Source organism: Cygnus olor, chromosome 17 (assembly GCF_009769625.2).
Source record: "Cygnus olor isolate bCygOlo1 chromosome 17, bCygOlo1.pri.v2, whole genome shotgun sequence".
NCBI classification, from domain to species: domain Eukaryota; kingdom Metazoa; phylum Chordata; class Aves; order Anseriformes; family Anatidae; genus Cygnus; species Cygnus olor.
Window position 1 is genome coordinate 10,788,089 of NC_049185.1, and position 121,896 is coordinate 10,909,984.

The 121,896-nt window shown below is 38.2% G+C and overlaps 1 long non-coding RNA gene across 1 annotated transcript; it reads left to right on the top strand.

Moving 5' to 3' along the window:
• Positions 1-22,047: 22,047 nt before the first annotated feature.
• On the top strand, positions 22,048-117,258 carry LOC121079706. Its single transcript, XR_005825143.1, has 4 exons — positions 22,048-22,632; positions 54,345-54,407; positions 116,206-116,326; positions 117,137-117,258. It is a non-coding gene; the product is annotated as an uncharacterized LOC121079706 (long non-coding RNA).
• The last annotated feature ends 4,638 nt before the right edge of the window (positions 117,259-121,896 follow it).

Here is a 121,896-nt window from a genome sequence, read left to right on the forward strand (position 1 = left end):
GACAAGTGATTGTTATGGTGGTGATTTTGGCCAAATCCCTGTGCTTTGTGTTCTTTATGTTAATTTGCTGCTCTGTCTTCTTGCTCATTTTCATCTGGTCTTATAACTTTCCATATGATGCTCAGTTGATTCAGTCCAGTCAAACTTTTGGTTTTCAGATCTTTGAAACACTCAGCAACTCAGAAGTGGATAGCATTGTAATCTCTCTCTTGGGTTAAATGGTAAGAGATATAGCTGCAGGGACATGTCTTAATTTTTAGTATATACTCTTTTGTAGATTACAAAATTATTCACTGTAAATAATTTGTCTGGCCAACATCTGCCCAAAATCTCCCCTCTCCCCCACCTCTTTTTTTTTTTTTTTTTTTTTGATAATTAGAACATTAGGTAGGGAAATGGAGGAAGATAATTACTTAAGATAATTGCTTTAACTGCTTTTAGATCTAAACTGCTAAAAGGCTAACTGTGTGACAAGAAAGTAACCATGATAAATATTGGAATGAAACAATAGAGAACTCAGGTGGAAAACAAATTGGGTACAGTTGCACTAGACATTTTTGGCAACAACTCTCTGTAAATCTTTCAAACGAGTACAGGTACTTAATAGGCAATTAAAAAGATGGCCGATGTAAATGAATTAATAGCTGACTCTTAAAATGCATTAGCTGCTCTGTAATTAATAGAAAATTATAAAGGAAATACATGCTTGCTTACAGCCTTATTAAGATCTGAATATTATATCTGAGTCTGAAATAATTGGGATGTTAAAAGTTTCAGGAGGAAAAAATGGAAAGCAGTTAAATACTTGCCAAATTTCAGCCAAATTTCAATAATGTGCAGCCATGCTTATGTATTTCAGAATACTTATGCAAGATGACATTCAGAATGTTTGAATGTAAGTACTGGGAGAGGACAATTGCAGTCCTGGGGGAACTGGGACAGCAATCATAAATGAAGCTCACTAGTCAAAGATGGAAGATCTCATGCATTATTCAATTAGCCCAGTAATAAATTAACTGCTGTATAAGCTCAGAATTAGTCTTTGGTGACCTAGTACTGTATAGCTCCATGACATGTCCATTCATACACCAAGTTCAACTTTATTTTTTATTCCCACCCTTACTTTGGGATTTATCTGTAACATTGAAGTGGACAGTTTGGTTCTCAAAATGGTATTCTGGCTCAAAGTTGTACACATCATCTGGTAAAGTGGTTGCTGTGGTGGTTTTACCCTGCTGGACAGCTGAGCTCCACAACAACCATTTTCTCACTCCCCCTCCTCAAAGGAAAACGGGCAGAATATATGACAGAAAGGACCCAAGGTATGGGGAAATCACCCACCAATTATTGTCACAGGAAAAACAGACTCAGCATAGGGAAATCAATATAATTTATTGGCTATCACTAGCAGACTAGAACAGTTAGAAATTAAAAGCAAACTAAAACACACACATACACCTTCCTCATCCCCCTCTTCTACGTCCTTCCCCCTGAGTGGCCCAGGGGAATGGGGGCTGCAGTCAGTCTGTAACGCTTCATCACTGCTGCTCCTTCATGGTCACCCTCTGCCCCTGCTCTACATGGGGTCCCTCCCATGGGATGTCATCCTTCCCAAACTGATCCTGCATGAGCTGCCTGCAGGCAGCAGCTCTTCAAGAACTGCTCCCATACAGGTCCATACCACGGGGTCCATCCATCAGGAGAAAACTCCAACGTGGGTCCCCCATGGGTGGCAGCTCTCCCCAGATCTCCTGCTCCTGCGTGGACTCCTCCATGGCCTGCAGCATGGAGATCTGCTCTGTTGCGGGACCCATGGGCTGCACAGGGACAGCCTGCTCCGGCACCTGGATCACCTCCTGCCCTTCTTCAGCACTGCCCTTGGCATCTGCAAGACTGTTTCTTCCTCCTCTCTTCCAGCTGCTGTTGCACAGCAGTATTTTCCCCCTCTTCTTAAATCTGCTTTCCCAGAGGTACAACCACCATCTCTTGGTGATTGTGATCTGGGCAGCGGCGGGGCCCTGCTGGAGCTGGCTCTGCTCTGACATGGGGCAGCTGCACGGCTCTGCTCACAGAGGCCACCCCTGCACCCCCCTGCTGCCAAGCCCTTGCCATGCAAACCCAGTGCAGTTGCTCAAGTATAAGAGGTCAGGGCTCTGTAATACTTTCTGTAAATATTCTGTCCTCTGTCAAATTTTAAGTGTGAACTCTTGAAGCAGCAACTATCCATTATTGAGTGCTGTAGGGTTCTGATAGGAGCTGGCAACTGTAATACAAATAGCATCATAAAAACAAAGCGACTTCCAGAACGGTCAGGGTGTACGTATCATTCATAGCATCTGAGTGGATTGCATGATGGCTGACCACATTAAACTCATGTTACTACAGCAACAAAAATAAATAAATAATAATGGAAAGATTGTTTTTAGATGGGAGTTGTGGGAGAAGTATTTGAAGGCTCTAGGGTCTATGAGGGCTTAGATCCTGTTTCCCATTTAGTCCTCTTGATAGCAATAATGCATACTCTGTGTAGAATCTTAATAGGCTGTATGGGAACAGAGCACTTTGCAGATGCTTCATGACCTAAGACATGGAAACTGAATGCTAATTGAATAGAGCTTTTAAATGGCGTTCTGGTCCTAGAGCTTTTTTCTCTAGATGTTAGTTGTCCATGTGACCTGTAAAAAGTCATTGATGTTTCCCTGGCAAACAGCTTGATGCAGCTAAATAAAAGGTAACTTAGTCCATATCCAGTATTCAGATCAGGAATAATATGAAAGCATGCCAGGGAAATATGAAAAAATGATTTCAAAGTTAGAGAATAAGGAACATTTGTTTCAAGGGAAATACCTATATACCTGCCAAAGTGATCCGCAATGTTTATCTTGTGCATTACATTGGATCAGAGGCATGCGCTTGAATTCAAGCATAGTTTTAACTATATCCTCTGAAGTTCCACAAATTTCAGAATGGGACTAAAAACTGAACAAGCATTTGAGTCTGTATTCAAGACCAAAATTCTGGTCTGGTATCACAAAGCACTGTGATATACTGCAGTATTGCACCAAAAATTTAGGATGCAGATGGAATATAGAAGAATTTATTTTTTTAAAGATTATACAATAGTATCAGAGGTTTTTGAACATGCAAAGAGTATCAGCTCTGCATTAACATGTACTCAAAAAGTAGATTTCCAAAGACCTTTCTGCTTAGCCCATAAGCTTGAATACTGGTTGTTAGATTTTTCACGCTTCAAAATCAGGCAAATTTCCTCCTGTCTTCAAGTATTTACCTCTCTGCCTGCTTTCTGTGCTCATTAGCTTATAAGTTTGTTCACAGTTTTATGTTGCAATTTGAGATTTGCAATGTTTTAGTTGAAAGGTATGCATTATATCTGCAAAGGAAGACCAAACTTACGAGGACGCTTCAGCTGTTTAAATTGATAGTACTCTATTATAGCCAGGGGATGAAATCCACCTTTGCTAATTTCATTAATACTGCTAATTCATTAATAATAATATATTAATATCTGATACTAATCTTACCTCTTTCAAATTTTTTCACAAACATTTATCTGAAGGGAGAGAATGGAGTTGTATACAATGTCTGCTAAAAAGTGTATATATTTTTTTTAAATAATAAATTGGCACACGCGAAATTGATTGTAAAGGAAGGAGTTTTGGTACTGGTCACTCAACATGTTTGGAAGTGAGGTGTTGCTTCCAGCATCACTCAAAAATAAAATGCTATCCTAAAGTACCATAATAATCTCTTTTCAGCACTTATTTGTTTGCCTCGAGGCTATATGAATTTGAAAGATTTTTTTTTCCCTCTTTTGAAGAGGTAAAATTTTCCTACTGAAAAAATAGCACCTTTTCATATTTGTTTTCTTCTTTTACTGTCTTATTTTCAGAAAATGAATGAAGAGCAAATGCATACAAACGCACTGTTCTCTGCCTATTTTAAAATAAACTTTTTTTTTTTTTTGAAGCAGCTTCTTATGCAGTGGAATCAAGATAATTTATATATTTTTTTTCCCTGAGCTACCTTGACAAAATAGTAAAGTCTATTTAGGATTGTGAAAGGTTGCAGGGGGTTGTTTTAGTGAGTGGAGGTGTTGGAGAACTAAGAACTATGCTTGTACTTAATCTTTCCTCCTTGTCCTTTTTTATGCGTTTTCAAGTGATAGCTTCTTCAAGGATGACTGACCTTATAAAAGACTTTTTTGAAATGAAACAGTTTGGTTAGAAGCTGTGAATTTTTTAACAATCAACAACAGACCAAGGCAGAGATCCTTCTGTCATCTTAGTATGTTCTGTCTTCTAATATTACTTAATCTTTTTGGTGTTATATTACAGATGTAAGATCTTTAGATGTAAGGCTGAACTAAAAGTTGTCAGTCATTGCCAGCTGAGAAAGCTCCAGTTTTCTCTGTCCAAAACTTCTGGAAGTTTTTCTGACCTTATCTGGTCAAGTGTCTCTTACCCTGATCTGAGTGATGTTACCTTCTCCTTTCATCCTCTTTTCTTCCATAAACTGTGCCCTACCTCTGTGCAGTCTCCGTAAAACTGTACCAAACAATAAAGATTCAGTTTTACAGTAAAGTCATTGTTTTTCTACCTTTAGTAATTGTTAGTTATTGTTAATTGAAGTCTAACTTTTTCACAGTCTCCATAAATCCATTTATACAGAGCAAGATAGGGGTAAACAGATAGTTGAAGTCCTGATGAGCTGGGGTTGGTAAACATAAAAGCTACCCACGTTGCAAACGAGAGAGAAAAACCTATACCTTGGGATTGGAAATGAAAGGACTAAAGTGTGTCAAAAATAACAATGCACACAATGTGGGGATTGAAAGATTTCCAGACTCCCTGTGGGAAAAGGGGGTGGTATGTATGTTGGAATGTCTTCCTAAAACTTCCAATTGCCTCTCAAGACTTTGCCTTTAGGCAAAACATATACATGCTGCTCTTAGATTTTTCAAAAGCAAAATATAGTTAATAAAGATTGTGTGTCAAGACTACTTTCTTTGTCAAGGAAAGAGTTGATCAGACTTCCTAAATTAAATAAACACATCATGAGACTTAGTGATAATCTTATAACCATACATTTGAAGGCAGGACACTGAGTATGAACTTTTAAAAAGTCATTTGGCAGAATTGTTTTCATGCAGGGAAAAACACATATTTAAAACAAGAAATACTTAGACTTCACCCTGCTTGAAAGCATATGTTCTTACTTGCACCCTATCGTTTAAATACTTGAAGCTATGTGAGTTCATAGACAAGCTGCAGAGAGCAGGCCACCAGTGGAGAGAAAAAGTATTTTGTATTTTAGAATTAGAAGGTTAAATGAGGTCTTTCTGTATCTTTCCTTAATCACCGGCACCGAGTCATTTCAAAGTAACAGAACGACCACGGTACAATTTTGCAGTCTGGACTGCTGATTAAAAGGAGCTCTGAGCCCTCACAATAAATAGCTCAGAGTGTGCAGAGAAAGAAACTGCTTCTGATTAGCAGAAAAACAAGTTAATTTTAATATTTTCTTTTTACCAAACACTATAAAGATTATTCAGTGACAACTGTTTACATGGCCGGAATGAAGAAGTAATCTATGTGAAGAAATGGCCAAATATTTGTCAAAGCTTCTTAGATTGTCATCAATGCAGCAGCAAAAATGAGTGTTTTTGCTACGGTACTCACCTACAGAATATATTTACCCTCAACTTTGTACTGGTGAACAAACCCTGACCTTTGACTTAATTTTTTCTTAATTCTAATATCCTCCTACAGAAACACTTGTCTTTTCTCTCCTTTCTCCTTGCCAGTCTGCTTCAGTTCCTCCCAAACACTCTCAGAAGTGGTGAGCATCCACATTTAAAAGAGCAGACACAATTTCAAAGGAAGCATTGTTAAGAATCTTTGAAAGCAGCAGAAAGAAAAACAGCCACAAGGTTCCCAGCTCCTACAAGACAATGACATTGAGTAATGAAATATTCCAAGCTAATTTTTGTGGTGAAGTACCTGTTTCTCAGTCTACAGTCTCAGATTAGATTATATGTAGCTGAAAAATGGGCCTGGTTCTGCCAGTGTCAGTGCAGCTATGCTGATTTGCAACAGCTACTTTCATAAAGTATGAATGTGGAAAAATAAGTTTATCGACTCATAATTTAAGCAATGTGGATTTCTACCACCTTTCACGGCCCATCTGCATTTGAACCTGGACACCCCTGACCCCAGCTGAAAGACCACTTGTAAGCTCGTCTCTGCTGGGAAACATGTTTATTCTTGGTTACTTTACATTTCTGTTGTAACTTGATATCAGCTCATTTTCCAAGAACTTTGACAGGTTTGGGGTTTTGTTGGTTGTTTTATTATTATTTATTTATTTATTTCCTCATAGACCTGTTTTCCAGATGAAGTTAATATTTGTTCAGCATGTTGCTCTGCTGTTCTCTACTCATTCACTCCACTCGGGTGTTGGGATGTGTATGGCAGCTAATTTAGTCTGAAGTTCTGTACTGATGTGTTTACAGGTTATAAAACTAAAAACAAACAAACAAAAAAAAAAACAAAAAAAACCACCTTTTTTTTCCTACAGAAGTGTTTTTCATTGTTACAAGAGTGGCATCAGGATCTATAAAACTAGGTGTCAGTGTGATAGTGTATAAATACATGCTCTAGAGACAGGCCGAGTTCAGGTCATATAGAAGGGTGGGTGTGGGCTGATCACGGGCACAGGGGTGCGTGTCCTGTATCAGACTGGTTGGATACATGGAGGAGGGCTCTCTGTCTACACCTGCACATAAACTATACAAGCTAAACAAAGCACAAATTTTATATTTCTATAGATTTTCACCTTCCCCTTTTAAGCTCTATTATACAGTCATCCTACTGCAGCGCTGTCCCTGCTACAATTCTGCCAGTGGCAGTGCACTTGTTCGCTTGTACAAACAAGACAATATCTTTCCTTTGTTGCATAAAGGTGTTAATAAATGCCTGGATTTGAATTAAAAGGTGATAATGGAAAACAAAGACCCCAATGTGTCAGTCTTTCTGACGCCTACAAAACAATATCTGATATATCTAACATCTTAAAACAGCCATACGTGATCTGACCAAAAACTCATTTATAAGAACAAATTTGTGAAAAGCTAACTGGGGAGGAGGAGTCTATGGCAAATGGATAGGGAGAAAATAAAATAAATAATAAAAAAAGCATGAAATATATGTGGGAGACAATTTTTAAAGTCTACACTAAATGGTTGTAAGAAAAGACTAAACTGGGACTATAAAGGAAGCCTGATTACTGGAAAGAAAATAAATCTCAAAGGTTTGTTCTTCAATGCTTGTTCACATTTGATCACAGAACAATGCAGGGGGAAGTTCCTCATTCCTGTCAGAATGATCCTACCTGTAATTTCCTCAGTGCAAAAAACTTTTCGGTGGTTCTTAATTCAGATTTTACAGTGGTGGAAAAGACCTGAAAATCCTTGCATTTAAAAATTATTGCTCATGAGTCTTTGCTTGCTGACACTAGTAGGAGCCTGTTAATATAAGAGGAGTACCTTTTGTTTGGCAGTGGTGATTGGAAAATCCACCCAAAGTGCATCTGATTGAGTAACTATTTAGCTAAGTCACTAATTAAACCAGGCATTCTGGCTTCATGAAGGTATACAAAGCTAATTTTCAGCTGAAAAGCAATAATGTAGTCCCTAACACATCCTGTGGCTGGTGTGGCGACCACCAGCTCACCTCCTCATATCTAGAGCTCAGGGACAGGGAGGCTCCCTATCGCAACACGTGGGACAGTCCCAGGCTGCTGCTGCAGCCCTCTTTCCTTCCCACCATGCCAATGCACAGCATTCCCTCTCCCATTTCTCCCATCTCACACTGGGGTGAAAATAATTTGCACAGGTGAGATGACAGAGTTTCTTGTAAGCTTCTACCTTATTTTTCTTTTGGCAACGAGAGTCTTGGTGCTGAAAAATCTTGCAGACCAAGGTGAGTTTTTAACCCACAGTGATTCCAGGCAAGATGCTAATTCTTCCATTAAATTCTGGCCGGTTTTCTTTTAATTAACTGAAGAAAGGCTGAAGAGTTGGGGAATGAAAAAATCTATTACTCCTAAAAATCCTATGAAAAACTTAAATTGTAACCTTTAGACATTATCTTTACTTTTATACATTGAGAAATTGAATCATGAGCACAGTCAGCTGTAATTACCAGCACCCTGGAATGGGTGAGTTGCCACTTAAGGAGATTGCTGCAGTGTTGCAGTTGGTCAGTGAGAACATTTGTCTTAGCTGTTGCTGTAGCTCTTTTCAAAGCTCATCACTCAGTAGGTCATACATAGCAGAACCTCCTTGAGCTGTGGTCTTGAAGAAAACCACGTGTAAGCAAGAGATGAGTGAATGTCACTACTATGAATTGAAGGATTCTTCTTATCCTAAAGCCTAGATCACCAGTGGCTATCAGTAGGGTTCCTGCTGTCTCCTGCCAGGTTTACATCTTTTTCTGTCTCAGTGATTTCCCTCTGTTTACAAATTTCTGATAGCAAATTCTGAGTCATTTTGATTTCTGACAGCATTTGTTTCCTTTTTCCTGTGCCCAGGTTATCATTGGGCTGTGCTGCTCATCCCTAGAGCTAGAATAGTTGGAGGTGGTTTCACTTTTTCCTTTGATTGCTTCCTTGTGGTTTAGCTGTTTCTGAAAATTCATCCTTCCTACTGTGCTCAAGCTAACCATCTGGTTATGTATCACACTGTTACACCCAGAAGTGCGATGGGATGAAGTCTTTGTCCTCCATCTCTGCACAAGCAGGGTTCTGTCTCTGAACTGCTCTTTCAAGCTTCCTCTGTGACTTCAAAGATTTCATTATGCTGTGGTGTAGCATATATTGAGTAGGATTAATAATCCAAGCAGGTTAGAAAGTATATGATGAAGCATATTTTTTCCCATCAGAAATCTTAAATTTAGGGGAAAGAAGGTTGTAGCCTCGGACTGTCTACATCCACGTCAGATACTTCATTTTGTTTTACAGTGAAGCTATTTTATTCTATTTTAACACTTTTCTGAATGGAATATTTTAATATTTTATTAAATTATGCTTTTCATTTTGAAATTATTTTAATTAAACTTCAGTGTTGCAAATAACAATAGAAATATCATGTGCCTGAGGTTAATTCATTTTCTTTTTACATTTGCTTTTCCAAGGAATATAAAGAAATGCTTTCCTATCAGGTTGAAATAGGAAAATAACATCATTGGTGTTTCCTTATTGCTGTTTTCTACCAGAATTTTGGCTGTTATCCAAATCCTGTGACACTACTGTTTATCTCCCATATTTTGTATCCTTCTTGTTCATTCACATAATAAGGTCATCAAGGCAAAGACGACATGGACAGTAACTGTGATAGTCTAATAGTATTTGGGAACTGTAGATATTATCACAAATGTAATGATTTAAATGTCTCCACCAAAATAATTAGAATCTTAACATGAGCAAGAGGCTATAAATTTATTCAGTAAGTGCTGCTGCTAACTTTACGTTTGTAGCATTCAGGCATTTGTTTGCTCTGTTTCAGTATTTTCTAGGTCAGAAATTTTAATCTGAATTGGTTTCATGTAATGACAAATCACCAGTGTCACAGCTGACTTCCCTGTGATGTGTTCAACACTTTCAAGATTAAGATGTGCCTGCATGCCAAAATAGTACACCACGTACCTGAGTGAATAATAGAATATATTTCATATATTGGTATGTTTATGATTCTGCATCACTTTGTTAGCCCTACTGATCCCTACACCTTTTATTACAGGTTTGTATACAATTTTACCTTAGGTATGTAAAATTTATCCACCTGTTGTCATCACATATTCAGAGTGAAATCAAAAGCCAGACAAACATAAACGCTAATTCTTAATTTCCATATACATACACACACATATAAGTACCAAAGCCTAGTGATGCGTGAATTTAATTAAATGACATAGAACTAACAGGCTTTGTTTAAAAGGAAAGATGTTTTCTCTGAGACTCGCTCAATATCAGGGCTGTTCAGTGAGTTGAATATAGCTTGCTGCTTTTCAGCTTTCTGCAATCACATTAAATAGAAAGTGACTTCAGAATTTGTTCTTTCAAATTTTTATCTGGGAAAACTTGTCCATGGCGAAAAATAGAACAGATAGGGATAACAACAGCCACTGTTATTCAGTTTTCAAAGAGCTTCCAATTGTGACATCTAATTTTTATTTTTTTTTTAAGTTTCTTTTTAACTTTTAATTGAATTTCAACCAATTGACCAGAAAGTTTAAGAGGTTGTTTTCTGTCTGGGGAGGTTTTCTACATAAAGTTGCTACAGCAATATCAAGACTTTCCCAGGCTTTATAGTGTTAGCAGAGCTTTGGAGGACAGCAGAATGTTAGTGATTTCTTGTTTCTATTTTGTATAATATTTGTATAGAGGGTGTATCGGCTGTATTGCACTTGTTTGAAGTTGCATTACATATGTGGTCAAACTGTCTGTTCATTGTAATAAGCCATTATACACTAGTTATAGTCTTCATTCATCCTATCAATGAGAAGATGCAAAATTGTTAATTTTTTATTCTTAGTACAAAATGATAGAGCTTGGTTCTAGTCTTTTGTATGTAGCTGCTTATCAGAAGTCACACCCATGTCATAAAATCAAGAAAATCAAGTAGCATAAATACAGTGTGGCCAAGACCATGCTTACTTGAAACCTAAAAGTTAGAATGGTTTAAGCTCCACAGCTTCCACTTCTTCATGTTTAACAGTAAGGAGATAGTTCTTCAATAAAAGCACCTCATACCACAAGGTGGGGAAATACTTTCCAGAAAGGATTCTCATAAATGCATTTATCATCTTACTTGCTTATTTAATAACCTGAATTTTTATGTTGCTAAGACAGAGTTCCTTTGAAGAAAGGTGTGCCTATAAAAAGTAAGACAGTTCCTAAAAATATCATGGCTGCCTTTATTTCAAGACAGAACTTTCAGGTCCCGAACATCATCTTTTTTGTGAATGTGACTATGCTAGCTATTTTCTCAAAAATAAAGTATTGTAAAATTAAAACTATTGGCAGAAGGTTGAGTTACAGATCTCGTAATACATTGAAAGACCTCAGCCGCTGTAACTTCTCCCCTGCACTCAGAGATAGCAAGGGATAGAAAGGGTGAATATAAGATTGAACTGACTGACCCCAGCCTTGTAACGTAAGGGTCTGATACTGTCCTGAGGAAAGGCAGTGCTTTCTCCTGACTTCACCAACCGTCTCATTAAGCAGGAGAGACCAAATTTTATACAGACTGTCTGTACTTAACGCTTGTACTTTTCATTTTCAGAAGCAACCTGGAGTATTTAAGATTCAGTATTCCAAAGACTTATCCCTTAAGCTCCTAAGGCACTCTCAGAACCTTCCTTTGTTGTCTATGCCACCTACATGTTGCTTCTGGTTGCAGTCCAAAAATCCTCTTAGCAGAGAAGGTTGGGCAGAGGTAGAGAACTAGTTCACACTTCAGTCTGTTCCTCCAGACTGTATAGTTTCACCTAGTTGAAGTTACTTTATAGAAGATGCAAGATGCAAGGGCAGTGATGCAGATTAACATGTAAGAAAATACAGAACCTTCACATTAGAATCAGCAAGGCTGAGCACTCCTTTAGCACTGAAAATGGGCCTCTCTTAAAACCCATGTGTGGGAGGGAGCAACAAGTTCCCAGTAAGCCTACTGTTGCTGAGCAGAGCCTGAATAATAAAGCAGCCAAAATTGTGACCTGTGAAAGAAGCAAATTAAGGTAGCCATCACAACTGCAGGCATCTGTCTGTAATTTCGTGTCTGCATCATTGCTTCAAGCTCCGGAAAGTACCCTGGCAACCTGTTCTAGCATGAAACTTGTAATTACTTCATGTACTACACTGAAGAAAAAACAGGCCACTACAAGGTTAACAAATCAAGCTCTGCTAGACTAATAGGAATGGTGAGTTGTAAGCCCCTGGGCCCTTGTGACAAACATGCCACTACAGAGTGCTCTCATTTATTACCCAGGGAGTTCCAGCACCTGTTAGCATTCAGGTGCCTTCGGGCTGTTGCCAATTCCATGCCTTGCCTTTAAATCAGCTGTGCTTAACATTCAGCTCCAAAATGAAAGGGTCTGTGAGAGGCAGTTGGTGTATTTCATAGGCCTTCTGAGTACTTGCAGGCCTATTGTCTAAATATCATGCAGTTTGACATAGTATAACAGTAAACCTTTCTATCTTCTTTTTCCTAATCATACCTGCTAGATAATTTTCAAATCATGGCATTTATATATATTTATATACAAAATTACAAGATACAGTCTGTTTATCTTCTTGCTTATGTGAGCATCACAGTGGCAAAAGTTACGGCGTTCATTTAAGTTGTTTCTGGTCTGTATCAATATATTTGAGAAGCAAATTGGAACCTCCATGAAGTAAAAAATCCCAGGGTAAGTGGCTTCTATTCCAGTCACTGTTCTTGCTGTTAATATATTTTCTGTTATCCAAGTACAAAATGATAACTTTTCATTTAAAACCGCAGGTCGTGATAGAAACTTGTATCATGTGCTTTAAGGTGTTTTAAAACATGTACTTGCAAAAGTATTATTTATATTTTTTATCACCATAAGCTTCCAGTTCCTTTACAAAACCAATACTTCCTTATTGCATGGAGTTTTGTACTTGGCTCTTAGAATAACTGTTGTAAGAATTCTTTGCTTTAAAACTTCCATTTTTTTTTTACTCACTGTAGCTCCACTTCTCATACAGCAGCTTCATCAGCCTCTCCCTTATAATCAGTTCAAGTATCTAGTGACTGAATAATCAGTACTACTTCTTGCTGTCTTCAAGGGTCACAACAGAACTAGTGTTTTCCTCATCATTTAAAAACAGATATTAGATTTTTTTTTTCTTTTTATGAAAAGAATCTGAGAAATAGTATGTTTAAGTTCTGAGAATTTGTGAAGTGAGCATTTAATAGAGGGAAAATGGGCCTGGACTTTGTTTTCCAACCTTGAAAAATCTCTGCAGCTGCAGGAGCAAGTCCATGTCAGGTACCTGTCCACGGCTGAGGTTCAGTTACAGCTTGGAGCTCAAAACCCCTGGAGATCTGTGTGTCTTCACAGCAGCCTGATGCCTGGCAAACAGCATGTATCCCCATAGCCATTTGTCAGTGTGAGTTTAGACATCCACATTTTTGTTTATATCACCAACCTGTTTTGAATCATTTTAAGGTTGTGGCAATATTAATATTCTATGGCAAGGAGCTCTACTGATTATTATCCATTGAACAATGTTAAGCTCTTAGTCCTAAAAGCTGTGTGACAGTGAATTGCATAGGCTACGAACAGACATTTTAACTGTGTTTACTTAATTTCATCATTGGCCCATTCTTAAAGAACATTAATAGGAACTCTTGGTACATTTTATGAGACTCATTCAGTTCCCTTAAAAAAAAAAAAAAAAAAGTCTGGTATTTTCCTGCAGAAATCTTTTTAACTCTACATTCTTCAACAAGAAGTATGGTATCTGTAATGACTGAGGTTGTTAAGTGATTATAAGCTATTTTACAGCTACATGCCTAGAATAATTTATCTGAAACTGAGAAGAAAAATTAATACTGGAAAGAGCAACAAGAAATATGTCATTATGTCTCCTGGGCTGTAAAAGGGGTTAATGTTCTGAACATTATAGTTCTGAACTATAACAGTAGGAAAGCTTCTTCTTTTTTCATTTAATAATTAACTTCCAGTCACATGCCAAATGCTTGTCTTGTTTTCATACTGGTGAAAAGGAGATGTGACATCTTAGAAGTTTCCCCAAATATTTGAAAACCTACATCTTTGTGATCATCAAGAATTGCTTGAGAAACTGTCAACGCTAGGCAGACATGAAAAGAAAGAAATTGCAAAGAAGCTTGGCAAAAAAATGGAGCTATGAACAATTATTTGTCCTTCTGCCAGAGAGATCTAAGTGCCCGGTTTTCCAGTGAATTATGCTCACTTCTAATCATTCTAATAATATAAAAAGTAAGATCCTGACGTACCTGTAGGTTCTTCCTACTGTGGACAACTGGACAATTAATCAGTTGATTTAATTTCCAGGTCTTCTGCTGATGTGCTGCAGCTCTTAGGCAGCTCATTTAGTTATTTCTGTGTCTCAGTTCCATATATACAAATTGGCATAGTAATACCTTAACCTCTCAAGCCCTTTTAGTCATTAAATGACAAATATATGATACAGACTGATTTTTAAGAAAATGAACAAACAAACAAAAAAAAAAACTTCAGTCATCAGGATTTGTGAAACGGAATAAAAACAGCAAAAACGCAGGTGATGTTATTTTTATCGCTGATTAATACATAACCTCTTTTTTTTTTTTGTCCTTTGGAATTTAATAGAACAGCCAACGTTGTTATCACTGTGGTATTTAATGTGGACTTGGATTAATGGACAATGATTGCAAACTCCAAAGTGATTTCATCTTTTCATTTTAAAAGCTTAACCTACCTTTCATCTTGTTTTGATGAGACACAGAAATAACTAAAGAAATAACTAAATGACAAAAACAAACAAAAAAAAAACTTTGGAGCTAGTTTGATAGTGTAAGGGATCGCCTTTTTTGTTGTTGTTCTTGTTGACTAGTACCTGTGCTCTAAGATAGTTAAATTTCATTTAATTGTCTTGTTATTTAAATTGGAAGACATGAAAAACTGTCTAACAGATGATTACGAGATGGATGAGGCTATGGAAAACTGTTTGCATTTCTGGCTGTGCCACGGACCTCTTTCAATGCTGGGGAAGTTGCTTTGGTCTTCGAGCTAGTGTCTGTGCACTAATGTACCAGTCACATTAGGAGCCATAATAGATGTGTATTAGATGTTCACTAGATGTGTATGTAGGCTTAACTTGTTGCAAACATAAAATAAAACGTGATAGTCCTCATCATTTACTTTGAGATACGTTAGCATGTTAGCCCTCTGAGATCTGCTGCTGTTGGGGCTGGCAGCCTTGGGGACCTCCAGCCACAGGGAGGCAATGTTACTAGTCTAGCACTGTGTCTTCATCTGGAAGAATGCCATTTTCAGCTCAAATAGAGGCTGGTAATCACTGACTTATATTCAGAAGGAGAAATGTAACTTGGGATTTCAATTCATATAAAATCTTCAGTACTTTAGAGCATGTTCAGGCAGTCTTGTTACGTGGCCACACATAACATAGTAATGAAAATCTATATTTTTAAAAGGTATACTTTCAAGGTTCATTTCAAACCTATAGCAAAGTATGTTAAAATGTAGCTGGATGAACAGTGTATTTTTCAGTTTGAACTGAAAAATGAAAATGAATGTATATAATATATTTTGTATCTGGGGACAAGAATTCAAAAAGGTGTTGCCATTGAAAATGTCTCTTCCTCATTAAAAAACTTTCAGTTAATCTTCTGTAAGAAAAATACAACTGCAAAGTATTAAAAATCATTCCTGTGTCAATCATCATATTGTGCAGGACCTAAAAGACAGTGATATTCACTTGTATGTGTGGACTAGCAGAAAATATCAGACAAGTTATTAAATAAGAAACCCATGAGAAGTCATAAAGTTTGGCTCTTTTAGACTTCTTCTGAGGATAATAAGCTATTATACTAGAGCACCTTACTCCAGCAGACCGTTTTGCACTTATTTCTGCAGGTGTTTGCTTTTATTTTTTGTGTAATGCACCTTTAAACTGCAGTGATGGATGGGTGTTCAGCTCAGCATAGACTGAGACAGAGACACCTACCTGCAGGGAATGCTTTCAGGAAAATCTCATTTTTGTTCTGTCTTTTTTTCCTCTTGTTGTTCACATCAAAGTCATTCAAACTGAAAATAGCTGTTGATCATTGGTTGTAGAAGAATCTAGCACAGAGAAATCAGCAGAGACTTTTTCACATTACTGAATTGTTTCCTTCCAACATAACAATATTCAGGAGTAGTATTCAGTATATAATAAATTTGATGGCATTAGCTAAATTTATCCCACCATAATGAAATTCATTATTAAGCTATTGTGTTTTCTTAATGATAGTTAGTGGTGATTAGTGCCTGGATTTTCTTCTGCATTCTACCTAAGAATCAATTGTGACATTAGTTTAATGGATTAGCATGTATTTATCAGACACATGCCAATAAAGCAATCGGTATGCTACCAAGTACTATCAATCTCTGCTGTAATTGCCAAACCTGTAAGTAGCTGCAGTGGTGATAACAGCGTTGTGAGCTAATTCCTTTTCATGTCACAATCCATTCAGCAGAAACTGCCTCTTTATTATTCCTTCTCCAGGTGTAGAGCCCATTGACTGTTAATCTAGATTAACAATGCTGTGAGTGATGGCAGTAAATGCTAATAGTTTTGCTTTTTAACACTCCATTAGATGATGTAGGCCATTGTCTGCGTACCTTCCCCCTCCACAATACAATGTTGAAGTTACTATTGTTCTGTTTCTTTTAGAAATGACATTCCCTACAAAAGCATTTTTTCCCCATGCAAGTAGCTTGTGGTACTAGACATTTAAGGAATGATGAAATCATAGAAGAGAGCAATTTTTTTTCTAAAGAGAAAAAATGCGTTGCTGGGTTTTGTTTCTAATTACCCTTCCGTATATAAATATCTCTTCTAAGAAACTGGAAGGATAAGGAGAGGAATGGGAATGCCATACAAAACCCAAGTATATGTAAGTCCAAACGCACGTATTCGGAATACCAAAACAGTACAAAGGGAAGTAGAGGGTAATTTAAAGGCATTTAGAGGAGGAACTTTCAATTTTTTGATCCCAGACCTGGAGAACAAAACAAAGAACAAGAAGGAGGAAAGCCAACCTTCTGAACATATACACAGGTACAAATTTAGAAGCGATGAAACTTCTTCATATGTACCAGTAAACAAAGACAATATGTTTTGATTATGTTCACTTAGCAAGCCTAGATGAAAAGTTAAAGTGCTGGCTAAGGAGAGAGTATAAAAATGTATTTTTACAAATCAGAAATGCGGAAACCTTATTATGATTCATAACTTCATGCTGGTTTTATTGTTTTCAAATCACACACTAGTGCTTGTGCAACAGAATTCTCAGTTTAATATGTAATGAGTATGCTATTGAGTAGCATATTTTATTGGGCATTAGAAAGACTTATGAAGCCATCCATATGATATGAATTACAGAATATGTGTCAAGAAGTCTAGGATGATTTATGTTTCTCTAAAAAATATATATTCTAAATAAAGTAATTACTATTAACAGTACATACTAGGAGGTCTATTTTTCTGAAACAGAAAATATGGGAGAAAAAAAAAAAAGTAAACTTCATAGACAAAGGATGATTCCTATGTCCTTTGGCTAACATAGTCTTAAATTTGCTCTTTGGCAGAGAAATAAAAAGGTGTTGCTTTCATGTTAGTTAATACTTAATTTTCATGAGAGAAAACCTAATGTCCTCTAAATATTTTTGGATTATTTCTATGGTTCTAAGAATTCTTGTCATTTAAAGTAATAAATTTGGACAGAACAACAAAAACAACAACAAAAAAGTAGTAATAGATTAGTAAAAGTTTGTTTATGTTTTGAGAAGAGAGGTTGTTTAAGGATTGAGATAATAGGACTACAGAGCTCTGAATGTAAATGCTTGATCCTGTTCAAGGCTTTCTGAATGTCCTTGGATCAATAAGCTAATAAATTTAAATGTTTTTTTTTTTAAATTGTGATTTTCTTGTTTAAGTACTTTTTATTAATAGAGAAAACTTACTTCCTCTTTGTGCAGCACCTACCACAGTAAGAGTTGCTTTAAATTTTAGTGATGAAAATCAGAGCCTATATGCCCTGCTATAATAATACAAACTATGTTATATTTCGCTAACTTTCGCTTAACCCTCATTCAGTTTAAATTGGAGAATCTACTGAAGCCTTTCTGTGTATATATAAATATATATACATTATATGTATTATATATATGTGTATACATCTATATACTTCATGTTGCCATCAAAATGCCATCCTTTCATACATGGTGCAACCAACCGTTTTCAGAAAGAGTTTTAAAAGGTGCTTACTGACCTTTCCGTGGGGAATTACCTTTCTAGAAACAGAACATGTCTAGCCAAGGATTATCTATGTGATAATGGTTAAATCCGAATTTCCATTTTGCAGGTTTTGAAGTCTCTTGCAAAGGTGTATGTACATCTGAACTTGTAAGGACAGAGTTCAAATAAAGGGTTCAGATTTAGAACACAGATGAGAAGAAATATATTTAGCTTTTTTATTTAAAACAGAGCAGTGTCTTCAGAACTTTTCTTAGAAAATCAATCTCATCCTTCAAGACTTCCACTGATAGAATAGATATTAAGGAGGGGGATTGATATTTCAAAAACGAATTGAACTTAAACACATTATTCTTACTCAAGCAAAATAAGCCTTCTACATAGTAGTCTTATCCATGTAGCATAAATTAGTGAGCAGGTTCCTTAACTACCAAAGTGCTTTATTTTTATCACTTCTATTGTATCCACAAAGAGAGTCATAATTAACCTACAAGTTCTTTAAAGCCATAAGCACCAATTCTTTTAATTGGCTAAATGTTAGAAACTTACATTATGTAAATGCAAGGAGGGTTTACTGAAAATTGTTCTGGTGATAATCCATCTGTCTTGGATAAAAGCCAATGTACAAGTAATTGTGCCACTTGCAAAAAAAAAAAAAAAAAAGTAGAAAGATTTCCTTTTCTTCTTCCACATGACTCAGAATGATCTCTGTATACTTTTATATTCCTAGCAACAGTCACAATAGCTTTTCTGAATAGGATGCCTGATAGTCTTTAGCATGAACAGCTTACGTTCACATCGCTATAGCATACTTGCTAGTGTGTTTATCGCTGCTTGGAAATTGCACTATAAAAATGAGTATGTTTTATTCTTTTAAAACATGCATAGTATCAACTCTTTGTAGCAACTAACAATTTTCAAGCAGAGGAAGCTCTACCCAGTTACTTTAAAACAGCAGCATGGCAGAAATATGTATTTTCCTCCACCATTTAAATGTTAAAATAGCCACAATAGAAAAATGAATTCCTTACTGCTGCCCTGCAGCAAGAGAATAAACCATTAAATTTTTTTAGCTACTCTGCTTGCTGCTTATACCTAATGTGTTTTAAAATGGCACGATAATATCTTAAATTGGATGGGTAAATGCACACTTTCATTTCAGTGGAAACATACTTGCTATACACTCTCTTGGTCCTTTATAAACATTTCTATAACGCACTTTAAAGTATTAGGAAGCTACAATGATCATTTCATTTATCTTGCTTCTGAAGACAAATAAATGTTGCTGTGTGTGGAGCCTGGCTTTTGCATGGCATTTGTATTGAATTTTACGTGAGCTGTATCCTCAGAGATGCTGTAAAATGCTTGACAGTTGTACCGAACCTTCCTGGCCAGGCTGCACGGGGATTCCCAACACTCTTTCAGAGTTTGCTCAAGCCTCCAAATTTGCAAACCTGATTCGTGTAAAAATATCTTGAGTTTTGTGAACAACCTCTTACAGTTCCAGGTAGAAAGCAGCACGTGAAGTAAGTTTAATCGTGTAAGGGCTGAAGAATCAAGTGTTTCCATGTACGAAAGAAGCACTTTAACCCAAAGCACGGTTAGCTTTGGGAGCTGGAGGAGCAGTGCAGTGGTTCGCACAGTCACATCATATATGTGTTTCCATTCCAGGTGGCAGTGAGTGATTGAGAAGGAGTAAAATCACACATTGGAGTGTCCCAGTTTGCTATTAGAAACGCTGAAAGTGCAGAAGATTGTTTTCTAAATTGTTTCTGAGATGTTATTACCTTTCTCCTTTTTGAGTGAATCTTGCAGCAGCCAAATGCTCTGTGCTGTTAAAATGCTTCAGATGCTGCCTGAAGTTTATTGTTCCCTAGAAGCAATTTATTTCATTATAATGTACTCATGAAAGAACATTAGCGTTTAATTATCAGGAGAACTCTTTTTCGCAAGGCTCAGACTGAAGTATGAAGTCCTTGACTGTTAGTTGCTGCTTATCTACGAACTGATGGTTGACAGAACAAATGTCATACAGGTTGGTTCAATGATCTCATGCAAATAACATTGGTTGTGAATTTTATCATTCCATTAAAAAATCTTTTTGAGAATAAATGATGCCAATTCAACATACTCTGACTGATGGAGTGAAAACTTATGTGGAAGTAGCTTCACACCACTGCAAGGGAAAGTGTAATATGGTAATATCTCTGTGCAGTGAGGTGATAGCAACAGTATGTGAAGGGAGGGACAGAAGTAATCACAGATCTGTATTTGCCCTCTGCAATGGGAGGGGAATTTCTTCCTCTTCATCCTAGTTCACAGCATCAGCTGCTAGTGCTGATTTCTGAGGTATAAGCAACAGATTCAGAGTAATAGATGTAATGATAGACCTGATTTAGTAGAAAAGAACCTTGCTGGGAACCCTGGTTTTTCTGTTGCAATGCGGTAGTTTACTATCACTTCAGTTAAGGAATTATTTACCCTTAGTCATTCAAAGGCAGCATCACCATTTTCACAGAGTCCGTATGTTGTGGCTCGCTCCAAGTTTTGACCTGAATACCGAGGATTCTTCTACAACTCAGGGCTATAAATCACACAAAGTGTAACACACTGGTATTTGGTTATACAGCACTTTGGATGCAAAGGGCTGGCAAAAGATAACAGAATGACTCAGCACTGAGGGAAAGAAAATATCAGGCTTACTCAAGGAGGTGAGACAGCAAATCACGTGGGGAGAAGCACTAGGCAAGGAAAATTTTCGAATGTGAATAAACATGAGGGAGAGTTAGAAAATGGAGAGAAAGAAGTAGAGAAATCATTGCACTTACAAATACCAGCAGAAAGCTGAGTTGCAAGCAGACTGAGCAAAAGTGATGGCAACAAATGCAGCAGGAACTATAAAATGAGAGAAAGATAGTGGGTTTTTGTGATCATTAAAATGAATGAGAATTGTAACAATATGGGCATGAGTAACAGTATAGGTGCTGGATGTTTAATTACATAGAGAATGCTGGTGGAGATAGCACGGTAGACTGGGAGATGGTCATACTCTCAGTGCTGCAAGTGACCTTGTGCATAACCTAGGGCAAGATGATCCCCAGTAAACTCTTCACAGTCAAGGATGTCTTTTCTTATGTGTTTGCATATGCATCTGCTGCCTGTGCAGGGGACTCCTGAGCCACGTTCGGATCTTCTGCTGTAATACGGTAACAAATGCTGCGCAGCTGGAGCCAGCTCAAGAAGGGGATCGTGGCAGGTCCCTGTGGTGCACAAGGTGGTGGCACAGCTTGGGCTGGCTGCACACCCCACGGCAGCTGGACTGCCTCCAAAACCCCACAACGTCCTCTGGAGTCTTTCTGGACTCGTGTCCATAAATCAATATAAACAGTTTCTTCAATAATTAGAGAGCCATGAAAATAAAAAAGTGAAAAATGTCATTAGAAGCAAGTACTGAGTAACATGAGATGACTTTTATTCATTGTTCCCATATATAATCCCTGAATATGCATGGAAACCTCGGGATAAACTGGAATCAATACTACAGTGCATAATCTCCTTAAACTTGAAACAGCAAAACACTCTGATTTCCTGTCTCTATGATTTCTGCATTTCAGTTTTAATCTTGTCCTATGTTATCCCTCTTCGCTCCTCTGCTAATAAAATACCGTGCCCCATATGCAGCAGTTTGATGGAAGAGACAAATCTTCATTGCATTGAAGATGCGCCTGGGTTTCATAATCTCTGGAATAAAAACAAAACACCTCATTTCTTTTTCCTCCTCCACAAAATTTAATTCAGTGAAAAAAACTGATGTTAACAGCGTCAAAGCTGAAGTTTATTCTTTGGAACCTTAGAACTTTGCCTTTAATCAGAGATTTGGCTAAATACGAGGCACAGCTCTAAACAAAATGAACCTCGAGTGTCAGTTTGTCATTTGCAATCCCAGCTGATTAATCATTTCATTGTTGTTTTAAATGAATGTTAATTGCCACGTGCATATCTACATGCCCAATGTATTAAAACGTTAGGTGGGAATTTTTTGTCTATGCTGCCGGAACACCCTCCGAGGGCAGGACCCTGTCGCTTAGCAACTCCGAACTCTCATGGGGAGGGGCACAGCCACCAGCATGCCAGCGGTGTGCCCTGCTTGCCAGCCAGCCCACATGCAAGCACTGCACTGTGTATAAGCGGTGCACTCCACAAGCGAGTGTATCCCACGTGCAAACACTGCACCATACATGTGAGCGAGCCTCGTGCACAAGTATGCCCCATGTCAGTGCCCCCCCATGCACAGGTGTGCCCCATGTGTGAGCAGCGCACCTGAAAGCACCTGCACAGGGCTGGTTCAGCTGGGGCATGGCAGGCAGTGCAGCCTTGCCCATGTGGAACTAGCGAAGGGCTTGTTATTGGTACCACAAGCCCTGGGGAGGGAGGCTGGAAGGTGCTAGAATGTTTCCTCATCAGTTGCAGCAGCAGGAGGGTTCTTGGTCTTGCTCATTCTGGGTTCTTGCTGTTGTGCCATGAAAAGTAAGGGAAGGCTCAAACAACAAAAATTTGGGGAGGTCCCACAAAACTTGCATTGTTGATAGAAGTCATTCTTCTCTTTCCTCTCATCTCCGTTTCTTCTTGTGTTGGCTTCCTCGATGGGGCTCTTTGTGCCATGCTGAGTTAATAGGAATGCCCTGCCTTGCACAGCTCACCCTGGCACACTGTACGGTGCTTTTGGATGATTTCATAAGGCTTGTTCCTCTTCAAATGTATGTATAGACTTGCACAGATACAGTGCCGGTTGTTCTTCGTGGAAGAAGTAACAGTATTTTCCCATGGCACCTCAGCTGAACAGCAGATTTTGTGAAGAAAGCTGTTGTGTTTCAGGCTGGTTTTGTTTCTTTGAGAGTGAGTGGGGAAAGGAAGCTTAGCACATAAGTGTCTTTGCAACCATAACTATAGTGTTTGTTATACCATGAATGCTATAATATGTATTGATTTTGTTTGCTTTCTACTGTGAAGTGTTTAATGCTGCTGCTTGAAAGATGATTTTTTAAAAGTATGGTGTTATACTGAGTTGGCTCTGACATCAAAAAATCAAGAGAAAATGAGCAAGAGAGAGAGCAAGGATATCAAAATGATTAATTGCTGCATTAACATTCAGGCACTGAATGTATTTTACTTTACGGATTGCTTGTTTCTAAGGGTATGATTATGACTTCTGGATTGTATTAAAAAATTGTGTATCTTAGGCATTGATGCTTAATTTCAGAGGGGTTACGTTCCTGTGGAAAGGAGGGAAGGAGGGGGAGGAGGAATGAGGGAAAAAGTTCTACAGTTAAATGCCAGAGTATATAGCCAAAGACATACTTGATCATCCAGCATTAGTGAAACTGAACTAGTATTCTCCCCCAGACATGTAGCTCAAGGTCTGTTTGTTAAAAGGCAGGTTGATTTTTATATGTTCTCTTCTTATAGAACTGACCATGCATGATTGTAATTAGTGATGGCCTAATTAAATCAGAAGCAGACAGAAGAAACAACATTTATCTGTAAGCATATGTGATGCTAACAGCCATTAAAAAAAAAAAGTTGCAATTATCCTAGGTGGACAGGAATAATTTTCTCTAATTAAGTTTTGAGGAGATATATTTGGATGTATGCTTTGGGCCATCTATGTTTTGTGTCACTTATGTATTGCTAGAAACAAAAGTACTAGAGTTATTCCCAGTTATCCTGACCACATACTTTTTGATTCCAAATTCATTTAAGCACAGCCTGCCTGGGGACAGACTTTGTAAATATAATGTGCTATCAAAAGAGATCATGTGTTCTTTAACATGTCGGTGGTATCAGTCTCTATTTTTTTTGTTGTTGTTGTTGTTCCTGTGGCAAAAAAAGCTGTAACTTCATATCATATTATACAGCTTAACATTCATATTTTAGAAACATCAAAGTAATACTAAAGAGTGTGTAATATACTGTAGCAAGTTGATTTAGATAAAAACAGTTTTACTGCATACATGACTTGCAGCCCTAAAGACTCCCTCTGGCAATTCTCAGAAGGAGCAGTGAGAAATACAATTCCATTCCCTTCGTTTGTCCCATCCCCCACCTCCCGAAAAATCTATAGATTGCGTGTCATTCTTATTTTGATTAATGAATGCAGCAATTCTGTGGGAATCCTACCATCCCAACCCAGAAGTCCTTGTGGGCAGAGCAGCCACTTGCTGTACCTTGTGGCCCTATTCTGGGGTCACTGTGGACCATACAGTAGCTTTAGGGCCAGTTCTTGGGAAGTGGAGCAGTCTGGGGAACTACACAGTCAGTTTGGGTTGCTCACTCATGCTCCTTTTTATCCCCAGCCTCTGGCGCCTGGCAGCATTTCCAATACAAAATGCATGGTCCTTAGTCTTGAGCAATGACCACTCACTCCTGTGAGTCGGTAACATTTTGAACTTGCTTTGCACCTTTAGAAGGCTCCTGTTTACTTAAATCAGTGACTGAAATTCACCCTGTTGCAAAATGCCAACACAAAACATTTAATCTGCGTGGGTCTGATCTTCTGCAGGTGCAAAAGGAGTTCTGACAAGAGTTAGAAGATGTACAAATACCCTTTGAAGGAAAATTAAGTAACTGAGGCACAGGTGCATGCAAGATATTTTGAAAGAGATTTCCCCAGTCACATCTCCCTCTAGGTGTCCAGATGCTCTAGCTTGCTGCTGGGGATAGTTTGGACTTTGGGTGAAAAACTTGCATTCATATTAGTCTTTGTCACTTTTGAAAACTAAAAACAAAACTAAAATGGTGGCTAATGAGGATATTTGATGATTTGTGGTGACTTTGATATAATAATTGGCTTCTAATACATGGTTTCAAAGCAGTCTGATGAGATTCACCCTCATAACTTCTGTATCTATTCTCTTCCTATCTTGAATCTCTATTAAAAAGAAACCTCTCAATTTCTTTGAACTAAAATTCCTTTTATCATTTGAAGATTTTTTAAAAGGGTAATAGGAGAAGGAAATTACCAAGAACACACCTGATTAATTCAAAAATTAATTGAGGCTAATTTTTATGACATTAGATCATGATGACTTTCATCAGTAAATAAAACTATTATCGAAAGGAACAAGGATTTTATCCTAACTTTGAGTATACCTGTTCAGTTTCCATTAGTTAAGTAATCAAGCAGTTCCTCGCTTCCTGATGATCACCCAGGGTTTAATTCATTGTGGGCAGGTCTATTCTACCACAGCTCAAATATCCAAAATAGTAGATGTCTGATGCATAAAGCCATGTGCTAGATCTCTGTGTGAGGGTGAATATTTTAATTGTTCTCATCGCAGCTGCAGCTTTTGCCCCAGACGTATATTCTGGAAAATATTCAGTCAAATATTGCTTCTGATGGCTTAGAAGTGTAGTTATGTTGTACAGCTATTATGGAAACTAAGGCAGACTCCCCTATGGGGAATTACTGATGAACTGGCTTGGGATGATATGTAATTCTTATTTGCTGCAAAATCAATAGTATTAGCCATCTGCCACCATTTCCATTCGCATGATGGTAGTTCCTAGAAGTTCCTCTTTTATTTGGGTCTGCACAAAATGCAGGAAAAAAAAGCCTCATTCTAAGTGGGTTGTGGTCTTACGGGCAAAAGCGTGGAAAGGGAAAGATGAAATTATTCATCTAGAATTGCATGAATCCTTGGCTGAACAGTTACCTGAACCCACCTGGGCTTTGACTACGAACACGTTAGGAACATGTGCCTACGAGAGGAGAGGATTTTCTGGCTTCTATGAACGTAGGCTAGGACCCAAGCAGGTGAAGGGTATGGCAGGAATTTTGGTGGGAAATGCTAAGCAAAGATGCTATGTCTGGAAGCTGTTATTATTTTAACTGTCTTGGAGATTGCTGTATCTTGGCTTCCAGTTCTTCAAGCACTGTGGTGTAGTAACATTAATTACTGAAGAAGTTGCAACACTGCCGGATAGGTGGTTAATTTAAGCCTTCTCTCCCATAGAAGGAAGAGTTCAAGATATTGCCAGGTATGCAGAAAGGCTTCATCCAAACGACCTCCTTTGCCAATCAACCTGTGAACTCTGATATCAGAGTAAAGGGCTTTTCTGAGTGGGTCCATTCCCTATAACACATGGAAACACTAGTAGGAGGAAGTTTCTGCAGCCCTCCCCATAGCCTGTGTCTGATAGCAGTCTCTGCCCTGCCATTGTTATCGTTATGGCAGATGATAATGGTTCAGACAGCAACCAGCTGGAGGAGAAGTTATTTTTAGGTACTCTAAATACTTCAGAATCTTATATAACTGGATTTGAGCAATAGTTGATGCCAGACAATCTCACAATTGGTTACAGAGCTCCATCAGTTCTCTCTTTATATTCGCAGTACAGTTTGTGCCCCAGAGAGGGGGGTTGGGCAACAAGCATCACACCAAGAATTGCAAAAACTGCAGGAAAAAGGCATTTGGTTGAAGACTCCTGGACAGTGAGCGCACACATAAGAAAATCAAAATCTTCGGGTAATTTGCAAGTTGGAGAAACTCAGCTGGTAATATACTCAAGTTGAAGTCCTAAGGCTCAGTATTAGGGTATGATAATGCATTTTTTAACAAGCATCTGCTGTATAAGCCAATACCTTCATGTGTGAGGAAATAGTTCTGTTAGAGCTCCTGGCCTTGGTTATGAAACAGGAGGACTGCTTTTCTACTAGAGAAATGATTACAAGGAAATCCACTCACAGACTTGGTGTCTGGTTGTGTTTGGCATGACTTTCATTTGTCCAGTGGCTTAATTGTGGCACTTTGCTTAGCTCGGGGTCTTTATAAATATTTTTTTGTTTCAATAAATAAATAAATTGCATTCTATCCATGTGGGGTATGTTAGACCCAGCATGAGGACTGCTTGTAAATTCTTGCTTTGCTTCTCTATTCTCAGTGTTTATACAGGTCCACTGCTATTTGTTCCTCTCCTTCCAGATGTATGGTGCATCATCTACTCAAACATTTTGTGCTCTCCAGAGGAATTGTAGAAATGGCCATGAGAGATAAAAGTAGAAGGTCAAACAACAAACAGCACTGTGCAATTAATCTGGCTGCTGTTACTAAATCACAAATGGAGGCTATTTTCCAAAAATAGAGATCGATATACACTTTGGTAAATGTGAAGGAAAAACAAATGCTGTCTTGAGCTTCTTTTCATGCTGAATTGCTTATCACTCCTTAGCAGCTTGATGTAGTATAGAAGGCAAACAAGCCTTCAGAGGTCCCCCTTTGAGAGACCAGGGCAGGAGCATTGGTTCAGTTCCAGGTTCAGAGGATGTTGACTTTTAAACCTCAAGCAGCACAGAAGGTGTTAGACTGGGGGAACTATATTACTTTAACTCAAATGTCGAGGAAGATTGAGAATGACTGAGCCCAATCTCACATCTGGGTAAATGAGTGTCCAACCCCTACATGCTGTGTTCACGGTCTGGTAAGCCTGATGTGCAGACGAGAGATTTCAGCTTCCTTACCAATATTTTTGCCTCCTGCGGAAAATTGGAGGCTCCAGCATTATACCAGCTTTGCAGCGTCTTTGAAGAGAGAAAACATCTGTATCTGTAATATGAAAAAGTGTTGCAAGTTTTCCTAAATGAAACGGCATGAAGGTATTGATGAAACATGTAGTTGCTTTACGTAAAACTTGAGCACAGTCTTGTTCTAATCCTTTGCTACCCTGTGAAGCTGCCTTTCTGGATAGATTCGTGTCTGTGGCAATCCACTGCTCGTAGGCTTTGTGTGATACACTGATGGAAATGGTTACCCTTGTGAAACTGTAGGACCTCAGAGTAGGTAGGGGACTACTTGAAATTCTCCTGCTGGAAGTATATTTAGCACATTAAAGAAATACATTAATAGAAAAGAAATGGAAGAAAAGAAAAATGCATTTCAAGTCTTACTTTAAAATAAGAGGCATCTGCTGTCATGAAAGAAATGCTAGCTTAAAAAAAAAAAAGTCTGTGTTTATCAGGAAAGGGTTTTTCTTTTTGCAGCATCTACCTTTAAACAGTTGAACTAAAATTAATCATTTCATGTCGGATAACCCTTTCTGCATGGAGACCTGTCTGAAGTCATTGATTTCCCCGCTCTCAGCACATTCACCAGCCACAATATGAGTGCTTCATCTTTTAATCTCCAGTATGAAAGGAACAACAGAGGTCACGGTGGACTTGTATTGTTGAAAGTGATTACTGGCAGACCTGAGATAGTATGCAACAAGGCCAGCTTGCTCTTTATTTAAGTTTGTATATATTTATTTCTCTCTGCTTCCCCCCTCCAACTCAGGACTCGCATGTTCATGAGTCCAGGGAGAGCTAATTAAAATGACTTGTTCCTTTTAAATAAGTCTGCTAGCAGCTTGGTACAAAGCCAGAGCAGGTATCATTTTAATATATCTGCTTTAAAAATGATGGTATTGTCCTTTCTCTAGAGCAAAATTTCTCCTATTTTTGTTCCTCCCTACATTTAATTACTGTTATTGGAGACATTGGACTCACTGCCTTGGAGACCTGAAAAACAAAGAAGTGAAGGATCTGGTGGGGAGCCTGTTACACCAAGTGCAATGGCTTTTCTACCTCTGGTATTTTACAGTATTCTCCTTGACAAGAGATTATTCACATCTGAAAGAGCTTTCAATAACAGGCAGAAGATGCAGGTATAAAGAAGAAAAATAACTTTTGCAAAATTGCAAAACAGGTCAATAGCAGAGAATAGGATGCATTTTTTGCCTGCTAGCCAGGGCTTTTTTTATTTATTTTAGTTTTATTAAATTTCTTAGCTTCTGTTAAATCCAGTCAAAGACACAGCTTGGACTTGATTCATAATCTGCACATCTCATTCTGTGCCATTCCTCTTGCTGCTGCCAACCATCTTATATTACAACTTCTGCCTCTTATCTTCTGGACACGCATTTGACTCCCAGACTGTGCTTGGGTTACCCCCCACACCTTTTCATTAACACCCTCCAGCCACCCTTCTCCTCCTGCTTCCCCTTTAAAAAGAAAAGAAAACACAGTGAAATGTCCTATGCTTCAAAAGCTGAAGCCATCTGATAAGAAATGGTGGCTTTTAGCTGGAAGTCGCACTGAATGCCAGTAGCCCTATCTCTGTAATTGCAGTCCCCTTCTGTTTATTACACGGGATATCAGAAATTCAAGTAATGAGAAGTTGAGCAGACAGACAACTGCTTGTAAACTATTTCCAGGCCATTAAACCATTCAAATTTGCTGTTTTGAAAGCAAATTCCTTTAATCTTTGGACTTCCACATTTAGTTGGACTTTCAAAGATACCAGAGCAAATGGAGTAAATGAAAGAAATGTGACAAGTATTCTTTTCCTGTGATGGAAAATGTATATTGAGATGCAGGAATTTCTAATTCTGCTTGTAACCATGAAGTTACACTCGTGTTCCAGAGCCAGCAGTGGAATAACAGACAGTAAACTGAATCTTTGTCATGAAGATGAACACACAGCTGTTATCATTAGAAGAACGACAGCCATAGCAAGCCAAAATTTGTGCTAGTATATTTGATAGAATATTTACTTTCCAGAGTCTCTCTTTCAGTAGCCTTACTGCAACCAAGACAAGCAAAATTACTTGCTGTATGAATACACTTTTAACTTAGTCTTTCAAGCCAACCTATCCCCTAATAATGAATGGAACATTACACATTTTCTAATTTTATCCACTGGCTGTGTGGAATGGTCTCAAGTCCATATATGACTTTTTGAAGAGCGTAATGTATATCTAGAAATTTTGTATGATTGTTTGAACAGCAAACTGAAGGGGGAAATTCTTGTCCTGGAGATGCTGCCTTTTCTGATGCATAGTTAAGTCTTATCTCATCAAAAAGATTTCTTTGTGGGGAAGCTGAACTGTGAGGTGTCTTTTTCTTGCTTTAAGTGCAGGATAATATTCAAATGCTGGGTTTTAGTTTTTTGAGATGTGATGTGTCTGATAATTAATTTTAGAAGTCTGCATTTATCATCCCTGTAAAGCTCCATGGTAATTCTTATTAAGTATCTAAGTTGCCTTTGAAAATAGGATTTACAGGTGCTCTTCAGAATGCAACCTCAATAAATATAAACAAATCCTTGCTTTACAGAGAAATGACAGAAGTTACGCGCTTAGGGTCAGCTCTACAAAGGCAGTTAGGTACTTCTGTAGACTTCCCACATTAGCAGTTCAAACTTGCAAGAGCTGAAGATTTGGCCACCAGTGGTTTGCTAGCTCTGTGATTAGCATAATATTTTTTGCTTCCTTCACACTTGTTTCTGATTTTATGCAGTCACAGTGGGGCTACTTGTTCTGGTGGCTGGAACATAACTAAACATTGTGCTTCACATGCGTGTTTCATGCAAAATCTCTAACAAACGTTTAAATTGGCATTTGTAAAACTTGGCTGGCTGTTGGTAGTAATGAGAGACAAATTCATTCATTATCAGATTTTATTACACACTCCAAAAATACCAAAGTCATGCCTTTTTGCTGATCCAGTGCAGTAAAGAATTGGAATGAATCTGAGCCTAAGAAGTTTATGCCGGTTCTTTACATAATACAATATGTTGCTGTAATTTACCCACAGTTACAGTGCTTACCTGTGGATTGATATTTCCATTACAATAGAATCATAACAGCATTGCAACTGTCCATTGTGGTGGCATATACTGCAACAACACCCAACACCCCCCCCCCAATTCAATTACATGGGAAACTGTAGCTAGGCCAAGTATTAAAAGTGCCTCCAACTCAACACATTGCAGCTTCACTAATATGGTTATGTATACATTATGTAGCAATACCCTATTGTCTTTTAGCTATTTCATCAGTCTTTCTGTTTTCACTATGCTTTCTGACATTATTTTATTATTTTATTATTACTTTAAACTGTTTATTTTGTAGCGACTACAATAAATATCTCATTTGATGGATATGAAGAACCAACAGTCCTTGGTTTAAATGGGGTAGTCCTTAATGTTTATGTGTAAGGTGCCATTCCTAATGGTGATCGTGTGAATTTCACTAAAACTACTTGGAAGTGGTTGTTAAGAACAAACTTTGATTCTATTCAGAAGAGGTGCAGAAGACCTCATTTCTCACTATTCAGAATAGGGCTTAAATACTGCAATTGTTTTGGAATTAAAAACAAAACAAAAAACCAACCTATGTATTATGTTTTCTTCTCAGTAATTTGGTTTTGAGGAAGTTATTGGGGTGGGTTTTCTTTTGATTACTCATTACAGGGATGACTTGGTCCTTCCTTGCCCTGCTGGTATCCCTCATCTTTACATCTTTAAAGTCTTTGCTAGTCCTTTTACATAAGCAATGACAATAGTCAGTCATTTCTCTTCCACTGACTGCTCAAGCTAGATGAAGGTTGCTCCCCACTGAAAGAGAGTACTAATGCAAACTCAGCCATCAGTGCTGAGCTTAGTTATTCAAGTTCGTTGTTTTATGCATTTTTCTTCTGCACAATAACACAGACAGATTTATTTTTCTCGCTGTGTTTGGTGCTGTGAATTAGTTTACACTTGTTTGTTGAGATTCCCTTTGCCAGCATGACAAGACCAACAATGGGCCACTCATCAAAATCATGATGTCTCCTGACACTCGTTAGTGTTCTAGGAAGACTTGCCCCCTCCCTTTTGTCCTATGAATTAAATTGTCAATTTATTGAGCCAACAGTTCACGACCAGCCTGAAATACTGAAGAAAATAAGTTCTGCATGGTTTATAGACAGAATCATGGGTCATCTTGGATGACAGAACACTAAGCATTAGATTACTGGAATTTATTTTATTGCCACCTCTTCCCCCTGACTATTCAGAAGGGGTCTGCTTTTGCTTGACTTCCTTATCCTCCCAGGCTGCCTTCTGTTGCTCTCCCTACATACAGCTGAGCTGTCATTGTAAGAGACAGCCAACATCTGTGCGGGTGGGATGAGTGGTCTGCCATATAGACCCTTGTCAGCACTTAATTGCCAGCCTGTGAGAGGACTCACAGCAGCTATAGACAGTCCTTTAACTCTCGAATAATGTCTTCTGGGCTGCGTGAGCATTAGACCGGTAATGTCATTTTCAGTAATAAACAGGAAGCAAAGTCCTATTCACTTGCTCCTGAGAGCCCCACCATCTGTCATCGTGTATAGATTTTCAGATTTGCTGGGTGTGCTAATTAATCATATTGGGGTGCAAGGGTAACTTGCATTAGGCATCTCTGCAGGGAAATAAGGTAGGAGATTAAAAGTCATTCCAACATGCCTGCCTGGTTAGTTTTGTTGCAAGGGACAGCTCGCTGGAGACAGCTGCTGTGTCCCCCAGCAAGCAGCGAGCAGGTGGTGAGTGGGAAGGCAAGGATGGGTTGTGTATGGAGTTTTCTCCTCTGCATGCCCTGAAATCATGAATTGGCAGTATTGAAAGGGAAAAAAGCTTTTTCTGTGCAGATAAATTGCTGGTTGAGGCAACATCTACCGTAAAACTTGGTTCTGATCTTCCAAGGCTTGCTGCAGCTCCACAGATGCACCGTGTCTGGGCTTAGAGATGGCTACAGAAACTGAATACCACAGGGTCGTTGTAAAGGACACTGCGGTAATGCAGAGGGAAAAGCTTTCTATTCCCAGTATGTGTTGTATATGGTATGATGAGCACACACTGAAGAATGAAAAGCACATATTGGAGAATATAAAATGTCTCCAGCTGCGCATAAACTATATCTGAAGTAATCTGTGAAACTGGCCTATTTTAATGAATCTCAAGTATATTCGACAGACAATATATCGGCAAAATGTGATTGCGCAGTTCTAAAAATCATTTTAATGATGTAAAGCAGCAATATTTTTTCACCAGTAATAAACTATATTGGCTTCCTATAATTCATTTAATGGCAATTATACTAAAACACTTCCACTTGAAGAAACTATGTGTAAGAGCTTCACAGAAGTGGGAACAGTTGCCAGATATTTGCTTACACAAGCTACACCTTCACAATGTAATCAAAGAAGTTGTTTGCTATTAGTTCTTCTTGAATTTATAGTCTCCAAGCCACTGGCAAGATGTGGATGAATAATGCCAGTGTCAAGGCAGTGTGAAGGCTGGGAAGGAACCTAAAATTCCTTATATTTCAAATTATTCTCCAAAGCATTCAAAATTGGATTCAATTGAATGAATTCTTGGAAAGAGAAAGTAATAGCTTGTCTCCATTTGTAACTGAGCCAGGCATAAAATACAAGCTTTACTGTTGCTTCCTACACTGCTCAGGAATTCAAAAATATATCTGAATGATGAGCAGCTGAAGAGGTTTTGCCAGTACTGAAACTGCGTTATCTCTGCCTTGAATCATTTTTAATGTTTGACTCTGCAGAGATTCAGCCATGGAATGAAAGGACTGGATTCCTCAGTCTCCTAAATTGAACTGGCTGTTGAATTGGCTCTTTGCCAAATGGAAAATCTTTGGCCAGAAATGTCTCTGTAAGCTTTGCATTTCTGTTGGTTGTGGTGTTTGTCATTTTGGGTTGGTGGTTGTTGCTGTTTTTATTAACTTCCCCTCTCCCAAGTCCCACCAAATCTGGACTGCCCAGAGCTGAGCAGAAAGGATGCACAAGGAAGATGGTGGGAGTTGAGGGAACCATATAAAAAGTTCAGGTTGAGAGGCTCAATTGCACGTAATTATCTGTTGGTATCTAGCTATGTCACTCAAATCTGTTTGCCCAGAGCTTCAGTACAGGCCAGGAAATTCAGAAATGAGTCAGGAACAGACCTCAGCTCTGAAACTTGAGCTTCATCTGTCTTTTGTCTCAAGTAGTGGAAAACTGAGTTAAAAACTTTTTAACTTTTGCAAGCCTCTTCTCTCTCCTCATTTAGAGAAGTAAAAAGTGGTTTTCACTTAGCATGATGAGCCACTCCACTGTAATATCAAAGTCTGGGCATTATTTGGAATTGGAGCAAAATCATTTATGAAAGCCTGCAGAAACTATCTCAAATCAGATGATTTAAAAAAAAAATCATTATAATTAGAAAAAAAAAAAATTCTATGTTTATGCTTTCCCATCCTGTTTAACTGAATAATAGAAATACAGCAGTGAGTAAGAAAAAAAAGTATTTAAAAGAATGTTAACACTATTTAAAAGGCAATTTCATATCAGCTTGGATTAACAAGGCTGCCTTGTTTATACCTACCACATGAAATATATATATTATACCTACCTCTCTCTATTTAATTGCACTAAATCATAGCAAAGTGTTTTTAACTTTCTAGGAAGCCACAGCTAAAGTACCCAACACCAAACTTTCTCACTTCAGTCATTCCACTTAGCATTAGCTCCCAATTTAGAGCAGTAGAGAAATGTTCTTAGCAGTTAAAAAAAAAAAAAAAAAAAAAAAAAAAAGTGGGGGAGGAGGGGGAGCTTCCTAAAATAAGCCAAGTTAAAATGAATAAGGTGGTAATCTTGTGATTTTTTTTCTCAGGGGGTCTCTAACTCAGTGTCAGGCTGCTTTTATGCAGTGCGGTGCAGCTCTCTGTAAAGCTGTCAAAGCTGAAAGCAGCCAACCTGAAACAATCAGCCATGCCATATTATTTCAGACTGAGTGCCTTGCTCTGTAGTTTCTGCAGCTTGAGTTAGTACATCTGTATGGCACCATGGAGTGCTGTGTATGGCTCGTTCAGAGCTAGTCCTAAGGACCTCCATACAGCACTGTCTGCACCATTTAGACTTGCAAGCTCATTGCCAAGTGCCTACAGGCAAATGCAACTGCTAACCCAGGAACTGGAACAGATCTGTAGGTAACGTGTGTGTGTGGCTCTGAAGGTGTTTTCAGAAGAAAATTCCAGGCAAATTCCAAGTTAACTTCTGACTGTATGTTGAGGAGACAGAGCAGACTGTATCTGTGGAGAACAGAGCAGTGAAGAATGATTCGTGCTGAAGGGTGGTGCTCCATCTCTTTCCTTGCTTATGACATTTTTGTCATTATAAGTTTGCTTTCTGTAGAGCAATTCAGCTTCTAATTGCTAAATTAGTTGTCCTAGAATTTAATGCATCTCATCCCTTGAGGTCATAATGTAACTTAGTGTCACCAAAATGGAATATTGCATGCACAGACTAAAGAGCAAATGCACCAAGTGATTTATCTGAGAGAAGAAGACACACAAATATCTTGAAGATGAAGAGCATGGTAAATTGTGTGCCAGTCTCTGTTCATTGGCAGAATATGATAATGCTGGACAGAGAAAACTATCGTATGAAAGAGAGGAAAGAGAAAACAAGCATAGTAAATTACTGAACGTTAAGGGACAGGTAATGGATGAAATGCACCTCTGCAGCATCCCCTTTGCACATGTCAATGTAACGTGGAGCAGTCTGTTCTTTTACTGAATCCCAGTAACAGCAGTTTGTTTCATTTCTGTCTCTTAGCATGTACCATGCAACAATTTCCTATCTGCAGGAAGGAGATTTAAAAATAGGGAGAAATTCTGTATTGATTGCAAATGTGGAATAACTCTAAGAATAATTAGGTGTCTGAATTCTCAAATTTTTCCATTGTAGGAAAATGCATGCTTAGAGAAAATGGCAAGAACAACGGTAGTGGTTAGTTGCCCTGTTTTGGGCAACAACTTTCCTATTTCCACACTTCCAATAGAAAATGTGTGCTTTAATCCATTAGTTAGATGGGTTATTCCAGAAATCCCCTCAAATTCTCTCTAGCTTTCCCTGAAGGTTTTTTTTTTTTTTTTTTTTTTTGTAGTTAAACCCTTTTAAATCAATCTGAGTGATCCTGCCGTGTTGGACATGTGCTGACCCTTTGTGTGAAAGAGCCTCATGTCTGAAGCTTTATAATACATTTTTTAAAAAAGTAATCTGTAAATGAGTCACTCTGCTTTTTATTTGTAGTCTACAGTGCATTCTACAGAATGTTGCTGAACATTTCAAGCCATGCCTGCAAACCTGGTGTCTCCACTCAGAACTGACAGTGGTTGAAAAGTCCAGGTGCCATTATTTTGCGGTTCAGTGCTCTACTTGAACTTAATTTTTATAAACAGATGCAGCGATTGCTTTGTGCTGAAGTATAGCAAAGGGATTACTTCATGGAATATTGATCACAAGTAAATAAAGAGAGACCTATTTATGGATTTTGGGATAAAAGAAAAATATGTTCTACTTTGCTGTGTTCAGGCTTCAACAGAATGATTGATTGACATTCTTCTGAGGACTCCTAATATATGTTTGGTCATAGCTTAGCTGTGTATTTTACAATAAAGGCTATTGCAGGCCCTTCAATCGTACAGACTGTCAGACTTCAGGAGAAATCCCTGTTTACCAAAATACAGTAAGTGTTAAGGGCAGGAGCTGGCATCGTGTAAAGCCTGATCTGCGTGGCTTTAAAAATCAGTTATAAAAAACCTGGGAACATGTTACCATGAGGGAAACTCTTGGCAGCACAGATACAACCTGTGCTATTCTGCGATCTGAGAGCATAGGGGACTTGCTGGAGGTGCACATTTGTACTGTCTCTGCTGGCTGTCAAAACAGCCTTAGGGACTTGTTCCTGCCTTCCATTGAGGTACATCACATATGAAAAGGTGGAAAGACGATTAAAGTTTGCAGCTATGGCAGTTATAAGGGACAAAATGTTTAGTTCTGAATTTCTGGCTGTGCTTGATAATATGGAATGTAAAATCCGACTTAGTTTGGAGATTGACTTGAAAATAGATTTTGTTCTAAATGCAGTGGGTTAAGTAAGTTTGGCTACATGGCAAATATTTTGTGATGAGAGTCTGGATTTACATTACTGAAACTAATTTGCTAGCGTAACTTTGTATGGTGTTGGTTGGCAAGAACTATTTTTGTCAATGGCTCAGGTGTACGTGGACAGAACTGCTTGTTCCAAAGAAGGTGAGCTTTGTCAGGGGGGCTGTTCTGGCTGTGAGGATCACTGTACCTCTCAAATACATCCAGTGTCATGTACTTCTAGGAATTCCTCACCTGGAGCAAGGACCATGGGAGGCCGTGGGGGAATTTACACTTATCCAGCTGTCTAGTGGTGTCAGCGCAGTCATTTTTCCCCATAAGGTTTTATGGGGTTTGGCAGATCTCTACTCAAAGTGGAAACTACATGGCATGGGAGCCACAAAATAAATGAGTATACAACAGGAAACAAAGAGATGAGAAAACTGCTTTTAATCTTTTCATGCCAAGGTAAATTACCAACTGACCCAAACACTCGTTTGATCTACTTTAGTGTCTTGTAATGCTGTATGAGCTGGGTGAGCTGGGTGAATGCAAACTCCTCACTAAATATAGCACAGAGACACAAATGCCACTGCTGGCGGAAAGGCAGAGGACTGGAACTTTAACAGAGGAACACTCTTGAATTTGGATTTTAAAGAGGGATAGGATCTGTCAGGAGAACTTGTCTTCCTTCTCTTTAGAAATCCTCAGAATTATTACTTGTCTTCCATCTCTTCATAAATCCTCAGAATTAGGTCTCTTGGATGTATAAATGTTGGAATTTTGTTGTTGGGGAAAAAAATTGCATGCGACAGCTCATTTTATAAGCTATAACTTGCAAAAATCAGCAAATACTGCACATATACAGGAAAAAGGAGAGAAACTGGGAGACTTCAGGTACGGTTACATATGGAGCAAGTGGGGTTGCTCTTGACAACAGCAGGCTGTTTTGTTCTTACTTGGCTCTACCCTTACGGCTTACCTAAGAAGTTCACGCTTCTTGTTTCAAAGCAGTTTCTGATCATGTTACAGATTTCCCACCTTGTCTGTTGTAGCTTCTGTAGCTGGCCTGGATGTCGTTTTTGAAGTATTTCAAGAGTGCCCTACTTTCAGGAAACAGTGTGGGAAATCTTTTCCAAGGAGAAGTTAAATGCTGGGTTGTCTGGGTGCAAGTTGTTTTTTTTTTTTTCCCACCTTGAGGTTTGTAGGCCATTCAGTGGCAGATGTAAAATGACCATACATAGAATATTCAGGAATGTCTGTGACTAAGTATGTTATGTCTTAAAGCCAGAGTACTCATACAACATAAAATGGTTTGAGTTGGAATGGACTTAAAGATCATCTAGTTCCAACCCCCCGCTATAGGCAAGGATGCCTTCCACTAGGCCAGGTTGCTCAAAGTCCCAAATAGAAAATAATCAGTATAAAGTGATGAAAGCAATGATACATGAGACTGGCTCAGAGTTCATTAATGATGTGAGCAAACACCTTTTTTTTCCTTTTTCCCCCCTTTCCTGCTCTAAGGACAAGAACAAAATAATCTTCAGATGCAAGATGTCAATTTTTGTTTCCTTTCCACTGCGTGCTTGCCTACTTCCCATCTGCTCTCTGTCTTTACCCTATACCAAATGCTGTCTTTGTACCAGGTTTGAGCAAACCTGGCAGCCTTACCAGGGACCTTTTTCATGGCAGGAACCAGCAGGAGGTAGATATTTGCTGCTTACAAACAACTTGCAAATTGTTCAATCCCCCAGGAATTCAGTGGCAACATATTACTTTACTGCACCTACTTCTTTCCCTGGCAAGAGGGAATAGGGTGGCAGAGTCTGGATGTACAATGAAGGGACAATGTTTTTGTGTTAATGGGGGTGTTGGACTGCTAGAAGTAGCCAACCACCATAGGGTCTGCCTTCAGACCACACCTTGTTGTAATTAAAGTGCCTGATCTTATGCATCACCGTCAGAACAACATTGAAAAAGGAAATCAGAAATCAGCACAGTTCCCCAAATACCTCTAAATTATGCTGATTTATTCCACCAATCTTTCTCTATAAGGATGAGCTTCCTTGTTCAGAGAGGAACAGGTGATTTGATCCACTTTAGAAGTAGATTGCTTAAAATGTAGATAAATGTTTTGCTTTATGGTTTGTTTTCTTATACTCCAGTGGCTTACTACATGAGATTTCAGATGGCTTCCATGGAACAACACGGCACAAACAATGAAATTTCAATATTAACACTGCCTGCAATAAAAGTGTTTGGTTCTTCTCCTTTTCTGAATGTTTTGTTGACGTTGATGGGATTATGTAATCTGCACACTTCAGTGCTGTCATAATTTGTTCCGTTAATCTGTCATGAATCTCAACTCATGAGTGTATGTGCAGATTCTTGAGCCAGCCCTACAGCATCTGTGAAAGTCAATAAGAGATTTGCCTTGTAAATTTTATTCTTGTTATTCTCAACTTTTTAGCAGTCCCAACCAGATCATACAAATCAAACGTTGCAAGGCTGGAAGAGAGTTCATTGAACAGAGATCAGTTGCACTATCAAGCAATCCCATTTGCTTTGTTATATCCCAAACAATGGTAGTTTTCGCGGTGTTCTTCTTTTAAAGATGTTATCTGCAGCATCAACATCTCAGGTAATTTTTATAAAAAAATATTTTTTTCTACTTCACTCTATACACAAAGTACTTCATCTTTTTTAAACTTTCTTTGTTATTTTTATTAAATTTTTCAATGGAGCTTCGGTTCCATGAAGCCAATTTGTATCAAGAAAGAAAGAAAGAGTTCTGTGTGAGTCCAAAGCTGACTTGCCTTATTCTGTTTCAGGTTTATATGTGACATTTAAAAAGTGAAATACTGTTGGAAATAATAAGTGGATTATTGGTAACAACCATTTTTAAATACGCAAAAATCTCTAAACTTCTCTAGCAACAAAAAACTTCATTCTGAGCATGTGCAAACTTTACATCAGTATAATCTTGGTGGTTTTCTGTTTTGTACATCAGGAATAAGTCTAATGTTGGATAAAGTCCCCAGCATTACATCCTGGGAAGCAATTTCCCCCTCTGTAAAAATGTGAACAAATCAGACTAACACTTCAGTGTTTTTCTGTGTTCACTTTATTGAAATCACTATACCAGACATAGAAATGTCGTAGGAGAAAATCAAGCCTGATAAAACTATGCTTGTGTATATATATAATGCAAGTGTGGCAATAATCAAGTTTAAAGCTAAATATTTTGTTGTTGTTTATTTTTGTCTATTTGGCTATTACACAAATTCTTTTTTTTTTTTTTTTTTTTTTTTTGTGGTTAGTAGTGAATATGTTTTGCCGGAAGGGAAAGTGTTATAGGGTGCCCAACCAGACTGTGGCAATCCACACAAGCAAACTACTTGCCTACAGACATGAAGATGTAATTTTCTGTTGTGAGTTTCCACTAAGGATAGAAAAAATGTTACCTAAGTAGATGCCTGACCACTAAAATTATGCAGACTAAAGCAGTATGGATGAAGGTATATATGCCAAAGGAATTTGGCTGCCTTCTTTCTGAAAAGGAAATTAATGGTGTTAAAGACGCACAGTACTTGTGCTCTAACCTGATATGAGAGGAGCTGGTTGAGAAATACTGTTGATGTTGCAGGTTGGATTTTTTTGTTTGTTTTTGTTTTTAGGTGTGCTTGATGCATGGCCAGGGAGCAGGACAGTGGTGTCCTCCAGGCTAGTTCATGCCACCTGGAACTTCTAATAGCTGCTCTGTCTAAATGATGTCTGACTACTGTAGCAGCCAACTGGGATGTAGAGATGTCTCAGCTATGAATCCTTGCTGTTAGGTCTATCCATCTCCTTTCATAGGACAGAAGGAATACTTGTGTGTTACTCCAGGGCGTTCTTCAGTGAGCTGTTTAAATCAGCTTTTAGCTGCTATTTAAGGCGCATTGCTGACATGGAGAATGAGGGACTTTTATCTGATGGTATGCTTTCTTGCAAAACTGCAACAGCTCAACATGTGGCACTCTGAAATCAAGTCATAAGCTAAGCAGTTAGGCAGACATTTTTGTCTGCTCCCTAGATACAAAGGAGGGTTTTACACAGATGGGAATCAAACCTCTTTCCTACTGCAACTGTCCAGAATGCCAACCGTGCAAGCATTTTCCACATCGTAAACTATTATTGTCCTGGATGCTGGATGCACTGTCACAAATCCCAAAGCTGTAACTCTTTGATACTGTCTGCTCTCCAGCATCTCTCCTACCTTTTTCTCAGGCAAGTCAAGTCATCTACTCTTCATCAGGCAGGTCAAGAGTCATTCTGAAGTTGTCACATGCCACATTCAAGAAGCTGGTATTTTTCTTTTTCTTTCCAGGATAGATTGGGAGAGAGGGAGGGGTCATGGCACATTTTCTTGTTCAGGTAAACTTACAATTACTTCATGTGTCTACCTAAAATAAATAAATCAGTTACTCACATTCTTCTCTCATCTCTGAAAGATTAATGTACCTTTGAGCAAGTGATAATCTTAAGGAGCCTCTTGTGAAGAGAGTGAGGATAAGTAAATCCTGTGCCAACATCACCTTTAGTGACCTCATTTTTTTGGCTCTGAATAACAGAACTTCATTTTTATTGCTAGTATAGCTTCAGGGCCACTTTTCCAGAGCCTCTTACACATTTCCTTCCAGTTCAGCGCATGCCTCTCTTAATTACCATCCTGTGTAGCAATAACACTAAGAATAAAAATAGCTTCTGTAAGCCTTGGCATAATATTGCCATGAAAATAAGGGAGGCTGTCTGATGGCAGATCTTTCATTGGGTTAATGATGCACACTGTAAGCCACGTCTATACTGGTCAGTTTGGTTTCACAGTTAGTGGTTAAGTAAATGACAGTAAAACTTTAATGATCACCTTTTACAAGTGACATCAGGAAAGCTCTTTTAGGGAGTATTTGTGAATTGTACTACATGTGTTGAAGTAGTCTTCCTGTCCATCTCCTTTGGATCTTAGGTGGCCTGTCTAGCCTGTGAGTGCTATACTTTCCCATGGTATGATCCAAAGGCTACATCAGGAGAACAGGCATCTCATGTGGTTTGCCTCTCTTTTTGTCTGCCTGATATTAAAAATCCAAGGGCAAATGAGGTAGTTAGAGGCTGCACAGAGTGCTGGTGCTTGCCTACCCCAACAGCAGACACTTCAAAAAGTCCTCTAACAACTATTGTGCTTGGGAATATAACCAGTCCCTGGAGAAACCAGCTGCTGCTGTAGCACTCTGAGTGTGCTCTTAGGGCTGGAATGTCAGCAAGCAGCTGGTTTATCCTCGGGAATGTTTTCCCCATACTGCTTTCTGTAGCATTGCAGACATGGGGCCCCTTGGTGTGGAGCAGTCTTGGACTGTGGGACTGTGTCACCCTCTGCACCTCCCTACAGATCTTCCTCATATATATATATATATATATATATATATATATATTTAAGAGAAAAGGTTTGTGTGTGTGTATATATATATATATATACATACAACCTTACACTAAGGCAGTCATACCAATACTGACAACTAGATTGAGTATCTTAGAGTAATAGTGAGTGCTTGTGAATGCTTTAACTACTCAGGTAGAATCAGGCCATTTTCTGAAGGTTTTTTGAAAAATAAGTGAAAGCATGATTTGGCCCTGAATTCCCAATATGAATATTAATTCTACAGAATAGTATCTACATTTGAGAGGGAGACAGACATTTCATGTAAGGAAATGGTAAATATTTATGCTGAGGAATTAGTTTAATAGGAATAATCTCAGTCCTGCTTTGTCCTCCTCAAGGTAGCCTACAGCCCCTCTTGCTGCCTACGGCTAAACCGCTCTTTGTGCTCGTCAGCTCAGAATGCTTGTATTTTATCTCCCTGACAGTGACTGAAATATTTAAACTCTGCTTCAAATACTGACATGCTGTTTACACCTGTTTTGTAACTAAAACCAAGATTTTTGACCAAAAAAATATGAAGAGGGATAGGAATCTGAGTGTTTGGTTTCAAACTAAGGAATGTTGTCCAAAGCTTGCCTTGCTGCAATGCAGTTACCACCACATAACAGCGTGATGCTTGATTCAAGAAACATGCTTACCAGTAGCTATTAGAGCATTTTATTAAGACACAATTCAAAAAAAAAATCTGTAGACTCTACCTGATGGAAAAAAAATGGATTCCACTATGGCTATTCTGAGTGCTCAATAGTGTGAGCTTCCTCTACCACCTTCTGCTAATCCATCTAAATACAAGAGAGATGATGTAAGCTTTGCACTCCCTAGCAATGACGCTGGTAAGTGCCAGCTGTCTGCATTCCTGGTCTCTCAAGGGGACTAGAGCAAAGAGGAAGAAGGGCCATAGTCTCATACTGATGACTTGCTATTTGTTATCCAGGCACAAGATGTCTCTGTGGGCTCTCCAGAAATTCTAGATTAAAAAAAATAAATGAATAAAAATCAAGCTATGTGGGAAGCTTGTCAGCTTGTGTTTGTGATTTTGTTTGTTTTCTTTAACAAACGCTTCCTATGTTAAACAGGCTGATACATTATATTTATAATATCCTTGCTGCCCCAGTCCATGGCAAAGGAGAGACATCCATGAAGGGAGAGTAATGAAGGACTTGCACATGTTACAGATTCTGACTTTATGCAGTTTAAGAAGGAGATCACCAGGGTTTAGGTGCATGGGTAGATAATCAAGCAGTTCATCCTCTAACTTCCATATTGAGACAGACATTCAAATTGCATAACGCTTATTGACATCTTAAACATTTAACACGGTGAACATGTAGCTGAGTTAATACAACTAAAGAAAACTCAAGGCTTGAAATTTCCTGGAGTCTGAATGCTTGATTTGACACCATAAATGTTTAATTAAGAGTTAATTCTGTTATTTAATATTCTTTAGAAATGTATTTATTTTAAATAGCAAGTCAGCAGGACTTCTTTTCAATCTTATAACATGTTTGTAGCATTTAGTCATTTCTAAGAGAAGACTTTTAAAGAGTAACTTGTGAACTGCTGTTTCCCCTTTGATCTAAGGTAAATATCTTTGCTTTCAAGCTTTGATGATGACCACCTTGGTCTTTGTCGTTATTAAAAACCTCTTATGTTAACAAAAGCTGTGTTCAGTCCTGCTCAATGGAGCAAGTCACATTTCCACACCAGGCACGAAGAGGCTTGATAAGTTAATGAGTCTTTTATGTCAGCTGACTTCAACTACAAAGTGTCTGGCCTGCCAAAAATGCAACAGTCTTACAGTTATTAATATTAACACCCACATCTTCTTAGTACAAATGGAGGAATCCCTTTTTCAAGTATCAAGGAAACTAAAACTCTAATGAGGCATGATCAAATCTGAGCCTTTGGAATATGATAATCAGTATGCTATCCCTTCTTATCAACCATTTGGATGATTTTATTATAATAGTATGTAGAAGTCCAAGTGATGGAGAAACGTACTAGTTCAGGATCAAGAATGAGTTGTGTATTTGGTACCACCACAATGTATGCATCTTCTGTAGGAATCTACACAGGAATCTCTCATGTAAATCTTTTAAAGTAATACTACTACGTCACGCACAACTTTCACCTCCAAAAGTCAGTATTTCTAGGAGACTCTCCCTTAACTCCTTGACATTTGTTGCATTTGAATGAAAAGTAAATATTACTAGTTGCTCAAAAATCCACTGAAGTGGGAGAAAGTGCATCTTTGTGTGAATCTTGAGACTGATTGCAGCCTCTCTTGCAAGTGAGTTTTAGGAGCATAGCATTAAATCTTTATACAGTAGGCAAACTATAACAATGATTATGTAGACTAATTGTTGGACTGTACTGGAAAAAATAATCTCCTTAAGAACAATACATGTGGTTTCTGAAAGATGAACAATTTTAAATCATTTGTCTTTGGCCATCCTAATCCTTCTTACTTATCCTCACTTTACAGCCAATACATTTCAATTTTTGTAATCACAGTGTTAGTAAATATGCAAATGGTTGTTGGATTCTTACTTACACAGGTTTATTTCAGTAGTAGGTTTGGCAGATAATTCTCTTTGAAATCACTTTTTTGGGTGGTATCTATGGATGTACAATAACATACCGGTACAAATTGCTCCCTCTGGGGCTGAAGAAAGTAAGATATAGGAAAGATGACATCATGACATTAAACATTTTTTCTTTGCTTGGGACTGATCCTAAGTCTGTTGACATTAATAGAGATTTTCTCTCACTGACTTTCTTGGATTGTGTCTCTAGTCTAGCTTTGCAATATGCTGATATCAATCCTACTCTTAACAAGGAGGTACTAAAACTTCCAGGTGTGGCATTATGTGATAAGAGTTGTTGCCAATAAGCAAGAGAACATGAGATGAAGCAACCCTTGAAGTCTAACCACTTATATAAATTGGAAATACATCATTAGGACTGTACAAGGAGCACATATTTTGCTTTCCCACCTCCAAAAAGTTGTCAATTAGGCTTTTGACATGTTTGAGTAGGTAAGCAAAAACAATAGATACATTTGTTAAAGAACTGACCTTGGATGTTCAAGGCATCAGCAGCAAAGGTGACACACAGAGGAACGGGAACATTTCCCTGTCCTACTTAGACAAGCTGAAAATTTGGCAAAAAAAAAAAAAAATCTGAAAAAATAGCTGAACAAGCTGCTTTGAGAAATAGGTTGATAAACTCCCAAATCTGTGGGAACAGCTAGTGTGGTAGAAATCTCAACCAGTGTTTAACCAGGGATTTCTGTCAGTCTCGTGTCGTGTTATAGGTTAAGAATTGAATTAGTTGCTTGTAAATTAAGAGTGTTGTTATTAATTAATACAATTTTGAGAAATAAACATTTCAAACATTCATGTTCTATTTCCTGATTTAATGAGACAGAGAGTTTAAATAAACTTCCTAGAGAAAGAGAAGGATTTGTACAACATTTACCATGTTCTGCTACAGACCTATTCTTGAATTTGTATAATTTCTATGATTTTACACCAGATGTATATTTCTTTTGTGATGGTTTAGAGAGAGTTAGGAATAGAGAATAAATGCAGATATAACAAACTGTAGAAGCTCATCTTCAAGAGAGTAGGTATGTCACAGGCCTACAGATGACTATATCCCCGTTTTGGGATGTTGTAACCCAACACATGCTTAAGTCATTTGGGAAAATTGTGTGAAATGTCTGTGTTCTAAGAAAAATTCTTCTATAGATAAGAAAAACAAGATTTCAGTCATCTGAATTTTTTGTGTGTTTTTAAATCACGTTGGTTACTTAGTAGGTAATTTTTGGATGATACAAAATTTTAACTATCAGATTAAATTTAGATTTTTCATTAAGTATGTTTCCCTTTCCAGTTTATGCACAAGTGAGTTTCAATTTAAATGTGCATTTTCTTAAATTTGTTAGTCAGCAAAGCTACACTTTTCCTAATTTCAAATAAAATCAAAAAAGAATTTCAAAGAATTTTCAAAAAAGAATTTCATAAACATTTTAAAGGCTATTGAATCAAAAGTATCATTGGGACAAAAATAATCTGCAGTGATGCCATCAAAGGCAGAAAATGATTAGGTTTTTATCATGCTGTATTTAAAGTTTGAGTTATTAAAGGATAATTAAAGGGTTGTATTTGGATTTTTTTAAATTAAGCATTGATTAAAACTCTTATTTTTGGGTTCTGATGTGACTATTCATGAATGAATCCTGACTATGTCTGTAACATGTTCATAATATCTGTATGCATTGGAATGCAATGCCTAACTCACTAAATCTAGTTCCCCGATTTCTCTGAAATCTTTTTATTAATATTAATAATAATGCACTGCTCACTAGCCTCTTATAAATGGCAGCTTAACTGAAACTGCTGCAATTCTGTGTGGCTTCAGAGCCTCTTGAAAATCCCACTAGGCTTCTGCAGCACACTTTCTGCCTTTCTGCAAAGTCTTTATTTTGCTTTAGTCGAGTAATACTAACAATTAATTGGTGTGGCACTAATAGACAGGACAAGTGTTTCATCACTCAAAATAAATTAGCATGGAAGTAAATACCAGCTGTAAAGTGTCCTGGCATTCTTGTAAATCTCACACAACTACAGTGATGTCTCCTCCTATGGCTTACCCCTCGCAGTACTTCACATTTTGACAGGATGGAATCAGAAGGGAATTAGCTGGACTCCCAAGGTTTTGTTCAATGATGCAAGATCTGTTCCAGCCCTTAATTACAACAATTATTATAATGCTTATTAGAAATTCAAAATCTTTTGCTAAAGACTTGTCAAGACTGTGCCACTAAAGTATCTATGAAACAGCCAAAGTGGAAAGTTAATTTGAAAAGTAAATTTAATTGATGAAGGCACACACGTTCTTCACTAAATGTCAACACCAGGAAACTCCTAACAATGTACATGCGTACACACTTATGTATAATTAGTCAATGAAGCTACGACTGAGGTCCTTTGACGAGGAAGATAATGCACTGTGATGCATGAAAGGAAATGAAAGCATGTTTTCAATTATGCTGTTAGCAGGTTTTAATATGCACAGTCCATAGATTGATCACCATATGGAATAATTTATTCCTTTAATTATTAAAACTTTATAAATTAGGAACAGGAAAATTATTTCAGTCATACATGATTAATGTTGTATGTGTTTTTGGGGAAAGCATACCATGACATTTTGCTATGCTAAAATCCTGAGGCTTTTCTTATCCTTTTCTCTTAGCATTCTTCAGGATCAGCTGTGCGCTTTGGAAATTCGGTGTTTTACCTTCTGGATCAACATTGTCCAATCTGCAAAGAATAATGACTTTTCAAGTCATTAATGAAGATGACTCTGAACTGCAAAGTGGAAAAGCTAAAAAAAAATTAAAAATTTAAAAATATATAAAAATACTACTACCTCACCCCCCTCTTCACATCTTTTGTTTTAGTCTTTGTTGCCTAAAGGCATTCATGTAGAAGTGCAGTGTCCCCAGCACTTAAAGGACAAATCTAAATACTGAACTTTTGTTGACGTAACATTCATTTTCTCGGAAAGCCTTTGTTACACTTAACTCAAGGCTGACATTTCTTTCATTTTTTTTTCTTAACAACAAATTCAATTTATTCAATAGACAATTAAAATAATTTGTTCTATGAGAAAAAATATCATCTTTTCCCCCCTTTCCCCCATCTCTCAAAACAACACCTGATAAAAACAACAAAACCACAGTGTTTGTATAATGTGCTGATTCTGGAACAGCTGTATGATGCTTTCTTGTGAATTTCAGGTAGCTTCTTGTCAAGTTTAAACAGCTAAATTCCATTCTAACCAATATCAAAAAGTTTTCCTCTATATTAACAGTTGATTTCATATTTCACAGATACAGTCCAATTTAAGATATCCATTCTCCTTATTAGAGCACACTAATTTTTTTCTTTTCCAGAGATTCTCATGTTCCCAGGTTTATTCAGTCTTGAATTAAAAAAAAAAAAAAGTCAAATTTATAAGTATATACACACATGCACACACATATATAAAATGATGAAATACTTGTATTGAACTATTTCACTTCAGGTACTTAATTTAAATGTTAGGGAAATTTTGATTATTTTTAAAGTAGTAAAACAAATACATTACTGTAAAATATATAAATTTCTTTGAGCATAGTTTTATACTTCATGCTGGATACAAAATATTGGACAATTTTTATTTCCCTACCAATGTGGCCCTGAGCCTTTTAGAACAGTCACGTCTCACAGTAGAAGGAAAAGTGGAGCCTGAAGCAGCTAAGTTATCTCATACAAGACGGGTTCAGATGGATTTCTGAATCCACGATAATACGTGAACCATCCTTAACAGAGCTGAGATCGTTAGCAATGAAACGATTTTAAACCCATATATCTTCACATCTTTTAAATGTTTAAGGAAGTTCAGGTGAAGAAAGACACTTCAGCTGAAACCTTAGTTAGTGCAAATACCTCCTGCTTCCTTGTGATTTAATTCAGTAAATATTGCTGCTTATTCTGCAATTGATTTAGCATTGTCATTATTTTTCTGTGTATTTCTGCTTTTCCTAAGTGTTCTGCTTTCACATCTATCAATGGCAAGTGTTCAGTTCACTGAACTGATGCTCAGGAAGGACAGGTGTTAAAGCCTTAGATGTTTTTCTGTGGCTGGCTACAGGTATTAATTCATGGTGAGTTCTTCCACATGATCGTGATTTTATAATACTGCAAGAAGAATTTCAAAAGAGTTTTCAAAAGGTTTGGGTTTTGTCCCTTTGTGTCTGAAGATCAAAGGTAGTCCATGACTTTATAACAGAAAAATTAGCTTATTTCACAGTCATTGTAGTTCCTTCAGTTTACAGAAGTTGCTTCAATAAGAGGATTTTATTTAACATGCAGGTCAGGAATAGAGGAGGACCTCTAAGGCAAAGATGAAACCAGATGATGTGGAAGTGTTCTAGTTTCTCTTAAGTGTTGTATTGAAAACACATTTTAAGTTACAACTTTTTATTCAAAACTTGTGCTTTAGTTCCCAAGGCAACACAAACCAGGAATGATAATTTAGAGATTTTTTTCTAAGTATCCTTTTACATGAAAAGGGCGAGCAGCTGTAGATTTCTGATCTGTGGTTTGGAGACCTTTTAATGAAAGCTGTCGATTATGGAGCCCTTATTGTAACACAGACCCAATCCTTAAGCTTTTCCATTAATACACACTGTACCATCATTTTAAGGCTCTTTATTTGCTAGTCATCATAGGTCCTGCCACACATCACTAATCTCTGCTGCCTGAAAGATGCGGGAATAGCAAGTGTCTATACATCAGAGTAATTTTAAGTTTGCTCTCATAATGAATGGAAATTGAATCAATCTCTTCTGGGACTTACTCCAAGATTAGACATTAAAGAAGGATTTTTACACACACACACCACACTCCTGCAGTAAGCGTACTTCAGTTAACATTCCTAACAGCTACGTTTTCTTCTCAAAAACTCGCTCATTAGCTTGTAAAATATACAGGATTCAGGTGCTTGATAGCAAATAAAGCCTTTAAAAAATTATGTTTAACTACTAGGGATTTTAGGAGCCTGACAGGAAACAGCTATTTCGTATACACCATTTTCGAGCCACTCTGGAGCAAGTTCAGAATTCTAATATGGATTTGAAGAATTTCAGGGTTGTTCCTATGATGAGACAGGAGGAGAACGTGCTGCTTTGGAGGACCAAAGTCCTCTACTGCAAGTCAAAAATGCCGTGAGCTGTGACTGTCTCTACACTGTGGCATAATTATATCCTCATCAAGACAGAGAGCTTTCAAGGTGTTTCTGCAGAAGTGAAGAAAAAGGGAAAGCAAAAGGAAGAGGAGAAGAATTACAAAACTTTTAACCCTCTGTTACTTTAAGCAGCTTCAGAAGATATCCCCCATGCAGTTTAATTGCTGAGTGTTGAGGAAAGGTAAAAACTTAAAAGGACTAAAAAGGAAAGCTTGCACATCTCCTTGGGATGAGGGTGGAATATAAGTGTCAGAATGAAATATGAATAGTGGGAATATGGCATCTGCTAAAGATTAAGACTTAAAGGGAATCCTTTGTAAATCACTATATAAAATAGGTTATAATTACTATTTTATGCTTCTATTATTTTTGTTATTCTGAAAAACACCGTTAAGTCTTTTAGTCCTCATTCGTATCTCAGGTACTATCCTGTCTTGTCATGTAGTTGGAGCATGGAGACATTACTAATTCAGTGACGCAGTCTTTCCATATATACCATGGGTAGACTTCATGGTTGCCTTCAGATCCCTTCGGTTCAGAGGGTTGAGGTGTTATTCTAAATGTGAAAAAGAGATATGTCTGTAAAACTGGGACTTTAGGGGTTGTGGATGTCCTGGGATATTTGTCTCTGGACTTCAAACTGCATTTTTATGTAATACCTGCTTAGTTAACTTGATCCCAAACCAGTTCCCAGTTCATTCAGCAAGGCAGTGGGCTCAAAGGGGGAAAAAAAAGAAAAGAAAAAAAAAAAAAAAAAAAAAAAAAAAAAAAAAAAAAAAAAAAAAGAAAAAAAAAAGAAAAAAGGCATCACAGAACCTATAGGGACTTAAAATACCAAAGTTAAGAAGAGGAGCAATCTGGCACACTCCAAAACATGGAAATCCTCTGATGCTCATTGTTAACTGCCTCACAGATGAGCATAAAGGCTTTTGCTGCAGAGCTCTCAGGTACAGCCTGGCTTCTTTTCCCACAAATATTTCCACTTACTACATGCCTGTATTTTCATATTGGCGAAAAGGTAAATGATCCATTTCCTCAGACTGATACCAGCTGAGCAAATAATTCAGTTTTCTATTAAGACTTGGGATGATGAGGGTGCTCTTAAAATCACACAATTAAAGTTTAATCAGTCCCACGCATAGATTTGCCAATGCAAAAAGACCACCCCACTCGAATTCCAGTACCAGGTGCTGGAGTTGTAATCCTGCTCCTCTCTTCTCCGCAGCAACCCTAATGTAGTCCCCATTTCCTACTAAGATAAATACCTTTCAGGATTTGGATTTGGATAGTACCTAAGTAAACCTTGCAAAACTAATAAATTAAGAAAAAAAATGTTTATGAATACTGCGCTAATTGGTAATGAGGCATGTTCTGTATTTCACGTCTCCCCGCTTGTGCAGTTGTGATACTGTCATCGCTGGAAGATTTAATCCCAGCAGATCCAAAAAACTAATGTGCATTTCTTTGCACCTCATTGCTTGCAAGGCCAGAGCTCCCTTCATCAAGACTTTTACAGCAGATATCATGGATTAATAAAAAGGTGAAAGAGCACTGGTCCATTATTTATCCCTGACTGATATTTATTAGCAAAAACAATTTATGCTGGGATTCCTTTATGGGTCTGTGATTGCAGTAGCTGGGGCAAGTGGTAATTAAAAAGCTGCAATGTGTCCTCTCACTTCAAAATTGGGCTTTAAAATGATGACAAGATAATGAATGGTGAAGTCTAATATCCATATTAATTTCTCTGGGTGTTCACATGTGTGGCTGTGTGTTGTGTAGGTGGCTGGAAAGTTCAGGATATTGACAGCTAAGACACATTGCTGCTGGCAGAGCCCATCTGTCTGATTAGTTTCGGTTACACGATGCGAGTGTTCTTTGCACACCAGCCCAAAGCATTGGGCTTGACGTTCACATAAATCTCAACCAGATTTCCTAATGAGCTGTTGCAACATGTACCTAGAGCTAATTTGATCAAGGAAAATGTTAAAGCAGTACATTATTTAAGGTGCTAGAGCTGTAGGAGTTAGATATTCTCCAAGTTTTACATACAGGTAAACCGAGGCACAAATTCAAATTGTCTCAGGTGAATTATTAACACAGACATCCTTTGAAATAAGGACAGTTGGTTCAAGTTCACTACCGAACTTTCTTTTCCCACTGAAAGCAGGAGCTGAAAAACTGTTTTAAAAGTATTCTGAAGAGCCAGAATACGCTGTATTGCCAGGCCTAAGTCTGCCCACCTTGTGCTGTTCCCCTGAGATTAGAGTGTCTGGGACTCCTGGCAGCCCTTGCTTGGCATCCCTAGGCAGGGCAGTCTAGACTCAGCAGAAGTACAGCCACAGCATCTATGCAGCAAGGGGGAAGCTGGCTTAGCCTATGGGAGGGAGATAGGAATTTTACATTCGCACGTGTTTTCTGAATTTTCTACAAAATTACTTTGGCAGATAGGTAGAAGGCATGCTCTGAGAAAGCTTTCTCCAGGTTCTGTAAGTATGTGATGTATCTCTTAACTTAATAAGGAGACCAGCATCAGCAGAGAGGTTCTTCCCAAAGGAAAGAGTGGTTTACCTCCATGCCTCCCTCCTATCTCTCTTTGGCCTTTTGGAATCAGAGTTAATGAAGGCAAACGGAAGCCAAGCAGGTTTAACCTCTCTGAGGAGCTCATCCTCAGGCAAGATGAGAACAGTTCTTACCTGGAGACAGACTTGTAACACATGGAAAATGGTCTTCTTTTGTGACCACAACCTAAGGGAGGTAGTACAGGTTACTAATAAAATGAGTGTGAAACATTTTTTTGTCACGTGGAAAATTCTCAGATTTCATTATTTTTCTCCTCTCCAACTAGGAGGAAAATCACAAACCCCAATCCTAATCCCTTCATTGAGAGAAAAGCTACATATGTAAAAATTTGGGGAAGGCCTGTGAGAGTCATTTTGTCATATAAATTAGATTTTAAACCTCTAAATAATTTTCAGTTGCTTTTCTGCAATCCTTAATCCTGTGACCTAGAGTTGTGAAATACTTAACTCTTCCTCCTATCCCTTCCATTTAGTAATCTATTAACAACAACAACAACAAAAATTATAATCAAGAAATGTCAATTCTAATGAAAAATGTACTTGCGCAATGACAAGGACTGCTGGTTTATGTTAATTCATCTGATCAGGCCATTAATGTCTCTACCCCTCAATTTGATATAGTTACTATGAGACAACATAATTTCTGTGCTCGGAACACATTAGAATTTAATTAGTACTGGCACAGAACAGTAGCACCTTGACTGAAAGAAATACTAAATTGCTTCATTTCTGACATAGAAAATCAATGCATTCTCTATTCAAACTTGATTTTCATTTCATTATGCTTCTAAATAGATTTGCAGGAGTCTATTTAGGATTATAATATAGCTAGCACATGAAAAATTAAAATACAGACAGGACTGGGTCATTTGCTCAGGTATCAAAGAAAATGTATCATCAAGATTTTGAAGTCTATTCATCCATTAAGTTCATGTACTTCTCACTCTTTTGGTAGAATTGGTGCTTGTAGACTGATACAAAATAGTCTGTCACTATCTCCAGCTGCAAAAAGTTTCCTCTTCCTCTTTTCTGGGTGAAGTAAGAATGAACTGGATTCCCAGCTGCTCAGGTTTCCATTAGGCCTGGTAGAAAGGAGCAGTGCTTACTTCCCTGCCATTTCCACATGTCCTCATCATAGTAGGCTTAAAATTCATGCTCCTCAACCCCTGAGAAAAAGGAAAATATGACAATGCAGTGCCATCTGGTCTTGTCCTAACTTTCTAATGCCCAAAGCTGGTCAATGTGAACTGAAGGTTTTTAAAAGATCACCGTTTGCCATAAGAAACTTCAGGATTCAATGAGACTTCTTTGAGGCTTGAATAGTCTGGTTTCAGAGATGAAGTTTAATAAACCCAATTAATCCTCAGCCCTATCTGGCCTGCTTGGATTTAGCAGGTTGGTTACACCTGCCCAAGTGAACAATCTACTCCCATTATTCTCTCCCTGAAGAATCAAATCTCTTCAGCAGAATGGAATCCTCTCCGCTTGCTACGTGAATCTCAATTATATCAAAATCTTGCCTGAATCTAATATATCAGCAAAGACAACTCTACTTAACAGTTGGCATTGCTTTAAAACTCACCCACTTTTCATTTCTCTTTCCCCCTCCTCTTTCCAGGAACAGCTCTTGCAAGACAGGAAATCCCTCACCGTGCGCACAGTTGTTTGACCGTCTCACACAGTAAGTGCCTCATCTAGAGGCTGGTTATTATTTTGTATTTTCTGAATACTTTTATCAGTGTGTTCTGGCTTCTGATCTATTCTCACCTGGAGTTGAAGGGCATTCTATTGCTATATATTTTAATTGTCTTGCTGGAGTGTAGTTTTTTCCAGTGTTTGGGTATCAAATCGATAGTGACAGCTATGCTTACAGCATTGGAGGAAAATGCATACAAATACTAGAAATTTGAAATTGAAGCATACCCTTCCAATCTCTAATGAGATTATCTTGCTATTTTCCAAAAACATATATCACTTTTTCCTTTAGTTTACTTTTTGAGAAAACATCTTATCAAGAGAGCAAAGGGAATATATATCCAGAAAAACAATCTTTCGATAAATTTGTCCTTTGCGATACTAATGGTTTAGTAAAAATAAATAAATAAATAAATAAATGAATGTTTTCTGAAAGCTCCAAGAGCTTGTTGCAAAATTTTTAGTACTTACAATGTCTTCATATACTGCTTTTTGCTGTCATTCAGCAGACAAGCAGATCCCAAGGAAAAGGTCACATTTGTGGTCCATGTCAAGGAGATTACACTACACACATCATGTCAGCTAATGCTCATTATGCCAATTGCTTCATTAAGAAGCAAGAAGCAACAGTTAAAACTGTCAGACAGCTTTGTGATAACATTTACTTCTTACCTCCATATTAGAAAATATCAATTAAGGGGGAGCTCTTTTGAAACTGTGGTTTCAAACAGTAGTGAGAACGTTTGTAAGTGCTTGGATAGAAAGGGGTGGAATTTGGTATTTTGACATAGTTACAGATCAGTGCAGAAACTTTCTGAGGAAGCAAGTTTGTTAGCAAATTCTCAGTTGTTGCAGATGTTCAGTTTGAAACATTTCAGGTCTGATGTATTCTTGCCATTCAGAGGTAGGTTATTCTAGGAAATTGTATTTACAGGAGGCAGCAGAAACCTCCCGCAGGGACCAAACCACAGTGTTTGTTACTGTGTTGTGAGGGGGATGAGGGGTGCCTATTTTGGTTTTTGTCATGCTTACAAAGAACATCTTTTGGGGGATAGCCTAAGCAGCTGTGAAGATTGGGATTCCAGCATGCAAATACATCCTTAAGTTGTAATGGTGCGTCCTAGCTGGAGAGTGATTCCTTTGAAAAAGGAATTGTATCATCAAAAATGGACATGAGAGTTCAGGCTACCTTAAGGCTCTTCCAATAATCCAAATACTTGTATTCCTTTGAGAATAACCCTGAAAGTGTAACACTTGGTAGAACTGTAATTTGTAAGGAATATACTTCCAGTTAAGGGAACAGCCGTGCTATTAGGTCATGCCTGTGTAAATGATTAATTTACAGTAGCAGACTGTTAACTGATGCTTGTGGAAAGTTTTTCTGACTTTTAATCTAACTGAAAATACACTTCTAAGTGCTTTTTGTTCATCGTTACAGACTTTCCTTTAGGGCCTATGGACCTTTGTAGGACAAGAACAGGATTTGGTTTTAAGTAACAAACTGAAATATGATGAAAGCAAGAAACAGAGACTGAGACCTTAATTAAAACAGAGTTGCATTTCAGAGAGTTATTGAAGGAGGAGGTGCTAGAGGCTAGAGAGTAGTTATAAATGTTTTTCAAAGCCTATTTGTACAGTGAAAGAGCCAGTACAACAGCCCTATTATTCACCTCTACCATGTTGGTATTTGTGAAAAACAAACTTCAAACAGGCTCAGAGCTAGGAGCTCCCTGGCTGAGGATGATGGCACATCAAGGAGTAGGGATGAAGGAACAGATACTAGCAGCTGGAAGCACAGAAACTCCTCTGAAGTTTGCTAACACTTTTTGACCTTGCTAGAATTCATTTCACATCATAATCCTCTTGATTTCAGTGTAAGGTCTGGCAGCTTCTCTGGTCTGGCAGCTTCTCTGCTCAGCCATGACTGTGAGGAGGTTTTCCTTTAGTGTAGCTCCCTGTTACAATTCACTTGCACTTGGTGCCTGTGCCAGACTCCATCGTGACATCCTGTGACATGATGACAAAGCAGTCTGGTTCCTTAGAGATGAAGTAAATGCAAAGTTAAACCAAACCAGTCAGAACAGAAGAAAAGCTCAGACTAATCACGTTTACAAAAAAAAAAAAAAAAGCCTGAAAAATGCAAGTATTTTTTGTACCTTCTGCTCTGAATATATATTCTCAACAAAGGTATTTCCATCCTCCTATAAGGATCAGAGTTAGTTAATAATAATCTAGTTTATAATAATTGATATTATTAACATCTGTAAGTCATTTCAATTTTTATCATTGGAACATAAATCTGCTGGCAGACAGTATATGGGAATCATACCAGTAGCGTTATATGCCCTGTGGACATCTCCCTACCGTGCTCTCATCTTCCAAAGGTATCTGCATCATCATCTTCTAGGAGACAAGATCTAAAATCATCAGACCCTACCATGTGTTGTGGCTACATCAGCTAGTTGCACGGCTCCTGGTACAAGCAGATTAGAAATAACGCTGCAATATCCTTGATATCCAAAAATCAGAACCCTAAGATGTTTGGGACTCTTCTGTTTATTCATCTGAATGTTGTCTTAGCCCAAAGCTCAGGATATCTCCTTAAAAACATCAACATGAAGTGGTGTGCCATGTGATTAGAAAGAGGTGTTGGTTTCCTACTTTGGGGATTTATTTGCTGAGCTAGTGCCAGTTTTCCCTGCGGTTCTCTTGGAAGTATATGAATTATATATGATAAGAAATTGATGAACTGTGCTGGAAGCTTCAAGGCTATCAGATAGTCATTTACAGGAGCAGAGGGAATCATTGTCCATACTTTAGTTCTATTTATCACGTAAATGATGTTTAGAGACAGGTTTTGTACATGCCATCTCATTTCAAAGCTTTTTTTTTTTTTTTTCCCTCATTAGATCACATCATTTTTGGAAGCTACTAAATATTTATTTTTGTCACAGTCCCTTGGAGTCTTTTTTTCTAATCTGCTACCAGTCCTTTATAAGGGATTAATTTACATGTAGGATGTGTGGTGTCTGTTTACATATATCCTTACATATAGATGTATATAAAAGATTAAATTTCCTGTATAAGTAACTCATACTTACATTTAAATTTTTAAATAGCTTGTTTTCAAGGACTTTTTTTTAGTTTCCTCGTTGACTTTGAAAGCTTTGGAATATGTTTTCACGCTTTCTGATTCAGAATACCAGGAATCTGGTTGTTGATCAAGGCAAATCTCTTTAAGTTAATAGATGTCCACCCAAGAAACATATAAATACATACCTCTTTTTTTCACATGGGTGCTCCTGATTGTGACAGAATGTGAATTCATATAAGATTTTTTTTTCCATTTCTTCTCTGTTTACAACTTTTCTTTCTGCTCCAATTTCCAGTAGCATGTGATTGTCATTTCTTTCTTATGTTAAACCTAATTTGAATGATTAAAGTGGATGTTGCCTGTGCATGCTTCTGTTGCTGTATAAAACTGTATTAACATAGCTGCTCAGACTTGGCAAATGCTTGGCTGTGCACCTCCTTACATCCAGGCTGCTCAGTTTTGACTTCTGGTATTCTGCAAGTTCTTCTCTAGGATTCGCAGTGTCTAATGAAAGACTTCCGCAGGCCACCTAAGATTTTAGTTACTTTGCAATAAGTGCAGGACACTGGAATCTGTGTTGTCTGGAGACCCAATTAATTTTACAAAGGTAGTTAGACTGTGTGGGCATGTTTATCTGGAGGATCAATACAAAAAAGTTGCTACTGTATAACAGCTTCCTGGTGCATTTCACCCACTCAGAACTAAACATAACTCAGTACATTTCTTTCCTCCTCCCCTTAGTAGCAATCCTCAGATTGAGATGTTGGGCTCCCCCAGATTTCTGTGTGATTTTCCGGGCCACCTCTTATATTATCATCTAGCTATTAAGCTGCTTAAAAATTCTCTTTTCTTCATCTCCGTATACCTTGGAAATGCGTTAGCTTGTCAGTATTACTCCTGTTGCACTGATGTCAAAGGATATAAAAGCTTCATTTGTTTGCCCTTTTCATTCATTTTCTCAGGTGAGCTAAGTAAAAAAAAAGTGAGGAGTCTTTCAATTTCTTACTTTTTAAAGAAAGTTGTTTTGTTTGTTTTTAAGGGATTAATATATAGAACAACATATATTTTAACATGTATTCTTTGGTTAATAGAGAAGATAGGTAATTTTAACTCTTCCCCTGTGGATATTACTGCTGCAGCAGAAGAGCTCAAATGTAGGACTGGCTTGTCTATGTTCAAGCATAGACAGAGCTGGCTAACACACAAAACTGTAGCAAAAACACTTTTAAACCCCCCATGACTTTAGATTCGGACAGTGAGAAAGTCGTCTTAATCCTCCCAAACCCTAGGACAGGGGTAGAAGGAGGAACCTTCGGAGAATAATGAGGAACCAGATTCAGTGTTGTCAACTTTCCTTAACATCTGAAAGTGTTCACATTGTGTTTCCAGGTTTGGTAAGTCTCTCCTAATAGCATCTGACATTAGCATAAATCTGATGTAAGTGTTACACAGAATTGCCTTTGTGTTACTAATACAAAACACCTCTACTGACAGCTTATTAACAGTAATGTAAACGTCCACTCTTGAGGAAAGGTAGATCTTCCTTCTCCTTGGACGGACTTAGCAGCTAGTGTAGAACAAATAAAGAAATGACACATCTCTCAGCTGAATAGGCATCTTCGTAATGCAGCAAGGCAGTCCTTACAGGAGTTATATAGAGTACTTGCTTCATTTAACTGTCCATCTGCTTAAGGAACGAGAGGGAAAAATACAATGTGGTCGTTGGAGTCGCAAACTATACTCCATTAACTTCAGCGGAGTCGTAACTGTTTGAAACAAGAAACTGGCTTTGCTTGTGAGGGCATTCACGGTAAGCTGGCTGTGGTTAGCTCCTCGGGGTTTACCATATTTGAGATTCCTCCTGACTTACAAGAGCAAGAACTGGGAAGGATTAAGACCTGGTCCCCAACACCTCAACATTTTTTTACTTAAGGCATGTAGCCTGTTTTGAAGAATAATGTGTTTGAATCAGCTTCCAAAAGGTGTGTGCAAACCCCAAGGTTTCTTCTACATCCTCCCTCTCTCTCTCCCCACAAATATTTTATCAAAGAAAGTCCCTTTTACCTTTGTAATAAAAGAGTGTCTCTGTCTACCTTCCTCAGAAGCAGGATGACGTCTGAGACCTGGTGAAGGCAATGGAGTTGAGATTTCACCCCAATTTTTAGAGGTGCTGACCGCTCTCAGATCTCATTTCTTTTGAAAGTGGGTTGCGAGGCATCAATGCAGGATCTAGGTCAAAGACTATCAGAAATTTGAGGGATTCTAGGAAAGGAGAGAAATGTACTCTAACTATTGAAAATGAGTTTTTCAAACCATTGTTCCTAAATATGTGAACAAAACTTCTTTTTTCCCCCTAATGAGCAGTAAAACACAGAAACATTAACCATGAGTTTGTAACAGTGAGCTCTTGTACCTTTTGTCCTGCAGAAGTTGCAGATGTCATGGTATGAAGGTACTTTGGTCCAAATAAGTATCTAAGCATGCACATCTTTCTCTTCACTTCAGCTGCTATGTGGGTCCTCTGGCCAGTGAGGGTGGGATGACTTCTTTCTCCTGGCCACCAAATTCCCTCCGGTGGAAGTCTCTCTGCATCCAGGAGCCTTGCTGTCACCTGGACAAAGAGCTGATGCCAGACGGTGATGTACGTAGATTAGTAAACAAAATTCAGAGCTCACAATGACGTGAGAACGGATAACATAGGAATATTGTTTGGCAAAACTCAGGCTGCATATTTATATGTTCCCTCTGTGTTTCCTAGCTGGCAGGATCTGCCTCCTCCCTGTTCAATTCTGTGGTTGTAGAATTACTCACTTTACTGTTCTTGTTACAGACAATGCCCTGAGGGTATTAAGGTCTTGTTTGATCGTAGAGGCTAAAATATAAGCTTCAAATTCGCTTCCTCCATTGTACCTAATTAAGGAACCTCATTAACCCTCTCTGTGAATAGATTGAAAGGATGTCTCCTTTCTGCAGGCTGCTAATAGGTTTTCTGGTAGAACAGCACACTCATCTGACCCCTGGTACTAGGTACTGTGTTAAATGGACTCTGCCAGCTCATGGCAGTGACATTTCCTTTTCTGGTCCATTCTTTCTGAGAAACTTCTCTTAACTTAAACCTAGTTCTTTATGTTTTTGTTTTTTTCTTTCCCTTCTGGAACTCTCCCACTTCAAAAGCGGGGAAAACTGTTGTCTAATCTCACATAAGTTTCTAGGATCCAAAGGGCAAGGTATCTGTTGGGTGGGGAGGTGGGGGCAGGAGATAAAAATCTGGGTCAGTTCCATCAGCTGACTGTACAGAGACACTGCGCAAACAAATTTAGCATGATGCTGGTTATAATTTCTCCTGCACATCATCTCTGCACCATAGAAACTCTTTAAGCGCATACGCAACAGAATAACAGAATGGTCTGACTTAACCAATGACTTCTGTATTTAGAAAGTTGTTTTCTCATCTGCCAAGAAAGCAATGATCTGATAGTTTCTTCTATTCAGCTGTGCTATCTGTGGGCTGCTGAAGAAAATCTGGGCAACAATACGTTGATAAAGGATATGCTGCTGAGCCTGGTGCAGGAACGTTGCCCAGCTTCTGCAGGGAGCCAGCTCCCAGCCAGCAGGGTGAATCTGTTCCTGCTCAGCACCAGCCTGCTAGCTGAGTCTGACTTCAGCAGTACCTGGGGGTGTTGTTCCCCTGGGATCCCCAGTGCTGAGGCAAGAGGATGGGAAGAGGACCAGGCACTCTTCATTCGGCAGCATGCCTGTGCCTAAAATCCCTCCCAGAGCACCAGGTGCTGGCTGCAGATGCAGGGACAGTGGCTGTGTGAGGATTTTCTTTTGGCCTGGCATGGTGGAAGCCAAAAGCCCAGCTGGGCTCGTGCTCATTGCATGGCATAGGAACAGTCACTGCACGGCTTTGCTGCAGCACCCAGAGCTGCTCAGCAGGGCTGGGGAGGTGCTTTGTCAGGTGCTGTGTGGCTGAGACAGAACATGGAAACTTCAGACAATACCTGTGAATGTCTGTTTGTTAAATGGATATGTCTGTGGCTGAATGCTTACCGTAAGCTGTAAGTCAAGCATGCCATCAGGATTTGTGTAATAAGGAGGATAAGGAGGACATTTGTCTGGACTGTTCCTTAGCAGATGGAGAACTGATTCCAGCGAAGTGGGCTTTAAATAATGAAACTGAAAGCAAAAAGGAGAGAAGAAAAAAAGATTTAGCATAAGAGCAAGAAAGTGAACAAACTTATGTAGTGGAAGAACATGAAAAGAAATTATTTAATTTCCTGTTCTCCACTGGAGGAGTTGAAATATTTACAAATGGGCTGTTTGAGTGAGCTAGTATTATTGAAACCTGCTGAGAAGACTCACGTGTTTGGAATGTAATAAAAATGGTTATATTCCACTAGGCAGAACAGACTGAACGAAACAGCAGGCAAGAGTCACTGCCAGTTGGTAGCAAATGTGGAGCGCTTGCTGATTCATATCTATCTAACAAAGCATGAGACAGGGTTGTCTGCTGCAGACCACCGTAATACCTGCTGTAGTGTTTGAAGAAGTCCCCTGCTGCCACTATTCCTAGTTCAAATCCTGCCCACACTGGTCCTCCTATGTTTACTCTTCCCTGTGCCCTCATGCTTAGCAGCCCTTTCATCATTCCCACTAATGGCCATGGTAACAGTTGGGATGATTTATGTGCTTTACACCTCAAGGAGAACACACTATAAAGTGGAAGGACCATTTTCCAATCAATGGTGATAAGCAAGAATCAATCAGTCTCGGTACCACAGCCTGCATATATCACAGAAAGGGACATATTGAGCAATACATGTGGCTTGAACAATGTGCTGGTTTACTAATTTTCATGAGTTTTTTCCAAAGACACATTAATTTGGACAACACAAGGTCACCGTGCAGTGAGCTGGACAGATGCTTCAACTGGTGCGAATTATTTCACACAAATTTAAAAAGAAATCTTTTAGTCCATGCTCATTCATTTGTATTGTTATTCTCTACAAAATCCTGGGTGGCCAAGTCTACCCCTTCCAGTAGCTCTGCATTTGTTCATAGCAGCTTGCAGAGATAGCTCCTCAAAGCAAGGTTTAAACTCGTTTGCCTAACTGTAAGTGCCAGCAATGATACTAGAGAAACAATAGCACGTGACTTAGACAATTAACCAAGCATCTGGGAATATAAAAATACCAGAGGGACCCTTTCATTTGGTTGAATGACGAAAAAAAAAGTCACCTTAGCTATCAGAGTCAAGCACTAAGTGATTATATTTAAGTGAAATATCAAGACCGGCATTAGGATTAAATTGTTCCCCTGTGGCCTTTAAATCTACAGCCTTTAAATCATTTTCTTTCATCCATTGAGCTACTCTGAGACGCATAACCTGTGCAAAGTCCCCTTAAACTATCAGGAAATATCAGTGTAATCTTTTCCTAGTCATCCTGCCTATTTACCATGCAAAAATGAAGCACGGCATAGCAGAGAGGATACCAGGGTAGCTGTATGGCCCTGGGACCAGAGCAGGCTTGCAGGAGAATGGTCTCATATTGAGGGAAGTTTGGTTCTGTTTGTCCCTGCCTATTTTTCCCTGATACAAAAATATTAAGCTAGAAATGGGCTTGTTGAATAAATGCTTTGTGGTTAGATTTTCCTTCTGTTGCATAGAAATTACTTTTATTTTAGGAAACGTATGTTGGAAATACAAAAAAAAAAAAAAAAAAAGGCACTAAAGAAGATACACCTTCAACAAGAAAATCTTTGCCAAGCCACACCTTTCCCTCTCTGCAAGCTGATAGATACAGAAGACAGGCACCAGATCTGCTTTTATTCTAACCAGGCGAAACACTCTGACATAACAGTTTTGTCTTTAAACCATCCATATGCATTTTTAAACTATGCTAATGGGTTATGCACATTATTTTGCTGGCTAAATTGATACATGCCTCATACTTCCACTATAGTACCATTGAACTTTCAAAAATTCTTAGAGTAGATCAGTTTTGCAGGAATTTTGGAAAACCCAGGCTTACTTCACTGGTGCTTTAAAGCTAAAGCATCCTAATCACCTAATTTACAAATATTTCAAACCTGGCATACTGATGCACCAAAAGGTTAATTGCTGCTCATACTCAATTAGTAGGAACCCTATGCTCTTTATTATATAAAAGTAAGCTATTATCACTTACTACATTTTTAAATCCAAGGTTTAATAATGACAAAACTTTTATCTCAACCCTGCAAAACCTTAATTGGTTCTATCTGAATACCTCTTTCTTCACAAAATTTTAAATCTCAGAATCTTGTGCATATGTATTTGCGGTTACAAAATGGTATGCTTAAATAGACTTTATGCAAATTCTGTAGATGTGCTTTTAGGTTCTTTTTGATAAGCTTTCATATTTCTACAAATTCCTCCTCTCTACAGCTGCCAATTTAGCTGGCTGTTTACAGGTCATTTTTGCCCAGTAGGTCAAAAGCTTCTGAAAGATGCTACTCTAGCATCTGTCAGGCTCTACCTTTTTTCCAGAATTGAGGTTTTTCATAGAACACCCATTTTATATTCTAATTTATTTTGGTGTGATTACTCAAATGTATTTTGACCAGATCAAAGGCAGTATTTTAGAGATGTAGGAACACATACTGTAAATTTTTCTTTTGAAATGACCTTTCAGTGGAAAAGTATTCTATGTTTTAAAAGTCAAATTTGCTATAAAGCTTTTTTATTTAACTGAAACAATTCTTGGGAAACTTCTCTCTTCAAAAAATTTCAAAATTATTCTTGTGTTTCTTTTTTGAAGAAAACTACAGAACGAGCTTGGAAATTAAAACTTTCCTGAAGTAAAAATCCCATTTCCTTCGCAGATTCAAGGTCAAACTCAATACTTCAAACTCAGTAAATTGGTAGGTTTTAAGCAGTGATCTGCAGGTTGCAGTGAGATGTACGGATTACCTCTAAGGAGTCTGTGATTAAAATAAAATAAAAACAGGGCTGTTAATGGCAGACTGAAATTCATTATATCAGTGTCCGTTCCTCAGCTGGAAAACTCAGGTTTGCAAATTGAAAACACAGTAGTTTTCAACCTCTTAAGTTAATAATTCCTGATGATACGTTCCTATACACATCAGTAGCTGCTTGCACAAATAATTTGTAAGTAAATGCTGGTTGTTGCTGAGAGTCTTCGAGCTGCACACTTACTGCCATCAGTGTCTGCTTTTTGTCATTGTTTGTTTAGTGTTCAGAGGATTTATGTCAGTTCGAATCATCCTGTGGTAGCTGATAATGTTTTTGTTTAAGTAGGTTAACTTGTCTAAATAATGAAATACTTGTGGATCCTTTGACCCAAACTCAGCTGAACACAGATGGGCTGTCTGTGATGAAAGAAGGAATCAATAGGATATTCCACCCTGAATAAGTCAGTGAGTCAGTTTTCATCTTCCTTATGCTACATCTCTCTGGTCTTTATCACTTCTGAAATAACATTATTCTAATTTCATATCCTAAAGAAAAAAAACATATTTTCCTAGTCTAACTCCTTAGCAACGGTCATCCTGTTGTGCTGTCTTAATGACCTCCAGGTGTTAATGGGTTGGAGACATCACCAAAATAGCTGTCACTTTATGTAGTAGTTCACCGCACATTATGTATTCATTACTATTTGAGTTTGCTGTTTGGGGAAAGGAAGGAAAGAATAGAATTGTCAGATCCAAATTCATTATAATTCTGAAAGATTAAAAAAAAGGGAAAGAAAAATCATCTTCATGCAGGAGAACAGCTGTGAGGGGATGGGATCTGGCCAGCAGAGCTCACCTGGCAGTGGGCTCAGCATGGAACTGTGTGTGTGTGTGTGTGTGTGTGTGTGTTTTGGTTTGTCTCACAACAAATATTCAGGGCAACTGTTCCTCTGCTGGGAACAGCCCTATGAAGTTCCTGCACAGGTAGCGAGTCCCTGCATTGTGGCACTCTGCTGCATGGGGTTCCCAGCTATTCTGCCAGGCAGACCAGGTGCGAACTGTGCTGTGCAAAAGAAAAGGCAGATCTCTGATCTTTTGCCAAGCTAGCAGAATGGATTGCAGGCACTGAAAAGCAAGTTCTCTATCACTATATTTTTCCACACCCCACTGAGAATCTGTAAATTCTTTTCACTTTCCCATATTTAAATAGGAGCCCTCATCCTCTTCAGACAGCTTTAGTGAAAAGTGCTTATTTCTGTAACTTCAGACCAACTCTTAATGTGTGTACTGGGCACTCTCCTTGATTTCTTTTTTTCTGTTAAAAAGAGTACTTCTAATGCTGCCTGAAGTGAATGTTCTTATGCCTTCTAATCCTTGTTATTTTATTTGAGCACCTTATCCCTGCAGCCAGCCTGCACTCTGCTTGAAACAAAAGAGAAAAGCTCCAGAAAGGTTTGATTCCCTGTCACTCCTACAGTTGGAAATATTTTTAGGGGGTTTTCCCTGCTGTTGTAGGTTCAAAGACAAATGATGTAAATTGAAACTGATCAGAAGCAACTAGAATCTCAGCCAGGATTAGGGACTAGCCTTGAGATTCAAGTAAATAAACCTTCCTATAGCCTGAGAAGGTCCTGAACTGGAGGGAAGGAAACCCTGCATCTTCACCTTTGCCTTTTCCATGTATCTGGTTATGTCACACCAACATAAATACATATATATACAGTCATCAGAAAAACAAGTATCCTTCCAGAGTGTTTTATTTCATCTGAGATTCTCAGAGCATTTCTCAGGCAAGAGCCTTCTCCGTGCTTCTCTAAGGCCCCCACACTCCGCACAATGGCATGATTTCTGTGTCTATTTTGTGAGTGTTCTGACTAGACAAATGCTGCATTTGGCAGATGTAGCTCTAGGACTCGATGCATTGTTTGCCTTCTTAATCCATAGTAATCAACAACTGCAATCCAGCAGCACTGCTTCTGACAGTTTCTACCAGCTGCCTCTATGAAGCAAAGGACAACATCCACCTTGTCATGGTGGTGGACTTTCGGGAGGAAGGCTGCTCTCAGAGGCACACCAATACGCTGGTGCTCTGTGCTTTTTGGTTACTCTTCTCTTTGCCCCTTAGGCAAAGAGAAGAGGTATTTACATATTTACATTTGGTATTTACATTGCTGCACCTAACTTAGCTGTCCCAATATTCATCTGAGTAATTTCAAAAGTAGTAGAGTTTCTACAATACATAAGCAAATTCTCTTTCATGTCTACTGTATGAAGGCTTGCTATTATCCTGTAACGTTTTATTTATACATTTCGTGTACTTTCTTTAAAGGGCTGTCAAATGACTGTCAATTATTTATTCATATCAGGCGAAGCAGCTGTAGAAGAACTGCCATATCCAAAGGTAAAGAGTACTACCTAAAACTTTGTAGGCAAGAAATAATTCAAATTTCAATAACCTAACTTTTCACCTATGTGATTTTTCCATTTCTAAGCTTTTTTTCTTGGGTTGATTACCATACACATTGCAGTAGGTGATTTTGTTTGAAGGTAGCTGAGTGAAAAATAAAGATTAATCTTGACTGAATTTTTAATCATGTTTGCAAATGAATTGTAGCAACCAAATACCAGCTGGTGTGGAAATGCATTTATTAAGAACATATGGAATCCAAACTGAGCCACTTGGTAATTTTACCAGCTTAGCAAGCTCCTTATGACTTGTTCCACAAAATCATTCATTTGGTAAATGATGGGATGGACTTTAAATAAATTAAACCAGCAATGGGAAAACTTTATATATAGCACCGTGTGATGATGCATGGGGGAAAAGAACAGGGGAGGGGAGAGTGGGCAACGCTACTGGGAGACTGGGGAGGCTGTGTTCAAGTCATTGCTCTTTTGCAGGCTTTCAAGTGGTAGCAAACTCCTTATTTCTATGCTGCAGCTCATTTTTCTGTAAGATGGAGAGGGGGGCACTGATAGACATCGTGATGTTTGGGTAATGTCCTGATGGAGGACCTAAAGCTGATATAAAAATGTATTTTGAAAGGACTGAATGAAGCAGCTCTTAGACAGCTGGGTTGATGCATGTGGCATGAAGATCTGCTTTATGGCAGACCTTCAAATCCCTCACTAATAATTGGCATGCCCGGTGTTCCCGAAGATCCAGGGGAAAGATTTGTCTCCTGCATGTCATCCCTCCTAGGAGCAGCTGCCAGCCACCTTATTCCCTCTCACTGCACTGCTTCTAATGCTATGCTTTGGGTACATACAATGCTGATTCACCTCAACCATTACTGCCTGCTCTTTTACTTGTTAATCTTTTTTCAGTACGAAGGCCCCCAGCCCTTCTATGGATTGTGGTGGAATCCCTGTGAACATTTGGCAGAAGCATGGTCTCAAGGTTTTTATTTTGAGGCATATCAGCTCCCAGTGATGTTACTAAGTCCTTCTCTATAGAAGAGCTAAGGGTTTTTAGAATTCTTAAGGATAATTTTGGTCAGATGTTGCTCTCATTGAAATCAATATGATGGTGATTAGTGATTAAAAGGAAGCTCAATATTTTTAACTACTATTAATTTTTGATTCACTGTAGTCTGCTCAAACTAGAATATACCATCAACCTGCAGCTTCAATCTCTGTTTTCTCAAATATTAATATCTTGGGTAAATTTCTGAGTCCATTCTTTCTCTCATTTCCTACAAGTTGAAGCCAGCTGAATGAAGATGGCAAATCTGAATGTCATTTTCATTGCTCCATCCTTACTTAAAAAGTTAGAAACTGCCTGAGTTAGAAAAAATAAAAATAAAAAAATCTTTTCCTATAGCAGTTTCTCTTCTTGAAACATGTGGGTCTGGCCACTTTCAGATTAGAGTGATGAATTGCTTAGGACAGTCTGTGATGGCAAGTCCCATACTCTGTATTTCAGCATTTCCACGGCACGCATAGGTTGGGAGTGGGCTTTTTGGTTTTGGTGATTTTTTGTTTGGTTTGGCTTTGTTTTTTTCCCCCTTCCACTCATTTCCCAGCATGAAGAAAACATCTGGGGGATCTTTTCTGTGTTCATTTTTTAAACCACAATGTAACCTTGCAGTCTTCATCACTTTGCCTGTATTATTGTAGTAGACAGCGTTAAGATCCTAGCTGATAGAGTTTATTGATTTCTGAGTGATCTCTTGAGTGTTATTTCACATTCATGTTCTGTCAGCATTGCTTAGAGAGCCTGTGTTAGACAGTTTTGTATTTATTATACATGAAACTACTGTTCCGCAGACTTCCAATTTCAAGGCACTGGATAGATGTAGGAACACAAAGAATGATATGCACAATATCTCTACAAACCATGTTTTATCTGAAGATTTTAGAAATAAAATATACAAGTAAGAAACTTTGGAAGAGTATATTCAAGGTAGATTTATTTCATATTTTCGACAGTAACTAAGTCATATCTGAGAGCACAGCCACATATGGGTTTGGAGGGCTCTCCTTACCATCTGTTCCAGCTGCATGATGGAGATAAAAACTCTGTAGAGAAGACAAATTTCAAAATATGATTGAGTATGCTCAGGGTAAAGTCAGCAACTTCTATGTTCTCTTTCAAACAATTTTTTGATGATACTTTCCTATTTCTGAATGATGTTACTGGAATTAACTAAACTAAATTTTTACATAGTACTTTGGAATACCTATTTGGAAGAAACTTGCAGCTAAATAATCACCCTCCCCTTCCATCCTCAAGAGCATAATCCTGAATTCAAGTGGCAAATAAATAATAGAGGAGTAAGTTATGTGCAGAAAATGTTTTCCATCTTGATACAATACAAAAAAATGGAGATGCACAAAAAGAAGTGTGTGTGGGGTCAGTCACTAAATCAGATGTAAAGCTGAGCAAAAAGTCACAGAAGGAAGAAAAACAGAACTTGCTGTCCTGAATTCTTTGTGTGGGCCACTTTTTTTCCAGTAAAAGAAAATGTGTTCTTTAATGATTTGTTACATGTAACAAATTGTTTTTATTTCTCCTAGAACAAAATTTTCATATTAATGTTGGCATCTGAACATGTTTCTGAGCTATATACTAGCTCCAGAAACTTATAGAGAACCTTGGCCTACTTTGTTCCTCTCTGAAGCTCAACAATAACACTTTATGAAGAAGTGTTTGGAAGTGTTGTTGTGATTTTCATGGCTAGCCATCTTCCTTATGCCCTAGAGCAATTGTACAGCTTACTGGGATCCTTTCCCCAGATGTTGTTTTAGGCAACAGCCACTTAATCCTTTTCTAGAGCACAGCTCCCTAAAAGGGCTTGTCCTGAGTTGTAATGGTGTGCTCTGAGAGGATGCTCTTACAATGCAGTGACCAAAATATCTTATAAAAACAACTCAAATATGTTACGCATAATGTTACTACTACTTTTCCATAAACTTTGACATTACCAAGTCAATGAATTCCAGACAATTTTGTCTACCAGCATGATGTGCACTAAGCTTTCCCCCTTGGATCATTTCTTAAAAAACAAGTTTACGAAATGCCAGGAATCCACTACTAATCCATTTGAAATCAATGGAATCCCACATGCCTCTTTTTTAAAATAATAATAAATAATATTTTTTTTAAAAAACAGCCTTAATTCTTAACTTCATGCATAGTTTACATGTTCGTCAGTAGTATTCTTGGGCATATCAGATGAGTTTCTAACATTCAGCAATTGCCCATCCTGGACTCCTTAGATTGTGCCATTCATTTTCCTGTTGCTCAGCTGATGATAATGGTCACCAGAAGCAAAGTTTTACAGGGAGAAGAAGGGGGAGTGTCTTAGACCTCTAGCAAAATGCTCAAATGAAAAACTCAATTACACCATTTGAATGAGAAGAGAGCAATCACAGAAATGTATTAAAGTTCTTCACATATCAAGTATTTTTCCTTTCTTGCTTCTTCTTGAATATTTTTTTCCTGCTTATCGTAGACTGTGAACTTAGTCTCTCACATCATGTAAACAACAGTTAACCAACCAAGAACAACATCTATCCTATCTGTCATTAACTTTCAACTTTCCCATCTGCCATCAAACTGGGCTGTGGATCCTGGAAATCAGTCTAATCTGTCAGCAGCTTCCCTCTGTTTCTCTTAGTCCCTCAGTCCAATCTTAGCCTGGTATTTTTTTGTTGTTGTTACACAATATTTTTCTCATACTCTCCTATCAAATAACGTATCTTTCTGTAATGATTTTTTTTTTTCTCACTGTGGCTGTGTTGCAATTATTGTTGTGGCAAATTTAAAAAGTTGTCACAGGTTCCCCAAAGTTCAGAGGTTTCTTTGATTAAGAGCAAACCAAAGCTGGTCCTCTAAGTCTTGCTAAATTATCTTGGAAGATTTCAGATACCTTCTAATGTCTTTTTTGATATTGCACCAAGATTTTATCCCCTGTAAAGTTACCAGTCCCAAGTAGAAGGCTGACCATTGTGAATTATGATAATGAGAGGTTGGGCCAACTTTCCTGTGTTGAAATACTCACAGACTTTCCCACTGATGTAAAAGGAACTATTTACATGAGAAAAACTCCTACTTGTCTTCTAGGATACTTTGCAGAGGCTGCAAGAGTAGGCCTCAAATAGTCCGCAGCCAGACAATGCAAATATTTCCTTATAACCTATTTATCTGAATCAACAGGTTTTTAAATGAAGGTTAATTATGCTTAACAACACTGATCTCTTCTTATCGATGCTCACCAACTACAGAAAGGTATCTAATTGCTCTTCTGTGAAGCTCATTGGCAAACATGCTTTGTCTATCTTTCCTACATTATTAATCCTTTTCCATATATACTTTAACATGTTTGTTGATTAGCGTTGGCCACACAAGAGAGTGGCTTCAGTATCTCACTTTCCTCTTTCAGTTTATCAAACTCAAAGCAAAACCACATCTATTCCTAGTGCTTTTTCCCTCCCAGTCATTTGAGATGCATTTTCTCCCACTGTATCACTTCAGCTTTTCTTTTATTTGTAGACCCTTTTTGTTGGCTTTGTTAATCCTCAATTTTCTCAGTGAACGCTCTTAAAATTGTTTGTCCCCTGCCGCATGTCACAGAGGAATATGACCGTATAAATAAAATAAACCATAGTTTTTATATGTGCCAGTTTTTTTCTAATATTATTCCTTCATGTTATTTATGCTGATTGTTTTAACTCAATTTAATTTTCATTGGCAGTTGTTGAATCTTAGTGTATCTTATTAGCTCTTAATAACATTTGGTAACTTTTTTTTAAAAATAAAGTAATGATTGGAAATTTTTTATTTTAATATGTTTGTGTGATGTTAAATTATGAGACTGGACCAATTTACTTTGATTTGAGGCAGCCTAGCCATTTCTGCTATTTTAACTGATTTCTTTTTCTTGTTACTGAATGGAGGTTAAAATAACATTTCAAGATGATAGAGGTGAATCACCTACAAAAACACAATGGGAGGTGATTGTAAGTATGCAGTATGATAAAAGACCCACAATACTGCTATTGTATGACAAGCTATTTTAATAGACATGAGTAAGGTCAAAGGCAGAAAAAACAATGATTAAGATGTATTGCCACAGAAACAGGAAATCTTTTGGGAAACATGCAATCTTGAACTAAATGCCAATAAATGTAATGAAAAGTAGACAAGATACATGTTAGAGAGATGAACAAGGGGGATTCATGAGCTCAGGATGTACGTGAAGAGTGTTCAGGAGAAGATTCTTGTGACAGTATGGCAGACCTTTATCCAGCAGTATAACAGGCAATAATATTGGTCAAAACAGATACTGCAACTAGAAAAAGCTATTTTCTCCTCTATCAGTCAGGGAACAGAAAATACCAGCCTCAATTCTGACCATCAAAATCAAAAGTTAACACTTACTAGTATCCATACCTTTCCTTCTGTCATGAAGGGCACTTGTGCCATTTCCTCATGCCACCTTTGGTTTGTTTTGCTATGGGATAAATGGTGCTTGAAGGAATTGAGGTAGTACAGGGCAAGAAGAGTCAAGAGACTAATGATACCTACGGCTGAGTTGCTGATGATAATCTTTGTTTTCTTTTTCTTTCACAATATGTTGAATGTCATGACATGGCCCTAAGCAAAGGCAGAAAATTGTGCAAATTCCTAGTGATCTGAAAAATAGGTCATTCAATTTTATATTTAGAGTGACAATTGAAATAAAAGATAATAAGAAAAATATCATGTGAATGTTAACCTCCCAACTTCACCAAAATGTTACTTTAAACTACTTGTTCTTTGCTCTGCTTCTAACTGATATTCAGGAAAATGTGGGAAATTCAGGGTGACTTCCATAAATTATGCCGTGAGGAAAATTTTTTTTATAAAATTAAAAACCTCACTGCCAGTAGGTCTACAAATATAATATGGATGTGTTTTCATTAAGTTGGTGGTGAGAAACCTTCTGCACCTACTGTAGTTCTTTGTTCTGCAGTTCCAGAATTCCTTCTGGAAGAGTTGGAGACAGGCCCTTGTGCAGAGCCTTTTTGTCCTTGAACAACCTCTCACATTTATTCCAAGCTCAGCAGAGTCTCAGCTTCATGCATTAAATAATCCAAGTTCTCTAGGCTCTGCATTCATCTTTGTATGCTTTTTGTTGTCATTAATCTAGTTGGAAGCATTTGTTTCTAACAGTTAGCTAGCGTGTAAGATTGAGCACACATTTGATATCCAGGGTGTGGAAGGGGTGAAGACACAGGCTCCGTAAAGCAAGTTATATTTTTTGTACTTTAGGTCCTCCTTACCCAAATAGATATTGCTGGAGAACTACAGTAAGGACAATAATAGCAGAGTAAGTTCCTTGTTATTGTCTCTTCCCTGGTTTGCTGTCTTTAATATTATACCAGGACTGTAAAGTGTCTGGGGTAGAGCTTTGTCTTAAAAGCAGAATCACTGTGACAGAACAAATATAGCCTTTAGATGCTGCTCAATTAAATGGAAATTAAAAAAATAAAAATTAAAATTAAAGTTTTTGGCCATTCATGGCATCTCTAACGTGTGGCATTTTCAGTATCTGTAGCTGTAGCAGAATATAATGCTCATCTGTCTGATATCAGAATTTAAGGAGGTAATTATAACTGCAATTAGCAGTCTCTAATTTCTTAAAATGGATCTGTAGGACTGCCCTGCCAGTATCAGGACTGCCCCATCTGTATCCCTGTGCTCCTGTAGTGCAGGAGCTCAGCCATGCCAACAGTGTTTAACTCTGGGGTGGTTATTAGGATATTACCAGTTCCCATCCAAGGGTTTTTTGATGTTCCCTTGGTTGAGGGAAATGTAGGCATGGCAAATAAATTCCTGCACTCTGTTTATACGAACATTTTATTTTAGACTTAGTAGTCTTTCCTTAAAAGTAATGCCAACTGTATATTTTAATTCAATGGCACTGCTATATTTTTTTGTGAACCTAGTGAACAGATAAAAATCTTTGTATGAACATATTTAATGATGTTTTCTCCCCAGTTCTTTCGAACAGCTGTGTAATATTGCCAATTTTTTCTATTTTTTCTGTGCTCTTATATAAACAGGACATAGCATTTAAAACTTGTATTATTCTTTTATTCTGGCAGTTGTTTTCTTCACACTTTTTTATTATTTTTAAGCCATTGAACTCTCAGTTCTATGAATACTAAAATTGCACAAAGGCCAAGCAAAATGAAAGCGCTGCTTTGCCATCAGCAGTGATGAGGGTGAGTATTTTTGTTGGTACTAGATTCATGGCACAAAGTCAATAGCAAAGCAATATTTATAGAACTTGGAGATGATTGTAAACATACTTCAAAAAAAATATCTTCAGCAGCTCTGAAAATGCAATAATCAGTAATCACAAGTGCTTGAGTTATTTTTTCTATTCTCATAGCCAGGCTTTCATATAGTACTGTTCTTGCTGTTTTCATTCTTATATTAATAAAATTTTGCTGCAAACAATAAACACAGCAAGAAACAGAATAATCAGGCTTGTTGGTAAGATGCAGACTCCAACAGTTAGTGTTCAATACAAGGTTCAGGTTAGCTCCAAACCTTTGAAATACCACCTGTGATGCATGTTTAGTGGTTTGGCATTTTACATGTTTATTTTAAATGAAATTATTCCAGTAAAAGATGATCTATCTGCTCTTTGGTGACACAGAAATTACTGCTTTGTTTGTTCAGTGCCTATTCACACCCATCACCATAGCTTTAAGGTGGTGTGGTATCAGAATTAACACCTAGTTTAACTCTTGAGCTCTCTGGTAGAGCTGGGCTAGTTTGGCAGCAAGATATGATGAGTGTTGTTACTAAGGCACCATAACTTAACAGGGAAAGTTGAAGACAGACCGATTAGCTGCACAAGAGAGCACTCAGCTGCATATTGTGGAGGAGAGAATCAGGTACTGGCAAGTCAAATTAAATGAGAAATCAACTGACCTGCACATATATACTGTGATGTAAGTACAGATTTTCCCCCTATCTTCTCAAACAAGATCAGCTAGTAATGCATTTCAATGAAAAACATGAGGCTTTTGGAGATGCTTCAAATCCATGTAACAGCTGATGACTTCAAAATACACAACTAGTTCAGCGGACCCATCCAGAAGTGGCAGCAATAAATCAAACAGAAAACAGTAAGTTTATTTCAGAGAAGATCCAGTTTATGTCAAAGGAGCCCAATGTAGGGAGGAAATGGAATGGTCTTATCATGAGGAGTAAGCCAGCTCTCAGGGGAGTTAAAACTCATATGAAACTCTGTGACATTTTCTAATATGGTCATGGTGCTTTAAGGTGGGATTTTCTTGCAGGTTAAACTAACATAACTAATTGCATCATGTTTTGTGTTCAGACTTGAAGATATCAAATACTCACACTGCTCTGTCACATGGAAGTTTCTAAACAACTCTCCCCATGCTGAGAGCTTTCTTCAAAACAGAACCTTCCTCATCTGTCAAATTATTATTTCTCAATACAGTTTCTTATATTAGATTATCTATCACTGTTTCACACATACTTTCTATCTTCATGTTCTTTAATCTAGGTCATGAGGAATGGTAAATTCTTCTATGCTCAGGTTAATTTTATTTCTGTTTCATTATATAATTTATGAATTATAGTAGTTGGGACAGATCTTCCATGCCATAGACTCGAAATGTGATTGATGAGCTACTCAGCACCTGTAAAACTCACCTTATCAGTTGTTGTCAGCACCATTCTCATTTGCTATTTGTCTTATTTCCTTAGCCCTGACCTTGAAGCCTGTTCACAATTGTTGATCTGCATAGGAGGTAAACTAATCCTGCCCATGGAAATATAACCAGAGCCACCAAAAGAGCAAAAAAATATTATTCTGTTTTGGTTCTGTTTTGGTTTTGATTCTTCAAGATATACTAAGTCTTTCTGCAGATAGACTGGTACTGTGCAGTTGTCTGTGTATAGATTCCTTTTTAAGTAGGATCAGTATGCATAGAATTAGTGTAGTAATAAATATAATTCATCTAGAAGAGAGCAATAGCTTAATTTAGTCCAATATTTTGAGTCTGTCAGTGGCTGACAGTAGGTGCTGAGAGGTGAGATATGTATGACATCATTGCATTAGCTAGCAATTCCTATTTAGCTTGGATATTACTTTATTCTCCTCGTTGGAGTTCATGAAACAACGTATTTTTTTTTAACATGCTTATCACTAATTCTGAACACACGTGTGTGTTTAAGCAGAGAGTTAACCAATGAGTGAGGCTAGTCAAAGCCTGGAGGTAAAAAAGGAATAGGTCAAGATCATAGCTTTGGTCAAGGATATCCAAATGATGGCCAGAGAGCTGGATTCAGCTTTTGAGGAAGTTTTTCGTGGCCTCTAGAAATGCCAGTTGGCTGGTTAAAAGGCCACCAACACAGAGGATTTTGCTCTGCATGCAAAAGCACATAATATCTGACACTTTATTAAGTGCTGTATTTCACATCATGAATATGGTCTTGGTCTGACTCTTGCAAGGTACCTAGGATTGAGGTACTGTATGAGCAAGATGGTTTAACTGGCCCGACCAATCAAACATAAGTCTTGAAAACAAGCACATCTGTATGATCTTCAGCAATTTGAGGCTATTTGATTCTATCTCAGTGCCTGAGGAACTAGCACATTATTCCTCCAGTGGATCAGTTATCTTTACACAGGATTATTGTTCCTTAAAAATGATTTTTCCAGATTGTTTCTTAGTACCATGCTACTGCTTGTTTTTTCCTCTCATTTTAAACTTGTGTAACTCAAAGTAGAATTTGATCCTACATGTAAATCTTGTGCTTGACAAAATAACAAAGAAGCATTGACAAAAGGCAGTAGTAATTACAGCATATCCACACTAATTGCTAGGTACAGTTACAGTATACTCTATGCAGCAAAACTATGTTAGAAATGCAGAATTTCTTCTTGACATTACCTGTCTATTACATGCAAATAAAACTCCACCACAAGAATCCTAATACTGGAAAATCAGACATGGGAGAGCTCCAAAATACTTATGATATGACAGGCAGATCTTCCTCCTTTTCTCAGTCTTTTCATATCCATCCCTGTCTTCTTAGTGAGTCCTTGTTTCCTCTCTTTGTCACACCCATTACCTTCCACCTCCGTCTCCATTCTTGGTTGTTGGGTTCCTTGCTGTTGGGGTTGCACGTAGGGTGTATGTGGGGCAGTCAAGAGAGCTGCTGCCCTCCCGCTGGCAAGAGGTTTGCTTTGCAGCCCACCTCCAAAGAAAATGTGAGCGTAAATGATGGCTGAGAAACAGAGGTGGTTTAATCAAAACCCCAAAAATGAATGCTGGCTAGTGCAGGAGGTACATTTTTGGCAGTGTCTGTAATGCTTTTGCTTATTGCATGGGGAGGTACTCAAATATGGAAAAAAATAAGAAAATATATATTTTAATGTATTTTCACTTGCCGTAACAGAAGGATATGGTTAACTGTAGTATCTTCTCCCCTTTACTGGTTGTGTGATTGGGCTAAATTTGTCCAGCCCTTGCAGAGAAAATCTACAGAAACTCAAAAGGGATGAGTAATATGAGAAAATATGAGAAAAATGATAAAGATCCCTAAGTCACCCCAAGGACCTGAAGCCAAACTAAACAAAGAAGGTCACATTCAGTATATAAGCCTGCTGGTTTTACTGAGTTCACAGCACTGAAAATTCACAGCACTGAAATCACAGCTGTCCGTGTGATCAGGCTTCCTAGTTGGATCTTAGGTTTCCTTCAGTTTTGCTGGTTCTGCAACTTCAATAAAGCCTGGGCTTAAAAGATGTGAGAACCAAGATGACAGTCAGTAGTTGCTCAGTTAAGGTGGAAGGTAGCAAAGCTTTGGGTAGTTTTTCTTTACTTGTAGGGCAAAATCCTCTACTAGCATAAATCACTGTAATGCAAATGATATACAAAAAGAAATTATTTTGTACAGAATAGGTCCCATACCTTTAGAGTACCTCTGGCACCTATTTTAATGCAGTGGAATCATCTTTCCTTTATGAGTTTAGAGGAAACCCCCGAAAAAACAAACACAAATTTTCAAAGGCAATGGAGGAAAGAGTAAAACATTAATATGTTTAAAAAAAAAAAAGTTTTGTTAAAAAAGCAATAACTCTATTATGAACAGATTAGTATTCTGTGGAGATGGTTCATATTTGGCAGTAAAGGTCAGGATGCTATCACATGGCAGTTCTTCCACTTGGGTGATGAGGTTAAAAAGATATTTTATGAGAAGGCCTTCTCTGTTATCAGACTCTTAAAGAAGGCTGCTGCTTCAGACTGCTTTGCTCCTTTGCTATTACATGGCAATTTTCCAAAGGCAAGCAATAGCCTAGTGCTTAATCTACTGCAGTTTTTGCCATTTATGCAGAAGCCAAATGTTCGCTATTGTTTGGGGGAGAACATCAATAACATCTTAGTGGTTTAATGAAAATCAACACCTGCAAGGCTCAGACTAAGCATGGAGATTAGTTTATCTTTTTTTTTCCCCTCCCTTTCTCTCTACATTAAAATAATATATCTACTTAGATACTTATCTGTCTTACTATGTTTAACTTTTTTCTCTGGGGTTCAAAAAACTTACTACGTATGTACTTTCCCATAATGAAGATATCTCAGTGCATTGTTTCTTTTTGGTGCACAGGCAGGATTGTATCTGTCCCTGTGGCCTTGCTTGCTTATTGAAAGATACCGTATATTATGTTCCATGGCATTTCTCTCTGTCCCTCAATGTTTTTATACAATGCACAACCTAGCCAGAGAGGCAAAACCCAGAGTGCCATTACGGTTCAACATTTCAGAAAGGTCTGAGTGTTTAAGACACTCTCACATACATACCTCATAGTCCATGCCTTAATCTAGGAATTGCTAGCCAAAATAATAAAGGCTTTACTGATTTGAAACATGCTGTATCAGTTATAGATTTGAATGTATTTACTTATTTTCCCCTCAGTGCTCTTTCCCTGACAAACTGTCAGTGACTTTATTTGTCTTCTCTCAGCAAGCATTGTTGAAGTATTTGGCAAAGACTTCAGGACTTGGAGTCCTCAAGAGTTACCACATTTTATTGCCATAATATAGTAGAAAAATGTTAGCCAAAATATATAACATCTTCAACAAGTCTTTTCCCAGCTCTGGCAGGCTATGCCGAAAAAGCCTACATCAGCTTTTAGGAAACTTTGTCCAAGTGAAATGACCCAGTGCCTGGGTTTTCAGGCTCAGAGCAAAATTTGGCTAAGCCTTTGGCTACTTCAAGTTTTGCTCCCTTTTGCACACTGTTTCTAGTCAATATGTTGAGGTGAGAAATTTTAACTTGACTAATGCTGACATTTTCATTATGTCTCCCTGTATTTTATCTTAATCACTTGGTGTATCATAATGATGATGGATCTCTTTTATATAAAAGTTCTCTTTTTTTTTTCAAACACTGCACAAAGAAACAAAAACTAATTAATTATCCACTGCTATAGTTTTAAGATGATAGTAATCCACATATTGTGTAGGTGGGCTTCCCTATTTTACTTGTGTTTATAACACATTTCTAGGTTTTGCAGTTCATGATCAAATTCACAATCAAACTGAGTTCTCTGCATGATTCATCTAAATGTGTTGCTTTGTTGGGCTGAAGCGAGATATAGTACAGAAGTGCATGCACTGTGGCCATGTGTTATGCTTCTTATGTAGCAGGTTAGTGCAAGATGGATAAAATTCTGACTTTATATACCGGCTAAATCAGAATTATCTACGGACAGTGCTGGAAATAGGTATTCCCACAAGTGACTCCGTTCATTCAAGTAGTCTTATATGGAACTACTTGTAGCTGGGCGAACATAAATTCACAGAAACAGAGTACCCTGGGTGGGATCAGACCACAGAACTCCAGATTTACACTGAGTCTAAGCGTTGACAGTTGGAAGTTATTTTATTTGAGACCTGGATTTATACCTGCCTGTCTTGAAATTCTACGAAATAGTTCAAAGCAAGCAAATCTTAAATCAGCTTTCACTCCCTATAAAATAAGCCAAGCTAATGGCCTAGGCCTGTCAGCATCACAAAAAAAAAAAAAAAAGAAAAATATTTTACCAGAATTGAGGTTTCCTTAGACAGCAGTCATTTGGAAGCGCATATAGCTTTCTGAGCATTACAGTATAATGCTACCCATTGGGTGTCAGCCTTGAACAATTAGTAAGCAAAAGCAATCACCAGAAGGCAAAAAGAAAAAGGATTAAAAAGAATTAAATGAGGCAAAAGAAATTCAATAATTTCCATTTGTAAGGAAAGGATATAATAAGGCAGTGATGCACTGCACATTTATCTCTGAAGTAAAATCAGTCTTTATAAACATACAATGCCTTCCTTTACCATCCTGTGGATTCCTTCACTCTACAGATCTCAATCACACAATTCAGGGGTAAACTTGTGACATTAGGCTGCAGAAAGAGTGGCATTCACATTGATACTAAGCAGAGGTAATTTATCTTCATAAGACTGGTTAGTGTCCCTTAGGAATTTTCCATTAGCAACAAATCCTGTGTATAAAAATGATGAAATTGCGCATACAGTAATGACCAACCGGTTATTTCTTTCCTAAGAGAAGAACAGCTACTGACTGTAATATCATGGGAAGGTATTAGCGGTTCTTAAAGGCAGCCGGTTTAAAAAATAAACCCAAATTCACAAAACAATAGACAAATAAAACCAGTATTAATCTAATTCAACAACTGTTCACTTTTGTTTTATCAGTCAGGCAAACAGGTTTCTGCCCTGAAGATTTAAATGGACCTCTGGGTATTTGAGTATTCCGCCCTCTCATGCTGCATTCACAAGCAGCCATGCCAACAGAAAGTAATATTTTCTTGCAGTCCTGTATGATACAATTCCCTGTCTCCTAGCTGTGCTTCTTGAGATCATGTCGTGAAGAATTGTAGACTGATGGATATAGAAACATTAAAAGAGCAGGAATGCTTCATCAGAGTGCTGTCTTGAGATCTTTTATCGAGGTATAGCATAGTTCTGCATCTAGAGAGAGTGGCTGAAGGGTAATGTAAACCTACAGAAAGAAAAAATCAACGAGGAAGAAAATGATTAGAAATAAACATTTTGCAGTGAACCACATCCTACCTCCAGACAGACCAGTTGCTGCTTGCTGTCACATTCCCAAACATCAGTAATCATGCATAGCTCTCTAATATCAAGTGCTTCCATTCCAAATTTTTAAGCCACGACTTTTTTTGTTTTGATTTTTTTCTTAGGGGATGAAAGAAATTAGTGAAAATGCCTGGAAATCTGATTCAAGCAGCAGCACTGGCATTTGATGCAAATACCTTGAGGGAACTAGATGTCTGGTTGTTGGGGGGATTTTTTTTTACGTTTCCACAGGACATGTTGCTAAATAGCCTGGGCATGAGAACAAAGCAGCTGCAAAATAAATGAGGCAGAGATAAAGCTAAAACCTGGCCTTGTTGGGAAAGAAGTGCAAAGAGATCTTGCCAAGACCAGACATAAAGAAAGGAGGACTGGCAACCTGGAAAAAGAGACTTGGAAAGAATAATTTGTTAGGGATACAATGAAGAGGCAAGGATTATTGTAGAGAGACATGTAGATCTGGGCAAAGCAGAGAGAGAAACAAACATACCGTAACAGAACCCATTTTAGCATGTCGATCCAAATGTGGAAGATGCTCAAAAGAAAAGAGAATAGAGAGACTTTTCAAATCCTGCGTTTTAACACCTTCCAGACTGGAAACTGAATTGCTAAAAATCATATAAACCATAAATATCTATCATTAGTTTCATGCTTATAATGCACTGTATAAACATGTAATCTGCAAAAGGAAAAGAAAACCGATAATTAAGCATCTGTGCAGACTGTATGGATTAATCACAGGAAAAGAAGTTTGCTCCAGAGGTCCCAGCAGCATTTTTCCCACTGACAGCACAGAACTGTATGTACTTTGCATTAACTACTAGTTCCCTTTAGTATGCAGCACTGGAGAAAACTCTGATAATGTAAACTTAATTACTTCTTTCTTTAAGCTGCAGTTTTCAAAGAGATTTTTGAAAACTATATGTTGAACTAAAAAAAAAAAGGATTTTGAAATCCTTTTTTAAGGATTCAAATTGGAAAGGAACCCCCAAAAGAAATGATTTTAAGAGTAAAGAATAATTACAGCTGTTTCAGTATGGCAGGTGTGATGCCATATACAGTGTAAAAACAAATTCAGACACTGTACACATCCTAAAATCATAAGGGCATATAAAAACATTGTAGTAACCAGCAGCCAGGGAACCACAGAAATCTGAAACTATGGCAACTCGGTGCAGGAAGAATCATTCATCGGAGAGAGAGAGTGAGAGATTAAAGACAATAGCCACCAAATCTCTGTATCAGCTTGGGTCCTCATTTTCACAGCAGCTTAAACCTTTTCCGCTTCCCAAGTAGAATTCTCTTTCTGCATTTTCCAGAACAGCTGTCCATGTGGTTATTTGAGGAAAACTTACTAGTTTCCAAAAGTACAGTTGCCTGGGAGGGCAACTTTGCCAATGTGCTGTTGTATGTGCTAATTTGTGAAATGAAGAGACAAAGGATAATTTGTCTGCAGGCATAAAAAGTGCAGAGAAAGAAATGGGAAAATACCAAGTCCTCCCTTTTCTGGTTATGTTTCCAGCCCTTGCTGTTTCAGGAGGATTATGGTTTGCAATCTGTGGGGCCAGTTTGCACCACTGAGATTGGCTTTGTCACACTGCAGAGGAGTGCAGCCACTGTAGCACAGCAAATACGGGTCAGCAGAGGAATGGGATTCGGTCTGAAAATTTAATACCAGTCAGAAACTTTACATGGCTGATTATTATTTCTTCTCTGAATCCATTTCAGCTGTCTGTGCTCTACTTTTATCCAGCTCTTGAACAGAACTGTAACTAGGCGGGTTTCTTTTGTTTTGCAGGAGGATGAAGAAATAGAGATATTGGTTCTGTGTCTCTTTAATGGGCAGCTGAATGTGTTAAAAAAAAAAAAAAGGCACAGCTGAGAGGATTTTCTGTAGATTTGGATATATCAAGTATGTACCTAAATGAGAGACTGTTGTACTTACATTTAGTTCGTCTAGTGGTCCAACATTATTTTCAGGGTTAATAAGAACACTATATTTTATTGTTATTTTAATCATATTTTTGTATACTTAACAGTCCTCTTTCATGATACATTCTCTTCAGATTGTTAATCTTCATCTGTAGCCATTTTCTGTTGTAAGTGGATACAAACCATAGCTTATTCAGAGGACAGATAATTTCACATAATTGCAGAATTCAAAGTCCCATGTGTATTTTTTTCTCAAATGCCCTATACCAACACTACTTTCATTTGCATAGACACCTTCATAGTAGGAAGCTAAACAATATACCCATGGCCTGAACATAATTCCTTGAATCATGCAAGTTTGCAAATAAAGATATAGGTGGATGCCTTATTATATTTTCTGAAATTGTGTCCTGATTTGACCTAAATTATAGGACTATTTTGATGTTCCTCTTGGAACATCTTGGATATATTTCAGCAGTGAATGGCATTTCTATACCTATCTAGAAAACTAATTCCTAACCCTATTGAAGCCACTGGTCCGTGATGCCCCCCAAACTGTATTTAAACATCACAGTGCAGCAGCAACACTGTTCTCATACTCAGAAAGAAGCTCTGAGTAAAGATTATTTGCACAATGTGGTCCTTTGTTTGAAACACTTCTTAAAATTCTGTAGATGAAGAAGCTCTCTCTACATATCATCCTAAGTAAGGAGAATTGCCAAAAAAAAAGATCTGATGGTGTAGCTTATTTATCTTCTTCTTTGAAACACTGGTGGAATTTATGTATGGCTTAGAAAGGTGTATTCATGATCTATAGCACTTAGCTGTCCTATTTTCAGATGTGTTCAAATATTCCATCTACTTTCGTGGTAAGTTAGGGGAACCTTAATGGAGCTTTGCTAATTTCTAAGTATGACAGTTACATGGACTGTTTTATCTATAAATTTTAAATGTGTGGGTTTGGAGTGATTTATGCTCTTCTAAAGAGCTTGTATTTAGGAATTTCACTGTGCTTGTGTGATAGCACAAGATACAGTGTCCTGGGTAGCATTTTAATGTGGATAAGTGCCATTCCTGGTCAATCACTTCCAGCCATGGTTATCTCCATGTTGCTTTCCAGTGGGGAAGTGACAGGAAGGGCACAACCTGACAGCTCCTCTCGCAGAGGTCAGGCTCGCAAGTGAAAGCCTGCAGGGAGGCAAAGAACATGCTGCTGTAAAATGGTGCTGTGTTTCAGTGGGTGCTCTCAAAACCTGATGCAATTACTGGGGATGATGGGCAGCGTGTAACAGAAATTACTGTGCTGGGGGCTCACCGGAGGCAGGTAATCAAGTCTCAGGCAGTATCACCTGGGCAGGGGAATGAACTGTAGAAGAGTGAATATCGCTGAATTCAAAAGACATGTTATAAGCTTACAGTGAAAGGTGAGCTACCAGCTGAAAAGGCATAAGTCCAAGTGATGAATGTATTTGTATGTTGGAGGAAAGCAAGCAGAAGACTGGCAGAGACAGTCATGCCTGTATAGAATCAGAGCAAGCATCCACTTTGCATGATCCATATTCTTTGACAGTCTGCACACATAAACAGCTAGGCACACTGAGTCACAGATTTCTGATGTGCTGGAGTATTTTTATGGGCAGAACTCACGTAAGATATGCTACAAGAGCCCACCTAGGCTTTTGCTAAAAAGCAAGCTGCTCTGATAATTACATTCAAAGACAAATGTGTTGAATCTAGTGGCGTTCTCTGAAAATGCTCAGTTAATTCCCACCTATATATGAACATATGAAAAGCCAAACACTCATTAAACTTTAATAAATTAGATAAAGTTGGAAAGAATAAGACGTTGTGGTTTTGCTTTTATTTTTAGACTAACTCCTTGAAAATAGAAAAGACTATACATTGAATTAATGGCAGTCTTTTGTATAGGAGTTTTAGGATTTTAATATGAAAATCATTGCTTTACTCTGAAGGAGAGCAGCTGCCAAGTTCCCTTGTTTTCTTGAATACTTACACTCCAGGTAGTGAGACCATCTTATTATTTCTTCCAGTTTAAAAACAAACTTCTGCTGTTAACAACTTTCAGTCCTTCTCCCCCTCAATTGCTGCTGTACTGCCCTGAAGCAGGGAAGCTCTGTAGTCTGTTAATAAGACTCCCTTACCAAGCAAAGTAATGCTTTTATTTTTAGACTGACAAAAATTGGCTGCTTTGTGCAGGTTGTCTAATGAAGATGGAGCACAATCCCTGATCACCTCTATTCAGAGGTGTTTATGCAGAGTTTAACCAGCAATAATTCAAAGACTTGCTGATATAATTAGAAAAGTGCTGGCTGAGTGTAGGTGTGCACTGCAGTTTTCAAAGATATCTAGAGCCCTCATAATCGCAGCCTACTTGGATGAAGAAACTGTAAAGCTTTTGATGGAATGCATATTCACAAAATGTACAACATAGGAGGTCTCAAGAAACTTTTTTTTTTTTTTTTAATCTAAATCTTCTAAAAATCTTGTCTCTTTTGGAGCATGCAGATTAAAAGAAGTCTTATTGCTAAGTACCAGCCACGCACAGTTCTCAGCAATGCAGCAGACTGGCTTCTTGGAAGTCAAAATACATTCCTCAGAAATTCCAGATTGAGATACAGCAACAATCGCTGAGATTACTTTTTCCTCCCTATCAAAATAAGTCATAGTATTGACTCAGGTAAAAACAAAAGCTTACTAAGAATCCACAAGCTCTGAAAATCCTTTCTTTAAGCCTTTTTAAACCCCACTGCATTTCTTGCATTGATTTTCCCACATATATTCATATTCTGTTTTCATTTCTTTTTGCTTTCACCAAAGTCAGCAAATCCCTTAATTACCTTGCTGCTTACAGATGTCCACAACTGTCTGTCTTGATTTGAACAAGTCTGCAGGTTTACTGCAAGGGGAGAAATCTGAGAACTGCAATAGAGTAGCAAAGGATGGGTTTGGCTGTCCAGTATCACCTTTGTGGTTGAACATGTAAATTTGTGTGGTCAAAAAAGAGAAGTTTAGAAGTAGCCAATGTTGCAGATTGTACTGTGCATGCTGCCTTTACTTGCACCTTTGTGGTGCGAAGGGAATTGCCAGAAAAAAACCACCCTGTTCCTAGCCAGTTGCATTTGGGGTTGTGCATTAAATGGATTTCCCATGCCATCTTCCAGATGTCACCATGACCCATTCATTGAACCACAACTTACCTAGTGAAGATCAGAGAAGGAGAGCACCCATGAGTTAGTCATAGTTTTAATTTCAGGGCACTCTGGTCTAGATTTGAACTAAAGGAAAAGGAAATAGTTTAAGAAGAAATATTTCATTATCAGTTCTGTGAACTAGCACCTCTTTTGCGGGAGAGTAATTCTTATCATTCTTATCATTCAGTCAAGGAATTTAAAAACAGAGATTTCATTACATTTAATAGGAATTTATCTTTTATATAAACAATGCAACTTTGCAGGTTTCAGCCCTCAGACACTGGGCTGGTCATGTCAGGTTGTAGCGGGTGGAATCAGACAATTACAGTTGCCAGCTCTTTATTGATCGCTAAGACACTCGCTCCTTCCTCCCCACTGGCATGCTTTGTATATTTCAAGTAATGAATTCTACTTCCAGAAATGACCAAGATATCTTCAGAAATGGAAGCAAACACTGTGGAGCCAAAACTGCGGAGTTATTTAGATTCTCAAGGATTCAAGCAAGATAACTAAGCATCTCTGCTTTTTGCCATATTATATATGTGTGTATATGTATGTATGTATGTATACATATGTGTAATATGTATGTATTTAGTAGGATGCAGCTAAGGAGCACTCCAAGTTAGGCCCAAGAGAGGACAAAGACCAGGCAGAGGTAACTGGAGCAGTGAAATACCATACAGTTCCCATGGGCACATGAAACCTCTGCTGCTCTGTTTGCCCTGTTATTTTTGCTGTTACTGACTGCACAGGCTCTGGCATGCCCGCTTGTAATGTACACGAACCTGTCATTAGCGTTACAAGTCTGACTGGTGAGTGAAAGCCACCTTTCAGCAGCAGATGTCCACTAAAATTAATGGCAAAGTATAGTTTATTAGCCTGGCACAAATAATATATACGCATCACAAACTATGTCAGTACATGCTCTAAATGCAGCCTTACACATAGCAGATTTTTTTGCAACAAGTTAACATAAAAATTGTATCATGTGTCCCTGAACAGCAGCTGGGTCATTATGGAATAGCTTTTGAAATGGAAAAGGTCGGAGAAATAGCCAGCTGCTTCCTCTTCCTGCCTGTGCTCTCACTCAGGGTTAAATTATTATTTCACTAATTAATAATCTGCATGCAGATTAAAATGATTACTTTACAATATATATTGCATGACAATAAAACAGCGACAGCAAATTATGCTTCAGTATGCATAACAACTTAACTCTAAACAGAAGATGTTTTCTAACACTCAATTCTTGTCCTTCTGCTGGTGATTAAACCCTCACTGATTTTGTTTTTATTAGTCCTCAGTCATTATAGTTCTTTTATCACTATGGGGTCTTCAGAATTAGCCACAGTGGCTCAGAAGCATGGTTGCTGCTGCATTCCCTTATTAAATCAGGTTACCTCTCTAGTTGTCAGGGACTGAAATCAAACCCCTTCATTATAATGTTCCACAACCCTTTAAATATTGATTATAACAACTATGTAAAGCTGCTAAAAATTTATTTTTGTCTAGACTAGTTCAGAGTAGGAAAAATTCCATGATAACAGTGACAATGCAGCTGCTGCTTTCTCCTTGGAAAGAGCAGCCTGGCTTATTCTCCGGGCAGCTCTGGTGTCCCAGGAGCTCCTACCTGTCCTCTGGAGCCAGTGCAAGGTAAAACTGCTGCCCATGAACTGCCGGAGATTAACAAGCTGAAACTTTTTATGATTAAAATTTTTATGATTTTTATGATTAAAATTTTTATGATTAAATTTTTATCATTAAATGTTTATGATTAAATTTTTTTAATTAATTTTTTTAATGATTAAATTTTTAATGATTTATAATTTTGCTTGGTTTGCACTGGATTGCCAAAGACCAGTTCTATAGCAGACTGGAAAAGAGCAATTTGGGGAGGTTCATAAGGGCTCCCCCATGACTGCTGGTAGAGGAACTGCCATCAGTGCCATTTCTTTTCCATGCTGCACCTGAACAATGTCCAATCCTGTGCTGTGGAGAGGCAAGCTGGACAAGCAGCTATTTGCCAAAGATCATACAGCAGGTCAGTGGCAGAGATGACAAGTGGAGCACAGTGAATGCTCCCCTTGCCTGTGATGAGGTTGCCTAATTGTCTAACTAGTCATTGTCTTTTCTGGATGTGACAAGAAATAGATTTTCTGACATTTCTTTCCTACCTCTGGTCTTAATTATCTAAATAAAACCTGGCTTGCCTGTTCTCACCATTAACAAAGAAGAAAACAGGTCAAGCGACATAACTAAATCTGTTGATTCCATCCTTCTGCAGAGTGTGCGTTCATATATATGCAGGTGTCCATGAGTAAAAAACCTAAAATCATTAAAAGCTAAAATCATTCTGGTCAGCTAAGTAACTCTCCTAATTTGGCATGCCCTTCCTACTTTATCTTACAGCTCAGGCACACTGTATGTCTATGTTTTGAAATATTTCTAAAGATCTTTAGCATTTTCAAATGGAACAAGTTGGTAAAAGGAAATATTTCTATTAATACCTGTCTTTTGCCTTTCTGATGGGAGCCTTAAGAGGAGTATTGCTATGTCAAAGCTTCACATGCACTTGGGGAGAGACACAGAAAGCCCGAGGAATGTAAAGTTGTCTGTAAAGGAGGTCCAGGGTCTGAAGCCAGGGAAACAGGACAACTGCTGACTTCTGCTCCTCAGGGTTCTAGCCAGGACTGCTCTTCTATTACAGGATTTGTCATATACCCAATTAAAAGTCTCTCTGCAGACTGCTCAGCCATGAATGCAGGAGCATATTTTCCTTTCAAAATTCTCTTTCTGCTTCAACAACACTTATAATCCAATTTTCACCAGCAGAGATGAATCATGTCCCTCACCAACACGTTACAGTGGATGGAGAAGAGCAATCACAAATATTGATTTCCTTTCCATCCTCTCTGTTCATGTTTCTTTTTTCTTTTTTTTTCTCTTTTTTCCTGAGAGTGTTATAAGTAAATATACTCCTGTTTCTCTTTCGTGCTGCTCGTTCTAGCATCAGGTAAATAATGAATATCTCCAAGAGTGCTTGAAGGAGGAAGGTGGCTCAAGCAGCCATTGTGTGTTACGTATTAGTAGCTCCCCATTTGCTCCCTTTGTTGAAAGTCAAGGATAAGGCAATGGCAGAAGACAGAAAAGACTCTGCTCCTTTATTTTTCCCTCAGTTCCTCTCCTAGTGAGTAGTAGTATGGCTACGAAATAACTTAACTTGCCATAGTAGGGAGGTGTGGGTCCAGGAAGAAAGCAGCTCTCTGACTCCCATCCCCTTCCCTGGTTAGTTTTGGAGACTGTGGCTTTATTTGCTGCCCTTAACTTACAAGTAACCAACATGAATAAATGAAAGAGGCTGGCTTGGAAGGACAGGCTGTAAGATGGCTGTCTGAGTTCAAAGGTGGAAATCCCATTATTCCAACTGCTTTATATGGTAGACGAATTTGACTTGCTGACTCATACACTGTAATGTTTCCACAAAACTGATTTTCAGATAACACAGTCCTTGATGATGAGATGCAATAGCCCCATCACTGTCACACCTCAAAACAGCATCTGTTTCCCAAAGAAGAATAGACTTTGTACAGAACCTCATTAGTGTTTTTGAATATGAATTTATTCTGTTTTGTGCATCAACAATAAAAAAAAAAACACTTTGTTTAAAGTTGTCAGCAAGGTCTTTTGTTTAAAGGTAAACACGAATAGGTATCATCTCATGCAATGCACGCATCTGATGTGTCCTACTTTCTCTGTTTGTTCATCTGTTCCAAAATTGGCTTTGTGTCGTGCTAGGAGGATCCCCAGCAGTTCTGGTTCTCTTGCACTTCTCTCTGTTTCTCTGGAAGCCAAGGGGACTGTTCTCTAGCAGGGAGGAAAAATGCCAAGGAGGACACCATCCCTTCGGAATGAGAGGGCAGGGAACCCTCAGCACATGGCTATGCAGGTGGGGGCAGGCATCCTGGAGGACCAGGCAGGCAGGGGAGCAGCATGCTCAGGCAGCACAAATGGCCTTGCCTGGGTCAGGCTGCACCCCAGAACTGCACAGCTGGTTTGTCCTGTGCTTGGTGCAAGATGAGAAACCTTTCCAGAAGGGCTTTGTTACCAGTACACCTGCTTGTTACTGTGTTTTGTGGACCTACCCGTCCAAGGCGGTGCTAAATTGGGCCTCTCTGCACTTTGTCTTATTTTGCAGCGTTGACGTGCCCCCAGTTTACAAGTGTCACAACTCTTTTACAAAACACAGAAGGTTTACTTCTCTTCTGCTCTTTCTGTGTCAGTATTCGAGGTATATCTCCCTAGGCTCCAATATATAAAACACTGAGAGATGGGGATTTCAAGAGTGCAATTCAGTGCACTTAAATTAGCTCCTGCTCTGAATTGCCCTCTGAAGGTGCCTGTCTCTTTCTATTGATTACAGAAAGTGCTTACAGAGACCAGTCTTCTGTGCCTAAAATTAGCCTATGTGAAGACCCCTCTGTGTATTTCTTATTGCAACCCATATTGGAATGGTAGCATATAATAATTTCTTTCATTATTATATTCTCTACTCTGTTTCTCTTGATGATATTGAAGCCCTATATGAACATGAATGATTCGAGTCTTTCGGTGGCCATTTGGTGCAAATAAGGATTATTAAGTCTATATTAGGACATGGCAGAACTCTGTTGCTGGCTTTAATATACACAGTAAATCAGAGTGGCGTTAGAAATCCAACCAGTGCAACAAAACAGGCTACTGACAAGTCACAGTAAAGCAAAAGAAGTCACCTTGTAGAAGGTAGCAACCAACTTCCTAATTAAAATAAAACCTTCAACTGAATCATCCCTCTGTGTCCCCTCTTCTCTCACTGCTGCAGTTCTTTTTCTGGTAAACAGTTTCCTAGTGAATTACAGATTTTCCTAGGCATTTTTGAGCATTACAGGCTAGAGACACTTTTCTAAATGTGTCTGTTTATTATGATTTTGTCAAACAACAGTAGCAAACGTGACCTAGGACCTACATAAAATAAATAAATAAATGCATTATCTATTAGGCTCTCACTCATTGTTATCTGCAAGGCATTAGACCCTTATCATGATGCATTCATTATGCAATACAGAGAGAAAGACTTTATTCAGCATTAGCCGGGTGCTTGGAGTCCTCTGTGTCTCCTGCTTCTTAGGAGAGCGTGTCACCTACCCATCGTCAGGTGGCAGGTATGCAAATCCATCAGCCAGCTGACAGAAAGGCTCCAGGGGGGTTCATATTAAGTACTTTTTAGGAAAAAAAAATGCTAGAAAATAAAAGAAAATATTATTCTGACTTTACATTTCACAGACATTTGAAGTTGTTTTGACATACCCTTGTGCCAGGAGCTTATTTTCAACATGGATGATGGGGACTGTGAATGGACAGTGAGAAATGACAGAGGAAGAAATAGATGATAGTTTGCCACTATTTTTTGTTGTTTAACTGACAGTCCCAGCAGCAGTTTTGAAAGAGGTATAAATGATTACAGCTAGAGAAAAGAAGCCTGTAAATAGTAATTTGCTTTTTAAGGGCACAGGCATTATCATTTGGATCACAAGTGGCAGAAATTACTTAGGAACCAGAATAACATTTACATTGCCTCCTTTATTTTCTCTTTTTTCTCTTCACTTTGTTTTTTTTTTTAAATATTTTCCCTGAATTATTCCTCACTTGTTTTTCCCCTCCAGACGTTACAGGTTTTGATTTTCCTCGCACTACTTCCTTTAAACTGCCTAATGGTAAAAAGTCTGCGGAACGTTTCCACCAAAACCCTTTGATTTCATTAATGGAAAAGCTGTACCTTAAATGAAGTATTTCAGTAGCTGGAAATTTAAAAAGAAAAAGGAGTGTGAGAGAAAGAGAGAGAGAGAGAGATCTGCAGGACTTGCCAATTGAACATTGCTAAGCAGGAATAATAGGGGCTATTGCATAGATCAAAACTTGCCTTGGACTTGGACAAATTCAAAGTTTCAAGTGAAAGAAAGAAGGAAGAGTCCTTGTGCTCAGCGTTGGTTGTCCTCAGAATCAAATAACACACCCACTCAGTTTTTCGGTGGAATTTTGCAAAACTTATGTCTACTTTTTGGTTTTCTTTTTTCTTTTTTTTTTTTTCTGTATTTCTTCATGTTCCCTGTTTAAATAAAAAAATTAAATGATGGTGTTTAAATTTCAGTGCCACATGACTGATTGAAATTCTTCCGGTTGTGATTTTTACAATGGAAAAATGATATTTTGTGTGTGTGTGTGTAAGAAGTGTCTGTTTTCCTGGGGAAAACAGGGTCCATCAGAGACACTGTGTCCAATGCCATTATTAGAATGATCTAATATGTAGGGGAAACAATGGGACAGATCTGTGCTTCATTGTGAAAAAACTTTATAAGAGAAAAGCATTAGTAATTAAGGATTGTTAACTCTTTCAATGGCTAGTTAATGATAGTGACCTACACACTATTCAGATAGGTATGGTTCTTTAAATACTCATTAAAGTATTAATTGAGGCAAATAGCTATTATTGAACTATCTTTAGTATAGTTCTATGCTAGACTGTATGTACTGTAGAAGAATAAAGAGCAAATGTTGAATGCCTGAGAAATTGCAGTCATGTCACCAAGAAAGACAGGTTCACTCAAAACGACATTTAATGAACATTTTTAGGAAATCTGTAATTTTTGTTTAATTTACAGCATTCTAGATTTTCATGGTTGTTTTAAAGTTGCTTCAATCATTTCTATGACTTTTATAATGATGCCTACATTGATTGTTTCTCCTAATTCGTCATGCTTCACTTCTGTTGAATCCTTTTTACTTGTCTGTCTGATACTCTCTTTATGTTACAGCATGTGCAGTACCAGAACAGAGTACGCTGTCAACTACTCTGCTTAATTTTAGAAAAGGAAGCAAATAATCACACTGAGGAACAGTATGGCTCTGACTTGATTACTACTGTAATCAATGTTAGGTATTACTTTGACTTTAGTGTCTGCTATTTATTTCTGCTTATTTTCTTGAACAGAGAAAAGAGAACAGCTTTTAACATATGTCCTTTTCTCATCTGAGCTACCACACAGTTCCAACTCCAACATACACATAGAAGAGACATATGGTTAAAATAAAAAATAAAAATCTTTTTTCTTCTAAGAATCCCAGAAGGACAAATCGCTTTTTTGAAAAAGAGAAATTATACTTTTGCCATAGGTCTCCTTGTGTGTATGCTGAGAGTAAGACTGAGAGACACCTGACACCAGATGTGTTAAACTCACTTTTCTTCAAAAAAAAAAAAAAGCCCAATTCAAGGCATACTTTAAAGGACACAATTTTAACCTACATATCTTCTGGATATGTGTGTGCCAGCATTGTTGTTATGATAGTTTATGAATCTTTTGAGTGCTGTGCATTGCAGTAGGAGGATAGATGTAGGTAAGGGTTCATTTAAAGGTTTTGTTAATGTAGGCGAGGAAACAGAAATGTGTTCTGTTGACCTATGCATTTTTTCGCTAGCTTTGAGAAGACTATTACAGAAAGAGAACCATGTAACCTTTGCCAATGCTGAACAAAGTAAAAGGCCTTAGTGTAACTGAAAATTAGGGCAGGGAGGCTGTAATTTACTTTTGACCGCCAAAGTTTCAGGGAGGTGGCAGGTATTCAGCACGGCGATTCATAAATACTGTGCAATTCCAAACAGTGACACTGATGGCTGCGGTGTTATTGATAGGAGATGTAACTTGATCTTGGAAAATGAATTACTGTCAACCCAGCATTGCACTCTATTTCCTGCATGATTAGGACCCCATTGGAAATAATACCGATCATTTTTATATTTCACCTAGAAAGGTAAAAAGTATCATGACATGGCTTTAGAGCATCCCAGTCTAGCTACTTGTAAGAAGGAAAAATTAATAGAAAGCTGTTATAAGCAGTAATCCATTCATAAATGGCCTGTCAGATTTTGATTAATTTCTGCAGATGATCAAGACAAATTTTCTGCATTTGCAGTTGCTTGTATTTGGTTTAGGCTTTTATTATTGAATATGTTTTGTTTCTTTCTGGAAAGGAGGAAACACTGGGGAGCATTTCACCGGATGTCTGAACACTGACAAATGCAACCATTTCATACACAGTGGGATCCCTGGCAAGGCTCTGATCCCAATATATCAAGAATCAAGAAACAGTAGACCAAATCCATCTCTGGTACAAACTTCATTGAATTCCCACTGAGTTACACTACTGATGAATTTGATGCACAGTTCTTGACACATCTGAGTTACCTGTTTATGTTTTGAAGGGATGATACACAGTAATTCCACGTGCAAATCACACACAGTAACATTAAGAGCTTAACAGTCCCTGCAAAACAGTTGCTGTGCTGCAGTAACTCAGATGAACTGAATATGTTAAAACAATGTTGTTGCAAGACATGACAAAATGTAATGGTAAATCCTGTCTGACAAAGAGGACAGCGGTTTTATTAAGGCTCAACACTGGATGTGAAGAGTTCTTATTTCCCTTTCTGCCACTAGCATATGACCTGGCTGTTCTATAGATAGGTGGGTAGATATTTAACATACCAGTAGATGGTGCTCAAAAATAAGCAGCATTACAAAGAGTTTCTAAAACCAGGGCACTGCTGTGCACTGCAAATGGCTTCCCTCGTTTCCCTCTTACCAGAGACTCCATAGGGGAGCTGGTGGGCAGCAGATCTTCAGTCTTACATTTCAGCAGCTTGGGTTCAGGTCTTCTCTGCAGCCTTCCTGTATAGCCCTGGGCAAGTTGTTTATTCATCTTGTGTGAGACACCTGAACTCAGAGTACCTCACCCTGAAAAAAAAAAGAAAAAAAAAAAAAAAAGGAAAGGAAAGAGAAAGGTGTTTCTACTGCAGGCCCAGTGCTTGGCTACAAGGCTCTCAACCATCCCAAGGAGGAGCCTGTTCTACTCCATTGAACATAAGGAGTGTTTAGGCTCCCCAACTGATGCTCATCTTCAAGATACAATCAACTACACCTCTATCCATTTGTCTGCACATGAATTCTGCATCTGTAAAATGAGGCTATGACATCTTTACTGCATAGGGCTGTTGTGAAGATGAATTGATGAAAGACTGTAAGGTGCACCAATAATAATACATTCTGCATGCTAGCTTGGGCAAGATTTTCATGGATTCTGTATCTGAGTTGCCTCGCAAGCAAAATGGCATTGCTAACACAGTATCTACGCAGCCTTGAACTGCACTGAGATCCTGGAGTGGGAGATTATGATAGAAGGAAAATATATATTTCATTAGCACTAAAATTTCTTCCTGGTACAGAACTTTTTAAATGGTAAAGTAGTCCCTTTGTCACAGAAGTCTCTTGTTAATAGAAGCTCTTTTAAATGGTGGGGTCTTTGTTAAATTGAAGCTTGGAACTGCTTATAACAAGAATTGATTTACAGTTAATCATGCAGCTTGTACAATTGATGGACATGGTCACATAATTTCAATTATATCAGTAACATCATGGCAATAGAGTTGTAAGAGCTTGAAAACTTGTGACATGCTTCAGACAGACCAGACCATTAACACGCAAGGGAGCTATGCACATTAATTACGGCTGAAAATGCATCCTATTACACCCTCTGTGTCAGTTCTTTCCATGTTCCCCAGCCCCAGTCAAGCATGGAGCTCATTGCTCACTGACAGCTCTTAGACATGCTAACACCAGGTTTTTGACTAAATCCAAGACATAAAAGATGTCAGTCAATAAGAGCTTGGAAACATGGTTTGCAAAGCTTACATTCCCAGCTATGATTGGGTACTAATGAGTAGCAGAGTAAGATTTGTAACCAACAAAATGGTTGCTTACACAGTTAATGTACTGGCTAGCAGTCTACACCTGTATTTTTCTAGTCATTCCAGAACATGACATGTCAGATAATGGACTATTAGTATATCTGACTTTGAGAAAATCTTTCACAGCAAGAATGTGTTCTTCAGCTTAGATAGTAGGTGTTTGATCAAAAATATTCTCTCAAGCATTGACAGCTGTATATTTCCAGAAAGCAGAATTGCTTCTATTTTTTGTAAGTTGCAGGTAAAGCTGACAAAGGGAATTCTGTGTTAAGAATACAGAAAAAGAGTAATGTGCATTATAAAAAAAAAAAAAAGCTTCTAACAGATATTGTAATCCAATTTTAGTTTAAATTTAAAACCTAATCTGTCATCATTGGCACAGTGTGGTGCTAATTTATAATAACAAAACAGTCCAAAAATATATTCTAGAGTAATATGTATGTGTTTAGTGTCCCATCTAAACTCTCATACATCTTTAATGATAGTTTGTAATGAGCACCAATGAACATAGTCTGAATATGGATATTTTCTCAGATTAAATATACTGTTTAAAAACAAAAAGTGTGTTTGGTAGCTTGGAGAGATTGGAGGAGGTTTCTTTGTTGTGGAGACACCTGAATGCTGCAGTTCCTGCAAGAAGGCACAGCAGTGGCATGATAGAATCAAGGTGTGACAGGTGTTTGGGGAACTGGTTGTGATCTCCTTTCCTGTTTCAGCATGTTGCTGGATACCCTAGGCTTTGAGGTGTTTGTATTTTTTAACCCACAGCTCTTAGCATCAGATGTCAAAATTTTCTGATTTAATATCTTAATTCATTTTGCTGTGAGCAGGAGGCTCTGCTCACTAGCTCCAGAGATTTTCAGCAACTTTACAGTACCATACATTTCTGATAATGTTTCAGATGCAGGAAAAATGAGCGCATAGATGACAGAGCATAATGTATGGCAGGAAAAAGTTTTATTGCTGTGATCATATCTAGCCACTGAGACAGAGAGTTACCTAAATAACTTCAGAGTACACTTTGCAAAGACTCAGCAGGCTATAGAAGTTACACGATTCTGTTGATAATCAACGAACTACTAGCACCAATTAATGGCATCTCTGCTTATTATTTTTTTTAATTTTCTTAAATATAGTATTAAGTGTTCTTACTGTGCCCCACTTTCTGAGATGTTCTTGCTTGTACCTACGACTCTACAACACGTGTGAGCTCATATAGTCATGGGGATGCACAACTGCTAGATGATTTGGAGGAAAACAGGATAAGGAACCAAGGAGGGGGATTTAGGGATGGAGGTCAGAACCCTGTGCTGTGCTCCTCTATTCACTGAGGTTTGCAGAAGCGATATCTGGAGGTATTTTCTAACTGGCAGCACCAATTTCCATAATTACTGATCCCTGCTGCTCATTCCAAAACACACTGCACCGACTCTCCCTTTCTTCTGGCAGGCTGTTTGTCAGCTGCTGCTGTTCCTAAGCCAGTTCAGTGAGCAAAAGCCCCGCTGTCAGTGCAGCAGAGAGGCAGTGCCAGCATGGGGTGGCCTGGCCGGGAGGAACCAGCAAAATGGCGGGGCTCAGGGCTCCCCATGCCACCTCCTCAAATCTACCCAGCTGATGACAGTGCTGCCTGCAGATTCTGTGTTCTCTATCACTCCCTTCCTCCTCCTGCTATGTCCACATACTTTGAAACACACAGTTTTTTTCAGTTGCTTTGATAGGGAAAATCCTCCCACATCTGAATGGAGACGTTAGAGCACCTTCATATTGTTTCAGACCTTTTACAGAAACAACAGAAAATAGAAACCAAAAAGTTCCCGTGGATCCACTCCATGTGGTCCAGTTGCTCCATCTTTCCGACTGCTTCTGTGAACGGAGGGAAGGGAGCTCTGAGACTCAACTAATAAATTTGTTCTGAGATTCTTGCTTTATTGACAGAGTACTTTATAATTATTCTTTCAATTTATAATGACACTTGGTCAGATTATTACATGGCCTCTGATCATTTAGTATTAAAAATGAAACCCAGTGATGGTGTTTCTTTTTTAGAGTTAGAAAAATTAAATAACTTTTTTCATCCGTCTTTATCAAAACCAATTACATCTATTTTTTGCAATTTTGTAGATAAATTGGGAGCAGAAATGCAGCACAATTATTAAAAAGAGAAAATTAGTTGATAATGAGAAAAGTAAGTCAATTAACCTTTTTTTTTTCTCCCCAAGGTATCGTATATTAGTGACCTTCTGCATGCTGAGGTAAGCACAGCTTCTTCCTTTTGACTCTTGGTGGAGCTGGCATTGGTTTGATTGCAGCTACGGAGTTCAATCAGGAGTCACAATTAATATCCTTCAGCGTGATTACAATGCCTCTTTTGCTTGGACATTTGACTGAGCTCTAATTCCATTCAATTTTTTATGGATTGAAAGGGAAAACGGAGAGCTCTTACAGTTTTCACTTCACAAAATAACTGTACAAAATGCAGTGGCTCTTCTTGTAAAACTCTAGTTTGGGTTTCTACAGAATTTTATCTTCTGAAATCTAAATTCAGATAAACTGCAAGCACAACTTGGGAAAACCTAGTATTCAACAAAACTAAAGAAAACTACAGATAGTTTATAGCACTTCATATGAATCCAGATTCTCTTGAAAGCTTCATGAACTTGAGGAGCTCAGCAAAGAATGTAGTGTATATTTTTCACTCGATGCCTGAATCACTGTCTGGGTGAAATTATTAGCTAGGCAGCAGAGAAGGTACTCATCTATGCAAACAGGAATTCAAATCAACATATTGTTGATATGTTTGCTTTTGTCTGGCTTCATACTTTTAAATTCCATCTGAGAGCACAAGATCGTGGTAATTAAGGGTGTAAAGCACCTCAGCAGATCTGCTGTCTGCCTCCCACGCTGAGGTAGGATCACGTTTATCGTCAGCTTTCCTAGAAGATGCTTGTTTCACCTGTTTTAAAAACTTCCAGAGAAGTTTCTTCTTCCTGCATCTTGCATAAAATTCCATTTAATACACCCCAGAATTAGATTTGCCTTTTTTTTTTTGCAACAGTGACATATTGTTGATTCATATGCAGTCTGTGGTAGAACAGCTCCTCTTCTGCAGTGCTTTTGCCTTGCTTGTAGTTCCCTGTTTTGTATTTGTGCGTTTGATTTCTCCTTCTAAATGCAGTTCTTGGCACTTGTCTATTGAATTTCATCCTGCCTATTGATCTCTAGCTATCCAAGTCATTTTGAATACTGATCTCCTCCAGTGAAGTAGTGCAACCCCCCCCATTTCACACTATCCCCACATCTCATCTCAAACAGGTACCCTGTCTTGTCATCAAAGCAATTAACCAAGTTGTTCTGTGAAAAGTCAAACAAATGAAGCCTGCATTCCTATGGACTGCTGTTCCACATCCAACTCATACCCTCAGGTAAATACAGGCAAAGATGACTTAACCACTGGAACAAAACTCAGTGTAACTACTTGGCACACATCAAATGTCTTCTGCCCACCTGTGTTCTTGGAAGTGAGTTAAGACTCTGGAAGATAAATAGCTGTAAGAGACATTCAGTTTAGATTTTATATACTGTTCATTATTTAAATTTCTCAAGTTTGTACTTCTTTATAGTGCAGAACTTCAAAGGTCATTTTAATTGCACTCTTATTTATAAATTGCTTACTTGACCATGAAGTGCCACTCACAGCAGATCAAACATGAGATTCTCTCTATGTCTGCCTTTGTTTTATGGAAAAGAATGATAAGTGATTTACTCTCTGTACAATGCTTTACAAATGAGCTGTTATATAAGTGATCAGGAGAAAGATTTTTTTCATCTGGAATTATTTTCCATAGAGAACAAATAGGTTGTTTTCCTAACTACTAACATAAGCATGTATGGGCCAGATTCTCAGCTGGAGTAAATTAACAGAGTCAATATTGATTTACACGAGATGCAAATATTTTCCCTGTAATATTTTGTCTTGTACTGTAATTTTCTCTATTACAAACCCTAATTTCTTCTCCCTGAACTCAGATTCTGGACTCCTATAATTCCCACATCTGTTTATTGTCTTTCTGGTTTGTATTCCTTTACCTGTGTTTATTAACATACTATACTTTTATCCCCCATTCAACAGTAGGTGCACTGCATGTTTAATATCTCATTTATAGTCCATGTTTGCTTTCCGGGATACTGTTTTGTTGAAAATCAATAAAAAGGCAATTTAGGAAAAAAAAAAAAGGGATTTTCTCCTAAGTCTAGTTGAAGAAACTGCCAATAATTAACAAGGGAGACCAATCCGGCCACCTGTAAGCATGCAGATTTCTTACTGACTTCGGTAGGATTTAGTGGGGTACGTAGACTCCCGAGTATTAATCTGTTGTTATAGCTGGGAACTGGGCCTCTCTAAGAAAATTATGCTTAGCTCTGTGCAAATCTGTTCAGCTTCAGTAAAAAGAAAAAGGCCCCCAGCCTTCTCTCCAGATATTAAATATAGGAGTAGGATTTTGTAATACCAACTCCTAGCAGAAAGAATTCTTAAATATCCATTTTAAAGGCCTCAGATGTTTTGGTACTTGCCTGTCAAACTTCCAATTGTAGTACTTACTGAAGGCTGGACAGCTTCAAGGTAGTTACCCAAAGTCACAAAAAACTTTGGCTTGGGGGTATGCAAACGTCAGCCTGTATATTACACATCAACAACACAGTTGATTTGAAACCTTAAATCTGTAGATTGGCAGACAGGAAAATTATATGTAGGGAAACTTGCTTAAAATTTGACTTAATATGTGCACAGCTGTATGCAGCGTTTGGGGGCTTCTTTCTTTCTTTCTTTCTTTCTTTTTTTTTTTTAGAAGCTGAAAGTCATGGATGAAAAATTGTCTTGTTTGTTTCAGTAAGTAAATGCTATTGTGTGCTGAACAAAACCATCCTGCAGGTCTGTGTATCCCATGCACTAACCAGAGCTCAGATAAATGCATTTTAATAATTTATTATCATGTAATTTTGGTGGAGCTTTATTATGCTTTTCATTGTTGTTGTAAATATGTAAAATGCATTTAATCAACCTTTATTAGTGAATATTTGATTAATAGCTAGCAGATGTACTTGCCCGTGTGTATACTATGTTAAATGCAATGTGCCAACGCATAATTCATTATTTTAATAACACAGAGGGCTAATAAATCAAAGGAACTCTTGAGAATGAAACAACCAGAATTACCAAGGAGAAAGCTGTGCATTGGTTTAAAAATAACAAATCTGTGTATTGTTTCAAGTATGGTATGGACTTGATAATCAGGTACCTATGACTCCTAATACCACATTATTGTGGAAATGACCAAGGACTTGTAAACAACAGGGTTTTTTTCCCCCTTGGCCCTCCTTCTCCTAGAGAACAAAAATCAATCCCAGACCCAAAGACCTTACAAATCCAAAGAGACAAGATGGGTAAAGGGTGAGCAAAAAGGAACAGCAGGTACTGATGAGCATGCATTAAGATGTCTGCAAATATCCTTTTCACTCTGTGATGTGTGTCACTGTGTAATTTCAGTCTTGCTAGTGCATTCAGGTTACAAAGGTGATAGCTACCTTAAGAAACAAGAGGAGAGCAAGGAAGTTGCAGTAGATAGCCAAACAGCAGAGAAGAGAGAATATTAAGTCAAAATTGGTGTAGGGAGCAGCCAGATGACGCTATTGGTGTCCATCAGTGCCTGTCTAACTTCAGCACACTGCATTGGAATGTGTGACTGATGCTCGGTTTGAGCAATCTGATATTTTCTTTAATAGGCAATCACTTTCTATCCAAACTTTTATGTTCAAAATCTTTACTTGATGTTAATCATTGACAATCTGTAGTGACAGTTGCATTACTGAAAGAGCCCTTTTGGTGACGTATGTCATTCAGTTCCTGAATTTCGATGAAAAGAACTCTCCAAGTGGAATAGTTCTATGGGGAAAGTAAATACTTTGATCCAGCATTAGTCTGCTCCAAATGTGGAACCAAAGTAGAGAAAAATGAGGTAATTTGCAGAAATTCTGAGACTGAGCCAAGAACTGTGCCTTGATTCTTTGAGTCCCATAACATCATCCCCTCCCTCTTCCAAATTGTCAATTTCTAACAGAAAACTTCTTATTTATAACAATATGGTGGTTTTGGGTATGTTTAATGGCAACTGTTATGAAGTATATGTAGCATAATGCATGCATCTACCAACACAGTTGTACATGTGATTTACTGTTCTCTGATATATTTCACAGACTGCTTATTTTTTGTGACCTTGGCAATGTGTTTGATTCAATGAGGGATTATCATATTTGGTAGGCCCTGTATTTAACTCTGTGACTTGGTTGAAAGCTTTGCAGTGATTTCCATGTGCAATTAATACATTTTGTCAGTGGCAAATGCATGCAGAAATAATATACTCTTTGCAAACTCTCCTGTGTACGTTTTATATCAAAATAGCACCTGGTAGCTGAAACCTCCCGAGATGTGTTGGATTTAAGGTGGGAATGTAGCATTAAGAACTCCTTGTATAATACAATAATGATTTTCAGTATTGAAATAACAATTCCTTAGAAATCTGAGTAACTCAAAGCTTAGAAGTCTTTAAATCATCACCATCTTTAAATGTCTTTCTTGTACTGTGTCTTGCTCCTCCTTACAATGCAACTGAATGTCAAGTTACCTGAAGAACAAAGGAAATGACCCCCTGAAATGTGTAATGTCTTCACTCTGATATTCCTTCAAGAAATGACCCTTGTACAACTAATAGATAACAGCAGGGTGTATGGTCGTATGGATACCTTGCATAGGGCTGGCTCTGAAATGGGATTTGCGCCCTTTGAAGAAGTATCATCTAGTTAGTTCCAAATCAAAGAAGTGCCAAGATTTCTTGAAAGCCTCAGAGATCCTCTTACAATTAACTTTGCTGGAATATTTAATGTTGCTCTTTCTGACATATTCTAGTTGTATCTTTTTGACAGGTATCATTCAGCATGTAATCTAAAAGTCATAGCTACCTAAAACATTTAATTCGTACTTCAAGAAAAACAAATGTTTTGACCCTATTCCTTTAGTTTTGTTTTGTTTTTTTTTAGATTTCAGGAGATTGATATTTGTTTTTGAAGCACTTCAATTCTGTCAAATCTGTTTTCAGATATAAAATTTTTACATTTGGAAATGCTCCATCCAGTCAGCTCTAATGTGAAGTGTCTGTGAAGTTGCAAACATTTTCATCTGCCCAGTATAGAAATGGACCATGACTGATAAGAGTGTTTCAGTGCTACTCCTGTCAAACTGCACAGAATTGAGACTATTAGAATGTAAACCCAAATCCTCTCCCTTTGTTTTCAAAAACGCCCAAACTGCTCCATCCAAATAAAAAGTTGCTTTGTAGTATTGCCTTTGATATTCTATAGAACTCCTTTTAGAACTGCAGTTCACAGTGGACCTTTAATTTCTGCTAGATATAAAAAATAAAAATAACATTGATACCTAAACTACAAATCAAAATAAACAAACAAAGGGAAAAAAAAACCTCTGGCTCTTTTTATCTGTTTATATTCTTACAGAGCTGTTGTTATTACAGTCACCTCTGAAACAGTAATGGATGATATCTTCATAGTGCAACAGTATGACTGGAAATGTTATTCCCAGTTTGCTGACAGATACTCAGAAGAAAAAAAAAAAAAAAAAGGTAGAAAAATGGTGAGGCTTATCTCACATAACTTTAGATATATGAGATATGAAAAATAGATTTCTGGTCTAAATAAGCTAGACTCCCTCTGTACGCAGTAGAGAGAAGGGGACTTCTAGGGGGTGATTTATCATCTTGTGGAGGTAGTCTAGACAACTCACACAAACACCCAGCTTTCAGAGAGTGATGTGGGAATCCAAGTGATTTGCATAATTAAAACAAAGTCTCCAGAACTGCAGCCCAGCAATGAAGCTATATTTCCCATCCAGTCCTCCATGCGTTCCAGCATACACCTATCGCAAGTAGTCCTAGTCACCACTTCCCAGAGAATATCATATTCTGTAACACTAGGAGCTGAGTAACTAACTCGGTGGGGGTGTTAGCCAGAGGTATATATTCCAAGCTTTCTGTGTCCACACTGAAAAAAGAGCTGCACACCTCTGCCAAACATTCTCATCTATTTTGCGTTTGGAGCTGTTTTACTGGCTGCATTTTCCCATGCTTTTTGAATCTTTCTTCATTAGGAGCCTCTAGCATCTGACAGGTAATTTGCTTGCCTACAGCTTCCCATATTAACACTACCTTTGGACTGAGCACATAGGAACAAATGGAAAATGGATGTTGTGCCATTTAATGGAGTACCTGTCCCTCATCTGTTTTCAGTCTGTCATGTATCCTTCCCACCCCTTTCCTATGGCCATACTGGGGGAAGGAGAGTTGTTTACACCTGTGTGGATGTTTCTACTGCACATTGAACAGCTGTTTGTCCTAAACCGGTACATGCTGCTTGTTATTCAAAAGGATTACTTCTGCAGATGTTCCCATCACTATGCCCTCCTGTCTTTTCCTCTGTCCCTCTCTCATACATGAACAGATTGCAGTGATTTTTATTTATTTATTTATTTTTCCCCTCCAGAGAACTAAATCCCAAGCCAGTCCTCTGGATTTTCTTTACTTATTCCTAAGCAGCAGTTCATTCAGGCATATGGCTTTCTCTCCTTCCTCACCATTTGGACAGATGTTTTCTCTTGACTTTGTACATTCTTAATCCACAAGAGAAATGAGAAAATTTCATGATTTGTTAAGTAAAAAGAAGAAGACCATTTTTTTCTGATGCAAACTGCTTTTCAGTTGCATGTTCCTTTAATGCCATGATTTTCATATCAAGACCAGTTAATATAACAGGAACAGAAATCTCATTCTCATTACATTTGAATCCCAGTGTGATAAGTGCTGTGCAAACATGCAACAAGAATGATTCTCCCCTGCCTGAAATAGCTTCCACACATGAAAGGATGGCAGGCAAGTGAAACAGTCAGATGAGGGGATTCAAAGCAGTGATGAGACTTTTGTGCTCCACATATTAAGCAGTGGTCAGAGCACCCCCATTGCATAATTATGATGATTGGTTTACAGGTAAACGAGAGGTAAGAAGTTATTAGCAATAATTGTCTGATTAATGGCAGGCAGAAAATGCTGAAGGTATATTTAAACAATCATACTAAAACCTTCAAAATTATTTCTGGGCCATTTGAAGGTCAGCATTAGCATTAGCTTTTAAAAAATTCAGATTCCAGTGTATGCCTCTGTTCTTGTGGAAAGAGGAATGTTAATATATGCCCTGCCTGTGTGAAAATACACTGTCCTGAAATTATGCTATTCTTATTTCCTCTTAATTTCTTCTCAGAATAGACTCTCAAACTGGACATAGCATGAAAAGATGTATATGTATGCATGCATATGTTCCCCCCCAAGTAAAATGAAGCCCTAACATGAGAATGTTTCAAGAGCAAGTAGCAAGATGAGAGCTGAGTGTCCATGCACATGTGCAGGGCTTTTTATGTGGTGTTGGCTGTCTCTGATAAACTTAAAAATGAATGAAAGAATCTGTCTCTAAACCCTTCGTTCTTCACTACCCGCTATGTAGCTCTTCCTAAATTAATGATTACAACCAAGATTTTAATATGATAGCCTTGTCTTTCTCACCGTAAGCATCCCACACACATTCACACCTCCCACTGTGACAGCTGAAGGAGCAAGAATGAGCACAGCCCCAGTGTAAGCAAAATCAAAGAGATTTATTCAAGGGTTATATGGTTTTTGACGCAAAAAACTTTTCTTGTGACAATGGGCTGTTGGATAACATTCAGGGTGATCTTCCCTGAGCCTCATTAAGCTGTCTTCAGTAGTTAGGTTTAAAATGAGAGGCTGGTGGCTTCCTAGATGTCTGAAAGAAAAAGGATGAGATTCATCTCTGCTTGCAGTTCTTTTATGGCTGAGTAAAGTGCCCTGACTGATATTCAGAGTGACTGAATACAGAGTGAAGAATGCTGGCTCCAGTGAAGTCTACACAAGAGATATAAACTCTGCTGAATTAGTTCTTCAAATATTTTGAAACCCTGCTGTATTAATAGGCTTATTTTTCAGCATGACCCTGAACAGACCCAAAAGACTATTGGTGTGTTTGAGGCACACAGTAAAAGAGATGAAAAGTTTAACTTTTTCTGGGTACTAGAATCAACGGGGTTGCTGCTGTGACCTTCAGATCTGGCTAGGAATAAGAGCTTTATCCTATAATGAGATCTTATTTTATGGGTGTGAAGGAGGAAAAGCTTGTGCAGGGTGAACTTAGGTGGTCTGTGGGATTCACAGCACTTGGGCTGTGTGAAGGATGAACCCTCAGAACTGATTTTTTCTGTCTTTGCTTCTGAAAAGCATCTAGAAGAGACAGGGTCACGAAGGGTGACATTTAGCCAACATTGCCAAGACCCAACCATTGCCAGATTCTCATCTCTTGAAATGACTGAGACAGTGGAGCTGAAGGAAATACATGTCCTGGGATGTTAGAAGTCTCCTGCTTTTAAATGCTACAGACACAGTGTCTGTTTCAGAAACAGGAGTCCAAGAACAGGTGAAAATCTTGAATATACAGGGAGAGTGGGGAGGCAGCCTGCTGGCCACGGGCCTAAAGAAGAGCAAGAGCACCTGTAACTTCACAGAATTAGCCCCACAGCCGGACAGAAATTAGTATCCCTTATTAGTATCCCTTATATTTGGTGTTGCCTTTCTGCTTGGGTGAGAGATTTTTCTTTGGATATTCCTAATATCATTACACTCTCAAAATTTGCCATCTCCCAAATGCCCTTCCCATAGTCTGAGTGTAAAAGGTGTGGGGTTGGAGCTTTGGGCCAAGAAAAATTCTTCAGCTTTTTATTTTGAGTATTTGAAGTCAGTGTGGTTGTTTAAGCTTTCTGTGTTATCTGCAATTCAGCTCCTCTGTTTTCGCTGTTCGTGGTATGTATTGAAAGTAGCAAGAACTTCAAATATTATTTAAACAGCCTGCTGCAGGTGTCTGTCTAGGGTAACCCCACTGAAGTTGGCTGAATATGCCTCACTTGCATTGTAGATGAATGATGGATTCGGAAGCACAAAAATTCTTCTCAAAAGAATTACTCTCATCCTCCAAATGTTATTTATTTGGATTGGAATGGGTCTTTTCAGCTTTAGTGATATTCATCAAAACCCTGCTTTGTGATACAATATTGCTCTTTTATTAAGCCATAATGCTAGTAGATTGTTTTAAGCCTTATGCTGTGAATCTCTTGCAAATGAAATGCTGCAACAGAAATATCTGCATGATAAGGAAATTGGAGGATGTTTTTCTGCACAACTTTATCATTCCGATGGTCTGGAGGATCTGAATGATTGAAAACCAACACGTAAATAAAGCCATATCTATTACATACCCAAATGTTGGTGAAGTACTGAGTGGTGGGGAGGAATGTTTAAATGATCATGTGAAGCTAAACAGTGCTGCATGGACTTGAGTGACTGAAATGACATGTTAATCAAATCTGACAGCTCTATTGCATTATAATTATAAACTGCCAGAGGCACTTTTTAGACTATCAGTACTTTTGGGATAGTTTGCATCTAAATTAAAATTGAACTTCAAAGCAGTTTTATGGGGATGTGTTTCCAAGGAGTTTCAAAAATGTGAAAGACACTAACTGATTAGCATTATGCACTGTACCAGCTGGTTGCTACTGTAAAAAAATAAAATAAAAAGTAACAGCCATGCTGATAATCAGAAACCACTATCTTGAATCCTATTAATTTTCTTTTGAATTATTTGGGGGAGGGAAGAGGGGGGATCGTTCCAGTCGTGTACTTCCTTTCAAATGTTTATTTAGTTTCTCTGCAAAGAGACAAAAACTGGGAGGAAGAGAGAGAAATCTGGAAGATCTCCAAGGGTTAGCTCACTAGCAATCTGTTTAGATGTCCTCTTCTCAACCGAGCCCTGCTCTGCTAAATATTTATGGCAATGTTTAACAAATAAATCTCACCCACCTCTCCATTTACAGTAAAACAGAAGAGTGAAATGCTTTAAGGGAGGATTACCCCTTTTTTATCATGAGAGGGAATGAAATTCCATGAACATATTTTAATTTCTGGAAAATCTAAAGTCTAGAACTGCAAACACCTGTCCGTCCACATTACAGATGTTCTGCCTGAAGCTTCTATTCTGATCCCATCTCTAGACAACAACTACAAAAAGGAGTTCACAGCTCTTCTGTGTTTCCTCTTTCTTGTCATGTTGTATAACCACTAATTGGAAGCTACAGATATTCTCAGGACTTGGTCCTGTCTTCAGATACATGCATGCATTGCTTGGCGCATTGTAAAAGTCAGCCAGTCCCTCAGCCACAAGCTGAATTGCAATGCATTGCAAGGCAGGCTGTGTGCTGTGAGGAGGTAACAGGACCCTGATTTACTTAAGCATTTAGGTATCTAAATCCAGTTGATGGAACTCTACTGATTTCATACAGAGGTTAAATTTTCTGAATATCTATGTGCATGTATGCCAGTTTCCCATCAGCTCCTGCCCTTTGACATTAACCATTCTGTAATGAAGAACAGAATTTTTGGCTTAATTGTTTTCGTTATGCTTCCACCCATTTTTGGATTCACTCAGCTTCAAATATTTTAAGGGGTGCCATGGTAAGAAAGAGCACAGTGTGTCATACCAACAGTCTCTGTTCAGCAATGGCTAAGGCTGGACTCTTCAGAAGAGTGCTATGAAATTGCTATGAGAAAGATGGAATATTTGTTCCATACTGGCCCCAAATGCCTGGTAACTAGACGGAGCACTTACAGGAGAACTTATAGATCTTTAAATTTCATTCAGTTTTATGACTGTAGGTGAAAGAAATGTCAGTTATATAATTCAGGAATGTGCAGTTAGACTTCTATATTTCCAATACTGTCGGTATCTGTGAGCCCTTTCAAGATTTATCTTAGGATACTGGATTTATGTGGATGCCTCCACAGTTTTCTGCCCACCTACAGTGCCAATCTGTATAAATTTGGTGTATGCAGAATCTATGTAAACAACTTGTGCCAAGGAATTTTAAGCTTACTTACCATTAGTCCAAATTTTGAAAAATAGAAAACTTGTAGCAAAAGTATCTAACCTTTTCTGTTCTGATGCATTGGTTTCCACCCTACAAAATACTGTGTTTGTGTTAAGAATAACTCTGGTAAATATGCAGTGTTTCTTTCATATTTCATTATTATTACTTCATTGCTGTGGATAACTTTGGATGTTTGTTTATATTCATGGTAATTTATTTATGACTTCATTTACTGATAGTGCATGTAGTTAATAGCATATGGAAACTCTTTCCATAGATTCAAACCTGTTAAATGAAAGCATGCTTCAGGACTGCATCATCCCTATTTTTTAAGCCAGAGCATTCATTTTCACAGAATTAGTTTGGGGAGTTTCTCAGGGAAAGAGAGAGAGTCAGAAAACAATGCATCATTCATGAATCATTTTCTCAGAAACTACTTACTGTTTTGCAAGAAAATCTTGACAATTCATTCAGGGTCTCCCTCAGTCACGATGCACTGCCTTTTCCTCAGTCCAAAAGGACATGCAAAAGTATGCAAGTAAGATAGGACAAATTTGGCCATCACTGTAACTGTACATATGGACCAGGTATTGCAAGCAAACATGTTAGTTTGAATAACTGTAAGCAAAATCTGGGCTCGTTCAAGCTGCAAACCTGTAATGGCTGGGTAGTGAGAGCTTGATACCACAAACTCAAATTTCAGCAGCAGCTTTGTTAGCTTTAATTGCAAGTTAGAATGCTGAGCACTTGAACCAGAAAGGTTAAACATACATGCATAACTTTCCTAATACTGACTGGTTGCCCTGCCTTGGCCCTTGCTGGCCGTACGCACTTGTCCTGTTAGATGGCAGGTGATGAGAACACCTGGTAGTGTCACCATCCAGTGCCCATTCATGAACCAGCCTTTGTGCATCGCTCATTAGATCTCACTTTTGAGCCCAGCTGGTCCTCAGTTGAGAGCTGCATCATTGCAGACAGCCTCACAGACAGACCGAAGCTGTTTCTTGCCCAGTTCTGCTAGCTTTTTCACTAAACTGACACAGATACTGTGACCTGGTAGCACAGCAGGATTTTATTTTTCATAATTCCAATGGTGTTTTTCACTGTTAAAATTACCATCACAAATCATTGCTGCAGGAGCTCTTTTCAACAAGAAATGACAAGTTACTAAAGAAAAACGTTTGAAGACATTTAAACTGAAAGCTGGTATTCCCATTTACCCCTTGACAACATATCAGCCACTCTCAGAGACAGGGCGAGGCAATTCACAGAGCCTTTCTGCTTTACTGCACTCACTCTCCCTCCTCCACCCACTTTTCTCTCTCTTGCCAACCACATGGAAATTCAGAACATTTTCCCCAAAATAGTGTTCAAATCTGAAGCCTGGATATGTGTGTGCCAGTAGCTTGCAATTCTTGACATACTTCTGTTGGCTTCAAAGGGTATCTGCCAGCTGCTGGCCTGGAAGCAATGAAACTGACTCTTAGCTGCTAGAGCTGAAGAAGCACCCAGCCATGGAGTCTCCTGCCTAATGAAAATGTTCAGGTCAAGGCACACAGGAGCTCTGAAATGGGGATTTAACATAAGTCTGTCCAGCTGGGACCACATCTTCTACCTTCTTCCCACTCCAGTAGTTCACTTTGTACTGATTTACCCACACTTCTTCCTACCAGAGCTCAGCTTTGGCAATCAGCCTTTATTGGCTGAAAGCCAGAAGGCAGGTTGCACAAAAATTTCCATGTGCCAAGATTACTTCTACTGTGACATAGCCCTTTTTCATAACCCCTTTGCATACCAACTTTTTCCTCTTTCCTTTCTTCTCAACAACTACAAGAGCCAACCAGCATATAAAGCCATGGTTAGAAGGATGTTTCCTCATGTTTTTCCCCAGCATACTCCTGACTGCAGCAGAGATAGATGAAATATGCAGATTCTTTCACGTTTAGCAGCCTCCATTTCACTGACTTAAAACATACCTCATGTAAATATTTTGGCTAATAACTTTTAAGAGAACACCTAGTTGGGATCAGTTCCTTCAAGTGATTAACACTGTATATACCCAAATATTGGGCTTCTGATTTTTGTAGCAATGATATATAATATTTATACATCACTTTCTTCAAGAACATGTCTGTATATGCAGCAAAATGTTGGTATAAACATAGCTTAATTTTAAATGGAAGCTCGGAAAAATCTTTGCTGTACATCTCTTGTGAATGCGATGAAAAGTGAAGGATGAGTTAAATTCCCTGTTGTTAAGTAACTACTTGTAACTGGATTGTTTGCCTTTTAGGGGGACATTTCTTCTAACTGAACCTTGGTAACTGACTCTTAGACAGCCAACATAGGATAAGATAAATCACAGTAGTGTAACTCTGTATTTCTGTTGGCATCATCTTAGATTGAGTCCTCGGGAACATATGGAGTGCACTGAGTGAGAATAGATTCAGTGATGCTCTTCATGTCTGCTGGCTGGGAAGTAATTGTAGCAGAAAAAGAAGAAATCACCAACTTGTACTGGCATGTTCTTCTGCCTGCTTAGATTTATAAATGTAGGTATCCATGGCCAGCAAAGACTTGGCAATAAGTGAATGCAGACTTCAGGCAGCTATTCCTGAATGAGATGTGGTGGTGACAACATACTCGTGTCATTTGGCTACAAGTAGTTGCAATGAATCTATTCCAAAACAATGGAATTGCTGTATTTGCCAGAAGTTTTCTGTCCTGCTATGGAACATAATAAAACAATTTAAGATGGTTTGATGATTATTATAACCAACTCAGACCTAAGTGGTCTCAGCTGAGTTCCTTGTTTGCCACAGACTTTCCATCTAACCTCGGGTGAATTATTTAATCTCACTGTTCCATACAGTGTTGTGAGAATGCATTGGTAAATCTGTAGGAGGCACCCAGATATTGTGGCTGTGGATGTTGTATAAAATAACACAACAGTTACAACTTGGAACTGGCATATACTTCATCACGTGGAGTATCTGAATGAGACAAGAACATATTTACCCACAGCATGGGAAGAGCTGCTACTCAGAGGTGAAAGCTGTGGAAGGGTGTGCTTGCAAAGTTATTACAGAAAATTAAGAAAACAATTCCCATGTATAATTGCAGGTTCATGCCACAAACAAAACACATGCATCAGCATTTTGAGTGTTGTGGTGGGTTGACCTTTGCTGACAGCCAGTTGCCAACCCAGCTGCTCTCTCAGTCCTCCTGCTCAACAAGATGTGGGAGAAAATAAGATGAGAAATCTCAACATAAAGACAGGGAAATGACCAATTAGATTACCATCATTGGCACAATAGGCTCAACTTGGGGAAAATTAATTTATTGCCATTTAAAATAAGAGTTGGATACTAAGAAACAAAGAAAAAAACAACAAAAACAAACAACAAAAAGCAACAAAAAACAAACACTCCCCCTCACCTCCTTTTTTCCCTGACTCAACTTCACTCCTGCACTGCTAACTCCTTCTCAGTCAGTCCATAGCAGTTCCTCTGCTGCTCCTTTCTCCTCACACCTTTCCCCTGCGCCATCATGGGCCCTTCCCTGGGCAGCAGCTCCTTCAGGGCACATGCCCTGCTCTGCCATGGTCTCCCCGCGGGCTGCAGGTGCACCTCTGCCCCGGCACCTGCAGCACCTCATCCCCGTCCTCCTCCTCTTCTCGGCGTGGTGCTGGCAGGGCCGTTCCTCACACGTTTTACCTCAGCCCTGGCTGCCCTGCAGCGCGTGGCCCTTCCCTCACGCTGCCCCAGAACCTTCTGGAAGTGGCCCCGGCCTCACCTCACATGGCCCTGTGGGCTGCACCTGGGCATGGGCACCCATGCAGGTGTACATTCAGTAGAAGCTGGCAGCAATACCTGCTCTACATGCCTTGCCAGGTGATATACACGCAATTGATCAATATCTCTTCATCTTGCTTGATAGTTGTTTGATCTGCATATGTTTCTTTGGGAGTTTTTTTCTCTTTTCGCCTAGGCCTGTAGAACCAGTACAGGATAAAGGAGTTCAGTCGATAAGGACTAAGAGTGCCTGAGTGATTGATTTTAAAGTGTTTTTTCCCACTTGATTCTGATGATCCTAACAGTAAAAGTACTAAAGGCTAATATGTAGTAATGCACTGTCTTAAGGATTAAGGTGCTATTCACTTCAGACCTCAGAAGAAAATACAAGTAATTCCAGATGCTTTGGAAAATAGCATGAGCCTAGGGAAAATTTAGTTGAGATAATATTCAGTTGGTGAATGGCCTCATATTTAGATGCTGGAAGAAGGCACTACTCAGACATTCAGTCTCCGTTCCCCCAAGATTAATTTATTATGAAAGTATAAGTAAGGGATAAACTATGTTGTTTATAGGTACAGTTTGCTGGTGATAAAATCAGGTATAGGCCTCAAGTCTGCCAGCCCTCTCAGTTCTCTGAGCCTGATCCAAATACAGTGACATGCTCTGTTTAGCAAGGCTGCATTTACAAATTTTTGATTATAAGGCTGTGTAGAGTGACTTATCTCAAATACAGGTAAACACCAAAGCTTGCAAGTCAGTTACCCTGCAACAGTTGGACATTCCCACTTGAGGATGCAAATGTTATGGTGTCCTTAGCAGTGGTTTGGAGAGCAATGTGTTTGTGAGTACAAGTTCAGAATAACAATAGAGACAGTAGGAGTTCAGAGTGCCCCATGCATATGTTCAAAATAGTTGATGGATACCTGTGGGACCATTGGGCATTTCAGGTTCAGTTCACCTCTTAACTTACCATTAGACACTTTTCTAGTTGAACACCCTTTGGGCCTGAAATGCAGAGGAAAGAAATGAGCAATAGGAAGAGGGAGCAGAGCCTTCCTTCTGCATATGGAAATTATTCTTCAAATGTCTTTGTTGACAGCTGGCATGGCACAAAATAAACATAGGTCTATTTGCAAGTAAGCAAGAATTAGCATAAACAGCAGCTGCTGTATTACCAAAAAAACATGTAACAGTAAAGAATTTTTTTTCTGCCTTCAGAAACAAAGGTAGGTAAAAAGCCTGCATGAAATAATGAGTTAGTTAACCACCTGTTAAAGTTCTGAGCAGTGGCAAAATGAAAGAGGTATTTGTTGATGGCATAAGCATATTTCTGAATCAGATTTTCTAATTAAAACTGAATCTATACTTATGATAAAAAAATGCAAAGCAATATCAAAAATGTTCTCTTGCTCACCTCTCCTCTCTCCCAAATCCAGGGAGTTCCTACACCTGTCTTTTGAGTTTCTTTCTTGCTGCATCCAGATGTCTCAATTTTCTCTTAGCTTGCTTGGATACGATTTCTGCTCCCTTTCTCCACCTACATATCATATAAAGTCAAGTCAGATCATCATAACGTATACTCATATTTATGGCCAGATCACATTCAGGAAAATAACTTTACAGGTTTTTGTCTCTTAAACCTCTCTGTGTTAAAAGCCGGTTACTAGTTTACTGTGCAGCATTGTCACATTTTAATAAAAACTGATGATTCAACACAGTGAAATGCAGAAACAAGCAAAGAAACAATTTTAAGTTCATTATTTTAGATTGATGATGCTTGAATTTATTATTTAATCAGTTTCCCATGGAAGGTGGCTTACCTGTTCAATTAACTTTTCAGAGTAAGTTGTACATCCAGTTACATACAAATTCCATAGATTAGCTTATCTAGATTTTCTTTATATTTTAGCATTGTGACTCATATGTAGTTTTCATTTGTTTGGAACTGCAGCTATTTGTCTCTAAATTTTTCTGACAATAGGGTATTTTAAAAAATGAAAACAAGTTAAATAATAGCCCTGTTTAGAAGTTATATAGAGCTTTATATCTTCAAAAAACAGTTTAATGTAAGTCTCAGTACAAAGTCTCTCAAAATCAGCATGAGTCTTTCCACAATAAATTTTAGATCCAAATAGCTCAGAGTCAGATCCTGATACTGTTGCTTACCAGAATATTCACTTCATTTCATGAGTCAATAAAATTAGTTGAGTTAAATATTACCCATACTCAGGCATCAGAGTCTTATGTTAAACAGACAGCCTACCCCTGGAATGTATGTATCAAGGAGCAGGCCGAATGCGCATGCTTGTAGGTCTGTTGATGTGCTTACAGCCGTGTAAAAGGTCAGTGTTAGTGCCAAGCTGAGACTTCAGGAGTTTCTCATTTAGGATCCCATGCTTTTAGCATTCATATGTACTTTATTTTCTCACTGCTTATAATTTTAAATATGTGTTTTCCTTTGTTTCATTTTTCTGTATCAGCAGGCACTTGATTTTACTAGTAACTTTTTTTTTTTGACAAACTATAAATGTTTTGTATGGAGTTATGTGTTGTGTGTGGAATATCTTTGAAACAACACATTTTTAATTTAATCACAGTTTCATAGGATTTCCTCTGTTTCTACTGTCATCTTCCCTTCTCAAGATAACCATATTTTAAAGGTATGATTTTGTTGGGTGAAATACTTTGGAAGCTTTTGAAATAAAAATGATATATAAATTTTCATCAATAGGTTTCTTTAAAGAGTGTAAAGAATGAGATTTCATAGTTTGTATACAGATTTGGCCAAATTTTCTTCAATACCAGTTGCTAAAAATACATCTGTGTTTGGCTGTGAGGTTTGGTAGGGGTTTTTTTGAAGAAAATTAAAAAAAAAAAAAAAAGATTTTCATGTTATAGATGGGGACATCCACATCACAACCACAGAGGTCATAGTCATTTTTATTGCAATACTGTTCTGAAAGTTTTATTTTTCATGAACTATTCTTTCTCCTTTTTTTTTTTCTTTCTGAAAACATTTAATGCACCATACCTGTCTTGTGGTTATCTTTATATCTGCAGATGTTTCTGTGCATATGAGTCTGTATATATGCAGAGACACGGGGTCCTTTTTTTCTAGCTACATAATAAGCTGAAATGTGTGAAGTCTGTACATTCCCAAAGCAGACCTCATTGTGGTAAAATATTATCTATTTCATTTTAGGTGAGAACATGATTATCTCTCTCTACTCACACTGATTTGGACTGTGTTTTGTTCACCTCAAATAGCGCCTCTGTCCATGAAGAGCTGTGTGTCATCTCCATGGAGCTACTCTTGGAATAAGGTAATTTGCATAGCAGCAAGGGCATCATTATTTGGTCTCCTTTACTTAACACCAGCAACAGCAGTTCAACAAGAGCTGATCCAAATCATAACTCAAAATGGGGAACGTTTGCCATTGTATCTCATATCAGATGGATATCAGTCTGATACCAGACTGAAGTAGTTCAGACTGGAAATAGAAGAGTTGAGATCTTGCCAGATCAGACCTATCCATATGGAACGGATAGCTCTTAACTGACTACTCAGTTTGGAATGGAGGGTTTTTTAGACTATGCAGTATAGGCCTCTGGTATAGAAGAAGCTCACCATTCGTATCTGAATTTTTTTAAGCTCTGTATTTAATTGTATTGTTTTACCCAGGAGCACTGGATTTGTATTTTTTGATCTGTTCATGACTTTGGATATGACTTTGTGTGTGACTTTGGCTAAGTTTCTTAACAACTTTCTGCCTCAGTTTATGTCTAAATAACAAACAATGTTATTTGCTGCCAATCTTGGACATTTGCTGAACTGCCATTGTGAAATGTCCATACAGAGCCCATTGCTGATTTCAGAAGATCTTAAGTCCTTACAAAACCAAGTGTAGAGTGGAAATGTATTCCTTACCGCCACCATAAAGAAGGGAAGTCTTCCCTCTTACTGCATTTCAAAGACCTTGAGTTTCTTAACGCAAGAGGAAAAATCCACAACAAAACACAGAACTGAACCCCAGTTTCTTGAGCACTAGTCCATTGACCACCAGATCATAGCCTTTCCCTCTTCCACTTTGGTTATTTTTGCAGCTGTCGAATGAAATGTATTTGATTTTCAGGATTTCATGACATTGTTCATTTGAGTAGGTCTTCATGCTGTGATTTTCCCCATGCCATCACTTCCTTACCTCTTAAGAACCCAACAAGGACAGGATCTGGCAAAGACACAGCAATGCACACACAGATCAGTTACTTTGCTCATGTTCTAGTTTTTCTTGCTCTTTTGTGCTTTCCCTTCTACTCTGCCAATCATTCCATCACCGTCTTTATTCTACTGTCTAGTCTTCCTTCGGTGAATAACTTCACTACGTGCTGGGGTCCTAATAATTCGCTGCTTTTTTATTTTAATGAAAAAGCCCTATTCTCTTGATATCAGGCCTCCCAGAGCTGGAAACATGCAAGCCCCTTCTAATGTGCTCGTTCTCTGAAACCTATATTCCACAGGGATTCTGCAATATATTCTTCTTTCCCCTCTGCCTCTGGTGCTGCAGCCGGTCTTGAAAGGAGGCCACTTGAAAAGAGAGAGCAGCAGCAATATGCCTTATGAATTCCTAGCACATTGCTTTAACCTCAAGGATATATTAAACAATAAGCATTTCTTAAACAAAGACCTCTAGTAACCTCACCACAGGCACTGACTCTGCTGATATATTATTAATTTTAGGAACTAGTTTCAAATGATCTGACTGAATTACTGCTTGTCTGCTCATAATACTTGGTCATCAGAAAGATATTACCTCTTTCAGAAATGCTACCTTCCTTTCTTATCTGACTGACTGCGTAAAGAATATAAACTTGGATTTCTCAAAGTAACAGTAGCCCAATAGTTAGTACAGGAAATTGGAATGAAGTAAACCATTACAAACCCTCTCATTAAAGCCCACAGTTAATAGTCATTAGAAGAATAATACTATCTAAAATTAAAAATGGTTAAATATGAAGAGTCACCGTACAGGTAAACAACAAATGGATTTCCATTTTCACACTAACTATGTAGATATGCTGCTTTTCCAGAAGGTCTTACAGGTCACAACACTGTTATCACTTCAGGACATAAAATGATCATTATCTCTATAATACAAATTATGAGTATACTTCTAGCATGATGAATGGGACTTAGGAAAACAGGCTGTATTTCAGAGCAATTGTAGTAGCCCTGGATTTTGGGAAGACAGACAAGGGGCCTCTCATATGCAGTCAGCAGTGTTAACTAGCAAAAAAAAAAATCATACTGTTGTGCTGCTGGAGCCACATCACATTATAATCCTATATGTGATTTTGTTGTGTCTTTCTTTTGCCTGTTAGGTGGTAGGTAAATATTCCCTTCCCTTGATGTGATAAATACACCATTAAACATCCAACAGGATTCTGAATTTCCTCTGTTAGGGGTTATCAAAGGCTTCCCTCATGCTGTAGAGCTGGGTTCCCTGTTCCTCTGCAGCCTTGAATTGCAACTTATCCTATTGTGAGCAGAGGAATGTCATGATTCTTCCATGCTTGCAGGGGAATAGGCATGGTCTGATCTCTTAATGGGTTTATGCTGCTGTTGCCAAAAGGATGTGTATGCCTATTTGCATGAAGAATTAAAGAGGAGTTCTGCAACATTTCTAAGTCCTGCATTCATAATGCTTAGAGGAGATGCAGACTATAGAACCAAACTTTCCCAGAGTTCAGCTGTGTCCCAAACCTATCTTAGTCTTAGATGTTGCTGCTTCATTGCAGTCATTAAACTCCTTTCTTTGCCTGCTGAATAGGCTCTTAAGTTTCACATTTACAGTGAGGTAATTATCTTAATCATATTAAAGTACAGAATAAACTTCAGTGAGGAAAATAAAATCATACTGCTCTTTTTGGACAAACTTTATTTCCTTTAATGTTCTGTGTTCATATCTTGATTGCCTGGACCTCTCCCACTAATAAGCTTTTAATGACTGTTCCCACTGATATCATAGCAGCAGATTCTTTGCATGCTGTCTTTGTTTCCTGGAATAAAATCAATTAAGCTCCTTGTCTCTCTGACCCCATCTTGTATTAAGGCTTAGCACAACAATTAGGAGCACATTATGGTGTTCATTCTTTTATAATTTTGGTTCTATACACACTGCAGCAAGTCAGGTGTCAGTGCAAAGATTAACTTTGATGCAACACAATGTGGTATGTGTATAAAAGTCTTCAGTAGTATAATTACTAAACTTATATGATTCACTTTTGAAAGAGTGATTTAATGAGCCTATGACACTTTTCAACAGCCTTCTTGAATTTTTTTTTTTAATTTTTTGAGTATTCCAAGGGACAAAGTTAGAAACTTGTGACAGGCAAGTTTGAAGACTTTCACAGACTTAAAAAAATGAACTGTTGGAAGGGTGCCTCTAGCATGCAATGTAAAATTTCAACAAACAACTTAATCTTCATTAAAGTCTCAGTGTCATACCCTGGAATGTGGTAAACTCTGTATCTGGTGAATTATCTTCTTACTTAGAAATAGGCATGTTATTTCCTTTTCAGTCTGCTGATAAAGATATCCATTCATAATTTAAAATGTTGTACTTCAGCAAATAGTTATATGCCATGGGATGTACACATTTTTCTCTGAAATAAAGATACTGTATACAGTATACTATTGGGGTATGGGCAGTGAGTCCTTGCTTGTCCCAAAGTAGCTGTCTTTGTCATGTCCCTCTTGCTGTCCATATTCCTAAATCCTGATGTTCAGTTCACCCCTCCGAACTTGACATGATAATTCAGTAGGTAAAAACAGGCTCTACTTTCCACAGTGTAGGATTTTAGGTCCTTTTGAGGAGATTATCTGAAGGTACATAATCCTACCTCAGACAAATCCTTGTCTGTACATGTGATTTCTTAGCATGGCTCCAGCTGTGCTGTGGGATTAAGTCCTTCCCCATCTCTTCCTCCTGCTGTCATCTTTTCCACAAGAAAAGATTGTAGATAAACTCTACAGTCCATACAGTTTGGCATCACAGACACCTTACTCACTAATAATGTTACAGATTGCCTATTGCCTACCTAGGGTCATTCTGCAATGCACAATGGTCGACCTGTGCGTGAAACACTCAGAATCTTCGTGTCTCAGCTCACTGATGCATTATCAGTGAACATTAGCAAGTTGCAAATAAGTGGTGGCACTGTATGTAGAAATGAATAAGGGGATTTGGTAGTGGGTCAGTAACACATGTATTTCACAATTAAACCATATTTTACTTATGGCAATATTTTCATTTCCAAACTATTCTGTTTCCAAAGTACTTTAAAGAAATAGTTCAGCATTTCAAATGAAGTTTTTCTAATGAGTTTTCACAAAAAAGTGTTGTTTTTTTTTTCTGTCAAAACTGCTTCAGCATATTTTTGACCAGCTTGAGAGAAAATATTCATCAGTTACTATAGTTAATGGCATGATCACTTTGTTGCCAAGCTGCTGTAGAAAAAAATCAGCACTCCCCTTTGCATTCTTTTTTAAAATTCCTTTTAACTTTAAGCAGGTTATGGGACCTAATTGATCGGCTCTCTCAATCTTTTGCTACTAATTGTCTAGATGTCAGATGATAAAGAGAATAATATCAGCTCCCATAGTTTCACAAGAGACACTTTGTACTAGATACTTGCTTTTCTCATCAAATGCAGCACGTGTGGTTCTTCCAAAATAAGTCCTTGACATGGTGAGACTTTACTAGGTTCAGAGTACTTTTGTAGGACTATTTGTCCTTCACAGAGATTATTTGCCAGCTGAAGGTAATTTATGCTGCTTTTTTCCTCTGTTTTTTGTTTGCTTGTTTGTTTTGTTGTTGTTTTTATTTTTTTGAATCAACAGTAATACAGTAATACACAACAGGTCTGAGAACAAACTCTGCACTCAAGTCAACAGAGATGTGCTTGTCATCACCAATGAAGTTTATTGGCTCCTTGTTCTGTATCTGTTTGTTTCATCCTCATTTCTGGGGAATCTTTCCTTTCTTCATATCAAACACAGCCTTCCTCCCCAGTTGGACTATGTGGAGTAGAATGGTTACATCTGTTTATTTTTTTCTCTGTTATGGGACAGGGTTTTGGTGGCAGGAAGGAGGGTGAATACTGGTGTTGAAGTCAGCATAGGTTACCAGCTCTGAAATGACATATTAGAAGTTATGGTTTGATATCCCTTGGGGTTTCCATCCCTGGCTGTAAAAAGCTACTTGAATTTGCAGAAACACTTTTTGGCCTAGGGCAGTGCTTTAAGGATGCTTTGGAGCTCTGATTAAACAGCAGAACCTCATCTGCTGTCCCCATCTTTCTACTTTCCTGTACTGCAACCATGTGACCATGACAAAACTCAACATCCGTTCTGGTGCCTGTCCTTTTTCTGTTTCGATGAGCTATTTATTGCTCAGTATTAGTTTGTTGTGCCTAGAACTGGCTTAGTTACCATCAGTGTGAAGGCACTTCTTTGTTCTGAAAGAAAACCTTCAACTGAAGGAAAAGCAGTGTGTAAATGTTCTCTGATCCTGTGGTCTTCAGCATGCACTGCCAGAGACTTATTTTTTTCTCCATTAACTTCAGCTGCACTTCATCTTTCATGATTACCCTGTTTGAACCCAACTTTATAAGTTAACGCCCAAGCCTAGGTCTGCCTAGTGTGACTATAATTAAGTATTTATATAATTGCAGTTTTGAAGGCAAAGGGCCTCTAGAGAGTATTTTGGAGTGACCACAGCAATAACCCACATCCCCAGCTACTAAAAACTCACATTGTTCTCTTGAGATAGTAGTTCCTCAGAACCTCAGATCCAGCCCTTTCAATTCTTACTCCTAACCTCATGAGCAATAT